At 68.1% G+C, this 106,637-nt stretch overlaps 1 protein-coding gene across 4 annotated transcripts; it reads right to left on the minus strand.

Annotated features, from left to right (window-relative positions):
* Positions 1-387: 387 nt before the first annotated feature.
* Positions 388-99,298, minus strand: UBR1 (ubiquitin protein ligase E3 component n-recognin 1). 4 transcript variants are annotated; one of them, XM_029077235.2, is made up of 47 exons: positions 99,183-99,298; positions 88,194-88,450; positions 84,908-84,986; positions 82,515-82,625; positions 79,048-79,178; positions 75,309-75,447; positions 74,218-74,280; positions 71,167-71,290; positions 69,942-70,049; positions 68,516-68,604; positions 65,435-65,533; positions 59,711-59,868; positions 57,183-57,282; positions 54,738-54,866; positions 52,774-52,954; positions 52,624-52,685; positions 51,716-51,826; positions 49,438-49,503; positions 49,184-49,285; positions 48,433-48,496; positions 46,276-46,400; positions 44,237-44,289; positions 40,643-40,745; positions 39,475-39,523; positions 38,459-38,613; positions 36,365-36,464; positions 35,303-35,412; positions 33,030-33,119; positions 31,989-32,173; positions 29,398-29,603; positions 26,437-26,527; positions 25,801-25,950; positions 25,560-25,657; positions 24,111-24,204; positions 21,706-21,854; positions 20,448-20,503; positions 19,814-19,910; positions 18,259-18,326; positions 16,895-17,045; positions 15,426-15,513; positions 14,932-15,065; positions 13,005-13,113; positions 11,706-11,765; positions 9,438-9,515; positions 8,160-8,330; positions 7,530-7,631; positions 388-2,670 (listed from the first exon to the last, which is right to left on the minus strand). In XM_029077235.2, the coding sequence occupies exons 1-47, from the start codon at positions 99,240-99,242 to the stop codon at positions 2,529-2,531; spliced, it is 5,247 nt and encodes a 1,748-aa protein (XP_028933068.1). In that variant the 5' UTR covers positions 99,243-99,298; the 3' UTR covers positions 388-2,528. The 4 variants fall into 4 exon arrangements, with proteins under 4 accessions (XP_028933068.1, XP_028933067.1, XP_028933069.1 ...); XM_029077234.2 differs by having other exon boundaries at positions 26,437-26,530; XM_029077236.2 differs by lacking the exon at positions 51,716-51,826 and having other exon boundaries at positions 26,437-26,530.
* Between the last annotated feature and the right edge of the window lie 7,339 nt (positions 99,299-106,637).

Below are 106,637 nucleotides of genomic sequence, written 5' to 3' on the forward strand. Positions count from 1 at the left end.
CGAGGCTACAGCCGTGCCACGAACCGAGCCCCAAGGAGTCTGAGAATGTGTTCTTCTAGCCATGGCATCCAAGTGATCTGGGTTTGATTTGGGGTTCTTAGGCTTGGGTTTTATCCTCTCTCCGTGTCGGTCTCCGGTCGCTTCTCCCGGCTTAGATTCCTCGATTCCGACCCCCCCCCCCGCCCCGGCCCGAGGGACCTGAGATTCTGATCCCCCCCCGCCCCGAGGCAGCTCGTGATTTTCTTTGCCGGATCTGGTGCCGCACCTTGCAAATACGAAGCAGTTCATAAACACCACTTCCGCCCCGGAGCCCCCGGGTTGGAAACGCTGTTGAAAAACCTCTTTCTCCCTGATGATTTTCACTCCCTCTCCCTCACCCCCCCCCCCCCCCACCGAGCTCTAGTGAAAATGGAAACGCCCGGGCTCCGCCCTGGGTGCGGGCTCACCTCGGTGGCCTGATCCGATGAGGCCCCCGTCCCTCCCGTTGGTCCGAGAGTCATTACGGGGAAGGTTTTTCCTTCTCGGCCCGGTGAAACCTCTCGGCGTTCTCGGGCTCGCCCGTGAAGAGGTCTCCCGGCTCGTCCCTTCGGGAGCACGCGCGGACCTCTGCCGGTGTCTCCGGCGGGCTCAATCCACGGTCTTCCGTGCCCAACGGGCTCGGTGGTAAATTCGGAGCCGCCCCCGCGGAGAACCCGCCTTTCCCTGGCAGCCGGGTGGACTCGGCCCCCGGGCGAAGGTTCACCGTCATCTCAGCCTTTTCTACCTCGACTTGCACCGTTCCCTCCTCTGACCGCACCCCGGGGACGCCTGAGAAATTGGGCCGTGGAATTGCGCGGGTAGGAAGAAACCCTTTGCGACTGAGAGCTTCCCACCCAGTGAGTCCATTTTCCTTCTCCTTGACTCAGGAAAAGCTCGGCGGCGAGGGAGATGAGACCGAGGCACGGCGAGCGGGGGGGGGGGGGGGGGGTATTAAAGCACGGGTCCCCCTCGGGCACATTCGCTCCATCCCTCCTCCCTCCGGCCCGCCATCTACGCCTACAAGATGGCGGCCCGGACGGCGTAGGACCACACCTAGGGTGGGCGGGGGAGGCCACTCCTCCTGCGTGCTCGCACCCAGAGCCAGGACCGAGCAAGAGCTGTGCTGCTGGGGGCCGCTGGGCGGGAAGCGTCACGGACCGGGAGGAAGGGGCGGGGAGAGGAGCGGGAGGACACCGACGCTCCTCCCTCTCAAATCCTCTTCAATTCCCCAAGGCGGCCGGGAGAAGGGCAGGGAGCTGCGGTTTAGCGAGCGGCCAGCCGGCGGGAACCCGGCTCGGCCCCGAGTCCGACGGATGACCTCATCCGGGTTCGGAAATTCCGTCGCCCTCGGTTCTCCCGCTTCGCTAACGAGAGCTCGGAACGACCTCCGCGGAAGGATCCGAGGGAAGGGCGCTAGGATCTCCCAACCGGGTGGCTCGGGGCCGGACGGCCCGGCGAGCGGCTCTCGTGGTAGCCGGGATCCGTGGTAGCCCCGGAGCCGGACGGGTCGGAGTCGGGGGATCCTGATCCTCACGGGCCGCTCTCGATTCACCGCGGGGTTTTCGTATCGGAGTCGCCCTGCTGCATCTCTCGGCGAGGCCGCCGCAGATCCCGAGCCACCGCAGCGGCACGCGGAGGCGGCGGCTGACGGGAGGCCCGGGCTGTTGACCCGGCCCCGGAGGATACGGGGGGGGGGGGGGGGCGATCTCAAGAGAAACAAGAGCAGCGCAAAGGAATTTCTGCCGGTCCAAATCTAACCGTGCTGAAGAGGAGGACCCAGGTTTCGAAAACCAAAAGCAAAGCCGAGAAGACCCCAGACAAGTGAAAGACGCGGTGCCTAAGGCCCGCTTTGGAAAGGCCAGTCCCACCCACGCCGGCAAGGGGCGGCGAGCGTCGACTGGGGTGAGCGGCAAGGCGGCAGAGTCTTCGAGATCCCCGGAGGGGAAGAGAGGCGGTGCCTCTGCTTCCTTCCGCCGGGCACGTTAAACGGAGCTTCCGCTCCGTCTCCTTCCCGGCCCGGTGCCAGGCTGCGGCCGGGGATCGCCGGAAGCGGGCTCGGATGGGGGGGAAAAGAAAAAAAAAAAAAAAAGGCGGCGAACTGAGCTGGCCGGAACGAGGAACCCAGCGAGGAACCGGCCTCGGCGCGTTCTCCGAGGAGGCCGTCCGTTTTAAGATGAGCCTCCTCGGGCCTTCCCCGGGGAACCCACGCCGCGATTCAGCCGGAAGTCTGGACGATCGCCGGGGGGGACGGCCGGGAGCGGGGAATCTACTCCCTTACCCACGAGCGGGGTCTCGGCCCCGGAGTCCGGGTTCCAGGCGAGGGGCCGCCGTCCCTCGGGGACGCGAGCTTCGCCGGGACGAGGCCCCGGGGGCGAGCGGGCGGCGTTCTCGGGGGACATCGGAAGCGGAGGTGGGAGAGGGCCCGTCGCGCCCTCACCCGGCCGGACGAAACGGGCCCGGAAATCCGCCCGGTCCCGGGCGCCGCGTCCGGCCTCGGAAGCCGCCGCCGTTCAGAGCAGCTGCCAGTTGAATCCAAACAAGATCTGATTGGTCTCCTGGCTCCTGGCGATCTCTTCGACGATGCAGTGCTGCTGCCAGAGCAGGTGTAGCTTCCGATACCGCTCCCGGGACAGATGCAGGGGATTGCCCCTCCTTCCCGGGAGAGAAAGGGCACGCGTCAGTCAGGTCCGACCTCGCCCGGGGCCTCCCCGGACGTCGCCGCTCGGTCGGAGCGGCTCCGGGCCCCGCGGTCGGAGAGTCGGCCCGTCCGCCTCCCGCCCCGGGGGACCGAGGGACCGTCGCCACCCAGCTCAGAGGGGCGGCTGGTGAACCCCGAGAACACCGCGGGTCCCCGTCGGCTCGGTGTCCCGACCGAACGCCTCCCCGCGGCCGCGACCCTCTCCCCGGGCGGGCGGGGCCCTCTTCATCGCCCGCTTCCCATTCGGGGGCCGTGAATCGAGCGAGGCGCCGCGGTAGGGAGGGAGACCCGGAGGCCGGCCGGAAACGGCAGGCGGGGGACCGGCTACGCGGCCCGGGCCGCCGGGGATTCTACGGCCGGGAGGCGAGAGACGGTCCCCGGGACGGAGGCGTGGACGACCCGGTCGCTGCCCGGCGAGGGAAGGGAACGTCCGTCTCCTGAGACCAGCTCGCGAGTCGGACTCCGCGGGCCACCCACCCGTTCCGTCGCCCCGCACGGAGGCAAACCGGCGCCCCGGCAGCGGAGACTCCCCGGAGACCGGACTGGCGACCGCGCCGGCTTCCCCACCACTTCTGCCCCACAGTACCAGACGCGCTCCGTGTGACGCCTATCCCACGTAGGGTACGGCGACGTCACGACGGCACCTGACCGCTCACTACGTGTCTCGCGCTGCTTTGAGCGCCGGGGTGGGTTCCGGATCATCAGGTTGGACCGAGTCCCCGTCCCGCCCAGGGCTCCCAGTCGAAGCGGGAGAGAGAACGGGTATTCCGTCTCCGTTTTACGGCGGAGGAACCCGAGGCGCAGAGAAGTTGAGCCACCCGGCCGAGGTCACCTAGCCGGCGTGTTTAGAACCCAGGTCCTCCGACTGCCGGGCCCACGTCCCTCCTTGCGGGTCACGCTGCTTCCGATCATATACCTCCCTTCTCCGTGTGGCCCACTTCCGGTCAGCCCTCGACCCCTTTCTCCTACCAACTTTTTTGACAGTGTGACTGTGGGCAAGTGGCTTCACTTCTCTGTGCCTCGGTTACCTCATCTGTAAAACGGGGATTAACCGTGAGCCTCACGTGGGACGACCCGGTGACCCCGTACCTACCCCAGCGCTCAGACCGGTGCTCGGCACGTAGTGAGCGCTTAACAGATACCAACATTATTATTATTTGACACTTTGCTTCTTCCCCTCCAGGACTTGGGGGCGGGGGGGGGGGGGGGCGGTTTCAGGCGAAAGGGACTATTAATACCAACAGTATTATTATTATTATTATTATTCTTATCACCTACTGCCGGTGCTTCTCTCAAGGCCCGTCGAGACGTCACCTAACCTAGGCTTCTCCGTGAAGTCTTCTCCTTCTCCGTGAAGACCGTGAGCCTCACGTGGGCCAATGTGACGCCCCCGTGTCTACCCCAGCGCTTAGAACGGCGCTCCGCGCATAGTAAGCGCTTAACGAATCCCAGCGTCATCGTTCTCCGACCCCGTCCCCTCCCGTTCTCCTCCTATCCCTCTGGGCGCTCGGTCTGTCTCTTTCACGGGCTCCGTCTCCCGCCCTCTAACTGTGGGATTTCCTCAAGGCTCAGCCCCGGGTTCCCTTCTACTTCCCATCTGCACCCCGCCCCCGTGAAGGAGTCGCTCACTCCCCCGGCTTCCGATACACCTCTGATGATTCCCAGATCCCCCTCTCCAACCCCAACCTCTCTAGGTCTCCGCGGTCTCCCGTTTCCTCCGGCCCCCAGGACGGGTCTAATTTGGATATCCTGCCAATACCCAAACGAAGGGAACTCCTCATCTTCCCACCCAGACCCTGCCCTCTTTCTTTCTCCCCATCACTGCCCTCCCCGGCTTAGAAGCCGACTCACTTCGGTCATCCGACCCACCTGTTCCACCTGTCGCTAGATCTCGGCAGTTCACAACATCCCCTCAACGCCCCCCTCCCCTGCCTCGGCCATCCGGATTGCCTACCAAACGGATCCGAGCACTTATTTCTTGCCTTGACTACTTAATCGGCCTCCTCGTCTCTCCCTTTCCCGATCTATGTTTCCCTCTGCCTCCCGGATCATTTTTTTCCTAAAAAGAAAATTCAGTTCACGTCTCCCCACTCCAAGAACCTCCGGTGATGGCCCATCCGCCTTTCCGTCGAACAGAAACGTCTCCCCGGCGGCCTTCGGGCAATCGGGAAGCCCCCTGCCCTCTCACCTTGGCTGATCATCTCCTACAACCCGGTCCACTCGCTTCGCTCCTCCGCCGCCGCCGTCACCGTCTCTCGATCTCGTCCATCTTGCCGCCGACCCGCTCCTTTCCCCGACTCGGAACTCCCTCCCCTTCACGCGCCAGAGACCGCTATTCTCCCCGCCTCCGGGAGACCCCACTCAAATCTCATATCCTCTAAGACGCCTTCCCTGGCTAATCCCTCATTTCCCCCACCCCCTCCGTGCGGCCTAGGGCCGGGGCACCGTCCCCTCTCGGCCCGTAGCCTCTTCCCGGCTTTCCCGCCACCGTCCTCGCCCAGCTTCAACCTCTTTTAAACGTCCGTCTCCCCCCTCCTGGGCTGCAAGCCCTCTGAGGGCAGGGACCGTGTTTACCAACTCCGTTGTACCGCACACCCAGCGTGGGGGCTTTGCAAAATCCATCAGCCCCCGGCGTTCAGGGTACGTCTCCCCGCTCCTCGGAAACCGGCCCGGGTCGCCCGTCCTTCCCCTCGGGGTTTAAGGCGCACCGTCGGCTCCTCCCCCCATCCCACCCACCCTCACGTTCCCCAGACTGCGTTCCGTCAACGCCGACCTACCGAAGCGCTCGGTACAGCGCTCTGCACGCGGTAGGCGCTCAGGGCCACCGACCGGCTCGCCGATTGTTTCTCGACGTTCCCTCGCTCCCATCCTCCTCGCGGCCCGGAACTCTCCTCCTTCACGCCCGAGAGACCGCCGCGTTCGGTCCATCACATTTACCGAGCGCTCGCGGCGTGCACCGAAGCGCACGGGGCGCTCGGGAGGGCACGGTACAACCGAGTTGGTAGCCGCGTTCCCCGCCCGCGAGGAGTTTACGGTCTGGAGGGGGAGGCGGACATCGACAGAAGCGACGGATAGACACGTAGGCGCCGAGGGAGGGGTGGATTAAAGGGAGCGAATCCGAGGATAAGGGCGAGGCAGAAGGGAGCGGGAGAAGAGGAGATGAGGGACGTTGGGGAAGGCCTCTTGGAGAAGCGTTTCTAACGAAATTTTAGAAGCTGGGGAGAGTGATCGTCGGTTGGATACGAAAAGGGAGGACATTCGTCCCGGGCCAGAGGCGGGAAGCGGGCGAGGTCGGAGGCGAGATGCACGGATTCTTCGTACGCGCGGGCGGCCCGGGTTTTAGTAGGAAATCCGAGCGGTGAGGCAAGTCGCGTGGCAGAGTGAAGAGGGCGCGGACCTCCGAGACCCGGGGTCTGATCCCAGCTCTGCTTGAGAAGCAGCGTGGCTCACTGGAAAGAGCACGGGCTTTGGAGTCAGAGGTCATGGGTTCAAACCCCGGCTCTGCCACTTGCCAGCTGTGTGGCTTTGGGCGAGTCACTTCACTTCTCGGTGCCTCAGTTCCCTCATCTGTAAAATGGGGATTAAGACGGTGAGCCCCACGTGGGACAACCCGGTTCCCCTGTGTCTACCCCAGCGCTTAGAACGGTGCTCGGCACATAGTGAGCGCTTAACAAATACCAACATTATAATTATTATTATTACTCGTCCGCCGGGGGGGGGGGGGGGGGGGGGGCAAACCTGGGCGAGACGCTTTACTCCTCTGGGCCTCAGTTGCAAAATGGCGACGAAGCCCGTGAGCGCCAGGTGGGAGAGAGACCGTGGCCGACCCGATTCACTCGACACGGGCCCGAGCGTCTGGAACAGCGCCGGGCACGGACACGGGGATTTAGCGATGGATTTAGCGACGGACCGGAGAGGCGCGCTCAACGAGAGGGGGGACTCGAGGATGGCGCCAAGGTTGCCGGCAGAGAGCGAGTGCTCAGTAAATACGACTGAGTGCGGCGTGTGGTGGGAGGGGGGAGTTCCAGGCCGGAAACGGGACGTGAGCAAGGGATCGCCGGCGGGAGAGAGGACGCCGAGGAACGAGCGGAGAGTCGGTCAACGGTGCCGAGCGCTCCGCGTGCGTGCCCGGCACCGTCCCGAACGCTTAAGTAGGACGGAGCTGAGGGAGCAGAGTGCGCCGTCCGGGAGACGGGGGGGGGGGGGGGGGGGGGGGGGGGTCAGATGGGACGGCGAGAGCGGATCGGGCGCCTTAAAGCGGAGGGCGAAGAGTTTGAGCCGCGGTGAGGGCGGCCAGATTTTGGCGATGCTGCGAAGGATGTGGTGAGAGACCGAACGTGAGGGTTGAACAACGGAGTCCCATCTCCTCCGAGAAGCCCGCCCTGCCTAACCTCTCCTTTGCCGATCCTACCTGCCCCACGTCCTCCGCCGGGGCACGCGCCCCTTGAGCGCTCTGATGCTCACCCCACCGCGCTCACGTTCACACCCCCGGGCCTCCGCCGCCTCCCCTCCGGAATTCGTTCTACTCCCAGCTGGACCGGGAAGTCCCGGAGGGCGGGGAACGTCGCTCCCCCGGGCGCTGTACCGATCCATCGCGTTTACTGCGGCCACGGGAGGGTGCGGACTCTACCGGACGCGTCCCCCGCCCGCTCCCGAGCGTTGGCCTCGCCGCTCCGCACCGAGGTAAGGACTCAGTGAATACCACTGACGGATCGTCCGGGGTGAGCCGGCGCCCCCCCCCCCCTTCCAACGGGGACCTGAAAGGACTCGGTGTCCCTCTCCCAAAGCTCCGCCCCACCAGGCGCGCCCTTACTTGAGGCCCGGGTCGGTTTCTCCGTATTCATCCAGGTAGGGGGCCGGGTACAAGCAGCCACGGGCTTTCCCTTCGATCAGGATCACTTTGCACTCTCTGATGCTGAGGGGAAGAGAAACGAGATCCATCAGCCCCACCCGCGGCCCGGCCGGCGCGCCCGTCCCCACGCCGGGAACCGTCCGAGGGAACCTCGGCCGGTCCGGGGCCGCGCTCCCGCCCACGGGGAGGAAAAGGCGCTCCCGGACGTTGCCGGGGCTCCTCTTCCGCAACCGGTGTCTCGCCGGGAACCGGGTCGGCAGCAGCGGGAGGGAAGAGGGGCAGGGAGCGCCAGTAAAAACGGAGGAGAGAGCTGCCGGGGGGAAGGGGAGTTGGATTCTAACGTGCCCGGGGTTGCCCGGATTCTGAACCCCGCGGCCCGTCGGCCTCCCCGACCATCGAGACGCTCCTGAGAAGACGTAGCCGGCGAAACGGGGCCCCGCCGAGCTCGCAGACGGGACGCGTCCCCCCCCCGGGGGACGGATCCCCAGCCGTTCCCACGCCCCTCCTCCGGCGGGGTCGGGGCCCTTGGGCGGGCGGAGGGGCTGGATTTCCCCGCGAGCTCGGTCGCCTCCGGAACGGCAAGTTACCTACTTGAGGAATACACCCACACCGGCTCCGCAGCGCGCCGCGTGGAAGACGCAGGCTCCGATCTCCTCCCCGTTCACCGTCTCCTGGCAGCAAGCGTTCTGAGAACACAGCATGGCTCCGCAGAACAAACACAGGACCGGGTGCTTCCGTTCGTCGTCGGACGACCGCGGGCACCTCGGAGGAGAGAGGGCGCAGTGGGAAACGGAGAGGTCGACGGGCCAGAGCTAACGGCGACGGACCCCCCCCCCCTCGCCCGTCGCCCCCATTTTTAGACGAGGAAGCTTTCCCAATTCGCCCGGTCCCTCGTCCGCTAGCACCTCTTGAGCGCTTACTACGCGCAGAGCGCTTGGGATCTACGATTCGGCAACGGAGAGAGACGATCCCTGCCCGTTGAGTTCTGAAGCTTCAAATCCCCAGCTACGATCTGCTCCTCCCCATATTTTCCAACTATTCCCACGGAAGAAAACCTCCCCCCTTCCGAGGTCCAGGGAGGCTTCTCCCCGGGCCGGGAGCAGAGGCGGACGCCGGCGCCCGGTGGGCCTCACTCCCCGTCCCGGTGTCTCTCTCTCTCTCTCTCTCTCCCGGGGCTCTGAAACAGCGACGACGACCGTCGCGCTCCGCGTTCACTGCGGGCCGCGCGTCGGGACGGAGACGGTCACGGTCCCGCACCGGGGGGGGGGAGGGGGGTCTCGGCGGAAGAGGGGAGGGGTTTTTAATTAACCCCCACTTCACAGGCGAGGGAACCGAAGCCCCGGGTCCACCCGGCAGGAGTCGGAATTAGGACTCGGGCCTGCTGATTCTCAGCTCCGCTGTCTTTTCGCCCTTTTTCCGCAATTTACGCCCCTGCGGCGGTTTCGTCTGAAGTGAAATCACGTACTCCGCCGATCCCCTCTCTCCCCGCTCCGAAGACGTTTTCCCGACGGCCGCCGAAGCAGCTGATTAAAGGAGATAAGCTCCCAAATGCCCCCGGAGACCCTTTCCTCTCCTCTCGCCGCTGTTCTTGCTTCGGGAGGGCTCCCGACATCTCTCCTGATTCTTGCCTACCACGGTCCTCCCCTCGACGACGTGCTCCCGGGCCTCCTACGACGGGCCGCTCCCGGCCGGCCCCGCTGCTCCGGGGGACGGGCAGCCGCTTCCCCCGCGGGGCGGGATTTACCGTCGCTCCCGACGGGCCCCGCTTCTCCGGGGACGGAGCGCCGACTCCCCGCGGGGTGGGATTCGCCGTCATTTCCGACCGTTCTCCTGGGCGGCTCGCCCGGGAGGAAGAAGCTGTCTCCTTACCTGAACTGAGAGGCCTGGTTCAGAAGGTGGCTATAGTCTTCCGGAAGATCCACCAGGGTATTTCTTTTCCGGGGATATCTAGGAACGATAATTAAAAACCATTTTTACAACCTAAAACCGACAAAAAAGAGAACGACACGATACCGTACGTACGATATACAAATATAAAACAGCATCTTATTAGCGAGAACCGTTCTGTTAACAAAAGCCGCGTTAAGTCTGAAAGTACACGCCGCCGGCAGGAGCCTAGGTTGAAAGAGGGAGACGGGAGGACCGTTCCCCGCACGTCCGCCAACAGCGCGAACCCAAGCGAGGAAGGAGGCCTCGTTAAAGGACCGCGAGACACACCGGGCTTTACTCGGCCGGTGGCTTTCCGGGTAGATCCGCAGAGGTGAAACGGCCACGCGACTGGAGGGCGGGGGTCGCGACCAAGGTGGAATAACTGAGGCCCGGAGAAGAAACGCGTCAACGGTAGCTCTCGGAGCACGCTCCAACGTACGGAAACGAATCCCGGGGGCGTGACTCCGGGAGCGGAACGGGCGATTTCTGTCTGGCCCGGGGGTTTTCGGACCGAAACGGACGACGGCGGAGACCCGGGCTCCGCGCCTCGCTGGCCTCGTCGCCCCTCCTCTACTTCTTTCCCGCCTTTCTCGGCGATCCTCTTCCCTCGGTCCCTTCCCTCCTCCTTAGGGGTGGCCTCGTTCTGTCTTCAGGGCGCTTCCTGAGAGCTCGCTTCGCGTCGGGCGTGACGCTAATTACACCGGGGCAGACACGAGGCAGGAAACGAGGACCCGGTCGCCCACGGGGCTCGCCGTCTTTAACGGGGAAGACCAATATTCCGGGAAGAGGAGACGGAAGAGGACACGGGGAGGGGGCCCCAACGAAGCCCGCTCGCCGGGCGACAGAGAAGCCACGGAGAAGCGGCGCGGCTCAGCGGCGAGAGCGCGGGCTTGGGAGGCAGAGGTCGCGGGTTCGCATCCCGGCGCCGGTCCGCCGCGCGACCTCGGGCACGCCGCCTCACTTCCCTGTGCCTCGGTCCCCCCATCTGTCAAACGGGGGTTAAAACCGTGAGCCCCCACGGGGGACAACCCGATCGTCTCGCATCCCCCGGCGCTTAGAGCGGTGCTCTGCACGGGGTGAGCGCTTAACGGATACGACGGTTGGTATCTACCCACGTCGCCCGCCTCGAGCGGCGGCGGACCCACGACGCTCTGCCGGGACGCCCCGTCCCGGTCCGGGAGGGGGTCCCCGGGGGCGGGCGGGCGGATAATAATAGCGCTCATCACGTGCCACGCGCCGTTCCGTCCCCATTCTGCAGCCGAGGTCACTGAGGCCCAGGGAGGCGGAGTGACCGGCCCGGGGGGTCACGGGGCGGGCGAGGGGCGGAGTCGGGACGGGGACCCCCGTCCCCTTTCGGGCCGCCTCTCTCCCCTAGCGCCGGCTTCGCGGGCCTCCGTCACCCCGCGGGCGGAAGCGCCCCCTTCGGACGTTTCGGACGCCGAGGCCGGGAGAGTTAGCGTCGCCTCGGCGGAGAGCCCCGCCGCACCCCGGGCTCGGGAGTCCGAGGTCACGGGTTCGAATCCCGGCGCCGCTTCGCTTCCCCGGGCCCCAGTTCCCTCATCTGTCAGATGGGGATTAAAACCGTGAGCCTCCCGTGGGGCGCCCCGATCGCCCTGCATCTCCCCCAGCGCTCGGGACGGTGCCCTGCACGTGGCGAGCGCTTAACCAACACCGACATCATCATCATCATCATCATCATCATCATCATCATCATCAGCCCGAGCGCTCCGTACGTTGCTCTGCACGTAGTACGCGCTCAATAAACGCTGCCGAACGAATGGCTCGATCAGTCCCGTTTCACTGAGCACCCGCTGCCCGCCCGGCACCGTGCCGAACGCGTTACACGGTAACGGCAGCCGGCAGCCGCGCTCCCATCGCGCCCCGGCGCGTGAACCGGCCCGGCTGCGCGGCCGGGGCCCGGGGGCCCGAGGCGGCGGGTTCCGATCCCGCCCCCGGGGCCGCTTCGCTTCCCCGGGCCTCGGTCACCTCATCCGGAAGACGGGGATCGGGACCGGGTAGCCCCACGGGGGACAACCGCGGGTCCGACATCGTCATCAGGAGGCGCCTAACCGACATCAGCGTCGGCGATACGATTCCGGAGCCTGGGGGGCCGGGGGGAGACGGACACGAAGGTGAAGAAAGAAAGGAATCGGGGATGCGCACGGGGCCGAGCGATCCCCGAGCGGACCCCCCCTCCCGAGAACCCACCTGACCGCCGGCGAGCCTTCCCCCTTCAGGACCGTCAGGACGGCCGGATCCGTGCACCACCTGAGGGGGAGGAGAAGGGGCATGGCGAGGGGGCCCACCCTCCGCTCCCCCACCCCTCCTTCCGTCTCTCCTCTTCCTTTTCTCTGCCCCCTTCCCCACCAGCTTCCGTCGCGTTAGCGTTCGCAAGGAAAAGAAGGCCGCCGCGTCTCCTGGCGCGCGACGCCGGGGCCGCACCCGACGCCGGGCGCAGGGGGACGCGCCACCGACTCGAGGCGCGCCCAGGGAGAGGGACGATCCCCCGGGAGCCCCACTCGGCAGCGGCGCCAGCGATCGGAGCGGGGCGGCCCGGGGGAACGGAAGCCACCGGAGGAATCTCCCCGTCCCGTCCCGTCCCCGCCCCCCGCCCGGGGTTTCGCTATCGCCCTTCGTCCCGGCCACGGAACCGGACCCGTCGCTTTACGGTGAAGCGGCGCGGCTCGGTGGAGGGAGCCCGGGCTTGGGAGTCCGAGGCCACGGGTTCGAATCCCGGGCTCGTCACTTCACTTCTCTGTGCCTCAGTGACCTCATCCGGAAAATGGGGATGAACCGCGCGCCTCCCGCGGGACGCCCCGAGGACCCCGTGCCTCCCCCGGCGCTCGGAACGGTGCCCTGCACGTAGGGGGCGCTTGACAAATACCAACGTTAGTATTAGTATTATTACAGAATCTCTTCTCGGGGGGACGGGGGGGGGGGGGACGGACGGACGGGCTAGCCTCCATTTCACTTCCTCGGCGGTACTGCTACCGACTGAGCCCGCGTAACGGGGATCGTCTTTTCATCTGGACGTTCCCCCCCCGCGTGACGAGAGAGGCACCGGGCTCCCGTTGCGCCGTTTCCTAGCTCCGGTCACGGACGCGTCTCTCCTCGGATCCCCGCGCCTGCGTCGCGGCGAGCCGGGGGACGGAGAGCGAGGACTCCAGAGTAACGGGCTTAAGCCCGTCCAGGGGGCGGGGACCGTCTCTATCTGTTACCCATCCGTACATTCCAAGCGCTTGGTACGGTGCTCTGCACGCCGTAAGCGCTCAACAGATACTACCGGACGAACCAACGAAAGGGAAGCGAGTAACGGCAGAGGCGACCGAACAGTCGATCTCCGCCAGTGAGACGCCTCCCGGCCGCCGCCGGCGAGTTGCCCCTTCGGCCCCGATCCTGTTCCTCGCTTCCCTCCTTCTCCCGCTCTTTCCCCTCCTCTCCCCGGGCCCCCCCCCCCCCCCCCGGCCTCCCGGGCCGGCCGCGGCGCCCCCTTCATCCCGCCGGTACCTGTGGAGCAGGGGCTCGACCGTCTCCCCGTATTCCTGGAAGAGCAGGAACAGATTGGTGGGTAGAGACAGATAGCGACAGAGCGCGCCGAATTCTTCGTCTTGGGAGACTGCGAGACAAGGAAAACGTTCGAAGGGCCTTTAATGAGGGCAACCGGGGTATCCGTCGGTCTTGACGACGACGACGGAGCCCGTTTGAGCGCCCGCCGCCCCGTGCCGAGCGCTATTCTAAGCGCTGGGGGAGGCGCCGGTCGAGGAGGTTGGACGCGGCCCCCCGGGGGGCTCGCCCTCTTAATCCCCGGTCTACGGACGAGGTGACCGGGGAAGTGCGGCGACTCGCTCCGACTCCCGGGCCCGCGCGCTCCATCCACCGCAGCGGGCCGCGCCGCGGAAGCGGCCGGGCGCCGGAACCGCGCGACCGGGCGGTGTACTTCCGGGGCAGGGGGATCCGGGGCTCGCCGGGTCCGGGCCATTTACCGGTGCCCGACCGCCCGTCCCTCGGGCGCTGGCTGCCGTGCCTCTCTCTCTCTCTCCCCCTCGGCCCGGCGCCGAGGGAGCCGAGTCGTCGGCTCGGTCCTCCCCGACGCCTTGGGCAGCCGGGTGGGCAGCCGGAGCCGGTCGTCCCCCCTCCCCGGAACCAGGAAGGGCCCCGAGGCGGAGCCAAGACGGGCAGCTTCCCTCCTGCCTGCCGACCCGTTCGCTCGACCTTATTTCCCGAGCGCCTGCCCTGCGCGGAGCCCTCCTCCCATCGTCAGCTTCCACTCGGTAACCGTGGCCCAGATGCTCCGGATACTTCTCGCCGCGGAGACGGGGACCCGCCGGTAGGACCCCGGAGCGCTCGGTCTGGCCGAGGTGAAGCGCCCGGGAGAGCCGGGAGACCCGTTCCCCGCCGGCGACGGCCGTATCTCTGAGCCCTCGGGCGGGGGACCGGGGAGGGTGCGAGCGCGGCTCCGTCCCGCGATTCCTCGGGGAGAAGTCACCCGCCGTGCCTCGCACGCGCCCCCCCCCCCCTTTCGGGGACGAGGAGGGGTGGGGCAGCCCCCGGGAGGCCCGCCGGCTCCCCCGCGTCCGGTGGGACCGCGCCGTGCCCCTCCTGGGCTGAATCCCCAAGTCGGGGTCCAGAGGGGAGGACGAGAGGAGCGGCGGTCGAGGTAACGCTCCCCCTCCCGTACGTTTTGCTATCCTTCCCCCCTCCCCTTCCGCGCCGCCCTCTTGCGTCCCGTCGGAGCCCTTCCTTCTCCGAGCGCGGAGAGGAGAGACGGCAGCCCTGCCCGGCTCCCCTAGAGGAGCCGCCTGAAGATGGGTCTCCTTCCCCTTTCTGGGCCCCTCTTGCCCAGGTCTCGCTTCCGGGCCGAACGGCGGCTCTCGGCGGTGGATTCGCCCGGGGCGAGGGCAGGCTGGCGGGGAGGTCGGGGACGGGGACCAGCTCCCACTCCTCTCCTCGCCCGCGGGAAGGGAAAGGAAGGGCCGCTCCGGGGCCGGAGGCCAGAGGGCGAGCCCGGTCAGTCCGCGAAAGGGAGCGGCGGGTTTCTCAGCCGCGGTGAATCCACCGGAATCCAGGAAGGCGCCGCGGCGCCTTGAGAAGGCGAGTCGTTCCCGAGTTCCAGGTAGTCCGGCGGAAGGTGCCGCTCCACTACGCGGGGAAATCCTCGAGGGGCAGGGGGTCGGGTCTGGCCAACGACTCAGACCGTGAGCCCCATACGGGGCGGGGACCGTGCCCGAGGCCCGTCGTCTGGTGTCTGGCACAGCTCTGGGCGCAAGGTGATCGCTCGAGTCCCGGAAAAAGGCGCCCGAGCGCTCAGTAGAGAGCTCTCGCCCGGAGGAGGCCCTCGACGGACAGCACCGAGCGACGGATCTCCCGGTCCCGATTCCAGAAACGTGATCGGTTCCGCCCCCCGCCCGGCCCCGGGCACGTTTCTCCGACTCACCCACGAGTAATTCTTCAGGAGGCGACACTCCCAGGAGGTAGTGGAAAAATAAAGCGGCCGAGCGCAGGAAGGGGGTGATGCCTCTCTTCAGACGGTCCCACAGCTGCCCCCCGGCGAGGTCCCCGCTGAAGCAGCTACAAAACCGAAAGGGCAGAATTCCAGCTCCGAGCCCCGATCACCCCTACGTCCTCGGCCCTCGCTTGGTTCCGGGAGCGTACGGGGACTGCGGCCGAGCCTTCCGGCGCCCGTCTCCCTTCCTGACCATCTCCGAACGGGGAAGCTCGGGGGGTGTCCGCCGGTTCCGCCGGCCGCGACGGGGACGGAAGGCGAAGCGACGGGGCCACCCCGGCCATTTCGGCCGGCGGAGGCCACGTCGTGCGCGGTCCGCAGCCGGGGGAGAGCGCGGCGGACCTTCCCGCCTGAGAGGCCGAAGGCCGAGACGGGGACGGACGGGGAAGATCTCCCCTTAGGCCACCAGCCCAGGAGCTCCTTACCCGTCGGTGCGCCGGGCGACTTCTCGACAGAAGGAGGATGCCGAGCGCGCCTCTTCGCCGTCGTCCGGCGTCTGAGCGGAGGAGCCATCTGGAAGCGCATTCACCCGAGAGACCGTCTCTCGCCGCGAGGACCGGCTCCCCCCGCACCCGCCACGACCCCCCGCTCCGCACGCGCGAGATCGCTCGGAGGGACCGGCGAGCGGAGATCTCGGCCAGCTCTCTCCTACGGGAGACGAGCCCCTCGGGGGGGACGAAGCACGGCTCCCACGTCCGTCCATCTGCACCCTCCCTGGCACTTAGCAGGGCGGGCGCCCTGTGTAAACGCCCCGGATCGATCTGCCTGGGAGCCGCGCCAACCAGCCTGGCTCTACGGGGGCGGTCGGCGGGGCCCGGCCGGTCGGGACCGACGCCGCCCCTCCTATTCCCGGGGACCCGTCTCCTCGGCCCGCTCGGAGACGGCCGGGGCCGTCACGGGCCGCGGGCGTCCTCAGCGGAGGGGTTCCGGACCCACCCTCTCTCCGACCCCTCGAGCTCGCCGTCCCCCTCTCCTTCTCCGGCCCGGCCCGCACGCTCCTCTGCCGCTCACCTCCTCGCTGGGCCTCCTGCTCGCCCTTCCCGCCCGCGACGCCCTCCCTCCTCACACCCTAGCTCTGGTCCCCCCTTCGGAGCCCTCCCGAGAGCCCCCCTCCCCCGGACCGAGCCCCCCTCTCCCTCCGCTCCCCCTCCCCGTCGCGCCGACTGCCTCCCTCCACCCCTCGCCCCGCGGCCTTCGTGTCCATATACGCGGTTACCGTTTCATTGTTCGATTTACCTTCCCGCTGTGCACGGGTCTACCGTTCTACTTATTCACGGGGATGCGACCGACGCCCGTCGGCCTGTTTCGCGGTCTGTCTCCCCCAACCCCCCCCCCCCCCCCCCCCTAGACTGAGAGCCCGTTCCGGGGCCAGACGCCACCTTCCAGGCCACGGCGCTCTGCACGCGGCGGGGGCTCAATAAATACGACCGGATGGACGCGTGACGGGGGTCGGCTGGGGCTACGCTGCCCCGACGGAGTCGTTTCTCGGCGAAAGGGCCGGCTCGTCACCCCTCGGCGTGCCCGAGGGACCAACTCCGCAGAGCGCGGCGGATAAGCCCGGTGCCGAAGGGGGTGGAGCGCGGCCCGGGAGTCGGAGGACCTGGATTCTAAGGCCGGCTCCGCCGCTTGCCGGCCGGGTGACCTCGGGCAAGTCACCTAACCTGTCACCTCGCCCGTCACCTGGGGAGCGCGGGCGGGAGGCCCACGCGGGACACGGACGGTGCCCGGTTCCACTACCTCGTACCTCTCCCGGCGCCCCGGCTCGGGGCCCGGCGGGCGCCCCGTCGACGCCCTAGGCCACAGAACGCAGGCGGAAGGCCCGCCCCTACGACTCTCCCTCCCGACGCTGGAAAGGGCGGGGGGCCGCTGTTGCGGGCGGCGGCCGAATCGGTACCTGTCTCGACGGTGAGAAGTATCTGGAGCACGTGGGCCATGGTCACCAAGTGGAAGAGGTAGAGGTGATTGTAAGAGGCGCTGATCGTCGACGGCTGCAGATCTACGGCGTCCTCCCGGTACAGAGACGGAAAAGCGGACACGGCCCCTACCTGCCCAAGAGAAACCGGAGCCGAGGCGGGTGACGCGGACGCCGGACGCGCCGGGGCCGGCGCCTCGATCCGACGCCGCGTCAGTCCGGTCGCTGACGGCCGAAGGCCCCGAGCGGATCCGGCTCCGTCCGGCGTTCCCGCTTGCCTGCCGCAGACCTCGGGCCCGCGACGCCCTCCCTGTTCTCGTATCTCCCCCGAGAGACGAGGGGCAACGCGGGCGACCCCGCGGGCGGGAGGCCCTCGGGGGAGCCACCGCCGAGCCCTCTGAATCCCGTGAGGGCTCTCTCGTCCCGCCGCCGGCCAACGGCGGCGGGTCCCGAGAAGGGGTGGGGGCCGCGGCCGCGCGCCACCGGCCTCCGCCGCCTCCGAGCGGCCGCCCCGCTCCCCGCCGCGAGGCCCTCTGGCTCAGGTTAATGGGCCCAGGGGCCCAGAGCCCCCCGTTGCAACGTTCCCCGACCTGGCGTGGGGCCCGAGGCGCGGGAATGCTTCTCCTAACTCCAGCTTCCTCCCCCCCCGGGGCTCAGGGGGTCCCTTTCCCTCGACGGCTTCGTCGCGGCCCGGGTCGGACCCCTTCCCCCCCTGTTGTTCCGCCCCACGGGACGCGCAGTTTGGCAACGCCCAAGTCGCTCGCGAGCTTGGGTAAAGAGCACGTGGGGTGTGTTTGCGTGGGGGGGAGTGGGTGGGTGCGGGAGAGAGATCATCGTGTTCCCCTTCGCTTTCTGTCTGCTATTTGCAGCCGTCGTCCATGAGCTCCCAAACTCACAAGAGGCACCGAGAGAGAGACGAAGACGAGGGGTATCTCTACGTTCCGAGCAGAACGGTATTTCTGCCTAACTGTATTTCTGTCTTAATTCTGTATATCGCAGGGAAGCAGCGTGGCTCACCGGCAAGAGCCCGGGCTTTGGAGTCAGGGGTCATGGGTTCGAACCCCGGCTCCGCCACCTGTCAGCCGTGTGACTTGGGCCGAGTCGCTTCACCTCTCGGTTCCCTCATCCGGAAAGTGGGGATTAAGACCGTGAGCCCCCCCGTGGGACGACCTGATTCCCCCGGCGTCTACCCCAGCGCTCAGAACGGTGCTCGGCACACAGTAAGCGCTTAACAGACACCAACGTCGTCATCATCACCTGTGCCGGTACCGGGCCGGAGACGCCAAACGGCATTCCTTCGGGGTGACGACGGGGGCCAACGGAAACTCCGGCGGTGGGCGACTTACCAGAACGTGAAACAGATCCACAGACAGAAGGGACGGGGTGTCGTCTGCCTCCAGGTTAGGAAGAAGCACTGTCGGGGACGGGGACGGCAAGAGGGTCTACGTCAGTAAATCGACCGGAGGTTTCCCCGCGACAGATACGGACACGTTGACCTGGCCCGTCCGAGGCGGCGCGGGTCATTTCCGTCTCGAACGCCGTCCGCGGGTCATCGCGCTAACAAGTTCGAGAGGACCCGCCTACGGCCCCCATTCAAACCTCCGCTTCTTCGTGGGGAGAAGGGCGAGATCTGGTCGGCAACGAAGCCACGGTGCAGAAAACGAAAGGGGGCCCGGCTTCAGAAGTCCAAGGAGACCGAGGGGACGGGAGAGCCGAGGGAGGAGTGACTACTAGAAACAGGCTCGGGTCACCGGCGGCCTTTCCAAAAGGGGAGGCTAACCCGCCCGCCGTTCTCCATCCCCAGTGAAAAGAGAGCCAGAGGATTTAGGCGGCACCGGGAGCCATCTCAGCACGTCGCCGGGAAGATTTTCCGACGAGGCCGGAAACCCCTTCTCTCAAATTTCTCTCTCTCCGCCCGCCTTGGGAGGGAGAGGCGGCTCAACGGGCTTCTCCGACTCCGTTCCGGCTCTGATCGGGCCACGGGTCCGATCTCCCCGGGTTCCGTTCTTATCGTCATTTCCGTCCCTACGACGATTCCAACGGGATCCGCCCAGGGCAAGGCGGCGCTGTCTATTCCGCCTCCTACGGCGGGGTACCCCCCCCGGGGTTTTTCGACCGCACGCGTACGCCCCGGGAACGAAGCGGACGGGCCTTCCGCCCTCGGTTCTCCCCGCTCCGGCCTTCCCGAGTTTGGCAAGCCGGGAGCCGTAGGAGGCGGGCGCAGCCCGAGGACGGCGAAACGAACGGGAAGGCGGGTTTCCGTGAGGGGGGGGGGGGGGGGGTTCTTCTCCGCCCTGCCAGTCGGAAGGCCGGAAGCGGGGAGGATATACCGCAAGCCAGAAGGGTCGGAGACACGCCGAGGCATCCTAGGCCCGGGCGCCCGCCCAGACGGGCCTACGGATGACCTGAGGGACCCTTCTCAACTGGCCGGTAGACCGGGAGACAGACCTCCGGAAAGAGCACAGGGCCGGGAGGCGGAGGACCGAATCCCGGCTCCGCCTCGTACCGGCCGCGTGACCTCGGGCGGGTCGCGCGACTGCTCTGCGCCCCAGTTCCCCCGGGTGCAGAACGGGGATTCGGTGACCGTTCCCCCTCCTACTGAGCCCGGGAACCCCGTGTGGGACCCGGATATCTCGTATCTGCCCCGGGCAAGCGCGGCTACTAAAATCGGCATTCTCTTCTCCACCCGACGTAGATTTCTGTATTTTACTTCTGCGGTACAGAGACGGAGTGCTCTAGGCGCCCCGGGGCCCGAAACGGTGCCCCCAACGCAGCGGACGCCGACGGTGATCGAATCCTACCGCTGACAGTGACGATCGAGGACGTTCTGGCCCCACGTCGGGCCGTCGGTAACGTCCGGAGAACGAGGGGAACCACAGCGCGGCCAAACGGGGCTATTACCTGAGAGAAGGCGGACCAGATGTTTCCGTATCAGGCCGGGCGGCGAGGTGATCCTCTGGGCCACGGTAAACTGCACCAAGGCTTTAAGACCGCTGTGCTGGATTATTGGAAGGAAGGAGGGGCGGGGGAAATACCGGAAAACGACAAGGGAAGCGAATCTGCTCAGATCGTTGCGGCCGAAGGACGCGGCAGCCGTAATAACGATCGTCAGGCGCTTACGGGGCGCCGGGGCCCGGGGTAGAAATCCCCGTGTTGCAGGAGAGGCGAGGGGGTCCGAAGGCCCAGGGAAAGCTCTCCAGTTCGGTGGGGTTCCGAGACCCGGCCCCCGCTGGAGGGGAAGAATGGGAACCTCCAGCCCGCTGGGAGCCCGTTCCCTTTCCCCTTGAAAGCGTGCGCTGGGGTGAAAGGGGAAACTGGGGACCCAGAGCCTTCTCCGCACGGCCTGAGCAGAAGAACGGGTCTCCCGGAGCCGACGCCTGACCGAGGAGGCCGAAGCGGGACAGCGGCTGTGGACGGCGTCACCCGTACAAGCCAGGAGGCGGCGGAACGTACGGCGTGAGGACGGCGGGTTCCCAAGGAGAGAAGGGGCCGCCCCGAGCCACGACCCCAGACTCGCTCTCCGCGTCATCCGTACCTGCCTGTTCTGGAGGGCTCCGAACAGAGGCTTCCCTTCGTCTCCCAGGAGGTTTTCTTAATGGGGGGGGGGGGGGGGGGGGGAGGAAAGAACGTCCATCGGCATCACGGAGAGTTGAGGGAGGGCCCTCCCGAAAGCGGTCGGCGCTGGGTTTCGGGGGATCCCACCCCGGGCGGGCTCTCGGCCCCAACTCCCCGATGCAGCTTCGGCGGGCCGGAGGCGCCGAGCTCCCCCCCGTCGCCCGGAGAATGAGGAGCAGGGCTCCCAGCTCCAGGGCGCGGAGCGAGCTCACGGTAGGAGGAGGAGGAGGAGGAGGAGGAGGAGGAGGAGGAGGAGGAGAGGGCTTCGGTCCGGGGTCCCCTCTGACCCGACGGAGTGACGGTTTGCGCGAGACGGTCCGAGAGGGAGCTCGGCGCTCACGTACCTCGCTCCTCCCCAACTCCCCCGACCTCCGCTTCCCGTCTCCTCCGTCGACCTCTCGCCCGAGGCCCGAAATTCTTCCCGAAAAGTCCCTCCCCCTCCGACCCCGTCCCACCTCGTCTTCCTCGCGGGCTCCGGGTTCCGTCCCCGCCGAGAGGCCGGCTCCGCCCGAACCCGCCCTCTCGCCAGGTCGCGTCCTCCCGACCGTCGCCTCTCGGGGCTTCCGTACCGACGCGCGCCCGTCTCGCGGGCCACGGCAGTCGGGCGCTAGCTCAGGTGTAAATCCCCCTTTCCCCCCACGCTCTGGAATTCTCATCTCGACAGCGTACAACCGGGGCCCGGCCCCTCAGCCCCCCGGCCTAGGCGGCCACCCAACCCCATCTGTAAATCCGCGTCCCGAAAGAGAGAACCGGAAGGTTCTGTCGCGACACCGTTCCAAGCGCCGGGGCGGGTCCGGGCCGAGCGGGGGGAGAGCCCCGCTTTACAGCCGAGGGGACGGACGGCTCCTCGAGGGGCGAAGCGAGACCCGGCCCGAGCGGCCGCGTCGGGACGGGAGCCCGGGCCGACGCCCCTTCCGCCCGGCCGCGCTTGCTCCCGGGGCCCGGCTAGCGGCTCCTGCCGCTCGCCCTCCCCCCCCCCCCCCCCCCCCGGCGGGTCCGGCCGGCCGCAGACGACCTCCGCCATCGGCCTCGCGCTCCCGACGCGCGTCCCGGCCGGCCCGCGTCCGGCCGGCGCCCACCCCGGACCCGCTCTTCGGCCCGGGCCGCCGGGGAGATCTCCGGCCGGGGGGGCGGGCGCTCTCCACCCCGGCCCGCCCCGGCCCCCTCCCGGGGCGTACCGAGGCACTGGACGGTGAAGGCGCAGCTGCTCCACACGATCCCCGGGATGCGGGGATCCGTCTCGCTGGGGGGCGCCTGCAGGCCGACCCTGTAGATCGTCGTGGCGAAGAGAACCAGCATCTCCCTGTTGCCGCTGGAGTACCTGGCTCTAGGAGGCAAGCCGGAGAGCCGTCAACGAGGACGGGGCAACGGCCGTTTCCCCTCTAGACTCGACGTCCCCGGCGGGCGGGGGGGGCGATCGACCGACCCTCACGCGGTCGAGTGGCTTTCCGGGGGCGGGGGGCCGTGCCGGGCGCTCGGCGGGTCCCAACCGGGCAGCGGACGGAGCCGATCCCCGCCGGACAGCGGGCTCACGGGCCCGCGGACAACAGAAGAGAGGCGTCGACACCACCGGAACCGAGAAAGCGAATCGCATCCCTGCTCGTTAGCGAAACGAAGGGAACGCTAAATACCTCAAGCTCTCAACTCGCCGCTCCGCACCGCGGTAAATCCTTCACGGATACCAGTAAGAGACGGGGGCGGAAATCACGCTCACCACCTCGATCGGGTCGTACTTGGCCCACGCCGTCAGTGCAGCGCTCTGCACGCAGTGAGCGCTCAGTGAACCCCCGAGTCCAATCTGTGACGGGGAATCTCATCTTCCGACGCTCGATCGGGACGGTACCCGTTCAGGGCTCACTAACGTGCCGAGGAGCCCGGTGCCGGGTAGGGACCGTCTCCGTCCGCGGCCCGGCCGTGCCTCCCGGGCACGCAGTAAGCGCTCCGTCGGGCCGGCCGGACGCCGGCCGAGAGACGAGACGGCCAGGTCAGGGGGTCTGAAGCCGGCATCCGCCGCTCATTTGCCGGACGAGGAAACCAACGCGGAGGAGGGGAGGTCGCGGCGGGCAAGCGACGGAGCCGGGATTAGAGGTCGGGTCCCCGGGGGCCTCCACTAGGCCCCGCCGCTTCCCGTCGGACCGGATGAGCTTGCGTCTGCCCCCGGGCTTAGAAAACTCTAGGCGCTCAGCAAATAACCACGAGCCAGAAAAGGCCGATCGCGCGCGACCTCGTTCCCCAAAAGAGGACTTGCGACCTCAGGCTGAGGGGGAAGGAGGGGAGTGGGGGGGGGGGATCCGCCGGGGATCTTCGGAGTAAATCAGCTGCAAACCGAACCCACGGACGGAAGGCTCGCGGAGCCCAGGGAAGGGACAAGGAGGCTTCCCCGGAGGGAGGCGAAATGTACGGGGAGCAATTCGGGATAGGGACGAAAAGGGACGGGAAGCGCGAAGCCGAGAAACGAACCCAAAGGGCTAAGGGACGACGGGAAGAGCCGCTTGCCGGCTGCGCGACTGCGGGCAAGTCACTTGGGGTCTCCGGGCCTCAGTTCCCTCATCCGTAAAATGGGGACTGACCGCGAGCCTCCCGTGGGACGACCCGATGACCCCGAATCTCCCCCGGCGCCTCCAACGGTGCTCGGCACCTGGCGAGCGCTTGACAAACACCAACGTCATCGTCGCTATCGTTATTCAAAAAAAAAAAAAACCCCGGCACCCGCGAGACGAACATCCGAAGCGGAGGAGCAAAGGGATGCGAGAGGAGATCCCAGAGGAATCCCACCCGGTCGGGACTCGGGAAGAGGGGGGAGCTCCGATCTCTGAGGGGGACGGGCCGGCAACGGATCTACCGCGGCCCGCCCGCCCCCGGGGACTCTCCGGGGGGGATCTCGGGGAGGGCGGGCCGGGGCCCGGGACGTCGCGCGAGAGGGGAGGGAGAGGACCGGAACGGCGGCTGGAGGACGGAGAAGCGAAGCGACTGGCCCACAGTCGCACAGCTGACAGGCGGCAGAGCCGGGAGTCGAACCCGTGACCCCTGACCCCGAAGGCCGGGCTCTTTCCGCTGAGCCGCGCTGCGTCTATCTAGTCCACCGCTCGGTACGGTGTCTGCCACATCGTAAGCGCTTAACGGAGGAAAAGAGAGGGAGCCGGGAAAAGGGAGAAGAGCGGCAGAGCCGGGGGAACGCGGTCGGGCTCGGAGTTCCGCTCCGTTTCCCCGCTCGATAGGTGAACGAGTCCCGCGGGCGGCCCCGATCCCCCGGGGCCCCGGCGCCCGCGTGGGTCGCCCGGGAGACGGCGAAGGCGTGGAGAGCGAGGGGAATCGCCTCCTCCCAAGCGGAGGCGCCGGGTCGTCGCCCGGCCGCCGAAATAAAGGCCGGGGGGAGGGACGACATCGCCAACGTGCCCGAGCCCCGCGGGAATCAGAAGCCGGCCCACCGAAGACCCTGCGGGTTTGTCGGAGCTCCGCCGCGGCTCTTGGAGATCCCGGGGGTTCGGAAGAGCCCCGAGGTCCCGACGGGCCTCACGGCGACGGCAAATGGGCTCGGCGTCCCCCCTCCTGACGGTCCCCGGGCTGAGATCCGCACACTTACGCAGGCTGGATCCCGAAGCTCAGGATAGAGTGGAATTCCGAAGTAGAATCGCTGGCTCCTTGCTGAGCCCCGGGCGGCGCTTCAGGTTGTTCTCCTTACAGATGGAAAGAGACGCGCGCGGACGGAATTACAAACGAATCCCGGCGCACCCTTTTCGTCGCCATTCCTCTCCCCTTCCCGGCCGGGAGGCGCCCGTAACTCCCCGTCCCGGAATGACCCAGGAATTCACGCCGTTTGGGGAAACGGGGTCCGGGAGGAACAGAAAGCCATTCCCGATCTCGACTGTATTCTCCCCCGACCGGACCGTCCAAGGGCAGGGACCGGTCTCCATCTGCTGCCGACCTGTTCGTTCCAAGTGCTCAGTACGGTGCCCTGCACATAGTAAGCGCTCAACAAACGCTACCGAACGAACGAGTGACCGTCCGAAAGGTTAGGCGCGAGCCGGAGGGGAGGGGGGCTCTGACGTTGGCAGGCCTGGGCCTTCCCATTTAACCTGTCCCGTAAACCTCCGCGAGGGCGGGGATGGGATTCCAACGCCGCGATCCCGACCCCCGCCGCTCGACCGCATTTATCGAGTGCCTCCTCGCACTGAACCCCCGGGGGACACGGTCCCCGCCCCCCGGGACCGCGCGGTCTCGCCGGGCAGGCGCCGGCGGGAGTCGGGCGGGGTCAGCTAGGGGCGGGAGAGCCGCCTCGAAGGCGGCGGTGAGGGGTCTCTTCTGCCGGAGACGGGGGCAGAGCGACTTTTCAGAAAATCATCGCGGCAGCCCAGCGAGGTACGGCCTGGAGTCGGGAGAGGCTCCAATTGGCCCGGGCCAGCGCTGGAGCGGTCGGGATGGAGCAGGGGGGGGCCTCCGGGACCCATCCGTGTCCGAACCGTCCACTCCACGCGCTCGGGGCAGTGCTCCGCACGCAGCGCGCGCGCGCGCTCAGGAAGTGCCGGCGAACGAGTCCGGCGACGGGGCCGACGAGAGAGACGGGCAGAGGAGGGGGGCGGCGGCGCCGACGGTGAGGGGAGATTCGGGGTTTCAGACGCGGGGTTCCGTTTCGGACACGGAGAGTCTGGGGTGCGGGCGAGTCGACCGAGTACAAGCGTCCTCGAGGCGGGGGGAGTCGCGGAAGGTCACGGGATTTAGAGAGCCCTTTACTACGTGCGGGGCGCCGCGCCGGCGGGAGAACCGAGAGCCTTTCACGTCCCTTCGGGGTCCCCGCCGCCTTTCTTTCCCACCCCTCCGCGTCCCGATCACACGTGCCCAGCCATCCCCCGGCTGCCCTCGTCCCCCCGCGCGCCCTCGGAGAGGCACGTGCCCCCAAGAGGCGCAAGCTCTATTAGACGAGGGTCTCTCGGGAACCCACCCAACGGCGCCGCCCGTCCCCCCGAGAAAACGCAGCGCGCGCGCGCGCGCGGCCGGCGGCGGGCCGGGGCCGGAGCCACGCGCGGGGGCCGACCTTCGGCGCTTTTCTCCTCGTAGCCCGCTATCCTGGCCGTGACGACGTCCAACCACCGCGCCGGGGTGAGAAGCCGAGAGACGGCCTCGGCGTCCTCGCTGAGAAGGGAAAACGCAGAGCCCGGTCGGCGCCGCCCCGGGGACCGGGACCGCCGAGCGGACGTCCCCGGAGCCCGCCGGCGTCGGCCGGCGCCGCGGGGCTACCGGTTTAAGGGGACCGGCCCGCCGCCCGCCGGACCTACCCGCTTATCCTCTGGGTCTGCAGCGGCAGGATGGGGATCACGGTGTTGCACAGCGATTTGCACAGGGGACAGAGGTATTCTCCGCTCTCCAGGTCGAAGAGCTCCACGTGAAGGCGCTGCCGAGAGTTCAGCTGCATGGCCTCGAAGTACCTGCGACGTCCCAGAGGACGGCCGTCAATCCCCGCCTCGGCTCCCTCTCCTCCGGGCGGCGGGGAGACGACGGCGGAGCTGCGGCGGACGAGCGTCCGGGGGCCCGGGAGGCAGACGGGGGGCCCGGGGTCGGTGGCTTCGCCCGTTCCCACTCCGCCTCCCGAGTGAAGCCCTGAGCCCAATTCGGGACCGACCCGGGAACGGGGCCAGCGGTCATCCCGGGGCCCGGCCTCCGCTTCAGGAGAGGGGGGACGGAGAAGGGCGGCGGCCAACGCCTCCGGGTCCGGGGCGGGAGGGCCCCGACGCGGCACCCGACGGCTACGGCGGGGGACCCCCGGTCCCCACGGCTTCGGCCGTGCGGCCTCGGGATACCCACGTTGGTATCCGGGAGCCGCTGACGACGTGCGGCGTCCCCGACGCGCCTTGGGATGGGGTTCCTCCCCCCCCCCCCCCCCGGCCCGCCGGGGCCGCGAGGGAACGACTCACTTCTGCCAGCAGGAAGCGTGCATCACGTGACCGCAACTTCCGACGTGGGCGCCGCAAGCCAGGTCCGGGGCCACGAACAGGGGATCCGGCACTTCTAGCACGAAAACAGACGCCGCGGGTGCGGAGGATGTAACGCGAGCCCGACGGAAGCACCGCTTCGCCGGGTTTCTCTTCCGGGGCGCGGATCGCTTCCTCAGCTCCTCGAGGGCGGGGAGCGGGGCTCTCCGGGGCCAAGCGCCCGGGACGGCGCTCCGCGCCCGCTGAACACCGCTGATCCTCCGATTTAAGGTCAGGGTCAGGGGAGCCCCCGCAGGGAACGACCCGAGGGTCCCGTCGCCGCGTCTCAGGGCCGGTCTGAAGACGGGATCTCCGGGGCCAGGAGGAGGAGGGTGGCTCCCGGAAGTCGGAGGACCCGGGTTCTAACCCCACCTCCGCCGCCTACTCGCTCCGTCACCTCGGGCAAGCCGCTGCTCTGGGGAGCTCGGCCTCCCGATGCGTAAAACGGGGATTAAAACCCGGCCCCCTCCTATCTGAGACCGCCGGCCCCACGGGGGCCGGCGACGGTGTCCGACCGGAAGCTCTCCTGGCGCTCAGGGCGGGGCCCGGCGCACGGGAAGCGCTCGACGAGCGCCACGGTCGTGTCTATCTGCTCTTCCTCTCGGGAGGCCGCTGGGACGCCGGCTTGGGAGGGTGATAACGGCCACGTCGGCATCTGCGAAGCGCTTACGACGTGCGGGGCGCCGTCCTAAGCGCTGGGGGAGAATCGAGGTGACCAGGTCGTCCCACGTGGGGCCCTCGGCCTTCACCCCCGCTCTCCAGACGGGGTCGCCGAGGCCCAGAGAAGCCAAGTGACCGGCCCAGCGGACGGGCGGCGGAGCCGGGATTCGAACCCACGACCTCCGACTCCCCCAGCCCGGGCTCTCGCCGCCGAGCCGCGCCGCCTCACGAGTGGACGTGACCCGTTTTCACACACATCCGCCTCTGCCTCTTCCAATCTGTAAATTATTTCCGGGCACTCCCCACCGGACTGTTCTCATCACAGTGACCGCCATCATGAAGAAGAAGAAGAAGACGAAGAAGAAGAAGAAGAAGACGGCTACTAACGAGGAGCGGCGGGGCTCAGCGGAGAGAGCCCGGGCTCGGGGGGGACGCGGGTTCTGATCCCGGGTCCGCCCCCGCCTGCCGTGCGACCTCGGGCAAGCCACTCGGCTTCTCCGCGCCCCGGTCACCCCCGTCGGCGATTCGTGGCAAGGGCCCGGGCTGGGGAGTCGGAGGTCGCGGGTTCCAACCCCGACTCCGCCGCCGGTCGGCCGCGCGACCGCGGGCGAGTCACTTCCCTTCTCCGCGCCTCGGTCCCCTCCTCCGTAAAATGGGGACGAGGACCGGCGGCCCCACGTGGGACGACCCGATCCCCTCCCATCTCCCCCGGCGCTCAGAACGGCGCTCTGCGCGCAGCAGGCGCTTAACAAATACCGACCCCATTTCTTATTAAGACCGGGACGACCCGACCGCCCCGCGTCTTCCCCAGCGCCCGCTGCCGCGTTTGGCACAGAGTGAGCGCTCCATAAACACCATCGCCATAACGACCGCTAAAAAGAAGAGGAGGAGGAAGGACGACGACGACGACGACAGCTGTGGCGTGTTTTTGTTTTTTCCCGAAGCGCCTACTCCGCGCCCCGCACCGTCCTACGCGCGAGGCGCCGGGGCGGGGCGGGGACCGTCCCGCCTGGTTTTAAGAAGGGATCCCCGTGGCACGGGCCGAGGCAACCGAGGCGCCGGGGCGGAACGGCTCGCCCGAGGCCGCCCGGCAGCCAAGCGGGAGGGCCGGGACGAGGCAGAGGCGAGGGGGAGGCGGGGAGGGAGGACAGGGGGGAGGGAAGAGGCCCGCCCTGGGCTCCGAGGCCGTCCATCCCCTCGCCCCCTCCTACCTCTCCTCCCTCCTCTCCTTCCGCCGTCCCGCCCGTCCCGCCGTCGACCCCCGGGCCGCGTCCTCCCGGGGTCCCGCAACGCCCTCCCGCCTCGCCTCCGCCAATCCGATTCTCCCTTCCCCTCTCCGAATCCCCACCTGCGGCCCGCCGCCTCCCAGAGGCCTCCCCACGCCGAGCTCCCCCCTTTCTCCCTCCGCTCCCTCTACCCTCCCCTTCGCCTCTCCGCGGCTAAACCCTCTCCTCCCCCGCCTCCCTCCGCTCCTCCCCCTCTCCCGTCCCGCCCCCTGGGCCCCGGGCCCGTCCGCTCGACCGTACGTATCTGCCCTCTTTACATTCTGTCCGACGCGACGTACGTCGCCCCGGCTCCGTCGAGTCGCCACTGTTTTCAGGAGACGTTCGTCCCCTCGACTCGATTTACTGCCACTGTTCTCGTCTGCCCGTCTCCCCCGATTAGGGCGGGAGCCCGTCAAGAGGGCGGGGGACCGTCCCTCTCTGTCGCCGACCTGTCCGATCCGAGCGCTCGGGACGCTGCCCCGCACACGGGAGGCGCTCGGTAGATACCACCGAACGGATGAACGAACGCTCTCCGACCGAGCCGGGGGCGGGGCTGAGGGTTTCGAGGGCGCCGGAGGCGGGGCGAACCCTCTCAGCGTCAAGGAGTGGGGGCTCATCCGAAAAGCGCCATCGAGACCGGCGCCGCCGGCTCCCTCCGGACCCCGAGTGAGAGGCGCTGGGGACGGACCGCGGGCGAGACGGAGAGGAGCCACGAAGCCCGGGTTCTCCTCCGCCCCCTCCTCCGCGTCGGCCCCTCGCCTGCCCCGCGGCGTCTCCCCATCGCCTTACGGAGCACTCTGCGGGCGCAGACCGGCGCGCGGCGCGCTCGGGAGGGTCCGGGGGGAGGAGACACGACCCCCGCCCCCGCCTCCCCGCGCGAAACGGTTCGGCCGCAGCGAGGTCGAGAGGCGGAGGAAGGGCGTCACGACGGTCGACCGCCGGGTCCGGCGGCAGACGGAGGGCGCGTCGGGGAGCCTACCTGCCGAGGGTCCCGGGGACCTCCCCCGGCGCTGAGCTAGGGCGGTGGATTTCTGGACGCAGGCCGACAGCACCATGGCGGCGTTCTCCAGTCTCACTTCCTGTTCCTCCTGACACAGGATACAGGTGAGCACCTCCTCTTCACCGAGGGAGGGACCCCGCTCAGGTCCCAGAGCGATCCTGGAGTCGGCGGCGACGGCGGATGCGCTGCCGGGGGGGGGGGGGGGGGGGAGAGAAGAGAACTCGGGACCGCCCTTCCCGACGGGGCGCGCCGAAGGAACGGGAGGACGGGGGGGGGGGGGGGGGGGGACGACGACTCCCTCCCTCCCTCCGCCGGCTCTCCCCTCCTTCCCCGCGGTCCGCTCCGGCCGCCGGAGCCGAAAGACGCGGTCCCCGCCCGCCGCGGCGAGCTCACCCGGGGGAGACGGACGCCGACGCGAACGAACGGTTTACGGAGACGTCCGGGACCCCGGTGGGGCCGAGGGCGGTGGGAACGCCACGTGCCCGAAGGGTCCGGGTGGCCCGGGAGGGAGGGGCAACCAGGGCGAAGGGGGCTCAGTCGGGACGGGCCTCCGGGAGGGGGGCGCGGCCTCGACGGCGGCTTCGAAGGCGGGGGGCGGAGGGGGTCCCGGGCCAGGAGGACGACGGAGGGGTCCGGCGCGAGTCCCCCCCGGCGGGGTTTTAAACCCTCCGGTGCCACGTCGAGATCCCGCGGGGCCCCTCCAGACCGCAAGCTCGGGGTGGGCGGGGAGCGGGCCCGCCAGCCGTCCGTCGTATTTATCGAGTGCCCTCTCCGCGCGGGGCGCCGGGCTAAGCACTCGGGAGGGGACGGCACGACACGTTCTCTACGACGAGCTCACGGCCCGGAGGGGGGGACGGACGTCGATCTAGACGACGGCGGTGACGGACGCGGGCGCCGGGGGGCTTCGGGGGGGGCGAATAAAGGGAGCGGGTCGGGCCGGCGCAGAAGGGAGGAGGAAGAGAGAGAACGAGGGCTCGGTCCGGGAAGGCCTCTCGGAGGAGACGTGTCCACGCCGAGGCTTCGGAGGTGGGGGGGAGTCACCGTCCGGCCGTTCCGGGGCGAGAGGCCGGCGGCGAGGCGGGGGAGACCGAGGGCCGGGGCGGAGGCGGGCACCGGAGGAGCCGGGTCCGCGGGCCGGGAGAGCAGAGGGGTGAGGCGGGAGGGGGCGAGGCGGCCGGGGGTCCCCGAGGAGGGGACGGCCCGCCCCCCCCCCCCCCGCGTCGCGGGAGAGAGACGACCCGGGCAGCGGAGCCAAGTGCCGACCGGAGCGGGGAGGTCAGCCGGGGCGGGGGGCGGGGGGGGTGGGGGGGGCCGATAAACTAATCGAGGCGGGGGAGGCCCCGAGCGAGGCGGCAGCCGCTCGGCCGGAGAGGAAAGGGCGGGTCTCGGCGGGACCGGGAAGGTCGAACCGACGGGACCCCTCGGTAGACCCGACGGGGGAGGAGGGGGTCGGCGCGCTCCCCCGAGCGACGGATACGGCGCCCGACGCCGGAATCGGCACCGCCGGGGTTCACGAATCAGTTCCCCGAGGCGCTCCAGATCAAACCGGAGCACACGATTCCATCCTCCGCCCCCCCACCCCGCCGCGCGGGCCCCCCGCGCGGTCCCCGTCATCTCCCCGTCGCTCCGGCGGCGGGGTTTACGGAGCGCTCTCCGGGGGCAGACGAGCGCTCAGGGGAGTCTGAGGGGAGAAGACCCGACCGCCCCCCCCCCCCCGCCCCCATCTCCGGCCCTGTCGTCCCACCCAAAGGTCCCCGACGTGGCCCAACGGGGGCGAAGAGCCCCGCTCTTTCCGACGGGGGGCCGGCTGAGTCGAGCGGCCCCGATCCCGCGGGTCGGGCGACCCCCGCTCCGCCCCTCGCCGGGGCCCGTCGCCCGCGTCCGCATCTCTCGTTTCCCCTACGTACCCCGACGCTCTTCTCCGTACCCCTGATGGGCAACCCTGCTCCGTCCGGTGTCCCTCCCCCCGCTTTCCTTTCAACCGACTCCTCTCCTTCGGACCCCCCTTCCCCCGACCGGGCCCGCCCGGCTCTCCCACCTCTCCACCCGCGCCCTAAAACCCATCTCCGGCTCCGTCCAGCAAGGGCCTCGGCCCGCCGGGGTCCAAGAGGACGGGGCCCGGGACCCGAACGGGGACCGCTCTCCGTCCGAGGGGTCGGACCGGACGTCCCCCCGACCGCCCCCCCCGCCGCCCCGGGGAGGGCGCCGGCTCCGGGAACGAATGAGCCGCCCGACCGGGCCCGGGACGGCGCAGCGCCCTTCGCGGGGACGTGATTCCCGCCCGGCTGGAGGACGGGCGACGACCGCCTCGAGGCCCCAGCTCGACTCTCCCTCCGGCCCGCCGCCCCCCCCGACCTCGGACGGCCGGGCGGGGGATCTCGGAGCGGCCGGGGGGCCCGCTGCCCGGAGCGCGGAATCGGGCGGCCGCGTTTTCGGCCCTCTCGCCCCCCGGGGGGGGGGGGGGGGGGGGGAAGCCCCGCCCTTTCCCGACGGGGGACGGCCGGGTCCAACGGCCCCGACGGCACGGACCGGGCGGCCCCGTCCCGCCTCTCGCCGCCTCTACCGCTCACCCCTCCGCCTCCATCGCGGACTCCTCGCGCCCCCGGTGGGTCTCCGCCGTGTTCTCGTACAGGAGCCTGTGAGTTTCGATGAAATTCTTCTGGAGGGCGGACATCTGGGCCATGATCTTCTGGCGGTGCAGCCGGGCGGCCTCCGCCTTCCTCTTCCGCTCCGCCTTCTCTCTGTCCTGAGTGGTCTGAGCGGGGGAGACACAACCGGACGCCGTCTCGGCGCCGCCCCTCCGGCTCTTCCGACCGCCCCGCCCCAAGCGACCGCCCGGGCCCGACCCCGGTCGGTGACCTCGAGGGGCCCCGGGGCTGGTCGACCTCGGGTCCTTTTAAAAAAAAAAAAAAAAGCCCAAAAAACCAGATCCAACGGGCCCGTCGGACCCGCGCCGGGTTGCGGAGATACGAGCTCTCCCGGGAAAGGGGCTCCCGGATGAGCAAGGAGCAACTCCTCGGGCTCCAGCCTCTCCTCTTCTCCTCCAACCAGAGCTCATCTCTCCCCCCCCCCGTCAAACCTCTCCCCGCGCTTCTCGCGAGAGTCACCTCGCGCGTCTACGCGTTCCCGATTTAATCGTCCACCCGGGCCCCTCTTCTCTCCTCTCCGTTTTCTCAACTTGGGCCGCATCCGCGGCGACCCCCGTCCGAGAGGAAGGAAGAGAAGGGGCGCCGATCCCTCCGTCCGCTCGCCGGGCCGGGGCTCCCCGAGAGAAGGCCCTCGGCCAGTCCCGGTCGCCCCGGTGCCCGAGACGACGCCGATTCCAGGGGACCGGCGGGGGGCTCCCTCAGATTACGAGGCTCTTCCCGAAGAGGAGCCAGCGGGGCCCAGCGGAAAAGAGCCGAGACGCGCGTTCCGACCCCGGCAGGGCCGCGCATCCACGAGCGAGCCGCCTAACCTCTCCGGGCCCCGGTCTCCTCATCGGGAAAGCGGGATGAGATCCCACCCGCCTCCTACCGAGGCCCGCGCAGGCGGAGCGTCGGTTCCGGCGCCGAGCGGGGCGCGGGGACCCCGGCGCGCCCGTGACGGACGCCGCGGTCATCGGCGCTCACCTCGGCGGCCCTGGCGGCGGCGGCTCCCGGCGAGACCGGCCCCGGAGTGGCGCCGGATTTCTCTCTCAGCTGCTTCACCGCGTCGAACATCTGCGAGGAGAGGGCGCGGTGTCCGGAAGGCACCGAGACAGAGGCCGGGGGACGGACCCGCGGGCGGCGGGTTACGGGATCCTTGGGAGCCACCCGATTCCACCCGCCGAGGCGACGCGGCCCATTCCGTGGCGCCGGCCCGGCAGAAGCCCTCTCCGTTTCCACCCCTCTAAGCGTCTGGCGGGCAGGGACCGCGCTGACCGGTTCCGTTGCCTCCCCCTCTCCCGAGCGTTCGGTACGGCGCCGATACCCGTTCCGCGCCGAGCGCCGGCCTAACTGCCGGGGGGGGGAGGGTGGGGGGGTGGAGTACGGTGCCCTGCGCGTAGCGAGCGCTCGACCAACGCTCTCGAATGAATGGCTGAGTGACGGCTCCCCCTCTTCACCCCCTTGTTCCGGACGAGGGAACGGAGGCCCAGAGAGGTGAAGGGACACACCCAAGGTCACGCAGCTGAGAAGCGGGAGCCGGGATCGGAACCCGCAGCCTCCGACCCCCGAGCCCGGGCTCCTTCCACCGAGCCCCGCCGCCTCGCTACGGTGCCCGGGACGCGGTGAGCGCTCGGTGAATCCCACCGACGCGGAGATTCCCCGGCACCGCGACGATCCCGCCCGGGCGCGGGCTTCCGTACGTTCGGTCCGAGGAGAACGGAACTTTCTTGGGCCCGGCGTACGCGCTGAAATCACGGGCACCCGATGACCCCTTCGGCCGTTCTCCCCGCCCCGTCCGACCGAGCCTCACGGAACGGTAGAGCTCGCCTCTGCGCGGAAACCAGGCGGTCCCGCCTAGCCGCTGACCCCCCGCCCCCCCCCCCTTCCCCGCCCCCTCCGTATAAAGAGAAAATAGACGTCGGTATCCGCCGGGCGCTCACCACGTGCCGAGCACCGTTCTAAGCGCCGGGGGAGAGACGGGGGCCTCGGGTGGGCCCACGGGAGGCTCCCAGTCCCAGCTGCCGGGCGGCGGGGCCGGGATTCGAACCCACGATCCCGGACTCTTGGCGCACTGAGCCGGGCCGCCGCCCTCCCGGCCGTTATTTAGGTCCCGGCTCCTCCGGGGCGCCGTCCCCGATCGGACCGCGAGCCCGTCGACGGGCGGGGACGGCGTCGGTCCGCTGCCGAACCGGCCGTCGCGAGCGCTCGGTAAATGCGACCGAACGGACGAACCGGGCCCCCTCGTCCCCCGGATCCGGGGCATCTGTCGCTCCCCCCGCCCGCGGCCCCACGGCACGTCTCTCTAGACGATGTACTGAAGATTTAGCCCCGTATATTGAACGTACACCGAACTCACGACGGGCAAGGTGTCCCGTACCCGGCGAACGCTCAACGGATACCCCCGACGGACCGTCCCCCGTGACGGCGGGATCACCGCTCGAGCCACGCCGGGCCGGACGGAGCGAGCCGAGGCGCGGCGGGGGGAGGGAACGGAAAGGACGGGGCAGCCGGTCACCGGGTCTCCTTCCCGGATCTCCTCCGGGAGAAGCCGCGCGGCTCGGGGCAGGGAGCCCGGGCCGGGGAGTCGGAGGGCGGGGGTTCGGATGGCGGCTCCGCCGGGCGAGGCGCGTCGCGTCTCTGTGCCTCGGTGCCCCCGTCCGTCAAACGGGGACGGAGGCCGTGAGCCCGGCGCCCCGTATCCACCCCGGCGCTCGGAACGGTGCCCGGCACACGGCAAACGCCTGACAGATGCCAACGTTGTCATCATCGTTGTATCCGACCGACGATCGCCCGCTCCCCCCGCCGGCCCCCCGTCGGAGCCTCGCCGGAGGCTAGGGGAGCTCCCCCTCCGAAGCCCCCGTTGCCTCTCTGTGTCGCTTTCGCGTTCGGATCTGCCCCGTCTGCTCACCCCGCCCGCCCCCCCCCCCCGGTCCCGCCCAGGTGATTTCACGGCGCGGCCCCCGTCGGTCCGCGGGGCGGGACCGCGTCCCCCGACCGGGCTCCGCGCGGCGGCGAGGCCCGGTGGACGGAGCGAGGGGGAGCCGGGGGACCGCGGGCGAGTCCCGACGTCCCCGGGCCCTCATCTCGGAAACGGGGAGAGAACGGCCGTTCCCTTACCGAGAGCCGGGGCCCCGGGCGGGGATCGGGTCCGACCGGATCACCTCTCGTCCGCCCCGAGGCCCGGTCCCGTCGTGGTCATCCTCCCTCCTAACAAAGGTACGTCTAAGAGCCCTTACGCCGGCGTCGTTCGTCCGCACCTGCAGTATCCAGGCGATCATGTCTTTCTGAGCCTCTAACTGGGGGATCCCTCTGAGTCGCTCCAGAAGCATCTGGATGTTGAGGGCGTTCTCGGCCGAACTGCCCATCCCTGTCGGAGAAAGCGAGGCGTCCCCACGTGCGCCGGCGCCGGCCCCCGGCCCGACAGAGAAGCGGCGGCAAGCGCGGAGTCCCGGATCCCGATCCCCTCGCGCGGCGGCCGGCCGACGTCCCCGTGCCTCAGTTCCCCCGTCCGGAAAACGAGTCCCGGCCGGCCAACCCGATCCTCTTCCTCCTCCCCCGGCGCTCGATACGTGCTCCACGCGCGCAGTGGGCGCTCGGCCGACGTGCTCGTCGTTCTCCTCCACCGGTGATCGCGAACATCCCCTCCTAGGCCGTCGGCCCGCGACCGCCCCCCCGCCCCCCCCCCCCCGGCCGTCGCCGAACCGCACTCCCCCAGCGCTCCGCGCGCGGCGGGCGCTCAGCAGACGCGACGGGAGGAGCCGGCGCGGCGAAGATCCCCGCGCGGCCAGTTACGTTTCGCTCGGAGCGGTCACCCTTTCCCCACCCGCCCGTCGCCGGCTAGGCGACCGGAATCGGCCGACTCGGGGAAGGCCCCCGCGTCCCCGGAGAGCACGACGAGCCCCGCCTTCGGGAAACCCTCCCAGGTGCCGGGCGCGCAGAGGCCGCAGCCCCGGGACGACCGGGGGATCGCCGCGGGGCGGGGAGGGGTCGTCGGAGGTCCCGGGACCGACCCCGAGCTCCACACGCCGGCCCGTCCGTAAATCGGGGCAGACGCTCGGCTCCCTCAGACCGGGAGACGGACCGGACTCCACCTGGGCGACCGCGGGCGGGTCGCGGGCCGGGGCCGGGCCTCCGGCGGGAGCTTTTAGGAACGGTGGTCTCGGCCTCGCCGTCTGGAACACGCGACTCCCGCCCGCCCGCGCCCGGGGTCCATCCGGTCCGGTTCGCGCGGTCGGCAGGACGGCAGGCGGCGGCGGCCCGGATTCGAAGCCGGTCCCGGCCAACGAGGGAGGGAGACGCGCGGATCCGACCGTACTAACTCGACGCCTTGAAATAGAAGTCAAATGTCACTTCGTCCTCCGGAGCCTTCTGGAGTTGGCTCTTCTCTTCTAGCAGACCCAGGGCGAGGAGGTGAAGCACCTGAGGGAGGAGGGAGAAGACGAGAGCCGCGAAACCTCCCTCGGAGACCGATCCGGGGGGGACGCCGTACGAGACGTCCCGGGCGCGCCGACCGCCGCTCGCTGAATCTTGACCCGACGGCAGAAATAACTGAGAGAAGGGGATCCCGCGGAACGGGGGCCCGGGGGCACCTGACGCAGGCGGCGAGGCCTAAAGAGTGACCGCTCATCCCGTGCGGCGAGATCTAGAGAATTAGCGCTCGTCTCCCTAATATCACACCCGGGCGGGGAGCAAAGTCCACGCCGCAGGTCGCTCAGGCGTGTTTGTCGGGTTCGCTCCTGGCAGGACAAAATTTTGCCGGGACGCGCTACCGGGGCGCACCCGCGAAACTGAAAAGGCCTTTCCAAGCGCGCTCACCGGAGGCCAGGCGTCACTGGGTCAGACCGACAATCCATCCAGACGCTCGCAAAGCCCACGGGTTCCCATCTGGACATCCGCCCCCTGCCTGGGTAGGGGTCTTGCACCTGGCGGCTCCCCACGGTCTCGCCCTCTCCAGATCGAGAGAGCGGCAGCCCGTGGCGGATTAGTCTACGCGAAATGAGAGCCGCCTAAAGCCGGTCTGCCGTTAGAGAAACGGCGGCCGGGTGCCGAGACGGACCGCGCTCGACACGAGCGCGCGCCCCGGCTTACCCCGAGGGGGGAAAAGCTCATCGCAGCGTGTCGTGATCCGCTCTCGACCCGAGGATCTTCAGCGAGCGACGTAACTGACGACGACGACGCTAACGGCGGCGGCTGTCGAGCGCTCACCGCGTGCCGAGCGCCGCGAGGCTCCCGGTTGAGCCCCATTTTACGGACCAGGCGACCGAGGCCCGGAGAAGTGAAGCGACTCGCCCACGGTCACACGGCCGGCCCGTGGCAGAGCCGGCATTCCAACCCGTGACCTCTGACTCCCAAGCCCGGGCTCTCGCGACCGAGCCCCGCCGCTCCTCCGTACACATCCATATTCATCCGCGTGTTCACGTGTATCTAGGCAGATCACGCTCTGCTCTCTGTGGGCCGGGAGAGGGTCCGGCGTATCCCCCCCCGCGTGCTCAGCACAGGGCCCCGCGCGCGGGCGGGAGCCCGGTCGACCTGCCCGGGAGGGGGTCGGGGGCGGGGGGGCGCTCCCGCCCTAACTCCGGGTAATTCCAGTACTCCGCCGATGACGCCGTGGGAGGAGTTGAGCACGGCGCTCCGCGGACGGCAGGCGCTCGATAAACACGATCGAATGACCCATTCGGGACAGGGACGGAGCCCGAGGACAAGGCGCCGAGGTCCAGGAGGCCCGGCCCGGAAGGTCCCCGGGAGAGCAGCGCCGGCCCGGCGCCAGAGGCCGTCCTCCGACGGGCCCGGCTATTTATTTCACTACCGCTACGAATTAAGAGGTCTCCGAGCCCGCCGCGGCCCGTCCGGGGATTCCGGGAGCGCCTCCGGTGACGCGACACGACCGTTTCGGATCGGCTCATCCCGGAGGGGCGTCTCCCCGCGCCCGGGCCGGGCCGGGCGGCACCGGGGACGAGCCCGATCCCCCCCGGCGGCGAGCGTCAGGTCGCGGGGAAGGAAGGAAGGAAGGAAGGAAGGAAGGAAGGAAGGAAGGAAGGAAGGAAGGAAGGAAGGAAGGAAGGAAGGGAAGGAAGGAAGGAAGGAAGGAAGGAAGGAAGGAAGGAAGGAAGGAAGGAAGGAAGGAAGGAAGGAAGGAAGGAAGGAAGGAAGGAAGGAAGGAAGGAAGGAAGGAAGGAAGGAAGGAAGGAAGGAAGGAAGGAAGGAAGGAAGGCGGCGCCGGCCGCGGCCCGGCCCGGGGCAGAGGGTCCGAGGTCCCGCGGGCTCCGGGCGCCAGAGGGGGGGCCGGAGCTCCGCTCCGGGACGGGGCCGAGGCGGGGGCCGGCCCCGGGACGGGCCCGCGGGGGGTCCCCTCGCCTCGGGATCCCTCCGCGCCCTGCATCTGGAGGGGTGAGGGGGGCGGACCCGAACCGTACCATCTGGATCATGGCCTCCGTCCACGAGCTGTCGTCCGGGTCCGCCGCCCGCTGTAAGACGGTCCTGAGGACGTGCATCAGCACGTCGCAGTGCAGGAGGTTAACCACGCCGGCAAAGGCGGGGCTGAACTCCGGAGGCGGGGGCGGGGGGAGAGCTGCGGGGAGATCCGGGAGAAGACAGGTGACCCCCTCCGACTCCCGCGGGGGAACCCACGGGGAAGGGGAGCCGCGCGCCGGCGGGCCCCGAGATCGCTCTCTCGGGGGCGAGCGCCCGCTTCCCCCGTCGGGCACCGCGGACGGGAAACCGATCCTCACCCCGGGCGACGATCGCGAAACTCCTCCCCGCTCCCGAGCCGCCGGCTCTTCCCGCCCCGCCCCCGCTCACGCTCTCCGCGTTTCCGAACGGAGCATCCCGTCGGTCCCTCCCGCCTCCGCCCGAGAGCCGCCGCCTGCGCGTGGCCCGCCGGGCCCGGCCCGGGATCGCCCTCCTTCCCTCCGCTCGCTGAACGCCGCCTCTCTCTCCCTCGGAGATGACTCTCAAAGACGAGGCCCTCTTCCGGGACCGCCGCCGCCCGACCCCCGAAACGTCCGCCTGCGTCCACCCGGGCCCCTCGCGGACACGGGCCGGGGATTTCCGCGCCCGCGCCCATCTAGCCGGGTGCCGACCGTGAGCCGCCTGAGCCGGACCCGCTCTTTTTTGTTCCGTAAGCTCCCCCAGGCGCCTCCGGTCAGAGCTTCGCGCGCGCGACGCGCTCCGTCGGCTCGACCCAGGAGGGGGACAGCGACGCCGCCGCGGCAGGGCGGCGACGGTGAACCTTCTACACGCAACGGAACCCCCTCGGCGCTCCAGAGAGACGCGGGTCCGGCCTCCAGCCCGACCCGACCCCGCGTCCGAGGCCGGGGACCGACGACCGAGGCCGGACCCCGGGGGGCCCGGGGGCGGGCGGGACGCTCCGACGCCCTCCTCGGACGCCCGAGACCCGCGACCCGCTCGGTTCGCCGGCCCTTCCCTTTACCTTCGTCTCTGTTTTCCTGTTTTCTCTTTTTCTTCTGCGTGTGTTCGGCCTGCAGGAAGAACGGTCCGACAAAACGCAGGATGAACGGGCCGGTACCGGCTCAGAGAGGGAGGGCGGCGGACGGTAAAGGCGGTGGGAAGAAAGCAAGGGAGCACCCGGGCCGCGTACGTCGGTGAAGAGCCGATTCGGAAACCCACACGTCGGCTCGAGAATACGGAAGATGGAAGCGGCGCGGCCTCGGGGACGGGGCACGGGTCGGGGACCCGAGAGACGGAGGGGGCCGAGCGGCGCGGGCCCGGGCTTGGGAGGCGGGGGCCGCGGGGTCCGATCCCGCCCGGGAGACCCCCGGGCGAGCCCCTTGGCTTCTCCGGGCCTCGGTCCCCGCCCCCGCCCCCCCCCCTCCCCGGGGATGAAGGCCGTGAGCCCCACGTGGGGCCACCCGATGGCCTCGCCTCCGCCCCGGGGCTCGGGTCGGTGCCTGGCACCCGGGCGAGCGCTTAACCGACACCGGCGGCGTCGGCGGCGTCGCTGGGGGGGGGGGGGGGGGCCGGGTCCTAACACCGGCTCCGCGGCCTGCCCGCGGCGCCTTGGGCGCCCCGGGTCCTTCCTCTCTAAAATCTGATCGAGGCCGGGCCCGCCCCCGCAGTGGGACGGGGACCGGGCCCGACCGGGACCCCTCCCGTCTACCCCGGCGCCGGGAACGACGGCCGTGAGGGAGCCGCTCCGTACGCGGGCCCGGCGCGGGTTCTCCTCGGCTGCCCCGAGCGCCCGCAGACACCACGCCGCACGGATCGGGCCGGAGCGACAGAGGTTAACGAGCACCGGGGCGGACGGAGGCACGGTCCCCGCCGCTCCGGGCGGACGTACGGCCTCCCGGCGTCCCTCGGCTGACTCGGTCGTCCGTCCCCCCCCCCCCACGGAGGCGAAGGCGGGCGACCCGCTCGCCCCGGGGCCGGGACCGCCGGTCTCGCTCATCCGGGGCCTCGGACGGGGCCCGAGGTTCCCCTTCGGGGTCGAGAAGACCCCCTTTCCCAGTCCCCGCGGCCCCCGGATCGGATCTCTGCCTCCGTCTCACGGAACGGGAGACGGACGGATCCTTCCACATGATGAAGGAGGAGAGGAGAAGCCCGGACGGGCGAGGAGAAGGCAAACGGTCCTGGGTCCCCACCTTGCTGTGCTGCGTTTTGGAATAGTGATAGAAGAACACGTTGAACTCCTTCGCGGCTTCGTCCCTCAGCTCGTAAACTCCGTGGCCCGACACCCCCGGTCGCCTAAACGGATGCGAAAGGAACAGAGATCGGTTCCCCGTCCTCGCGGTTCACCGGGTCGGACGACGAACCGGGCCGACGCTACCCGGCGGGGCCCCGGCGCGTCCGGCGGAGATCCGACCCTCCACGACCCATCTCCCCCTTTCCCCCCGACGCCGTGGGGACGTGCCGACGTTTTACCGGGTCGGGGGCTTTAGGGAAGGGGTGGGGGAGGACCGGGGGGCAGAGGAGACGCGACCCAGGGGAGGACACCCGCGGGGTAACGTGCCGCCGCCGTCTCGTAGACGACGAAGACGACGACGTGGGTATCCGTTGAGCGCCCGCCACGGGCGGGGCGCCGCGGGGGACGCGGGGTCGTCAGGCGGCCCCGCGGGAGGCTCCCGGGTTCCTCATCCCCATCTTCCAGATGAGGGAACCGAGGCCCGGAGAGGTGAAGCGACGCGCCCGCGGTCACGCGGCTCACCGGGGGGCCGAGCCGGGACGCGAACCCGCGCCCTCTGGCTCCCAAGCCGGGGCTCCCGCCGCTGAGCCGCGCCGGGCCCGAGCCCTCGACGTCGCCCGCCTCGGTCGCGGCCCGAGTCGGATCCGCAGCCGTCGAGCGGCCGGCGTTCCGCCCTCCCGCGGCCCCCCGGCGGACACCCGCCCATTCGATAGCGTCCGGGGGAGCGCTCACGACGGGCGGAGCGCCGCACCGAGCGCCCGGGGCGGACGGTCCGGCGCCGGGGAGACCCCGTCCGCGCCCGGCGCCGAGGGGACGGCCCGTCGTCACCGTCGGGGCGGAGGAGACATCCGCCCCGGGCCCGCCCCGCTCGACTCGCATCGGCCGCGGCGCTCGGGGCGGCGCCCGGCACGGACGTCCGCCGAAGAAGCCCGGCGGAGAGACCGCGGGCCCGGAGGCGGGGGGGGGGGGGGCCCGGGTCCTGAGGGCGGCCCGCGGCGGGCCCCGACTTCTCCGGGCCTCGGTTTCCTCGCCTGCAAAAGGGGGACGCCCGGCCTCCCTCCTATCTGGAACGCGGCCTCGGGCGAGAGGGGGACCGTGTGCGGCCCGATCAACGCGGACCCGGCCCCGGCGCCTGGAAGGGCGTCCGCCGCGGGGCGGGCGCCCGAAAGATACGCCCGGAGAAGAAACCCAATATCGCGATCGTCACACCCGCGATTTATCTCGACGTCCGTCCCCCGTCCTCTCCGAGGCGCTCCGGACGGCGCTCCGCACGTAATGGGCGCTCGAGTGACGGCCCCGCGGGCGTCTGGCCGTTCCCGCCGGAACGGTGACTCGAGATTTTGGCCGTTCGGCCCGGAAACTCGCCGCCCGAGACCGTGTCCGGCGAGCGCTTACTACGCGCCGGGCTCCGTGCCGAGCGGCGGGGTGGATACCGGCGGGTCCGGCCGGACCCGGTCCCGGTCCGACGGTCTCGATCCCCGTTTTCCAAGACGAGGCGACCGAGGCGCCGGGAAGCCGAGTGACCCGTCCGGGGTCACCGGGCGGGCAGGCGGCGGAGCCGGGATCAGAACCGGCGCTCTGTCCACCCGGCCTCCCAGGCCGCCGTTTCCTTTCAAGAGGAAGCCGCCGCGCGGCGCGGCGCAGAGAGCCCGGGCTCGGGAGTCGGCGGTCGTGGGTTCCGATCCCGGGCCAGTCGCCTGACTCCTCCGGGCCTCGGTGCCCTCATCTGGAAAAGGGGCATGGAGACCGCGAGCCCCACGTGGGGCCACCTGACTTACATCTCCCCCGGCGCCGAGAAGAGCGCTCGGCACGTGGCGAGCGCTTAAAAGACGCCGCCGTCGTCATCGTGGGTAGTACCGCCCGCGCTGCAGAGCGAAAGGCCTAGAGGAGGAGACGGGATCTGCACGGGAAGAAATCCACCGCTACGTCCGTAAGGGCTCCGGGGCGGCGGGGGCGAGGAGGTGAACGAGAGGGGTAGATGGAAGGGCAAACGGTGGGAGGAGAGGAGGCGAGGGCGCAGGTGGGGAAGGCCTCGCGGAGAAGGTGAGCTTCCCAAAGTGACGGTCGGACGGGAGGGGAGGGGGAGCGCCGGGTCAGTGGCAGGATGCGGGCGAGGGGCCGGGGCCGGGGTGGGGAAAAAAATCAAGGTACAGGGAGGAGGATGGCACCGGAGGAGCGAAACGACGGCCTCCGTCGAGCGCTTACTCCGTGCCGGGGCACCGTCCCGAAGCTCTCTCCCGCCTCGGCTTCCCCGCAGCCCGGCCTCGCTCCCACCCCACGCGGGGAGACGGGCCGGAGACCCTCCCGCCGAGTGCCGCGCGCCACTCCCCGAACGGACCCGGGCTACCGGCGGAGCGTGTCCGCGGCAGTCTCCCAGGAGTCCACCGTGCTCCGCACACGGTGAGCGCGCCACAGACGTGACCGACCGGACGGATGAGCGCGGGGGGGTGACGGCGAAGCGCGGGCGCGCCCGACGACGAGTCTCCCATTCAGCCGACGGAAGCGCCGGGGCCATCCGACGCTCTCGGACGGTAACCGTACCGCGTTGCTAGCGACGATAACCCTCGCCCGCGTCCCGCCTCTGGCCTCCTCAGACGCGACAGACGGCGACTCTCCCCCGCCCCGAAGCCTCGCCGGGGGCCCTCCCCCGACGAAGCCCCCCTTCTCCCACTCCCTCCTGCGTCGCCCCGGCCCGCTCCCTTCGTCCCCCGTCCCCCCCCGGCTCCCGGCCCCGCGGCGCAACCTCAGCGGCGGCGAGGGACCGGGCGGCCCCGGAACGGAGCCCGCTCACCGGGAGATCGCGAGAGGAGGCCGGGAAGCGGCAGAACACTCGAGGGCCACCGAGGGAACGGCCCCGTTCCGCCGGTTTCCGCCGGCCCCCCCCCCCCCGCCTCGCCGATCGTCCGCCACGGCCCGAACCGGACACTTCCCGCCTCGCGTGCCAACCCGCTCCCTGCGTTTCCGTTTCCTCCGTCCCAGCGCTAACCCCCGGCCCCGAGCCGCCTCCTCCTCCTCGTCCGACGGCCCACGGGGGAGCGCTCGCCGCGCGCGGAGGACGGGGCGTTTACGGTCCGCGGGGGAGCCGGTGAAACGGACGACGGAGGCGCCCGTGGGGCGGAGGGACGGCCGCCCGACGGCGGCTTAGAAGGCGCCGACCGGGGTGGCGGGGGAAAGGAGGGCGGAGAGGCCGCCCGGAAGGAAGGCGATCTCCCCGACACCGTTCCCGCTCCGAAAAGTCCCTCTCCCCGGTTCCAGAGCCGCGCGACGCAGCGAGGGGACGGTGCGCCCGAGACCCCGTTCCCTAAGAGGCGCCCTCCGTTTTTGAAATCGTACTCCGCAGAGAGAATTTCGACGGCAGAGGCCTACGGTCCGGCGCGACGGAGAGACGGCTCCCGCCGCCCGTCACTCGCCTCCGCGGATCCCTCCCGGTGACGTCCCATCCCGAGCGGTGGTGAATTTCCTTCTGAAGACCGACGGCGAAAGGATCTCACGCTCCGTCAACCCCATCGGGTGCGCCCCAGGGGAGCCGTGCGAAGCGGGGCCCGGCACTTACTTGAAGACGGCCACTCTGTCGATAACCCGATCCAAGCCGGTTTCGTTGTTCTCCTGTTGAGACGAAGAGCCGCCGTTGGAAAATCGTCCGGGCCTCCAAGAACGTCCCTCTCGGGGGGGGCGGTACGAGGAAACCCGGCGGAGCGGAAGTCTAAGAGCCCGGGCTTCAACTGGCCGGCGACGGGCCCCGGGCCGAGAACGTCACCGCCGTCGGATCTGGGTTCCGGTCACTCCTCTGCCCCTTCGCCCGCCGTGACCTTATCGGTCAACCCCGTCCACTGAGCGCGTACTGCGGGCGGAGCGCCGCGCGCAGCGTCCGGGAGAGCGGCGGGGGGGGGGGGGGGCGGGGCGGCCGACACGGCGGCGCGGCTCGGTGGCCGGAGCCCGGCCCCGGGAGTCGGAGGTCGTGGGTTCCAATCCCGGGCTCCGCCGCTAGCCGGCTGGGTGACTTTGGACGGGTCCCAGCCCCTCCCCGGGCCTCGGTTCCCTCATCTGGCCCCGGGTGGGACGGCCCCCGGGGCTCGGCACCCAGTAGGCGCTTCCCAAACGTCGTCATTATTATTAGCGTTACGCCGGCGGTGACTTCTCCGCGCCTCAGTTCTTCCATTTTTTAAAACGGGAAGCACCTCTTCTCGCCCTTTCGTAGGCAGCGAGACCCGGCCGGTACGGGGGGGGAGCGCGTCTCTGCCCTAATTCTCTCCCCTCCACCCCGCCGCTCGGTCCTGCGCCCGGCAGATAACGAGCCCGCAACAACCATCACGATTCTTATCGTCCCCTCTCTGGCCCGGTGGAGAGAGCTCGGGCCCGGGGGGAGGAGTCTCCGCCGGACGCGGAGGGGGACGGCGAACCCCCGGAGGCTGCCGAGGAGCGGGGGGACACGGACCGAACCGACCCGTGGAGAAGCCACCCGGGCGGTAGAACGAGGCAGAGACCGGACCGGGGAGGGACGGGAGGCGGACGCGAGCGAGCCCGGGCCGGGCAAGCGCTCGGATGGAGGGCATCAGCCACCCGGGCGGCGTGGAAGGGGCGGGTTCGGGAGATGCCGGAAGAGGCAAAACCGACCGGGTCCGGCGGCGGATCCCAACGCCCGGGTTGACCGGGGGGGGGCGACGGACAACGCCGGGGCCCCGGGCTCGGCGGAGCGGGAGGCCGGCGGTGCCGCCTGCAGCGACCGGGTGGGAGGACGAGTTCCACTCCGGTCGTCTTGAGCCGAAGGGGCCGGCGGGCCACCCGAGGCACGGCGGGGCGGGAGGGTAGATTCGGTAATCGCCCCGCGGCAGGCCACGGGTCGAGGTCGCCGGGGCGGACGGGTCCCCCGAGAGGGCGGGTGCCGGCGGGGAACGGGAGGGGGCCCAGGCCCGAGCCCCCGGGGGAGGCTCGGCCGGAGGGCGGGAGGCGGAGGGGGAGCCGGCGGCGGGAGAGGGCGGGGAGGGAGGGACGGCCGGAGAGGAGAGGACGGCGCCGGCGAGGCCGGAGTCGGACGGTGCTCCCGCGAGGGAGCGGCCCGCGGGGCCGCCGGGCAGGAGCGGGGTGGCCGGCGAGGATGAAGCCGAGGTCGCGGGATCCGGCGAGAGGGTCGCCGCTGACCCCGGAGGGGGCCGTCCCCACCGAAGGGAAGGGGCGGGGGTCGAGGAGGGGAAGCGGCGGGAGCCGGGACAACTCGCTCGAGGGACCGGGAGGGGGACGGTAGGAGGGCGACGCCCGCGGGGGGGGGGCTCCGGGGCAAGGGGGGCACCCGCGCGTTCCCGAGTCGGGCGGGGAGGGGCCCCCGGGACGGGAGCGGTCGGAGCGGGCGCCGGGTCCAGCGGAACGGGAGGGAAACTCCCCGCACCCGCCGAGGCCGCGCGCCGGCTCGGCGCAGACCTCCGTCGTGACCGTCCGGCCGCGCCACCGGTAGACGAGAGAAGGCTGACCGGAGGGGCGGGGGTGCCGCCTCCGCCCCGGCGACCCGCGCGCCCTCTCCTCCGAGACCCCCTCCGTCCGCCGGGGAAACGGCCCGCGGTACCCCCCGACGGCCGACGACGGGGGAGACGTACTCACGTTCTCGGGCAGGGACTTGGCGATGGCACTGTGAGCCATGGGCTCGATGCAGAGCAGGTGGATGATTTCTCGCATGACCACCTCTTCCTCGGTCACGTTGCCCACTCCGGGCACGTAGCGCTCCCCTGACGGCAACAACGAGAGACGGAGGCGGCACTCGCACAAACGGACGCGGGGAGGGGGACGAGACGCACCGACACCTCCGCCTCCCTGGGGGGGGGGGGGGGGGAGCAGGGAGATTAACCGGAGCCGGTCCCCATCTTCGGAAGGCCGGCCGAAACGACCCCGGGGAATCGAGCTCCGCACCACCCCGGCAGACGGGGAGAACGAGCTGGACGAATACGCCCGAACCGACGGACTGCGGTGCGATCAGCCGACCGGCCCTTCAGCCGTCGGGAGCCCCGAGGTACTTCGGACCCGGGCGACCCGCAGGGGCCGGCGGGCGGAAGCCGTGGAGACGCGCGGAGGGCATTCCTGCCCCCGGGGCAGAAGGAGCGATGAGACGGTGACCGGTTTATCCACTTTTTGGGCTTTTTAAACGGCATTTAGGGGCTTACCTTAGCGGAACGCGACACGATCGTCGCGTCGGACGGAGTTTCAACCCCCCAGATTTAAGAACACCGAGGCAAAACGGAAGGGAAGCGAAACGGCCGCCCAAGGCGCCGCGGAGCTAACACGCCCGGGGCCCCCGACTGCCGGGCCGGGGCTCCCCCGACCCGACGCGGTGCTACCGTACCGTCTCGGGGGACGGCACCTGAGCCCACGCTGCTTCCCGTCGGGGGTTCGGCGCGGCCCCCGGCGACCCGGCGTCCCCGCGCCCGACCGGGCCATGCCGATCTCGGCCGTACCGTTGAACGAGAACGGTCGGGGCCGCCTCGACGAACGTCGACACGGTCGCCCCCCCCCCGTGTCGGAAGGCGCCGAGGACGGCGAGGTTCACCTACGGGCGTCCCTCTGGCTGAACAGGGAGACGGAGGCCCCGCTTTCTATCGCGCGTACGAGCCCGTCCGCCGCCGGGCCGCCGGGCTTAACACCCGCGGCGCCCGGCCACGTTCTCTGCCTTCACCTCCCTCTCGTTCCTCGGGAAGCCTCCGCTCGGGTCCCACGCGACGCCGGGCGAGGCGATGTCTTAATCGCGGCCTCAGGACGGCTCCTCTGCGCGCCCCCCCCCCCCCCCGCCCTTCCCTTTCCCGGATCGCGCCCTCCGTGCAGTCGGGCGTTGGGCTTCCCCGCCATCATTCCTTCTCCCCACGCGACGGTCCGCGGTGACCGCCGCCTCGGAGCCGGCCGACCGCCTCGGAGCCGTCTCCGCTCGGCCGTCCTCCCGTCGCCTCGGGCTTAGCCTGGCTGACGTCCCCACCCTCCCCCCGGCCTCCCCGGCGCCGCCGTCCCTCCCGCCTCGCGGGCCCGCGACCTCGGCGTCCTCGCCGTCGTCCGGCCCGCGCGGTCGATCCGTCGCTCGGTCCCGTGGGTCCCACCTTCCCGACCTCGCTACCGTCCGCTCTCTCCTCTCCCCCCCGAGCCGTTTCCACGTTGAGGCGATCCCCCGTCCTATCCCGGCCGGCCGACCGCGTCGGCCTCCTGCCTCTCCCCGCTCCGGTCGATACCTCGCCCTGCTGCCGCCGGATCCTTCTTCCGCAGAAACCCTCCGGACGCGTCACCCCCCCCGGCCCCGGCTCCTCCAAACACTCCAGCGGTGGCCCGTCCACCTCTGCATCGAACAGAACCTCGCTCCGCCAGCCTAACGCCCCCACGTCGACCTCGAAGGCCTTTCTGCGGGTGCATCTCCTCCTTCCCCGACTTGGCTCCCCTCCTCTCCTCTCCTCCCGCTCCCTTCCGCGTCGCCCTCCGTCCTTCGCCCGCCCCGGCCCCGCCGCACCTCCGTCCGCGTCCGTTAATCTCTCCGTACCGACGCCCGCCTCCCGTCCCCCGGACCGCAAGCTCGCCGCGGGCGGGGACGGGCTGCTTCTCTTAGAAGCTCGGAGCGATCGCGTAAAAAAGCCATCGGAATGACTTGGGGGCGGCTGGGATCACTCTGACCTCAAGCTACGAGCCTGCGTTTTCGAGAGCAGGCCCGGCTGACCGTTTTCCTCCCCCGCAGCCCGGCAGAAGGCTCCACTTCCTCAGAGACCGTCATTTCGCCGCGGAGGTTCTTACCCACGACGTAGATGAGCACCTGCAGCATCTCTTCTATCAACGTTTTATACCGCTTCTTCTGATCCTGGAGAGGCGGAGGAAGGGGAGATCAGGCGAGGCCTTCAACGGGGGCACTTAGGGCGAAATCTTCACGACAGCGCGCGACGGGGGGACGGGGCTCGCCGGGCTCCTCCTGCCCGGCCTCGCCGCGGAGGCCGCGACCCCGGGGCGCGGCGAGGAGGGAGGCGGCAGCTCCCGGCTCCCCCGAGAGGAGCCGACGCTGGAGAGCGAGGCCTCGGCTCGGAGGGGAGCAGGCGCAGTCCGGCGGGGGGGGGGGCCGCGGGACCGGGCAGGTCGGAGGACCCGGCTTCGGATCCCGGCTCCGCCTCCCGTCCGCCGCGTGACCCCCGGGCGGGTCGCGACTTCTCCGGGCCTCGGTCCCCTCCCCCGGAAGACGGGGCTTCGACGCCTCCCACGGGAGGCCGTCGGCCCCACGTGGGGCAGGGGGCCGGGTCTTCCGAGATACGATCTTCGAGGGGAAGGAGAAAAGGACGACCGCCCCCCCCGCCCCGCCCACGACTCGGGGGACGCGCGCCCATCGGTCACTCGGCGTAACGTCCCGTCGCGGCGCGTGAATGAGCTCCGAGGTTTTCGCCCCGCGTTCCGATGGCCGGCGAAACCCCCGACGGGGCGGCGGAGGAGTGACGCGCCGCAGACCCGTACCGAGGAGCCTCGGGGCCGTTCCTCCGCGGGCGCTCGCCCCGTTATCTACCTGGTCTCTGGTGGGCACCGCCTTCTGGAAGACATCGACGAGCTCGTATCGCTGGAGCACCAGCAGGAGGAAACGGTCCGGATCCATCATCGAGGCGCCAATCTGCCGGGCGACCCGAGAGCGTCACCCGGCGCCGCGTTTCCCCTCCCCCCGGATCCGCGATCGGCAGGCGGGTCCGGGAGTGACTCCGACGGACGCGCGGCTCGGCGGAGTCGCGAGGCCCCGCGGCGACGGCGACCGCGGGGCGATTCTACCTGAAGCATGATGATGTCTTTATCGTACATCTCCTCTCTGCATTTGACATCTTGGTAATAGAACACCTGGAAGGGAAACCCCGGAGAGGTCACCCGGTTTGCCCGCGACCCGATCGACGGCCGCGGTTATCAGAAAGCCGCCCGTCGGCCGACGGGGGCCCCGACCGGTTGGGAGGGAGATCGTCTCACCCGCGTCCGAAACGTGACGGACGGGGAACGGCCCCCCCCGCCCCACTGGACCGTGAGCTCCTCGCGGGTCGGGGAACCCGTCCGACCGCGTTATTCGTTCGCGCCCCCGGCCGCCCGGTACCCGGGACGCGCCCGGTCGACGCCGCCGGCCGACCCCCGCGACGTCGACTCCGTCTCCAAAGGCTAGGGAGTGGCAACCGCCGTTCGATCCAGAGGCCCGAGGGGCCGGGGCGACCCGGCAGGCGAGGCGACACCCCGGGCTGGGTCGCGGGAGGAGGTGGGGGAGGCGGGGGGTGGACGCTTGCAACCGCTCGCGGGTCGACCCGCGCGCCTGTCCCAGCCCGGTCCCAGCCGTCTTAATCCCCATTTCACGGGGGGGGGGGGGGGACGGCGGCGTGGCTCAACGGCTCCGGAGTCGGAGGTCACGGGCTCGAATCCCGGCCCCGCCGCTCGGCGGCTGGGTGACCCTGGGCGAGTCGCTTCACTTCTCGGTGCCTCGGTTCCCTCCTCTGTAAAACGGGGATCGACCGGGAGCCTCGCGCGGGACGGCCCGACGAGCCCGTACCCGCCCCGGCGCTTACAACGGCGCACACGGTGGGCGCTTAACGGGAACGCCGACGTCATTTCTGTCGGGCCACCCGGCTTCGTTCCGTACTGCCCCCGGACCCGGAGTTTCCGCCCTGTCTTCGCCCCACCCTCGGCCCCACGGCCCCGCGAGCCCGTCCGCGGTCTGTTCCTCCCCGCCCGTCTCCCCCCCCGTCACCCCCGCGTAGGCGGGGAGCGCGCCGACCGACTCGGTCCCATCACGCCCTCCCCCAGGGGCCGAGGGAACGACGGCGCTACCGACGGCGGCGGCGGTTAAGCGCTTACCCCAGGTCAGGGACCGCCCCGAGCACTGGGCCCCGAGCTCCCCGGGCCGGCCCCGGTCCCCGTCCCGCACGCGGCTCCCGGCCCCAATCCCCGTTCCACGGACGCGGGAAGGGTGGCCCGGACCAGCGGGGCGGCTTGCCCGACGTCCCCCCGGCAGACGAGCGGCGGGGCGGGGATGGGGACCCGGGTCCCGCCGACGCCCGGGCCCTTTCCACCGGGCCCCGGGCGCCCCGTACGCGGTGGGCGCGCGACAGGCGGCGGCGGCCGGCGGCCGCCCGCTCCGTGAAGACCGGCTCGGCTAACCGGCGGTGGTCCCCGAACGCTTCCCGCGCGGGAGACCGAGGAGCGGTCCTTGCCGTACGGAAGCGCTTCGACGCCGTGGTCATCGTTATCACTACAGCGCTCGGGGGGAGAGCGTGAGGCGACCAGAGTCGGCGGGCGCGTTCCCCGGACACCCGCGCGGCCGCTGTTCGGAGAGCGCCGGCGGCCAGACGGAAAACGGGGGCAGAGGCAGCGTTTTAGGGCGAAGGCCGCCGCGCGGGGGCCGGCCGAGGAGAGACCCGCGCGGCCCGGGGCCCTCGCGAAGGGAGAGACTCCCTCGGCGCAAACCTGCCCGGGGAAAGCGAGGCGAGGGGGCCGAGGAGGAAGAAGGCGCCGGAAGACGGGCGGGCCGCGGCCGGCGGGTCCGCCGGGGCGGAGGCCGCGGATCCCGCCGCGTCCTCTCCGGGCGCGCGGGCCCGCGGTCCCTCTTTCGAATCTGAAGAGCGGCTCCGTCCGCGGGTCCGCGGGCGGATCTACGTGCGGACGCGGGTGCGGACGCGTCTCCCGGGTCGCATTCCGCGGCGGCGGCCTCACGTCGGCCCGTTGCACCCCCGCCGCGCCCCCCCGGCCGCCGACCGCAAATCCTCTACGCCTGCCCGCGTTCCCCCCCTCACGTCCTCTCTGCCGAGGGCCGCGGGAAGCCCCGGGTTCGGATCGCACCTCTGCCGCGGGACCCGGGGCGGGTCGCCCAAGCTCCCCGCGCCTCGGTCTCCTCGCGGGCGGAACGGGGATCGGGCGACCTCTCCTCCCTCCCGCGGGGAGCCCCGCCCGCAGCGCGCCGGCCCCGGCGTCCACCTCCGGGGCGGCCGTTACCCTCTCCTCCCCGGCCCCTCCCGCGCCCCGGGTCGGCGGGATCGGGGGGGTCCGCGGACCGACGCGGGGGCCGCCCTTCGGTTACCTGGCTGATCAGAGAGAGCCCGTTCCGCCGCCACATCTCGGCCCCGACCTGGGCCACCAGCACCAGGCAGCGCAGCGGATGTTCGACCAGCAGCTCCACCCGGAGATCCTCCTTCGACGGGGCGGAGAGACGGGTCAGAGCCACCGCCCCGCGCGGGGGCCCCGGTTCCGGGAAGGGGAGGAGAGGGTCCGGGGCGAGAAACGCCGATCCCCAGAGACGGCCCTCGGCCGCTCGGCCGATTCGGGGGTCAACGCGGGGGAAGCCCGGCCCCGAGGGGGCCGGAACGGCGCGTGCCTCAAACGGATCGAGAAGACGGGGCTCGGGGAGACAGAGTCCTAGGACCTAGGAAGTCCCGAGTATCGTTCGGCCATCGCGTTCCGCGAGCGAGATTAGAAGACGATAACGGTGCTGACGACGCCGGCGTCCGTTAAGCGCTTACTACGCGTAGAGCACCGTTCCGGGCGCCGGGGGGGATACGGGGTCGTCGGGCCGTGACCCACGTGGGGCTCGGGGTTGATCCCCGTTCTGCGGACGGGGCCACCGAGGCACAGAGAAGCGGAGCGACTCGCCCACGGTCGCGCAGCTGACGGGCGGCAGGGCCGGGAGCCGGACCCACGACCTCCGGCTCAGGAGCCCGGGCTCCTTCCACTGAGGCGGGCCGCTTCTCCGCTCTCCTACGCCGCCGCGACTCGGAGCGGCCTCGGTTCCCGCGACCCCCCCCCCCCCCCCCCCCCATTCTGCGGTGAGCGGGACCCGGGTCCCGGCGCCGACCGCCGGCGCCTCCCTTCCGAGCCAGGCGGGCCCGGATTCCCTGACGGGTCCCACCCCGATCACGGGGCGGAAACGTCGGCCCCGGAGCCGTCGGCCCCCGAGACCGGGGGAGAGCAACGTTCCGAGCGGACGCTCACCGAAGGCACGGATTCCCGCAGTCTGGAAACAGCTCCCCTCCTGCTTAAGCGCACGTGAAGACCTGGTCCGAGGGAGGGAGGGAGGGTGAGATCACGCCCACGAACCACACCGCTCCCGCCCTCGACGGGTAACCGAAGAGAGACGCTTACCGGCCAGCGTCCTGGAGAGGGGCAGGTGAATGCTGACGGGGTCGGTCGACACCCTGAACGGCTTATTTTCCAGAGTGTGGCCGCACAGGTGGACGACCGCCCCGTCTCCCGAAAAGCTGACGGGGTTACATTTCGTGACGGCCTCGTGGCACGCCCCGTAGGCCTCCAACAGGACCCGCTCCTACGAGAGAAGAGACGCGCGGGGTGGACCGGGAAGAGGGCGGCCGGCGGCGTTCATCGGGCGCCCGCCGTGAGCGCGAGGGGACAACGCGACGGGGGTCGGCGCGGAGGCGCGGCGGGGCCGGGGCGGATCCGGGCGCGCAGGCGACCCGGCGGGGAGGGAGAAGAGGGCTCGGTCGGGAGACGAGACTCGCCGCGGGGCTCCGACGGGGGAGGGGGACGGCAGTCTAGCGGGCAGGGCCGGGGAGGAAATCCCGAGCCGCGGGGAGGAGCCGGGGGCGAGGGGGACCAGATCGGGGCGCGGCGAGCCGGCCGGCGCCGGACGAGCGGAGGACGGAGGAGGGGATCGGCCGGGCCGAGCGGGACGGGGCAACGCGACGGGGCTCTGGAGCCGCCGGTCGGGGGTTTCCGTTGGACGCCGAGGTGGACGGGCGGCCGCCGGGGGTTCCGGAGGGGTGGCGGGAAACCGTGGCGGGAACTGGTCCGGTTGTGATCGTTCCGCGCTTACAAGAGGGGAATTAATAACGACGACGGTATTCGTGAAGCGCCTGCTACGTGCGGAGCACCGCCGGGGGAGACACGGGGTCACCGGGGCGTCCCACGTGAGGCTCGCGGTTAATCCCCGTTCTACAGACGAGAGGACCGCGGCCCAGAGAAGCCAAGCGACCCGCCCGCAGTCACCCAGCTGCCGGGTGGCGGAGCCGGACCCGTGACCTCCGACTCCGAGGCCCCGGCTCTTTCCGCTGAGCCGCGCTGCTTCCCGTTCCCCTTCCGGACGGTCCAAACTACCGGTCCGGGGAACGGCCCGAAGGCAGAGCGCCAGCCAAGAGAACGCCCGCACCGCGCGCTCTCCCGTGCGCTCAGCACAGTGCCCTGCCCGCACCGAGCGCTCGACGGAGACCGAGGACGACGGTGTCGGTTAGGCGCCTACTACGGGCCAGGCACCAAGCGCCGGGGGAGACGCAAGGTCACCGGGATGTCCCCCGGGGGACATCCCGGTCTCCGTCCCCGTCTTCCGGATGAGGGGACTGAGGCCCAGCGAAGCCAGGTGACTTGCCCAAGGTCACCCGGCCGACAAGGGGCGGAGCCGGGAACAGGACCCCCCCCCCGCCCCGACCCCGGGCTCGTTCCACCGGCGGCGTCCGTTCAGCGCTTACTACGGGCCGGGCACCGTTCTCAGCGCCGGGGTGGAGACGGGGGAATCGGGTCGTCCCGCGTGGGGCTCGGGCTCTTCATCCCCCGTCTTCCCAGAGGAGGCAACTGGGGCTCACCCCAGGTCGCAAGGGAGACGAGCGGCAGAGCCGGGATCAGAACCCGCCCCCTCTGCCTCCCGAGGCCGGGCTCTTGCCACCGAGGCAGGCCGCGTCTCCGGCGTAAATACGACCGACCGATTCTGAACTGGAGGGTCGTCGTCCCCCCCCCCCCCCATTTTAAGAGAGTGTCCCCCCCCCGGAGAATCCCGACCCTCCACGCCGCGCTTTCGGGGGGGGCCCTCGGTTCTGGGCCGCCATCTTGCGCCCGGACGTGGCCGCCTCCGCCCGACGGGCCGCATTTCAGACGCTTCCAGCCCCCGGCTTTCCCCGCCGCCCGAGCCGCTGCTCCGTCAGGCCGGCGGGCGGCGGCGGGAGGAAGGGAGAGCTGCCCCGCGCCACGGCCCCTCGGAGGGATCCGTGTCTCCCTAGGCGGGACCGCTCGCCTCATAAAACACGCTCGACCCCCGGCCCGCGGGCCTTCGGATCGACCCTTTCCGGCCCCGCTCCGCACCGCCGGCAACGTTCACTCACGTCACAGGCGCACCACTCCTGGAACATGAGGAGGATGTTCTTCAGCTGCATCTGGATGGCGATGGCGGCCTCCCAGTCCGGATCCACTTCGATGTGCTGTCCGACCTGCCTTCTGATCTCTTCCATCCCCTAGGAGGGAAGAGGGCGGACCGGGCCGCCGCGCGGCTCACCCGCAGGGCGGACCGAGCTCCCGCTCCCGCCGGGCTGAGCCGCCAAGGAGGGGGAGAGGATGCTCTCCTTTCCACCTCCGCGCCGGGGCTCGGGGACGCGGTCTGCCTTCTAACCGCGGCAGGGGAAACCTCCGCCCTCCTTGCTGGTCCCACGGGAGGGGAGGCCTACTCCGGGAGGAGCCGGAAGGCCGTACCACGGGACGCCGGGGCCTCACGACGGCTCCCGGCGACGCGGGAGCCCCGCCCCCCCCCGCCCCCCCCCCCCCAGCGAGAAGGGTGGAGCAGCCGCCGGCCGCACCAGGGACGGCCCTGCCCGGCGCGTCGAGGACCTCTTTACGCGCGGACTCTCGGACGGTTCGATTCAGCCGGCTAACGTGCCGTTAGTCCTTGCCTCTCCCCCTCCGCGTCCGCCCCTCCCCCGGCGAGTCCGCTGGGGCCGGGGGACGCGCCTCGACTCCCCCGCGCTTACCGAAGAGCCTCGCGGCTCCCCACGCGCCAACCGGTTGCCCCTCGAGGGGGTCCCATCTAGGCCGAGCGCGTCGGCGGGCCGCGAGGCTCCGCGATTCGCCTCGGTCCGTTTCCGAGACGCTAACCGCGGGAGGACGGAACTCGGTCCGGAAGGAAGGATTAGGCCGGGAGGGGAGAGAGGCGATGAGCGATTAGGGGCCGTTCGGAGGGTGCTCCGCCTGGCGCCATTCACGTCACCTTCCCCAGAGGTGGTCCCTGCCTGCCGGGGGTAGCCGGCCCCGAGAAAGAGATCAACGCGGATATAAGAACGGCCCCCGACCACAGACCGACGCAACAGAAACGTAAAGCCGCGCGTCAGAGGTGGCGTCCGCCCCTCCTATCCGAACGTGAGCGGGCGGCGACGGAATCTCCTCTGAAGCACCTGCACCTGCCACCTGTTTCTCAAGGCACGGAGTTTCCCCTATCTTCTCTAGGGAGAGGCTGAAACGAGCGTCCGAGGCAGTGACTAGAAAGGGCACGGCTTGAGAGCCAACCGCCTCCGGGGACCTCCTCGATCCTCCCGCGCCAAGCAGAGGGTATCCGGCCGTTCCCCCGTCCCGGCTTTCACTTCCCGGGACCACGCGTCCTCCCCTCCTGAGGAAGGCGGACCCCGGGCACTGGGAGAGGTGGGATGCCGAGCTCCGACGGTTCTTATCGGTCCCAAGGCATCCTCCTAAGCCCTGGGGGGGTAGGTACCAGTTAAGCAGACGCGGCGTCTGCCCCACGGGGGGGGCTCGGCCTAAGGAGGCAGAGGAGGGAGCGGATCCCCAGTTTGCGGATGAGGAAACCGGGGCGCGGAGAAGCTAGATCCCTCGCCCGAGACGGCAGAGCCGTCCCCGATCGTGCACCTTCCACTGGGTACTCTTGGAGAGCAAGGCTGGAAAACGGCGGTGCCCGGGAGGCCGGGTGCGCGCCCCGTGAAGTCTGTGCTCTCCGATCCGCCGTCCCCCGCTCCTTCCTCTAGACCACCTCTGGGAGCTAAGGCGGCCAGCGACCGCCCCGGCAACCCGATCGACGGCCCGTCGGCAAGCGACCCCCCCCCCCCCGTTGCGTGGAGAGGGGGCTGCCGGCGGACGGCGGGACCCGGGGGACGGGGCAGGAGGACCCGAGCGGGGAGAGTCCGGGGTGGGGCAGAAAGCCAGAGAGCCCCCGTCCCGCCGTCGGGGCTCCCGTTTCATCTCCCGAGGTTCGGCGGGTGTCGCTTCCGGGGGTGAGGCCGTGGTCGCCTATTCCCCGGTCCACCCGCACCACCTCAGGCGCCGCGGCGGCGCCCGCGACCGCCCCGGCCGACCCGGCCGTTTTCTCACTACTCGGCGGCACTCTCCAGGTCTCGTCGCCACGGCTAGGGAGAGGTCAGCCGACGGGCGGACGGCTCCTCCGCTCTGGCGGCCAGGCTTCCGGTCGGTGCCCCGCCGCCGCCGCCAAGTCCGCCGCCCCGGTTCCCCTCGCCCCACAGTCCTACTGCCGTCCCGGGGAGCGGCAGCCACTCGAAACCCCCCGCCCCGGCCTCCGTCGGGGGCTTCTCGACGTTATCCCGCCCCTTCCTCGACGGAGATGGCGAAGGCGGCGTCGGGACCCGGAAATCCACCTTCCGGTTTTCCGACCCATCTCTCCCCACTTAAAAACCGCCCGTAAAACACCCAGCCGTAGAGAAGACCGGTCACGGCGGGCTGCCGGTGGAAAAAAAAAAAAAAAAAAAAATCGGGGGACGACGACGGTAAAACGCAGCCGGGATCCTCACCGAAAGCGACCCGAGGGGAAGACGTACCTGCATGCACGTGAGAATCTTCAGGAAAGAGCGAAAGCCTTGTAGAAACTGAATCCTCAATCGGTCGGTCCATTCTGCGGGTCTGCTGATCAGTATGTACCTGTTCAGAAGAGAGGCGGGTAGCTCGGAGACGCACCCAGGGGAACGACAACCGGAGAAGTGCGGAGCTGATCTTCAAGTAATCATCATGTCGGTATTCGTTGGGCGCCTACGAGGCGCACAGCACCGTTCTAAGCGCCGGGGGGGATACGGGGCCATCGGGTGGTCCCACGCGAGGCTCACGGTCAATCGCCGTTTTCCAGATGGGGTCACTGGGGCCCAGAGAAGTGAGGCGACTCGCCCGCACTCTCACAGCTGACGAGTGGCGGAGCCGGGAGTCCAACCCGTGACCTCTGACTCCCGAGCCCGGGCTCCTTCCGCCGAGCCGCGGCCGCTTCCCCTAGACCGCCACCCGCCGGCGGACTTCCCGAAACCAGTCGACGCGCCCTTTAACGAGCGGAAGCTCCGGATGCGGTGATCGTACGTCATCGACGCGCGAGATGACAGAGCTGCCGGGCGCGGACGCCCTTTGAAATCTGGAACCGTCGAGCAGGTCAGAGACAGCGGGGTGAAAAGGAGAGTGGGGGGACGACGGGCCGGGAAGGAACCCGACCCAAAAGGCTCGGGGACCGACTCGAAGAACGGGCTAACGGACCGAAGCCCGACGGTTTTCTAGGAAGGCTCTGTGAAAGACACGTATTTAGAGAGCTTTAAAGAACACCCGCGTTTACGAAACTAAGAGGATCCTCACGAATACCGAGGGGAGACGACGCGCCGTCCCCTCGGGCGCGCAACGCCCGACGACAGAGAGGACCAAGCCACGGCCGACTCCGTTACCGGTCCGAACGAGGACCGTCCGGCCCGCGACTGGGTCCCCGAGAGCGACGCCCGGATGTTTACAGCAACGGGGCAACGGGGTCGGGGACGAACCGGAGCGGGGACGTACTAAGCCGCACCCCGATCACCCAGGGCCCCGGCGCTTATCCCTCGACGGTGTTTATCGCTTGCTTTCTGCGGGCACGGAAGAGCGTACTCGGTGCCCGAGAGGGTATCGTACGACAGAGTCGGCAGGCGCCCTCCCCGCCCGCAGAGATCTCGGGGTCTAAAGGGGGGGACGTTAAAAAAAAAAATCGCGGTTATACCCCTACGTGCTGCGGGGCTGAGGGTGACTATCCGACGCTTCCGGGACCCCAGCTCGTACACGACGCAGAAGGGAAACGGAGGAGGAGAAGAGACGGTTCGGTTGCGGGAGGGTTTCCGAGGGCAGTGGGCTTTTCGGGAAGGCTCTGACGGCGGGCTGGCGTAGACGGAGGGGGCGGGAGGTCCAGGCCGGAGGAAGGACACGGGCGAGGGGTCGGCATCAGAACGGTACCGAGGTGTGGCGAGCGGGATGGTCTGAGAAGAGCGGGGTGCGTGCGGGGGAACGGGAAATCGGCGAGCTAAGGGAGGAGGGGGAGAAACGACCGGGGGCCCGATTCCATTTATCGTGATTACGGTGTCTTGTTTCTGTCCGTCTCCCCCGATGAGACCGGGAGCCCGTCACTGGGCAGGGATGGTCTCGATCGGTTGCCCAACTGTCCATTCCAAGCGCTTGGTACAGCGCTCCGCACGGAGCGAGCGCTCAAGGACCACGACTGAAAGGATGACTTTGAAGCCAACGATAAGGAGCTGCTGGTCGACGGGGAAGTGTTAAAATCGGCTCCGCGTCCGACCCGTTATAGTCCCTTCTGGTGCGTATCTGAGATCCCCGCCTCTTTGCCGAACAGACACATACGCTGGAGGGTCTTGAGGAGCGGGGCGAGGGGGACCGACCTGTTTTTTTTTTTTTTTTTTTGAGAAAAACGGTCCGGGCAGCGGAGCGGAGCCGGACCGGGGCAGGGAGATCGGCAAGGGGACCGACGCGGACGTCAGGGCGGGATCACGACGAGCGTCCCCGCATCCGTATCGCGGCAGTTCGGAGGGAGGGGCAGGGGCGGGTTCCGGATACTTCTGAAGGTAGGGCTGACCGGATCCGGCGACGGGCGATGCGGGTTGAATGAGAGGAATGAGCCGAGGGTCACGCCAAGGTGGCGAGACAGGAAGGAGAGTGGCTTTGTCTACGGCGATGAGCGAGACGGGTCTCTGGAGGGGCCGATGGCCCCCGCCGCCCCGGAGTTTAGAGACCCCGTGGGTCTACGCCGCCCCCGAGAGCACGCAGACTTGGTGATCACCGTCTTGCGTCTCTTCCCCTCGCTGCATGGGGGATCCCCGACGTGAAGAGCCTCTCACTAAGAGCGGGAAGGGAAGGATGCGCGCGGCTCGTCACGCGAAGAGGCGCTCACTAAGGGCGGGAAGGTGAAGGGTGCGCGCGGCTCCGTGACGCGAAGAGGCTCTCCCTAAGAGTGGGAAGGGAAGGGCGCGCGCGGCTCCGTGACGTGAAGAGGCTCTCACCAAGAGTGGGAAGTGGAGGGGTAGCGTGCGGCTCGCTTCCCTCCCCGCGGCCAACTTACTTGAGGTCGCAGATAATCGCGTACACTCTTCCCAGCTTGTCTTGGCTGTATCCCTGGAAGTTGAATTTGCCATTCTTGTCCAAATACTCGGGTAGAACCTCCAGGAGGGTCTCGGCGATGACGGAGATGACGTTTTGCTCCTCGATGAGCTGCCGGGCCTGCGCGAGAGCGCGGTTTCACTTAGCGTTTCCGACGGCCTCGACCGACGGGAGAGCACGATGCGGAGTCGGGAGACACGTTCCCCGCCCGGAGGGGCTTACGGTCTAGAGACTGTCCTGCTGAACCAAGGGGCGGGGGAGGCGCGCGGTCCCCGCTCTTCACGCAATTAGTCGACGCGGATTATCCAGACCACCTGAGAACGCAGATCCAGCGCTCAAAAGCGGGGGTATGACCGGGCGATGCCAGTCTTTCGCTGACCTCTCGGGGTCTCGCTCAGGGAGGCGGACAGACAGGCATCGAGTCCAGCTGGTTCGGGTGTATTATTTAATCCTAGCCTAGTTCAGATCACACGTCCGTCGGATTCGCTTCTTATTTCCGCATTAAACCGCCGCCCGCATTCTCCGCGGCTCCCCCGGGAACACCCCGAGCTAAAACCCGAAACGCCCGAAGCCGTTCCGGAGATTCTGGCCTGTCTCGAGACAAACTACTCCTCGGACATCTCTCCGTCCTCCTGCTTCTTTTCATCCCATCCCATCCCATTCGCTCCGTCGCCCGCATTTCCTGAGCGCTCCCTACTCCCTCGCCTTACGAAAGCAGCGAGTGGAATCTCACGCACGAGGAGGATCACGGAGAGTCAGCCAGCAGACGCGTCAACAACTAAATGGGACTGCAAGGAGGAGGAAGGGCCCTCTCAGTACACAGACCGGGGGGGGGGGGGGGGGGGGAGGAGTGGGAAAAAAACAGGCCCGGGAGGTGGAGGATCTGGGTTCTAATCCCGAGTCTGCCACATCCTCACGACGTCAGCCGGGGGAAGCTCCCTGGCTTCGAGCGGAAAGTGGGGGCCCGCTACCCGTTCTCCGTCTCGGACTGTGAGCCCCACGTGGGACAGGGACTTGTGTCCAACCTGATTCACGTATATCCGCCCCAGCCATTAGGACAGTGCTTTGACGCACGGGACGCACTTCAACACCCTAATCACCACCCTCTCCGATCCTGGCTGACACCACCCCCGACCCCCGCCCACTTCCCTTCCCCTTGATCTCTCAGGCCGTCCGAACGACGACCGTCCCCCGAGAAAGGAAACTCTCTAAAGACCACGGACACGATATCACGAATCCGGGTTTTGGTACTTGAGATCACCCGGCCGAGTCCGTCCGGTCGCGTTTACCGACTTGCGGGGACTCGACCTTTTCTGAGCAAGGGCTGGGTCTCGCACGTTTCGTACTAGACCCAGAGGAGTCCCCCCACCGCCCTCATTTGCTCATTAACTACGATTCGGAGACGGCGATCCCAACACCCTCGACCTCTGGGGAGTCGTGACTTTCAGTTCGACTACGGGACACAGCGTGAGCCGGTCGAAACACGCCGGGATCCGCCGAAAAGATCCTCGACGGAGACGCAGAGGTGGAGATACGAGAACGCAGGCCGGCACGCAATTAATCCATCCATCCGCCGACGGCATTTTCCTAACGTCCGCCGAGTGCCGGGGACCGTACTAAGCATCTGGGAGAAACGAAAATTCACGTTCCCCGCCCAAAGGGAGACGCGTCCTAACGAGGGACGCATTTGGAGGGCGAAGCGGGAGGAAAAACGAGGCAGCGGAATGAATTAGCGGGGGAAGAAAGAGTTCTGACTATACAGGCGCACGTGAAGACCGAAGGGTTACTTCCAGGTCGACGGGAGGCGGGGTCTTGGGGATTCCAAGGCGGGAAGATTGCTGGATCTGGGGAAGATTAAGAAGACGAGGAGAGGAGCTGTCACCTGGCAGCCTGGATGGGGAGGGGGTCCCCGGTCAGAAGACCAGCACGAGGAAGGGGCGTGAGACGGGAAGGCGGAGAGGGAGAAGAGGGTGGGCGGGTGAGTCCCTGCGACGGCAGGGGTCGGAGAAGTCCAAACTAAGGAAACGCCTGCCGGGGTCTATGCCTTCGAGAGGGAGGGTTCCTGGGTCCCCGTCTCAGGGCCTTCGCGACTGGACCGAGGCCCATCGGTCGCGAAGGGGAGCCGACGTCATCAGCGGTGGGTGACGGGGACCGCCGCCTGAGACGGGGAGAGCCAGGCCCCGGGCAGAGAGGCTCCGGCTCACGTGGGGGGAAACGGGTCGCCACCGGAGCCCCGGAATGCTTTACGATGACAATCCGGAGACGGGGATGAGGCCGGAGGTGGGGAGACCGCCGAGGAGGCTGAATCCATCAACTCGGCAAGAAACGACGGGAGCCCGGACGACGGCGGAAGACTGAGGGCGAGAGCTGAAAGCGGGGGAGGAGTCGGAGACGACCTCGAGGACGTGAGCTCCGGGGACGGGGTCGGCGGTGCGGACAGAGGTGGGCGAGTTAGGGAAGAGGAGCGCATTTAACGAGCTCCCCCGGGGCAGGGCACGGGTGGCTTCTTGGCCTGGCACTTTCCGAACACCGGCTTTCCAAACCTCGCGCGCGGCTCGGCGGACGGAGCCCCGGCTTGGGAGTCGGAGGACGCGGGGTCTAATCCCGGCTCCGCCACCGGTCCGCCGGGTGACCCTGGCCGAGCCACTTGGACTCCTCTTTGCCTCGGTTACCTCATCTGTAAAATGAGGATTAAGACCGTGGGACAGCCTGATTACCCTGTATCTACCCCGGTGCTCGGAACGGTGCTTTGCACACAGCAGGCGCTCGCCAAATATCGCTCCAGTTATAATTACCGGTCCCGGTATTAAACTCGCCTCTCCCAGCCACGGCAGCTACAGTCTCTTATTTCGTTTTGAATCCGTCCTCGCTCTCCTCCTTTTAAGTCTGAATTTGTGTTTTTATTCTCCAATCTCTTCCTCGCATCTCTGTCACTAGTCTCCTTTCCTACTTTATCCTCTTAAGGGTCAGGGACCCTGTTTAATTCTCACCCGTGTCATTCTTTCCCGGCGTCTGACACGGTGCTTCGCACGCGGTACGTCTCGAATCCAATTATTACTTAGTAAAGCGTAGCGCACCCCATCCGATCACTGCTAATATTATTAGGGGGAGACGTACGATCGGACGCAGTCCCCCGTCCTCCTGGCCCTTCATAATCTAAACGGTAGGGAGGGTGGGAATCTTATCCGCATTTTACGGATGAGGGGACCGAGGCGCGGACAGGTTAAGTGACTCGGCCCAAGTCACGCAAAACCCGGCGCCGGAACCGAGGTCTCTCGATCCCCAGCCCCCTACGTGTAACGTCTAGAGAGTTTTAAGCACAGTGAACGCGAGGCGTCGGTAGGCTACCCGAGAGGGGACACGCTGGAAGCGGGAGCAACTGCGAGGTCGAAGAGCGGGAAGGGAGTCGGTGAGCGGGATAGATTTAGGAGCCACTCGCCCGGAGGTGGGAGTCGAAGCCAGGCGAGCAGGCGTGAAGCGACTGAGCGGGAAGCGAGGAGAGCGGGCGATCCCTCTGCGCCGTAAGCGCGTCACGGGCAGGGAACGAAACCACCAATTCTGCGTACTCAACTCTTCCGAGGGCTCAGGGGGAGCTCGACAGATGCCACCCGGCCACCCGATCCCAAACGGAGCCTCGGGGGACACCCACGGTTGAGGGATGAGAGGTGGACGAGGACCCGGCAGATGAAACCCAAGAGAAGTCAGAGAGGAGACGGAACCGGTGGCGAACCCAAGGCCCGGTCGTCGGGCTCGGAGGCAGTCCGGAGATTCAGGAGGACGACGACGGAGGAGACCCGGCTACGACAAGGTCGGCGGCGTCCTCGGGGAGTGAGGGCTCGGTGGTGGGAACGCGTTACGCCCCCCCCCCCCCCCCCCCCCCCCCACCGTCGTGGGGGCGAGAAGATAACCGGCGGAGGGGAAGCGAAGGCAGAGGGTCTCTTCGACCCATTCGGGGAGTGGGGACCGAAAGGGAGACGGAGACGGGGCGAAAGCCGGAGGGATCCGACAGGCATTTTCATCACCGGAGATCTGAGCGCGTTTCAAAGCTGAGGTGACGAGGGTCATCCAAGGGTGCGGAGTTGAGGACGGGCAGGGAAGGAGAGCGGGCGCGACGGCCCGTGGGCGATGACAAGGGTCGGGAAGAGGCGGGAGCCCTCTAAAGACCAGATCGCGAAAGAGCTGGGGAGAGGAGACGGAAGAAGAGGAGATCTCGGAGCGGGGAGGAGGCGACGGAAGGACTTCGGGGAGTTCGGGCCCGATGGTTTCGATTTTACCGACAGGTTTAGACTGAGAACCCGTTACTGGGCTGTTGCCCAACTGTACATCCCGAGCGCTTGGTACAGTGCACGTAGTAAGCGCTCAATCACTACTATTAAATGAACAAGTAGTTGGTGAGGTCCTCAGGGGTCAGGGAGGGAGGCGGGCCGGGGGGTGGGGGGGGGGGTCAGCTAGGGATGTGAGCACGGGGAAAGGGAGGGATAAAGATGACGATAATGACCGTGGCATCTGTTAAGCGCTTACTACGTGCCAGGCCCCGTACGAAGCGCCGGGCTGGAGACAGGCAAAGCGGGTTGGACGCCGCCCCTGTCCCACGTGGGGCTCGCGGGCTCGATCCCCATTTTACGGATGAGGCAAGGGAGGCACCGAAGCGAAGCGACTCCCCCGAGGTCACACGGCGCCAAGTGGCAAAGCCGGGATCAGAACCCACGACCTTCTGCCTTCCGCGCTCGCGCCCTAACCGCCTCGCGCCGCTGCCTCCCAATCGGGGCACTCGTTGAACGTCCGCGGTGGTGCCGGGCGCCGTACCGAGTGAGCACGGGGGCGGGTCACCAAGTAAGCGACTCGTGTCGGAGGCGGTCCCTCTTCCGCGTGGGGCTCGCGGTCTCGATCTCCACTTTACCGACGAGGGAAACTGAGGCCCAGGGAAGCCCGGGTCACCCGGCAGGCAGCAGATTCGAACCCATGACCCCCTGCCTCTCGGGGACTCTCAGAACTCGCCCGAAACTCCCTGAGCGCGGAGTCCCGGCCTGGATCACCCCGCGGGGGCGGGAGGCGGAGCTTCCCGGGGTTTTCCCAGGGAAGAGGGGGTGCCCGGAAGGCCGCTGACCTAGGGAGGGGAGGGGCGGGCTCGCCCTCGGAGCCGGGTTCCGATCCAGGCCGGGGAAGGCGAGCGAGGAGAGCCGGGCGGGAAGGGGTGAAAGTCTCCCGCTAAGAAAGGGGGACGGGGTCGGGGAGTTTCCCTTTCGGAAGGGGCGGTGCCCTCGGAGAGAGAAGTCTTCCAGGGGGACGGGTGTGACAGATGACCCGACGGCCGGGGGCCGGAGGCGGCGAGTGCTGAATTCTACGACTTTTCGTGTCCCAAGAAAGCAGCGGGTCACGGAAGTGCGCTCAGAGCGTGTCCGAGAAGAGCCCGTCTCCTTCCCTCCCAATTCCTCTCTTCCCGCCCATTCCAACCTCACCCAGGCTTCTCCTCGAGTCATTCTCCCGCCCCCCCCGCCGGGGAAGGCGACCGCGTCTCCGGGAGGCTGAGCGACTCGCCGCGATTCACGGGCAGGGCGACGGGGCAAGCCCCAGGTTTCCCCGTCTCCCGAGCCCCGCGGTCTTTCCGCGTACGCTCGGGACCCGGGAAGCCCCCGAGGGCGAGAAAACGAAATCCGAGACGGAAGAACGAGTGCCACGTACTCACCAGGGTAGGGACGGTAAATATCTGAACGGACAGGGCCGTCACGGAGATGCTTCTGTCGTGGTCGTCGCTGACGTACTCTTTCTGCAGTTGCTTATAGTGCTGTGAGAGCGGCGGATGGAAATTCGTGAGAACGGACTGAGGCTTCAACCCCGGGCCCCGGCAGAAACGCCCAAATCGTCGCCGCGGCGCCGTTCCGAGACGGGGCACCCCCCCCCCCCCGGCTCCGCGGGGCCCGGGAGCTCCGGCCGGGCCTATCGGCTCGGCTCTCGCTCCCCGGTCCGCCCGGCCCCGTCTCCGCCCTCTCTCCCCCGCCTCTTCTCCCTCCCGCTCGGCTCTCGCGCCCGCCTCCCTCCGGGCGTTCGGCTTTCCGGCCTCTCCCCTCCGCGGACAGCTCTCTCGCTCCCAAAAGGCAGGAAGCCCGACGGCCGAGGCCTCCTCGACCAGTGCGGGTCCACCGCTTTCTCCTCCGCCGCCGGCTCGGGAACGACCACACGTCCCGTCGCTCTCGCCCGGAAATGATCCCGCCGAGCCACGGCCCCCGAAGCCAGCTCACTCGGACCCCGGCTCGGGCTCGGATCGGTGAACTCTCGCAACCTCCCAACGCGGGAAGCCGGGGCCCGTCGAAACGAGGGGCCGGACACGCCTCCCTCACCTCCTCCGCCCCACTTTCCCATCGCCGCGTCCCCGTGCTCCTCTCCCGCCACTATCTCAGATCGCCCCTCTCGGCCCGGTACCCGCCCTCTCCCGCGGAACGCCGGCTCGGCTGGCAGCGCTCTCCGTCAGCCGGTCGCCGCACCGCCTCACCGCCGGCGAGCTCCGCGTCTCCCCTCCTACCGGCCTCCGTTCTCGCATCCTCCCGGCCCCCCGCGCGCACCCCCTTTCCCAGCGCGGCCGTGGGTGGAATTTACTGCACGTTCCCTCGGTGCCGGGCGCTACGCTAAGTGCCCGGGGGAGTCCAGCGGAATAAGGAGACGCGGTCTCTGCCCCCTAGGTGCCCACAGCCCGGCGGAGGGAGACTCGCGGGTAGAAATTACAAATACCGTAATGATTAGAGCCAAGCGACCGGGTTTAAGGCCGGGCTCATCAATACCGGGGGGAGGGGGGAGGTACCTAAGCGCCGAGCGGGCGCGACTGACTGCTCAGGTGAGGCAGCAGCGAGGGAGAGTAGGACGGGGGAACGAGAGCTTAGAGAAGGCCGAGGCCAATCTGTCATTCATCTCGGTGCCCGTCTCCACCGCTCGAGACCGTCCGCTCTTCGACGCCCGGGATCACGTCTATCCGGTGCGTCGTTTCTCTCCGGCAGTGTTCCGCACGGGGCGGGCGCTCGGGAAAGACTACAGACCGACCGACCGGGTACCGTCCCGTCCCCCCGGGGCGTCTGCCGAAGGCTTTAAAGCGCCTTAAGGGGACGCGGCGCCCGCCTCTTCGGTGCGGACTCGACCGCCGGATCGGTGCGATCGTCCAGCGGTTCCCGAGCGACGTTGAGGGAAGGGCGCCGCACCGGGGGATGGGGGGGGGGGCTCCCGAGGGTGAGAGGGGACGGCACGGCGACGCCGCTCAGCCCCAGGGGAGAAGTCCCACCGGTGGGGGGGGGGGGGGGTGTCCCCCCGAAAGGTTTGGCAGGCGCACCGGAGAAGCCCGGTTTTAGGGAGGCTTTCCGCCGAGCCGGCTCGGAGTTCCTCTCTGCTTCCGGGAGCTGCCCCACTGCATACGCTACGCGCACGTAGGACTCTCTTGGAACACGGGGGTCGCATGGGCATCATCCTTTCTCTCCCCCCCCGGACCGCTCGGAGGACTCGCAGCCTCGGCCCCCCAATCTGCTCCCCGGCTCGGGCGTCGTTCCCCGATCCGTTCCCGGCTATCCTGGGGCGGGGATGGGGACGGATGCCCCTCCGCTCAGCTCCTTCCCTTCTTTCACTCCCCCATCCCTCTCCCCTCCAACGCCGACCTCCGCCCGACTCCGACCTCTCCCCGTCTCCACCTGGATCCGCCCCCGCGCTTCGCGTCACGCCAGACCACCTGCGAAATGGAGTGGCCGGGTCCGGCGGACGATACGAACCAGAACGTCTGATCCGTGACCGCGGGCCCGACCTGGCACCCGACCGTTTCTACGGTTCCGGATGCCGGCGTGTTGGAAGACTATTCCGCTCTTCTCCTAAGGCTCCCAGCGTCTCGCTACCTACAGCCTTTATTCAAGGGAGCGGGAGACGCCATCGACCGATCCCACCGCACGACCCCGTCGAAACGCCATCTCCCCGTCTCCCCTCCGAGGCTCAACTCCTCGCCCCGGGCCCGCCGCTCGGGCACCCGAACCGAGGCCCGGCGTCGCCCTCCCCGTTCCCTGCTCGGGCCGCCGGGACCCGCTCTCGGGCCGAAGCTCCCCTGAGTCTCCGAAGCCCCGGCGCCGTCGGGGTGCGGGGTCGGCTGACACGGCGGCCCCCACTCCGCGTCCTGAGGTCCACGGGCAAGTGGGAGGTGGGAAGGGGGCTCGGGGGCGTGAAAGAAAGCCCCCCCTCCCCCCCCCCCCCGCCAGCGCCCTGAGCCCGCTGCGGGTCCCGGGGTGGAGGGTGAAGAATCACAGGGCCCGGACTGACAGCTCCGGCTCCGATACCGTTCCCATCCCATCCTCGCCCGAACCCAACGGTCAGTCCGCTTCCCTTCCTTTTCCCGCGAAGGTCCCCGGCCCGAACCTCCCCGACCTCCCAAGTAACCAGGCCTCGCTGCTAGGGCTTCCGAGTGCAGCCGTTTAACCTCCCGGTCTCCGGAGGACTGGGGGAGAGGGGAAACAGGGAGGGGAGCAACCCCGCGGATGCCTTCCCCCTCTCGCTCCCTCTCACACGTGCGCGCGCAAGGAACGGGGGAGGAAAGCCAGCCGGGCGAGTGAAAACCAGGCAAGGATAAAGCGGAGGGGCAACCTGGAACAGGGAAGGAAGGGTTCAGAGGAGTGAAAGTGAGACCCGGAAGAGGAGGAGACGGAACGCGGAGTTTCTGAGGGGAAGGGCGGGAGAGAATGGGCGCCGAGACCGGGTGGGCGCGCGCCGTCAGCGAGGGGCGACGGGACGCCGTCAGCGGGATGATTACCTTCACGAATTCCATCGCAAAAATTTTTTTGTACTCCATTTCCATGAAGAAACTGCCGAAGATCAGCTCATGAAGGATCTTGCGTGCACCTGCGCGGAGTGACGTCGCGTCGGGGGGAGGCGGGAGGACCCGCCGACACTCAGGAGGGCCCCGAGAGGGGCGGAAGGCGCCGTCCGGCCCCGCCGCCCGCCGAACGCGTCCCCGCTCCCGGCGGAGCCCCGGCTGGCGGCCGAAGACCCTCGCGGCGACCAGCCCGTCGGCCCCACCTCCCCCTCCTCGCGCCGCTACGACCGCCAACCCCCGACGGAGCCGCCGCGGGGGAGAAGGCAGTGCCGGCCGCGTTACGGGCGCGGGGCGGGGAAGCTGCGGGAGGACGAGGGAAATCTAGGGGGGACCGGACCGAGCGAACCTCGGCCCGGGCGGAGGTTTCATCGGGCAGCGGCCGTTCCGTGGGTGGAGCGGAAGTAAGCCGGCCTTCCTCCCTGCCCAGACCCCCACCCCCAGCTCCTAGATCCCTCCCTGACGGGTCCTCGGTCTACGTGCAGAGAAGCAGCGTGGCTCAGTGGAAAGAGCCCGGGCTTGGGAGTCGGGGGTCACGGGTTCGGGTCCCGGCCCTGCCCCTCCTCAGCGGGGCGACGGTGGGCGAGGCGCGTCGCTCCTCTGGGCCCCGGCGACCTCATCTGGAAAACGGGGACTGCCTCACGTGGGCCAACCCGACGACCCCGTATCTCCCCCAGCGCTCAGGACAGTGCTCCGCACACAGTAAGCGCTTAACAAGTACCAACATTATGAGAAGCAGCGTGGCTCAGTGGAAAGAGCCCGGGCCGGGGAGTCGGAGGCCATGGGTTCGGATCCCGGCTCTGCCGCTCGTCAGCTGGGTGACGGTGGGCGAGTCTCTGGGCCTCCGTTCCCTCATCTGGAAAACGGCGAGGAAGACCGTGAGACTCGCGTGGGACAACCGGCTGACCCCCGTATCTCCCCCGGCGCTTAGAACAGTGCTCTGCACATAGTAAGCGCTTCACAGATTCTGTTAATGAGCTGTGCATCGCCTTGATTCTATTTACTTGCGATTGTTTTAATGAGATGCTCTTCCCCTCGATTCTACTTATCGCCACTGCTGGCGCCTGCCCGTCTCCCCCCGATTAGACCGGAAGCCCGTCAAAGGGCAGGGACCGCCTCTAGCTGTTACCGATCTGTCCGTTCCAAGCGCTCGGTACAGTGCTCTGCACGTGGCAGGCGCTCACTGAATACTACTGAATGAATAAATGAACAAATACCACAATCATCATCATTATTTTAGAGTCGGAGGGACGCTGAGGGCAGCCGACGATCGGCTGAAGGCCGGGGGGGCGGGGGGGGGGGGCGCGGTCCTCCCCGAACCGGATGCGGCGTGAATTCGAAAGGATCGAGGAGAGACCCAACCAACCTTTATAGAGCTTGGCGTCCCAGAGCATGAGCTTGCTTATGGGGCAAGGGCCCTCCGAACCGACATCCTCCCTGAGGCAGGCCTGACAGAACATCTGTCGGAAGTCACCTAGGAGAAACGAGAGCGGGCGAATCGGGCCGGTCTGTTTCGACGGCCGGCCGAGGAAAATCCGCGCCCCCCCCCCCCCCCCCGGCTCCGCCCCGCCCTCGCCGACCGGAAGGCCGTCGCGGCGGCAGATCCCCGCCACGCCGGACCCCGCTCGTGCAACCCCCCGAGGGCCCCGGGTCCGGGGAAGCGGCCGCGGCTTCCCGGGGGGTGAGAGGAGCCCCCTCGGACCCCTCGGGGATCGGTCCGTCGAGGGCGACGGCTGCCCGGCAGTCAACAACCCGCCCCTCGATGGCCCGGCTGCCGTCCCAGGGCAGTTTCGGGGGGTGCGACCGGGGGGGGGGGGGGGTGCGGGGAAGGGCAAAGGGACGAGACCCCTCCGGAGGAAGACGAGGGACAGGCGGGGGGGGGGGGGGGGTCCGTTCGCCACCCCGGGGGGCCGGCCCGGCCCGGTTCACGCCTTCGGCCCGGAGGAGGGGGAGCCGGATCTCCAGCGATCTCCGGATTTCCGGGACGGAAACGGGTTCCCGCGAGCCGCCTGGAGCGGACGGGAACGGCGGCGAGCGGGCCCGGGATCCTCCCGGTCCACCGGGTGGCTTCCGAGTCTTTCCGGTCCTTCTTATTAAGTATCACCCTTCCCCGTCGCTGCCGTCCGGGGTAAAGGCGGCACGCTAACCCCTACGGCCTGGACTCCGGGGCGCGGGGCGGGAGGCGGGGGGACCTCCCGGCGAGACGGGACCGTCGGGAGGGGCGGCGACCGGCTAACCGACCCCTCCGCGATGCAGAGAAACAGCGGGAGGCGGGCCGGCGGCCCACGGGATCTACGGGGCGGTCGGGGCCGGGTCGGCGAGACCTCCTCCCGCCTGGTCCGCCGACGGGCGGCCGGTGACCCGGCGCGAGGAAGGGGACGGCCACGTGGGGGTGTCGGAACGAGGAGGCCCATCGGACCACCGGGGCCCCCGGGCCACGCGTGCAGAGGGGACCCGGGCAACCCCCGGAGCTGCCAGGAGCGAGGCCGTGGGTGTAACTCCGGGGAGGGGGCCCGTTCGAGCCCAACGGGCGACTCCGCCGGCCAGAAGGGTTGGAGGCCGGCGAGGGGAAACAGAGAACGTCCGCTTACTTGAATAACTCATGAGCCCGTTCAACCAGGAGCCGAGACGCAGAGCGAACCTCTGGTGGGCCATGACGTCGGCATGCAGGACCTCCACGTGGAGGGGATGCTGGGAGACGTTCTCCGAATGCCTCTAGAAACAGATCGCGACGCGTGGACGAGAGGAAGCCCGGAACGCCAATTAGCCCCGCTCCGGGTAGTTAACGGTTCCCTGAAAGCGCCCACCGCGTGCCAAGCGCCGGGGTGGATGCAGATATGACACGTCAGATCCAGGTCACGTCCCACAGTCGGGTGACGATGCTAACGCCGCCATCCGTCGGGCGCTTACTACGTTCTAAGCGCCGGGGTGGACACGGGGTCGTCGGGTCGCCCCGCGGGAGGCTCACGGTTAATCCCCGTTTTCCAGACGAGGTCACCGAGGCCCGGAGGAGCGAAGTGACTTGCCCAGGGTCACAGGGCTGACGAGGGGCGGAGCCGGCATTCGAACCCCCGACCGCAAAAGGGTGACAGTGGATCGCACGTGGAAATCCGCGACAGAGTCGCGGTATTCTTAAGACGGGGGGGGGGGACGGACGCTTCTTGAAGAGAGAGGACCCGGGTCCTGACTCGCAAGCCCTCGCGCGCGTGGAATACTTTCAAAAATAGGCCGCGACTGAGTAAACGGCGTCTCCTAAATACATATCTTCTAGCTAAATTCCCCTCTACACTCAGCGCGGGCAGAGAATCTGCTTCGGCGTTATACCGGGCGCTCTCCGACGCTCAGCAGAGTGATCCGCGCGCAGTGAGCGCTCAGTGAACACGACCGATATCCGAAACACGGGCCCCCAAACCGGCCCTGAATTCCCTTAGGCTCCTGAGCCTCCGTCTCCTCGTCTCCCGCTTCCACGCCCCCGTTGCTGGATCCGCGTCCTTTATTCAGCCCCTCCCTCGGCTCTCACGCTGGGAGAAGCGGCGCGGCTCGCCGGAAGGAGCCCGGGCTTTGGGGTCAGAGGTCACGGGGTCGAATCCCGGCTCTGCCACTCGGCAGCTGTGTGACTGTGGGCGAGTTCACTTCGCTTCTCTGGGCCTCAGTGACCTCGTCTGTAAAACGGGGATTAAGGCGGTGAGCCCCACGTGGGATTCCCCCGTGTCCACCCCAGCGCTTAGAACAGTGCTCTGCACGTAGTAAGCGCTTAACAAACACCAACATTCTTCTTCTTCTTCTTCTTCTTCTTCTTCTTCTTAAGTACATCTCTGTAATTTATCTCGCGTCCGCGTCGCCCTCGGGACCGTAAGCTCGTCCCGGGCAGGGAACGTACGCCGTACCCCCCCCCCCCCCCCCCAAACGCTTAACGCGGCGCCCTCCACGCGGTCGGCCCTCGCCGGACGATCGATCCGCCGGATGGCCGTCGCCCCCTCGGCTCTTAGGCACGTGTCTCCCTTTGTCTGCGATCGCTCCGAGTGGCATCTCTCCCATCAGACCGCAAGCCCCGATGACTGAGGCGTCGGCGACGGCGTTAATTGGGTTTTTATTACGTGCAGACTTGGGAGAGTCAGCAGACACGTTCCCTGCCCGTACTGGATTCTCCCAAGCGCTTAGTACTGGCCTCCGCGCGGTGACAGAGCTCAGTAAATACTACAGATCGATCCCAAGTGAGCAGACGGCACGGACAGAGGGATCGGGGGGAAGAGACGAAAGCAAGATACCTTCAGGTGGTCGGTCTGGGAAGGGCAAAGACGGAGGTAAGAGGAAACGACGGAGAGCCCGGACAGTGGAGAGGCCCGGAACCGAACGGGAGGAGTAGCTATCTGATACCGGGGTACCTAGAAAGCCAGCGGGAGGTTCTGAGGAGAGACGCCGGACGGGCGACGCCCGTCGGGGCAGCGCGCGGACCTTAGGTCGGAGCGGGGAGGGGCTGGAGGGAGGGAGGACCGGCGGAGCCGCCGGCGCGGTAGTCCCGACGTAGCCAAATCCGAATCCGTTCCCCGGCGACGGCAAAGGCGGAGGGGAGAGGGCAGACCCGGGAGCCGGGGCGGAGGGCGAAACCGGCGGAATCGAGGAGTCGACCGAGCGGGAGAGCCGACCCGCGGCCGGAAACCGAAGACGAAACCCGGGGCCGCGGGCTTTTGGGGCGGAGTGGATGACTGAGAGGGGGACGCCAGGGAAAGGCGGGGATTTAGGGGGGAAAGATTTCAGACGCGCTGAACTGAGAGATGCCGGGCAGGAGGTCGGAAGAGGGAACCAGAGGGAAATCTGGGAGGGGCGCTGGATAAAAAAACGAAGTAAGCGGCCCGCGGATTCCGGCCGAGCGGCTTCACGTAAGGCGGTTCCCTAAATCAGAGGTCAGCGAATGCTCTTCTCTAACTCTCCCCATCTTAAACCGGCATTTTACGTATTTATTTATGCATTTGATGCCCGTCTCCCCCTCTAGATTGCCAGCCCACTGCGGGCAGGGAACGCGTCTGCTTACGGTTTCACTCGCTCGACAGCATCCGCTGAACGCCTGCTACGTGCAGAGCGCCGCACTGCAGAGAAGCAGCGTGGCTCGGTGGAAAGGGCACGGGCTCTGGAGCCGGAGATCATGGGTTCGAATCCCAGATCTGCCGCTTGTCAGCTGTGTGACTTTGGGCAGGTCACCTCACTTCTCTGGGCCTCAGTCACCTCATCTGTCAAATGGGGCTCAAGACCGTGAGCCCCACGCGGGACAACCTGCTTCCCTTGCGTCCACCCCAGCGCTTAGGACGGTGCTCCGCACGTAGTAAGCGCCCAACAGACAGCGACACTATTACTGTGCTTTCCCAGAGGCTTAGAACGGTGCTTCGCACGCAGCGAGTGCTCAGTAGACGCGATCGAACGAATGACCTTACGCACCTCCTCCCATCTCTCGCCCATCCACCTTGGCCTCCGAACGTAAATCTCCCCTACAATCTCCGTTCCACGTGAGCTCCTGGATTCTCTATCACCGGTCGCTACCCCTTCTTTATTCAATAGATAAAACCTCTGATTTAGACCCCCTCTAACGGCTCTCCCCTAGCCTATCGTCTCTTCCTCGGAAGAAATACGTTTTCATAACTTTATACCTTTATATCTTCCCTCGCTTCTTGACACGGAGCGTAAGGACCCACCTTGACAGCCCGGCGACCCTGAATAAAAAGAAGACGAGCAGTTCACGTCCCAGAGGGGTGAACGGTTACGAAGCGCCGTCCGACGGGACGAACCCGGGCGGCTCCTCGCCAGTGCCCACGCGCCCGGGGGGAGACTACCGGGAATGAGGCAGATGCCCTCTGACCCTGGGAGTTACGGTCGATCGGGCCAGAATTCCGTCTTGCCGCTAATCCTTAATTCGCCCCAGTTACGCGTTCAGGTCCGTCTGCCCCGTCACAGTGAAAACTCCTTCGCGCCGCTTGCTTCGACTGCACTCTCCCGAGCACCTAGGCCAGACTATCGCAACGGGTGGGCATCCGATCGACATTACCACAAATAAATAAAAGCCAGGACCCAGGCAGGCCGCTGACCGGACGGGTACGCGACATGCCCCTCGCTACCCCGAGGGTCAGGCTGTGGGTTATTCGGGCCCCTCGTTTCTCTCGCTCCTCCTCCACCGGCCACCTCCGGGTCAATTCTGTTTGTCACCGTCTCTGTCGCCTGGCGCGGCTCAGGCGAGATGAATTTTCACCTCTCTCTGGGGGACAGAGGATACACGGATCTCCCAGACGGCGCTGTCTGGTTTCGGTTCGTAGATTTAAAGCATCCTCGCCGTCACGTCGGCACGGGGTGATGCGGTACGGGCTACGATTCCTTTGGAAGGTAGGAGAGGGAGAGTCCCCTTCCCGCCGCGCCCCCCCCCCCCCCGGCTCCCGGAGCAGACGCAAGCCGGTCACGAGAGCCGCGGTTGTTAAATCCCACTTTGCAGCTGAGGACGAGAGGAGAAGGCGGCAGACTCGGGGCTGCCGGCCAAGTGTTCGGAACCGGGCGTGGGCCCGGAGGGAGAGAGCCGTACCCGCTCCCCTCTGGAGCGGCAGATTTCAGCATGAGCTCCGGAGTGCGGAGGGATTCCGTGGGAAAGGATCGAGATTCGGCTTCCCACGCAGAGAGGGCAGCTGCATTCTCCACCGGGCCGACGCTCTGGGGCATTTGAATCGCCAGGGGTTAAAGGGCAGCGTCCACCTACCTCCTTATCAATGGCCGCCGTGTGTAACTGGGCCTCCGAACGGTCACAGCCGAGGGCTCGCTGTAAACTGTAGATGACGTGGTCGTAGGAATGGTGTTCGTCATTGAAGAGGACGCAGTAATACCTCGACGTTCTTTCCCTAGAAAACGAGAGGCTACCTGTATTCACCGAGTCGGGCCTACCGAGCGCCCACCGCGTGCACGGCACCGCGCTGAGCGTTCGGAAGGTCCGATCCGGCGACAGAGACGATCCCTACCCGACAACGGGCTCACGGTCTGGGAGGGGACGGAGAGAGAGACAACCAAACAAGCGGATGGGCATCGACGGCATCGAAGCAAATCTGATTACAGACGGAGGCACGTCGGTGATAACGCAAATATGTCCACATACGCACAAGCGCTGGGGGGGGAGGGGGGGAGGAGCGGGGGGGGGGGGTCGGTCTGGGAAGGCCTCCTGGAGGAGGTGAGCCCTCAGCGGGGGGGAGTGAGCCAGTGTGGCGGACGGGAACGTACATATGCCTATTATTACACACACACACACACACACACACGTATGTTATTATTTACGTACTTTACGTACACGTACATTAACGTCGTCTTTGTCCCTAACCGTGGAAGAGGGCCTGACCCACAAGTAAAGGGGTGGCGCGGGTGACCGCCGAATCTAACGGGTCCCAGTATTTTGAACGAATGAATAACAATAACGATGATAATGCGCCTGCTATACGCCGAGCACTGTTCCCGCCTACGCTCTCCCGTAGCGCGCCGGGCTGGAACGGATACGAGGTAAGCGGGTAGGACACAACGCCCGACCCGGCGTGGTGCCCGGAGTCTAAGGGAGAGGGGGGACGGGGATTCGCTCCCACTCTTCGGCCGAGGAGACGGAGGCACGGAGACATCGGGTGACTCGCCCGAGGTCACAGAGCGGGGCAGGCGGCGGGGCCGGGCCCAGAAGCCGGGTCCCCCGACGCCCGGGCCCGTGCCCTTTCCCCGAGACCAAGGTGCCGCTGCCGTCGGCTGGTCTTCGAAGTGATCCATCGCCACATCTCGGACGGCTTGGGAAAACGGGAAGCCTACCCTCTCCTTTCGGCATGAGGCCCCTGAAGATCAGCAGTCACGGTGACAGGGGCCATTCCTGAAATCCTAGCGCTCCCCGCCGGGCCTGAGACCGATCGCGCTCCCCGCGTCCACCGGTCTTCATTCGGGGTGCCTCCCGCCCCGCTGCCCACGAGAATAATCCGCAGGGAGGGAGGGCGGCCTCATAACCTGTGGTTCGCCCCATCACCTCGCATTCCGAGACGACGACGTAAAGAGGCGCCGCCGAGAGAACGCGGCCGGCGGGCGAGGAGAGGGGGCCGGTTCTCCGGGGAGGTCGTCTTCCTCTGGGCGCTCTCTGCCGCCTCACGCTTTCCACGGCAATCTCCCGGACGTCCCCCCATCGTCATCAGAGGCGGCAGAAGTCAGCGGGCTCCCAGCTGGGGAGTCTTCAAGGGCCCCAGAGGGTTCGGAGAGGCCCGCGAGGCGCCCGCTGCCCTTCGAGGGCCAGAGATCCCACGCGGAGGACGGAGGTCCAGCGGGAGCTAAAGGGGCGACGGGGCTGCTTCCCAGAAGGAGCCCTCGGGCTTACGGAACCGCCGGTCCGTCGAGATCCAAAGCAGCCTCCTCCCTACGGCGTTCCCGGGACCGCCTCGGAAGGCCTCCCGGGGCCTCGGGAGCGATCGTGCCCCACCCACGTCTGATCGAACTCCTCTTCTCCCGGACGTTTCAGAGGGTGCCGACGAAAACCGGGGCGGGGTCCGCGAGTACGGCCAGGAGAGATCCGCGCTTGTAATCCACCAGGTGAATGACGGGGGGGGGGGGGGTGTCCGCAATGAACGGAGAAGGGGGGGCAACCCCGGCCGGCCGCCCCGGAGACGCGCTTTCGGACGAGCCCGGCCGCAGGCCGGAGCGAGAAGGGGGGCGGTTTGAGAGCCGCCCCCGGCCGACCGGGGCCGGAAGAAAGCGAGGAATAGCCGCGCGGGCCAACGCAGAGGCGCAGGCGAAGATCGACTCCAACGGGGGGCACGTGATCCCTGCCAAAACGGGGATCTGATTTTCCAGAGGACGATCCCGTCACCGACAGCGCCCGGGAGGGAAGGGCAAGCCGGAAGACACGACAGCTGAGGTCGCGCGCTTGTCTTACCCTCGTTTAAACCCACCTGAGAGGATCCGCTCTCTCCACCTCCCGAAACCCTACCGCCGGGCACAGCTCCCGACTATTTAACCGTACTCCGAGGACCCATTAGGGGCCTCCCTCTCCACGGGTTCCTCCATCCCCAACCAACCGGCCAGCAGGGGAGAAGAATCATTAGAGGGGTGTTTACTGAGCGCTTCCCGGGGGCCAGGCGCTGGACCGAGCAACGGGGTGGACACCGGCTCGCGCTCCTGATCCCCTTTCGACAGAGGCGGCGCCCGAGGCCCCGCGAAGCGACTTGCCCGAGGTCACCCGGCGGAGAAGGGACAGAGCTGGGATTGGAACCCGGGTCCTCTGACCCCCCAGGCCCGTGCTCTCCCACCGGGCCACGCTGCTTAACGCCCTCGACCGACCGCCGATGGAGCGTTTGCCGTGCGCGGGACACCGTACTAAAGGCTGGCGGGAGTTCGACAGAATCGGGGCGGGCGCGATCCCTGCCGACAACGAGCCCGCAGCCGGGGGCGGACGTCGGAGGAAATCCCGACCCGATCTCCCTGACCCTTGGCCGCAGAGTTGGAGGCAGCCTGAGGCTCGAGAACGTCTTCTCACGCAGAGTTTGGGGGCCGGTCCCCCGAGCGAGAGGACTGAAGCTGGAGTCAACCGAGGTCCGGGCCCCCGGGGCACCCGAGGATCGCGCCCTTCCGAGGAAGGAACGGTCCCGGGCCAGGTGACGCGCGGTGGGCCGAGTGGTTGGAGAGACGACCGGGAGCGGAGGGAGACCGGGGCTTGTAGCCGCGATCTCGCGGCGGGCGGATTTAAATCACGGAGGGCGGCTGGAGGGACTGGGGTCCCGGAGAAGGGAGGAGGCCCTGCTCCGGCCCGGGCTGCTCTAATTACGAGGCTCGAGCGGACGGGACCCGTAGCATCTCGGCATTCGGCCAGCGGCCAACCATTCATTCATTCAGTGGTACTTATCGAGCGCTTACTAGGCGCAGGGCACTGTACCGAGCGCTCGGAATGTAGCGGCCGGCGACACTGAAATGTGCCGCCCCCTTCTACTCCACACAGGTAGGCCCTTCTCAGGTTGTTTTCACATCCCGGCGTGTTTATCTCCGCGAGCCTTCCCAACGGCAACGTTTCCACACCTCCCGTTCCCTCCTCTCCTCCCCGAGCCCCCCCAGCTCCCATCTTCCCTCCACCGCTCCCCGGAGCGGCCCGACTTCCGGCCCCGAGTCGGTGCGCCGCCTCGATCTCTAAGGGGGATTCCTCCCACACAGACGGTCTCTTCTCCGACCCCCCAGGTCCCTCTCGGAGGACGACGGCAGGCCTGGGAGTCAGAGACGCGGAGGAAACTGCGAATCCCCGCCCCGTGAAGTGGAAAAAAAACTCAGCCACCTGTCAGAGACTCACCGCAACGGATTTTTAAGGACGCCACGCGACGTCCCCGTGAGGGAGTGCGATTCTAACTAGAATTAGCCCCCGATCCTTTTTTAAGAACGCCACGCGACGTCCCCGGGAGGGAGTGCCATTAGAACCGGAATCAGCCCCCGCGGGGACCCTTCCCCACCTGGTCCGGAGAAGAGGCGACAGCTCCTGTTGTTCATTCCAGATAGTCATTTCCACAATGTACTTCACTACGGAAGAGAAGATCTTCCTGGCCTGGGCGAGGACATCCTCGTTCAGCTGGCAGCGCGGGGTCTGAAAAAGAGCGGCGTGAGACGTCAGACCGGCGTCGGACACGGGCCAACGGGACGGAGATCCTTTCGACGGTTCATCCGGGATCCTAGCGCCGGCGGATCCCTTCCCCCCTTCGCCTCCAGAAACCCGAAATCAGCCGTCGTAGGAACTTTCTCGCTTCTCCCGGAGGGCGCCGTCGGCAACGCGGACATTTCCTTGAGGGGAAAGCTGGCCCGCGGCACCGGGCCCTTCGGATTTCGGCAGGTGCAGGAGACTGCAGAGCCTAAACCGTCCGAGCCTGTAACTCGGGAACCCTATTCGATGAACCGTCGTTCTCCGTCACCGCGTCTGCGGTCAATCTGTCGAATCGGGCCGAGGTATCTCCTCTTCGTCCCGTCGGTCAGAACCCTCATTCGTTCGGCTGCATCTACTGAGCACTTACTAGAGAACCGTATTAAGCGCCGGGGAGAGCACAGTACGGCAACGAATAGTCCCATTCCCTATCCGCAGTGAGTTTACGGTCCAGAGGCGGGAGGCGGACATCACCCCAAATCGACAGGATCCGGGATCCGGACCTCCGTGCTGCGGGTCCGGGATAAGGGGAAGAGCGAAGGGAGCAAGTCGAAGCGAGGCGGGAGGGAGTGGGAGACGGGGGAAGGCGGGGCTCAGCCGGGGAAGGCCCCGTGGAGGAGACGGGCCTCCGCTAGGGCTTCGGGGGGGGGGGGCGGGCGGGGAGTCACCGTCGGATCTGAGGGGCGAGGGCGTTGCAAGACGGAAGCGGGATGCGGGCCACGGGTCGGCGGGGAGACGGGCGAGATCGCGGCACGGGGGGAGGGTTGGCGGCGGAGGAGTCGAGCGCGCGGGCTGGGTCGTAGGAGGAGAGGAGCGAGGTGAGGCGGGAGGGAGCGGGGCGGGAGGGTGCTTTAAAGCCGGAGGTGAGGTTCCGTTGGACGCGGGGGTGAACGGGCCGGAGCTTTCCTGCCCCGAACGCTCCCGTAGGAGAACGCCCCGGGCAGCGGAGTGAAGTACGGACCGGGGCGGGGAGAGACGGGAGGCGGGTGCGGTAATCCGGACGGGGCACGACGGGTTCGGCGGGAGAGGAAAGGGGGGATCCCGGCGACGCCGTGAAGGCGGGACCGACGGGATTCGGCGAACGCGGGGGTCGGACGACCGGGGGGGGGGGGGGGTCGAGGACGACGCCGAGGCCGTGGGCTCGTGAGACGGGAAGGACGGCGGGGCCGTCTACGGCGGCGGGAACGTCGGGGGGGGGGGGGGAGGGCGGGGTCCGGTCGGGAAGGTAAGCCGGCCCGTTTTAGACACCTTACGTTTGAGGTGACGGGAGGACAGCCGAGACGAGATGTCTCGAAGGCAGGGGGAGACGCGAGGCGGGAGAGGTCGGGGCCGGGGCCGGAGAGCGGGGAACCGTCCGCCGAGAGGCGGCAGGTGAAGCCGCGGGAGCCGACGGGTCCCCCGAGGGAGCGGGTGGGGACGGAGAACTGAAGGGGACCCGGGAGGGGACCCGGAGGGACCCCCACGGTCGGGGGGGGCGGGAGGCGGAGGAGGAGCCCGCGCAGGAGACGGAGAACCGACGGCCGGAGAGGTAAGAGGAGAACCGAGAGAGGGCAGGGTCGGGGAAGCCAAGGTTCCCCGGAGGAGGGAGCGGTCGACAGCGTCCAAGGCGGCCGAGAGGTCGAGGGGGATCGGGATGGGGTAGGAGCCGCCGGGTCTGGCAAGGAGGAGATCCCCGCTGACTCTGGAGAGGGCGGTTTCCGTGGAGCGACGGGGACGGGGGCCAGGTCGGACGGGGTCAAGGCGAGAACCGGAGGAGGGGAACCCGAGGCGGTGGGCGTAGACGGCTCGCCCTAGGAGTTCGGAGAGGAGAGGCGGGCCGATAACTGGAGGGAGCCTCGGGGTGAAGGGGGGGGGTTTTTTTTTTTAGGATGGGGAGACACGGGCTTGTTTGAAGACACTGGGGGAAAAGGGCTATCGGAGAGCGATCGCTGAAGACTCGCTCCCTCGGAGAACTCAGTCGCTCCCACGGCGTCAGCTCTCACCTCTGTGAGGATGAGGCCCAAATCTAATACCTCCTCCCCCGTTGCCTCGCTCCCTCCCCCCAGGCTCCCTTCTCCTCCTGCCTTCGGGACATCTCTGCTGGGACGTCCTCCCGCCACCTAAAACTCCACAGATCCAACACAGGGCTCCTCGCCTGCCCCCCCGCAGACCCCGCCCTCTCCCGGACGTCCCCGTCCCCGTGGACGGCGCGACCGTCCTTCCCACGTCCCACGGGCCCGCCAACCTCGGCGTCGTCCTCGACGCCGCTCCCTCATTCGCCCCACACATCCAGTCCGTCGCCAAAACCCGCCGGTCTCGCCTTCGCCACGTCGCCGAGATCCGCCCTCTCCCCTCCGGCCAGACCGCGTCGGTGCGATCGTCCCGTCCCAGCTGGACTGCTGCATCGGCCCCCCCCCCCCCCGCCCTCCCGACCGCCCGCCTCTCCCCACTTCGGTCCACCCTTCGCTCCGCTGCCCGGACTGCCCGTCCCCGGAAGCGTTCGGGGCGTCGCCCACCTCCTCAAAAATCCCCGGCGGTTGCCTATCAGCCTCCGAATCAAACAGAGGCTCCTCACTGTTGGCCCCGAGGCCGTCCGTCGCCTCACCTCCCTCCTCTCCTTCTCCAGCCCGGCCCGCCCGCTCCGCCCCTCCGGCGCGGACCCTCTCACCGTGTCTCCGTCTCGCCGACGGCCCGGAACGCCCTCCCTTCTCAAATCCGCCCAAAGGATCACTCTTCCCCCCCCTCAGAGCCCTAATGAAGTCACACCTCCTCCGAGAGGCCTTCCCAAATTGAGCCCCCTTGTCCTCAGCTCTCCCTCCCTTCGGCATCAGATCTCGCCTAGCTCCCTCCGCTCTTCCCCCGCCCTCCCCGCAGCACTCACGTATACATAGCCACGATTCCACTGATATTGACGCCCGTTCACTTGTCTTGACGTTTATCCCCGCCCGGCCCGGAAAAGCCTGTCGCGGGCAGCGACCGTCTCTCCTTACCGCTGTATTCCGCTCCCCGTGCGGCGCTCTGCACGCGGTACGCGCTCAGTTAATACGAACGGACCAACTAACGAAGCAGAAAACAACATACCCATCGAGAAAAGCCTTCCGCTCGACACGAGTATCCGTCGATCCAGACGAAATGACCGTGCGGTTTTTTTTTTTTGTTTTTTTTTTAACGCAACCGGTTTCCTCAGAACCGGATGGGGTAACCGGTTATTTCCACCACCGGTTCAACGGAACGCCGAACCGGCGTCTCATTCCGCCGCCCGCCGAGCCTGAGATTCGGACAACTTTCGGGAGGGGAGACTCTCACCTCTTTGGCGGTGCCGGATGCCCCGGGCTCGTGGCTCGCACAGAAGGGACCGGTCTTCCAGGCTTCCGTGTCCCCGCAGTCGCAGAACCCTCCTCCTGTGGAAGTGTGCATCTGAAAAGTTACAAGACACATCTCCTCATCTCGAGTGCACCGGGACGCACGGCGGACTGCTGGCTCCGCAGGTGCAGGTCAATCGATACGCGCGTTGAGCGTCTACTGAACTGTCCTCGGCACTCGGGAGGACTCCAGAAAAGCAAGAGTCACGGGGGGAAAACGGTGGCCTCTTCCCCGACGGGCCACGTTTCCGCAGCTGCTCGCCTCCCACCCACCGAAACACAGGTTCCGCTAATCTGCCCGGACAAGGAGCGAGGCTCCCCGGTCTCCGACTCCCAGGATCGCTTCGTAAATCCTCCTCGGAGCCGGGCGACACCGGCAGCCCTCCGACAGGGGAGCCCCACGTAACGCGAGCTTCCGCCCGACGTCCGGGTCGCCGTCGCGCCCCGTGGTGGGCTTACGGTCTCCTTAGCATTTAATCAGGTGGCGGAGTTAGGCGATCTGATTTTCAACCTCCTGGATTCGCCTACCATTTCATCCGGTTCCTTGAACCTGGATGTCACCGGAAAAAAATAAATAATCCACCTCTCCTCGCCCCCCCCGCCCCCCCTTACGCCTCAGGCGCCGCCGTGACCTCGAAATCGTCCCCGGGATCGATTCGCCCCGGGATTTAGGAAGGAACCGTTCCACTGCGGCCGTTCCCAACGCTCACCCCCGAACGGACGTCCCCTCGCCGTCAGATCTGGTCGACGGCGATTCCGTTTACAGACGATCCGCCCCATCCGTGACTCTCTCCCCTCTCCGGCTTCGCTGTCCAGACTGAAGCCCTGACTTTTTTTGTTTCTCAGAGTCTCCCTTCAGAGAGAAGGCGCTCCCCGTTCCCCCTCGGCGCCTCCAACGGCCTTTTACGTACGATGCCCCTGCCCTTCCCGAAAACGCGGCCGTCGCGACCGCGCGCCGCGTTCCGGGGGCCGGCGACCCCCTCATTCCCTTTTATTTTGAGGGGGGCCCAGGGAGAAGAGCGCAGACTCATTTGCCGTCCCCCTCCGTCAGAGCCCTACTGAGGGCTCACCACCTCCAGGAGGCCTTCCCGGACTAAGCCCCCCTTTTGCTCCGCTCCCCGTCCCCCCCCCCCCCCCCGCCGCGGCGCTTGCGTACACAGGTACGTATTCACGGTTCTATTTCTTTTTTATTAACGGTGTGAGAAGCGGCGTGGCTCAGGGGAAGAGAGCCCGGGCTTGGGAGTCACAAGTCATAGGTTCGAATCCCGGCTCCGCCGCTCGTCAGCTGTGTGACCCTGGGCGGGTCACTTCACTGCTCTGGGCCTCAGTTACCTCGTCTGAAAAATGGGGATTAACCGTGAGCCTCACGTGGGACGACCCGATCACCCCGTATCTCCCCCAGCGCTCGGAACAGTGCGCCGCGCACGGTGAGCACTTAACAAATCCCGACGTTATTACCATCCACGATTCTGTTCATCTATCTTGAGGCCGCTGATGCCCGCGTACTTGTTTTGATGCCCGTCTCCCCCCTTTCACACCGTGGGTCCGCTGGGGGCGGGGATCGTCTCTATCTGTTGCCGAACTGTACTTTCCAAGCGCTTGGCACAGTGCTCCGCACACAGCGAGCACTCGATAAATGACTAAATGAACGAATCTGCCCGCCGGGTGATCCCACGCAAGTCAGTCACCTTGCCCGGGCCTCCATCTCCTCATCTGTTAAAACGGCGATTCGATATCCGTTCTCCCCCCGCCCCCGGCTCGGGCCGCGAGCCCCACGGGGAAGGGGGTCCGGGCCCGGGATACTGCACCCGGCCCGACGCTCGGAACGGTGCTTGGCACCAGAGTAACTACTCAGAGACGCAAATGTCATCATCGGTGATGGTAACGGCACGGAAGCGCCCACCCTGTGCCGAGCCCCGGGGGAGACACGAGGCGATCGGGTCGTCCCACGGGGGTCTCCCGGTCTTCATCCCCATCTGACAGATAACCGAGGCACAGGGAAGTGGGGCGACTCGCCCACGGTCACACAGATGAGAATCCGCGACCTCTGACTCCCCAGCCTGGCCTCTTCCCCCTGAGCTCCGCTGCTTCTCTCACTCTACCCGCAGATCTCTTACGTCCACCCCAGTTATTATTCTACCCAGTGATAACCATTTCTATCCCCTCCCCGCCGAAATCCAGCATTCGGCGGGTCCTCCGGCCTTCCCCCGCGCTCTGAACCGCAAACCGAAAAGGGCCCACCCGCGACGACAGACCGCCTCCCCGAGTCACGACGGGCCCCGGGTCCGATTCACAGACGTGACAGATTCCGTCGCTTCACGGGCGGCTTTCTCCTACCTTGTAATGGTGGTTTCTGTGAACGCTGTTCTGGAAGCAATCCATGCAGAGGACACACGTTAGATCAATCGCACAGTCCCTGAAAGATTAAAAAAAAGGAGATATTTTAGCCTCCTAGGACCCCGTACCACGGCCGGCCCGGGCGGACCCTCTCCGCCTCAACCCCGACCGAAGCCTCCGGTCGGGACGGTCGAACGCGCGGTCTCGAGGGGGACGCCGGGCCGGATTCTTTTCAATCGCTCCCTCGCTAAGCCCATCTGAGGACAGGGGTGGCTTCCGGCAATCGTCGAGGAAGACCGACCCCCTCCGAAACGCCCGAACGGGAGGAGTCGGGCAGATCCGCCACGGTTCATCCCCCGCGGTCCCAGTGTGGGCTCGCGGATGAAGGAAAAGCTCGTCGCGGGCCGGGAACGTGTCCGTCGCGCGGTCCTCTCCCGAGAGGGCGACGCCCTGCACAGGCTGAACGCGCGCTGGGTTCGTTCGATTGACCTGGGTCCTAACCCCAGGCATTCTGCCGCGGGGCCTTGGGCAGGTCGCGGCTTCTCCGCGCCTCGGCCGGAAAACGGGGACGAAGACTGTGAGCCCCGGGCGAGGTGCGGATCGTGACCGAGCCGATCAACCTGTATCCACCCCAGCGCTTCCTAAAATGCCTGGCTCGGGATAACGGCTTAACAGATACCGGGCGCTTAGCGCAGTGCTCTGCACAGAGTACGCGCTCAGTAAATATTATTGAACGAATACCATTTAAAAAAAAAAAAAAAAAAAAGACTTGGAGGAGGAAACCCTACCCCTACTAGCCATTACCAGTCGAGAACATCTGGGGCAAGAGGATGAATAAACGGAAGGCTCCCGGCCTCTACGCATCCAGGAAGACGCCCGTTCCTCCACACTAACGGGAAAATAGCCCCGAACGGATGAGCCGGTGGTATTTATCGAGCGATTACCGTGCGGGGCCCACTGTGCCCAACGCCTCGGAGGGTGGACCGCGAGAGAGGCGGCGGACAGTCCCCGCCCGCGAGGAGCTCACGGCCTCCAGGAGAGGAGTAAAATAACTCTCAGCCACCTCCGATTCTGGGGAGGGTGACGTCGAACTGGCATTCAAATCAACGAGCAGCTCTCTTCCAGAACGGGGAATTCGAGAACGGGGCAGGGAGTCGAAAAGGCGACGCCTCACCGCCGGGAAACAGACCGCGCTTGGCATTTTACGCGGCACCGTTCCCCGGTAGGACCCTTTGCTCCCGAGTTACATTTCTGTCTTCCAAGTGCTCGAGCGAAGATTAACGAGTAAACTCTGCCAGGGGGCAGTTACTAGATGCAAAGCTAGGCTTCCTTTCGGGGGGAGGGCTTCGCTGAGTCTCTAGTTCCCCGGAGCCCTCCTCCCCATCTCCCCATCCTTTCGGCAGCGACCGTTAGCCAGCGCGGCTCTGCTCCTCCGGCAGTAACGGCCGAGCCCCCTCCGCCAAGTGGGGATTGAGGCCGCGAGCCCTCCGTGGGACGAACCCCAGCTCGATAAACACCACGGAATGAGTACCGGACACCTCCATTCGGGCTTCTGACACCAACCCGCTCGCTCGATCTTGTCCATCCCGCCGCCGGCCCCTCGCCCGCGGCGCGCCTCCGGTCTGGAAGTCCTCCCCTTCGGATCTGACAGGCCGTCAGCCGCCCCTCCCCTTATCACGGAGCGCACCCCCTCCGAGAGGCCCTACCTGTGTCCTCGTTTTTCCGGCTCCCCTCTGAATTACCCCGAACCTGGACCCGTAGCCTTTAAGCGCTGGATATTCGCTCCGCCCTCCGCCCCGGAGCACGTACGCACGTAGCCGCAATTTCTTTGAAGTCCCGTCTCCCCCGTACGGCCCCTGCGGACCCGACCGTCCTCGACTCGTCTCTCCCATTCAACCCGCACGTTCGGCGTTCCCGTCGGTCCCGCCTCCGTGACGTCACTAGACCCCCCCCCCCCCCCCTCCGCTCCGTCCATTCGAACTTGGGCCGCGTTCATCCGATCCTATCCCGCCTCGGTAACTGCAGCCGCCTTCTTGCTGACCTCCCCGGCCCTCGTCTCGCCCCGCTCCCGTCCACACCGGACCGCCGTCCGGATCGCCCTTCTCCTTAAAGAGTTCAGTCCGTCCGTCCGGGTCTCCCCACCCCGCGAGGATCTCCCCCGGTGGCCCGTCCGCCTCCACGCCTTAAACTCGGCTCCAGAGCACTCCGTGACGCTGTCCCCCATCTCCCACCTCGACCCGGTCCGCGGATTTCGGCTCTCTGATGCCAACCCACTCACCGAACCGCGATCTCGTCTCTCTCGCCCCCGGCCCATCCGACAGATAATCCCCCTCCCCAACTGCAGAGAGGCGCGAGAAGCGGGGCGGCTTGGCGGATGGAGCCCGGGCACACGTCCCCCGTGCGGCCTCGGGCAGACGGCTTCAATTCTCCGTGCCTCGGTCACCTCGTACGCGGAAGGGGGATTAAGCGTGGAAGCCCCGCGGAGGGCGGGGACGGTGTCCCACCCGACTAACTTCTATGCATCCCCAGCGCGCAGAACAGTGCTCGGCACACAGTGAGGTACTTAAGTACCGTAACTATTCTTCTTCTTCCCCAGGCCTCGTCTCCCGACTCCTCTCATACTCTACCCTCCCAAGAGCTCAGGGGAGTTCTCTGCGCGTAGTAGCTACTCGATAAATACGGGCGGTGGTTGGAACGTGTCCACCGACCGGCACGCCGTCCTCCCCCGAGAGCTCAGTCCGGCGCCCTGCACGCGGTAAGTGCTCAATAAATACCACCGACGGGACGATTACAGGCGGAAGTGCCCGAGTGAAGCAGAAGGGAGACCGGACGGAGGAAACGAGGGCTTAGTCAGAGGTCTCTTGGAGGAGACGCGATTCTAGGATGGCCCTGGAGGTGGGGAGAGGGGCGAGGGGGGACGAGAAGCGGGTCACCGAGGAGCCATCGACGCCGTTCTTTGCACTCCCGCGGACGGCTCCCGGTCGTGCGACGGGCGATTCCGGAAAGGGGCCAAACCGACCCGACGCACCCGTACGTCGGGGGACAAACGCACCCGCGGCAAACCCGCGCTTCCGAGGGCCGTATTACGGGCAAAGGCCGAGGCACCCCTGAACCGAGAGAAAAGTCCCACGGGTGAGATATTCAAACGCTTTACGAAGCGCCCCCGAGACCGCTGACGTTCAGAGCGCGGGCTCCGGTTTGACGACGACAGACCCCCGGGGAGGCAGGCCCCCGGGTACCGGGCCAAGGGCGTTTTTCAATCCCGGACACACCCGCCCGGCCTTACCTGCAGGAGTAAGTCGTCTCACCCGCTTTGAAAACCTTTCCGCACAGCTGAAACGCTCCGTTCTGCTTCAGTCTCTCCAGGCAAGCGGCTGGATCGTCTCCAAACAGAGACCACTCCAGTGGAGTCAGCAGAAACTTCTGGGCAAGCTCCTCCTGCTTCTCCGGCAGCGGGTCCATTTCGGCAAAATAAATGTCCGGCACGAACTTGGCCAAGTGCTCCAGGAAGGCGGTGTGAAAGTCATCTTGCTGATCCCACCACTGCAGGAAAACGCCAACGACACAAAACCATCAATCCCCCGTACGTGGCTCCTCTCAGAGGCCCAGGGTCCGAACCCGATCGAACAAAACCCACAGTCTCACGTTTACGGGGGTGACGGGCTGACCCGCCTCCACCCTGGACAACCGCGGGGAAGGGAGGTGCGGCGAGATCCGAGAATTCGGGCTCGGAAGAGGAGGAGCCGGCCGTGGCTTAGCGGGAAGGGCGCCGGCCTGGAGGTTGGAGGACCCGGGTCCTAATCCCGGGCTCGGCCGGCTGCCCGCCGGGCGACCTCGGGCAAGAAAGGCACTCCCCTCCACCGGGCTGGTCGCGTCCTTTGTCGCATCGGGGTTCGAATCCTCGTTCCCGCTCCCCCTTCGACTCTAAGGGTCACGTGGGACGGGGGCCCCGTCTGTCTATTCCAGCTCTCCGTACGGCGCCCGGGAGACGGGAAGGCCTTAACAAGTGCCACATCTACTACGTCACCGATCCTTGGCCGGCAAAATCGAGGACCCTGGAGAACGGCGGGCCGGGTCCGCCGCTCCCGAGCTGGGAGGCCCCACCTACTAAGGCACGAGGCGGCGCAGAGCCGCTGGATGCCCCGTGACCCGAGGCGGACGCGTCCGGAAGCCTTCGGTTGATAACGACAACGGGACCGACGACGTCGGGGAGACCTGGCTGCTCCGTGCCGGGGCCCCGCCGGCCGTCCCCCCGACTTGAACGCCGTGCTTTCGGGGATTCTTCTCTCCGCCACCCTCCCCCGGTTTGGACCGCGACCCCTCCGCGGGCCCCGGCGATCGGATCGGTCACCGACCGCCACGACGGAAACGGGAAACGCCAAGAACGGTCGCGGGTCGGCGCGAATCCTCTTCCGACTACCTTCTCCTTTCACAGAGTTCCCCCGTTCCCTTCCCGCCAGACTCGGCCAACTCGGGGGGGGGGATCAGCACCCAGGAACGGTACTTCCCGAGCACTCAAGCGCAGGACGCCGTACCGAGCGCTTCGGAGGGGGCAGACCTGACCTCTGCCCGGAAGAAGCTTACAATCAAGCGGGGGGACGGAAACTCGCGAAGAAATCACCGACAGGGGGACCAAGGAGAAGCGGAGAGGTCCGCGAGGTCGACCTTAAGCAACGGGGTCGGCGGGACGGGTCCAAAGTACGCCAGGTAACCGTCAGCGGAGACGTGGGCGGTCGGGGCCGAAGAGCTGAGCGGGTCGTTGGGGAGAGCGCGACGCGGGGCCTGGGGGACGTCTGCTCTCGAAAGGACTCTCAGAGAAGGAAGAGCTGCGGCCCGGCAGACGTAAGAGCGAAGGGAGTTCCAGACGCGGAGGGGAATGAGCTCCAGGTGGGAGGCAGAAGAGGATGAGAAAGGCCGGGGGGGACGACGGGGGCTAGGCGGGAGGGAGAGAGTCGACCGAATGCCTTTACCGGCCGGGAGCCCGGACCCGACGCGCAGCGGAAGGGAAAGCCAGGAAGATCTCTCGGGCCGGGAGCCCCGCGCGCGCGAGACGGGGACCGGGTCCGATCTGCTCATCGGCTCTCGACCCCACCGCCCGCTGGAGGGTCCGCGCAGGGGAACGACTTCGACATTCCACAGTCGGTAGTAGCGTGACGATCCGCGAGGCGCTCTGCGGGCAAGATTCGCGGAGGACGGCTCTTCGGGGAGACGATCCGGGCGGAGCGGCGCCGCGCCAAGGGGGAGGCCGGAGGCGGGGAGGTCGGCAGGGAGGCCGGCGAGGCCCAGCTCCTCCAAGAGGCCCTCCCAGACTAAGCCCCACTTCTCCTCACCTCCCACTCCCTTCTGCGCCGCACCGCCTCGCTCCCTTCGCTCGTCCCCGCCCCCACGCCGCTCACGTACGTATCTGTCGTGATTTTTATTTACACCGCTTATCGAATCCTCCCCTCTAGACCGCGAGCTCGTCGCGGGCAGGGACGGCCGCTCTCTATTGCCGCAGTGTACTTTCCCAAGGGCTCAGCGCGCTGCCCCGCACGCAACCGGCGCTTGACAAATACGACAGCGAGTCAGTGACGGGGTGGCCGAGTCGGGTCGGACCAGCGGGACGGCGGTTCGGCTGTAGAGGAAGGGCGGATTAAGAAAACGCTGTGCGGGAAGCCGCGACGGCAGCCGGTGACAGAGAGGAAGACGTGGGGGCCGCCGCCGAGGTTACAGCTTTCGGGAGCGGGTATCCTCAACCATCTCCACTCCCCCTCCCTCGGGGCCTGCCGCTTTCCACCCTCTCGTTCAGCTTTCCCCTTCCTCGCGATCGCCCCGTTCTGGTTCTGGCTCATCCCCTACTCAGGACCGGGGCAAGTTCCCTCCTGCCCACGGAGTGACTCTTGAAATCTTTGCGCCCGGCCGGCAGTAAGGCGTGCCGACCTTCCTAGCCGAGCCGCGCTAAACCCTCAGACCGCGGATATCTGGGTGGTCCCAACCCTCGACCTGTCGCCATCTTTAGCCCCGAGCCATCTGGGCCGTTTAGGCTCCCCCCGCCAGCTCCAACGCCGGGCCCTAGGGCGGAGAGGCAAACCCGCTCTCCAGGGACACCCGGGCTCCTCTAGCGATATCGCTCGGAGCAAATACCGCGTGCACAAAGGACACGGATCCAAGGGTGAGGCAGAAAGGAGGGAGGGTGGGGGGAACGGGGGTTTAGCCAAGGCGAGGCCTCTTGGAGATCGGATTTCAGTACGACTACGAAAGCGGGGAGAGCGGTGGCCCGTCGTCCCTCGTGAAGGGGGAGTCCCGGGTCAGAGGCGGGTCGGCGGCGGGGGCGGGGGGAGAAAGACGGGGTCGAGGTACCGGTGAGTAGGTCGGCGTTAAACGGGACAGAGCGAGCGGCGTGCGGCCCGGGGAGCTTCAAAGGGTTCGTCTGCCGCGGAGGCGGCCGGGCAACCCCCGGAGGTTTTCGAAGACGGGGCTAACGCGGACCGAGAAGATCTGGAGAAAAACGATCCGAGCGGCGGGGTCGAGCCCGGAGAGGAGGCGGGCGGAGAGCAGAGATGTGAGAGAGGGCGCAGACGCGGCAGTCGAGAGGGGATACCCGAGCTCGGATCCGCGTGGGGGCGATCTGGACGGAGCGGAAAGGGCGGCGTTTAGTGACGTCGCGAAGGCGGAGGCCACGGGTTTCGGCGACAGGCCCGACGGCGGCTGAACGGGAGAGACGGGCGGAAGACGCCGCCGGAGGTCCGACCCGAGAGACGGGGAGGGCGGCGGCGCGGCCTACGGGGAGGGGAAGGTCAAGGGGAGGTCGGGGTTCGGGCGGGAGGACGAGGGGTCCTATTTCGGACGGGCTACCCGGGGCCCGGCGCGTTCTCATCCGTCTCCGCGGGCCGCAGGGCCAGGCCCCGTAGAGGACGCGGGCACCCGGGTCAGGCGCGAGGCCCGAGTCGGACAGACTACGTCCAGTGCACCGGAGGGGAGGGAGGAACCAGCCCCTCGTCGGCCCGGAACGGAGAGGCGGAGGATGAGCGAGGAAGGTCTCGGCCCCGTAAGACCAGTGACCCACCTCAGGCCGGTCCGTCTGGCCCGGGGGCACCTTCGGGTGCCTGACTCGGGACCCAACGCAAACAGCCCCTCTTCCCTTTAAACCGGAGTCAGAAATCCGGAGGGGTCCCCGAGACCACGGGGACCCGGCCGCGACGGAGAGAAGAGGCGACGCTTCGCAGCGGGGAGACCCGGGCCGGGTGCAGCCCGCCCAGCGGCATCGCCGGACCCCCTTTCTCGCCTCCCCCACGGCCCGACTCCGGCCGCCCCGCCTGCCCGTCGCATTCCCCATCGCGGCCGGCCAGGGGCCGGCGCTGTGGCGAGGGGAGCGACCGGGACCGCCCGAGAGCGTCTCCGTCGCCTCGCTACTCTCCTCCCAGCCCACACCCCTCGCTGCTTGAACGCTGACCTTCTCGCCGACCCTCGATCTCGTCTACCTCACCGCCGACCCCTCTCCCGCGTCCTCCCTGCGGCCCCCGCCCCGCCCCGCCTCCGACGACGACTCTCCCCGCCTTCACCGCCTTACTGAAGGCCCCCCCCCGTCGGTCCGGGGCCCCTGGGCTTCGGTAACCGACCCACGGTACGTCGGGCGATTTACGTCCGCTTCTCTCCCCCGTTCGATCGGAGACGTCTCTCGGGGGCCGCCCGTACGTCTCCACGGATTCTGAGACGAGGAAGCCGAATTTTAATTTCACGGAAGGGTGGAAGGAGTCGACCCTCCCTTGCAAGTCCACCCGCTCGCCAGGGAGTCCCACCCCCTCGCCCCCCCCCGGTCCTCTCCCGCTCCGTGCCCCCATCTCCCACCCCCTCGCCCCCATCGCCGCTTCTCAAAACCGTTTCCATTCTCCCCAGCTCCCCAGCCCCGGCAAACCCAAATCCGACGCTCGTCCCCAGAGCCCCCCGCCTAGCTAGGAGTTTCGAACGTTTCTTTCCGGCTGGGCCGGCCCCTCCCGCGGCGACCGGTCCCAGTCGGCCGCCGCCGTCCTCCCCTCGGTCCGGCCAACCTCGGTCCCTGAGACTGACGGGCCCAGGGGCGGCGGCCAGGAACGGGGCCGGCCCCAACACCGAGCAGGCAAAAAGGACCCCCCCCCCCCCCGCCGTTCAGAGGCAGCTCCGGGCGACGGCGCCTCAGACCGGATACATTTTTCACCGAAATTTAAAATCCTTTACCGGCAAAATTAGACTCCCCCCTCGCAGCTTCCTCCGGAAACTCTTCACCGCACGCCAGCTCCGCCTTTGACGGTGAGATGCTCGGCTCCGAACTGCTTTAGCAAAAATTCGACAGCCTTTGAGAAGGGGCACGGCCCGGCGGAGAGAGCCCGGGGAACGGGGCGACTCCCGATCCCGGCGCTGCCGCCCGGTTTGGCTTTCGGCGGGTCGCCTCGTTTCTCGCTGCCCCGGTTTCCTCACCTCTAAAAGACCTGTGTCCCTTGCCCCTTAGACTGAGACGCCCACAGAGAACGGGGACCGCGTCCCAACCTGATTATCTGGTATTCACCCCAGCGCGTACTCAAACGTCTCGGCACGTAGTAAGCGCTTAGGAAACACCGCAGTCGCTAGTAGAGCCGCTCGGTAACGTCTACAACCGCACGATATAGAGGAGGTGGGGGAATTTCGTATTTTTCCAGAGGTTCCGGAAGGAGCCCCGATCGACCATATATAGATCCGTAGGGAAACAGTCCCCGCGATAAAGTCGTTCGCCAAACCACCCCGTTTTCAATCAGCACAACCCCACTGGAGTGACCCGCGTCTTATCCGTTTTAAGACAGAGTGACAAAGTACTCCTGGGGTCCCCGGGATTAAGCAATGTTTTTCTCCCCCCCCCCCCCCCCCCCCCGTAAAAAGGCTCTCATAAAGTAAAGCTCCTAAAATGGGCGTCTTCGGAGCTACGACGAAAAGGTCAATGTTTGGATGTGGGGGGGGCCACGCTTCTGGGTTCTAAACTGGGGCTGGAGAAAAAAAGGACACAAGCGGCGTGTTTAACTTCCGTTCTCGGGAGGCTCTCGTCGGCACCTGAGGGAAGGCAGAGAGGCCGCGATTTCCTAAGAGGCAGCCAGCTCGCGGCGGAAGTTCTCACAGCATAGAGATTCCCAAACACTGGAAGAATTTTCCACATTCCCAGAGGGACCAAAAGAAATGCGCCCTAACTGCGATGGAGGAGCTATTCCGGGTACACCAGTCCGACGGGAACGTCCCGAGTCACAAGTCTCATCTTTCTCGATCGCAAATCAACGCGGGCCAAAAAATCAGACCCCGGAGGGTCCTCTGAGGGCCCTGGGAACGTCCCCCAAGTATAGGGTTTGAAAGGCAGCGGGCTGGAGTTTTCCGGAGAGCTCCCCCCTAGACCGCAAATTCACCGTGGGCAGGAACCGCGTCTGCAAACTCTGTTGTACCGTACTCTCCCAAACACCCAGCAGGGCTCTCGGTACACGGCGAGCGCTCAATAAATACGCCCGATTACCGAACGTTGAAATCGAAACCGTCCGAGAAGGCCCGCCCTCCGCATCTTTGACCGCTCTTCTCCGAAAACATCAAGAGCAGCTTAGTCTGAAGACCAGGACCGACGCTAAGGAGGGAGAGGGCGAGAGAAAAGGGCCACGTGACGAGAGAATTCCCTATCCCCTCCCGTAACGACCGTCGGGTTCGTTACGCACTCGCTGCGAGGATAACAACGTTGGCATTCGTTAAAGCGCTCACTGTGCGCAGAGCACCGTTCTAAGCGCTGGGGGAGACACGGGGTCATCGGGTCGTCCCACGCGGGGCTCGCCGCCTTCGTCCCCATTTTGCAGACGAGGTCCCTGAGGCACAGAGAGGCGAAGTGACTCGCCCACAGTCACACAGCCGACAAGTGGCGGAGCCGGGATCCCAACCCCTGACCTCTGACTCCCGGGCCCGGGCTCTTTCCACCGAGCCACGCTGCTCCCGGGGCGCAAGCCCAGGGAGTCTACAGAAGAGGCGACTGCCGTCAAACGCCGCAGGCGGACCATCTGGTGAATTAACGAAGCGACGACATCCGTTCCTCTGCCCGGCAGCCCAGCGCCGCCGTGACCCTTGAGAGTCGCAAGGGCCGGCTCCCGTCCGCCGAGGGGATCGACGGCGACTCGGTAGCTTTGCAGGCAGAACCTCCTGGGCGCTAATGGACTCGGATCACCTCTCCCCTCCTCCCCAATCCCGTCCCGCTCCCCTGGCACCCCACCCTTCCTCGCACACCCCGCTCCCTTCGCCCCATCGGGCCTCGGCCTCCCCGGCGCCGTCGTCCACTCGCCCCCGCCCTCCCTTCCCCTTCCCCCTTCGTCTCCGCCAGGCCGCCGCCCTCCCCGTCTTCAACGTCCCACTGAAATCATTTCTCCTCCCGGAAGCCTCCCCCGACCAGTCTGTCATCTGCCCACCCTACCCTCCCCCCCTCCGGGGGACCCGTCTACCGACTGTCTCATCGGTCAAGCGCTCTACTCTACCGAGGACCCGGTAAGCGCCCCGCAGACATCACCGACCGATTCCAAGAGGGGAGTGTTCTTTCCAAAGACATCTGCATCGAGCCTGACGTGTCCGAGACCCAACCCCTCATCCTCCCTCCCAAACCCTCTTCCCAACCCGGTCGCCTTCCCGGACGTCACCACCAACGGCCCCACGTCTGCGGCCGCAACCTCGACCCGGGCTCCTCCCGCGCTCACCACTCCAGTATTCAACCCGTCGCCCGTCCCTGCGGCGACGTCCGTCTCCCGAGACCGCGAGCCCGTCGTGGGCAGGGATTTCCTTATCTCTTTATCGCTGCACCTCCCAAGCGCGTCGTCCAGGGTTCCGCACCCGGTGAGTCAACGAAGGCGACCGAACGGAAGGAGAACTCGGGTCCTTCTGACTCCCGGGCTCGTGTCCGATCCGGGAAGCCACGCTGACGGAGGGGCGAGGTTGGAGGGGGGCGAGAGGAGAAGCAGCGTGGCCCGGCGGAAAGAGCACGGGCCTCGGTTTCCTCGGCCGTAAAACGGGAATCGAGACCGGGAGACCTATGGGGGACAGGGGCCGGGTCCGACCCAATTATCTCGTGCGCCCAATACGGTGCCGGGAAGGGAGCGAGCCCTCGACAAACAGCACAAGAAAGGGGAGAGGGCGCTTTAAAGCCCAAAATAAGGAGTCCCGATCCGATCCCAAGACGGACCGGGGACCGTTCCCTCCCAAACACTCAGTACGGTGCCCTGAAGGGATAGGTGCTCGATATCGCTGACCGACTGGAGTCGAACCAGTAGCCGGTACCGCCGTGGATTCCGACCGTTCACTTTTTAGCCCCTCTCGACACCGTTCCGCTCCCCCGTCCCCGAGGCAGGCGACGGCGACTCGGTCTCCACGTGGCCTCCCCTAGGTCTGAACCATCCTCTCGCGCGCCCGCAGACGTTTTACCCAACGGTACTTCCGAACATCTGGCGCCGCCCTTCGATCTCAACGGGAGACTTGGCTTCCGACCGGCACGCCCCGGCGTCGTGAATCAAAACGTTGCCTCGGGCTCCCCTCTGACAGAGGAGAACGACTTTCGGTGCGCCCGAGCCCGAACCGAGGGCAGCCGCGGGAAGACGCGGGGGGGATCCCTACCCGCCCTAAAGAGTTCACAATCCGACGGTGAGCGGAGTCGACGTACGCCGACGGAGGCAGATCGGCGCAGGATGACGGGGGGGGGGGCGCGACCAAGAGACCCGGGGACGGATGAAAGCGGAAACAGATAGACCGTCGCGCGCCGAAACGGCAGAGCTTCTCCTCCTCTTCTCGATACTTCAAGCGAAAAGTCCAATATCACGAAGAATACCCACCGTCCACGGGCCCCGAAGGCAGGAGCGCTTCAGCACTTTCGCTGCTTTGTCTCTTTTCCTCTTTACGGTCCCAACCACGGGGGAGGATCGTCTAAGGGACGATCCTCCAAGCACTCCGGGGAATCCGAAAGCCAGGGCCCGAACGGTCGGTCGATTGACGGCGTCTCCCGAGGGGACGCCGTCGGGAAGACGGTACGACGGAGCCGGCGGATGGGATCCCCGTCCGGGAGGATGGCCCGTGCGGCCTCCTCTGAGGTAGACCGACCTCTCCGGGCCACCCGCCCCTCTCCGCTCACCTCGGCGGCACCCCGCGATCGGGCTCCCGCTAGAATCTCCGCACCCCTCTGGCGTCGTCTCCGACGGAAGGAAGGAAGAGGCTGCAGAGGGCCCAGGACGAACCAACGCCGAGCCACCCCATCTGACCCCCGCGGGCCGGAGCCGAGGCGGGAGCGGGGGGGGGGGGACCCGGATCCCCCCCCCCCCCCCAGACGGAATCCCGGAGAGATCTCGGAAGGGGAGTCCGGATCTCCGACCCGGGGGAGGAGGGAACGCCGAAGCTCCGCCGCTCGCCTGCCGCGCGACCCCGGGCAAGCCGCCCCCCGTCGGGAAAACGGGGACGAAGACCGCGAGCGGCAACCGGGTCACCCGGGATCCACCCCGGCGCGCAGCGCGTAGTTAAGCGCTCAACGGACACCATCGGTATCGCCGGGTCCTCCCGCCGCCCCCCGAAATGACGGTCGGAAGCCGGTGCCTGGAGATCCGCCCCGCCGTTTTGGGGCGGGGGGGGGTGGGGGGACGTGGCTCGGCGGAAAGAGCCCGGGCTCGGGAGTCAGAGATCGTGGGTTCGAATCCCGCCTGGCAGCCGGGTGCGACTTTGGGCAAGTCACCTCCCCGGGCCTCGGCGACCTCATCCGTAAAACGGGGACTAAAACCGCGAGCCCCACGCGGGACGACCCGATGACCCCGCGTCCCCCCGCAGCGCTTGGGACAGCGCTTCTGCCCACAGCGAGCGCTTAACAAACACGCTCAACGCTCAAACCGCCAAGCCGTTCCCAGGTCCCCGGCCTCTCCTCCGCCCGCTTCCGACCACCGGCTTGCGGCGCCAGCAAGGCCGGGGCGACGGGCCCGGGACCGACGCGGGGTCGTCCCCCCACGGGGCTCGCGGTCTTCATCCCCTTAGGACGGGGGGACCGAGGCCCGGACGACGACGGCGCCCACCGCACGCCGAGCGCTCTCCCAACCGGGCCGTCCCACGCGGGGCTCACGCTTCCACGCCCCGTTTTCCAGACGAGGGGACCGAGGCCCAGGGCGGCACGGCAGACGGGCGCGAGCGGCGGGATCGGAAGCCGGGGCTTCCGGCTCCCGGGTCGCCCCTCTGCGGCCGCGGGGCCGACGGGAGAGGTGGAGGGAGGGGGGTCTCCCCGGACCGCGGGCCGGCGCGTCCGTCCGTCGGCCCGTCCGCCCGCCGTTCGTCCGTTCACCGGGCGCCGGGCAGGTCCGATCCGGCAACAGAGGGGGGCGACCCCCACCCGACGACGGGCCCGTCGTCTAGAAGGGGGGACGGCCGACCGAGCCGGCGGGAGCGGCATCGGGAGAGGCAAAACCAGGGACGCGTCGTTAACGGGACGGGAACGGACGACAGATAACAGAGACGGACGGGGGCCGGGGGGGGACGACGAGAGGCCGGGAGTCGGCCGCCGATAACGACGACGGGGTCGGTGTCCGTTCCACGCTCCCTACGTGCCGCGGCGGAGCCGGGGGGATCGGGCGGTCCCGCGTGGGGCTCACGGTCTCCGTCCCCGTTTTCCGGACGAGGTCGCCGAGGCTCGGAGAAGCGAAAAGAGCGCGGGCTTCGGAATCGGGGGTCGCGGGTTCGACTCCCGGCCCCGCCCCTCGCCGGCCGTGTGACCGCGGGCGAGTCGCTTCGCTTCGCTTCTCCGCGCCTCAGTCTCCTCGTCCGGAGAACGGGGACTATCCGCGAGCCTCGCGCGGGACGACCGACGACCCCGCATCTCCCCCGGCGCTTAGAACGGCGCCCCGCCCGCGGTCCCCCGGCCGACGAGTGGCGGAGGCGGGATTCGAACTCGCGACCCCCGACTCCGAAGGCCGGGCTCCCGCCGCCGCGCCGCGCCGCGCCGCCGGGGAACGAGCCCGAGGTCGCGGGTTCGGATCCCGGGCCCCGCCAGCCTCGCCGCTCCGGGCCTCGGCGACCTCGTCTGGAAGACGGGGACGCACCGGGAGCCTCGCGCGGGCCGCCCCGATGGCCCGGGGCGGACGGATGCCCAGGTCGGGACGAGGGCCCTCGGATCCCTCTCCCGCCGCCCCCCCCGCCCCCCCCGGCCCTCAGAGGAGCGGTCGGCCCGGCCCGGCCCGGCGCGGCGGGGGGGGGAGGGAGGGAGGGAGGGCGTCCCGGAGGAGGCGAGGCCTCCGGGGCGGGGGGAGGGGGCGGCGCTCACCGGCGAGGAGCCCAGCGGCCGCGGCCCCAGCCGGAAGCTCGGGAAGCCTTCGCCGGCCATGGCGGAGGGCGGAGGGCGGAGGACCGGACGGACGGCGACGGGGGAAGCCGACGGCGGGCGAGGAGGGCGAGGAGGAGGAGGAGGAGGAGGAGGCGGGCGGCGCGCCGGGAGCCGCACCGGCCGTTGGCCCGCGGCAGTGACGTCACGTCCGGGGGCGGGACCCCTTCCGGCCCCGCCCCGGGGGCAGAGCCCACCCATCGGCCCACGCCCCGACCCCCCCTCGCCAGGCGCCCGCCGCCCGCCCGCCCCGCCTCACCTCCCGCCCCTCGGCTTCTGCCCCCCAGCTCCTCTCCCCCACAGCTCCTGTCCCCCTCAGCTTCTGCCCCCCAGCTTCTGCCCCCTCAGCTTCTGCCCCTCAGCTCCTGTCCCCCTCAGCTTCTGCCCCCTCAGCTCCTGTCCCCCTCAGCTTCTGCCCCCCCATCTTCTCTGCCCCCCATCTTCTGCCCCCTCAGCTTCTGCCCCCCCATCTTCTGTCCCCTACAGCTTCTGCCCCCTGCAGCTTCTGCCCCCTCAGCTCCTGTCCCCCTCAGCTTCTGCCCCCCATCTTCTGCCCCTCAGCTTCTGCCCCCTCAGCTTCTGCCCCTCAGCTCCTGTCCCCCTCAGCTTCTGCCCCCCATCTTCTGTCCCCTACAGCTTCTGCCCCTGCAGCTTCTGCCCCCTCAGCTCCTGTCCCCCTCAGCTTCTGCCCCCCATCTTCTGCCCCTCAGCTTCTGCCCCCTCAGCTTCTGCCCCTCAGCTCCTGTCCCCCTCAGCTTCTGCCCCCCATCTTCTGCCCCTCAGCTTCTGCCCCCTCAGCTTCTGCCCCTCAGCTCCTGTCCCCCTCAGCTTCTGCCCCCCATCTTCTGCCCCTCAGCTTCTGCCCCCTCAGCTTCTGCCCCTCAGCTCATGTCCCCCTCAGCTTCTGCCCCCCATCTTCTGCCCCCTCAGCTCCTGTCCCCCTCAGCTTCTGCCCCCCATCTTCTGTCCCCTACAGCTTCTGCCCCCACAGCTCCTGTCCCCCTCAGCTTCTGCCCCTCAGCTCCTGTCCCCCTCAGCTCCTGTCCCCCTCAGCTTCTGCCCCCTCAGCTTCTGCCCCTCAGCTCCTGTCCCCCTCAGCTTCTGCCCCCTCAGCTTCTGCCCCCCATCTTCTGCCCCCTCAGCTTCTGCCCCCTCAGCTCCTGTCCCCCACAGCTCCTGCCCCCCCCAGCTTCTGCCCCCTCAGCTTCTGCCCCCCCATCTTCTGCCCCCCATCTTCTGCCCCCTCAGCTTCTGCTCCTCAGCTTCTGCCCCTCAGCTTCTGCCCCCTCAGCTCCTCTCCCCCACAGCTTCTGCCCCCTCAGCTCCTCTCCCCCACAGCTCCTGCCCCCCCAGCTTCTGCCCCCTCAGCTTCTGCCCCTCAGCTCCTGTCCCCCTCAGCTTCTGCCCCTCAGCTTCTGCCCCTCAGCTCCTGTCCCCCTCAGCTTCTGCCCCCTCAGCTTCTGCCCCTCAGCTCCTGTCCCCCTCAGCTTCTGCCCCCTCAGCTTCTGCCCCTCAGCTCCTGTCCCCCTCAGCTTCTGCCCCCCATCTTCTGCCCCCTCAGCTTCTGCCCCCTCAGCTCCTGTCCCCCACAGCTTCTGCCCCCGCAGCTTCTGCCCCCTCAGCTCCTGTCCCCCTCAGCTTCTGCCCCCTCAGCTTCTGCCCCCCCAGCTCCTGTCCCCCTCAGCTTCTGCCCCCCATCTTCTGCCCCTCAGCTTCTGCCCCCCCAGCTTCTGCCCCCTCAGCTCCTGTCCCCCTCAGCTTCTGCCCCCTCAGCTTCTGCCCCTCAGCTCCTGTCCCCCTCAGCTTCTGCCCCCCCATCTTCTGCCCCCTCAGCTTCTGCCCCCTCAGCTTCTGCCCCTCAGCTTCTGCCCCCCCCAGCTTCTGCCCCCTCAGCTTCTGCCCCTCAGCTCCTGTCCCCCTCATCTTCTGCCCCCCATCTTCTGCCCCCTCAGCTTCTGCCCCTCAGCTCCTGTCCCCCTCAGCTTCTGCCCCCTCAGCTTCTGCCCCTCAGCTTCTGCCCCCTCAGCTCCTGTCCCCTACAGCTTCTGCCCCTGCAGCTTCTGCCCCCTCAGCTCCTCTCCCCCACAGCTCCTGCCCCCCCCCAGCTTCTGCCCCCTCAGCTTCTGCCCCCTCAGCTCCTGTCCCCCTCAGCTTCTGCCCCCCCAGCTTCTCCCCCTCAGCTTCTGCCCCCTCAGCTCCTGTCCCCCACAGCTTCTGCCCCCTCAGCTCCTCTCCCCCACAGCTTCTGCCCCCTCAGCTCCTGTCGCCCTCAGCTTCTGCCCCCCCAGCTTCTGCCCCCCTCAGCTCCTGTCCCCCTCAGCTCCTGTCCCCCTCAGCTCCTGCCCCCCCAGCTTCTGCCCCCTCAGCTTCTGCCCCTCAGCTCCCGTCCCCCCCGGCTTCCGTCCCCCTCGGCTTCCGATGGTGATGACGATGGTATCTGTTAAGCGCTCATCATGTGTCCCAAGCGCTTATTACGTGCCCTAATCGCGGGGGTAGAGTAGAAACAAGGTCATCCGGTTGTCCCAGGTGGGGCTCGCCGTCTCAATCCCCATTTTCCAGACGAGGACGCCGAGGCCCAGAGGAGCGGAGCGAGGGGCCCAAGGTCACACGGCGGACAAGGGCGTACACAGGCGGACCTGTGCCTGTTTGCGCGTACTCTATTCATTTTATTAACGAGGCGTGTATAATCTGTAATTCTAGACCGTGAACCTCACGTGGGACGACCCGAGTACCCCGTCTCTCCCCCAGCGCTTACAACAGGAAGCAGCGTGGCTCACTGGAAAGAGCACGGGCTCTGGAGTCAGAGGTCATGGGTCCGAAGCCCGGCTCTGCCACCTGTCAGCTGTGTGACTTTGGGCGAGTCACTTCACTTCTCGGTGCCTCAGTTCCCTCATCGGTCAAATGGGGATTGAGACTGTGAGCCCCACGTGGGACAACCCGATTCCCCTGTGTCTACCCCAGCGCTGAGAACGGTGCTCGGCACATAGTAGGCGCTTAACAAATACCAACATTATTATTATTAACGGTGCTCCGCACACCGTAATATCGTTATTATTATTATTATCGACTTTGATGGTACCGATGCCTGTCTAGTCGTTTCGTTGTCCGACTCCCCCCATCCAGCCTGTGAGCCCGTCGCTGGGCGGGGATGGTCTCCGGCCGGTGCCGAGGTGTGCTTTCTAAGCGGCGCCTAGTCCAGTGCTCTGCACACGGTAAGCGCTCACTAAAGGCGACCGAACGAACGAAGGACGTACGAAGGTACGAGTGAACGGGGGCCCTGGGGGTGGGGAGGGGAAGGGGCCGGAGGGGGCGGGGCCTGGGCGAGAGGAGGCGGGGCTTCCGCGGGAGGGGCGGGGCCAGGTTGGTAGGGGGAGGGGCTCCGGCGGGAAAGGGACGCCTCGGAGGGAGGGGGCGGAGCCTGGGGGAGAGGGGGCGGGGTCTGGGGTAGAGGGCGGGGCCTCCGGGGAGGGGGCGGGGCCTCGGAGGGAAGTGCGGGCCCGGGCGGAAGGGGCGGGGCCTCGGCGGGAGAGGGCGGGGCTTCCGCGGGAGGGGCGGGGCCAGGGAGGTAGGGGGAGGAGCTCCGGCGGGAAAGGGACGCCTCGGGGGGAGGGGGCGGAGCCTGGGGGAGAGGGGGCGGGGTCTGGGGGTAGAGGGCGGGGCCTCCGGGGAGGGGGCGGGGCCTCGGAGGGAAGTGCGGGCCCGGGCGGAAGGGGAGGGGCCTCGGCGGGAGGGGCGGGGCTTCCGTGGGAGGGGCGGGGCCAGGGAGGTAGGGGGAGGGGCTCCGGCGGGAAAGGGACGCCTCGGAGGGAGGGGGCGGAGCCTGGGGGAGAGGGGGCGGGGCCTCCGGGGAGGGGGCGGGGCCTCGGAGGGAAGTGCGGGCCCGGGGCGGAAGGGGCGGGGCCTCGGCGGGAGGGGCGGAGTCCCCGGGAGGGAGGGCGAGCGAGCGAGCGAGGGAGGGATGTCGTGCCGGTTGGCGCTGAAGGTGCTGCTGGGGCTGGCGGCGGCGGCGGCGGCGGCGGCGGGGCTGAGCGCCCTGCTCCTCGGCGACTACGGCCGGGCCGGGCCCCCCCCGCCGCCGCCCCCGCCCCGGGCCCCGCGGCCCGCGCCCGGAGGAGAAGCCACCAACCTCTTCTGGGGGCTGCAGGTGAGCCCCGCCCCGCCCCGCCCCGTCCCTCGGTAATGCCGGGATCCGTTAAGCGCTTACTGGGTGCGGAGCGCCGTTCTGAGCGCTGGGGGAGAGACGAGGTCATCGGGTGGGGCTCGCGGTCTTCACCCCCGTCTTGCGGACGAGGGAACCGAGGCCCGGAGGAGCGAACTGACTCGCCGAAGGTCACCCGGCTGACGAGCGGCGGGGTCGGGATTCGAACCCGTCACCTCGGACCCCCCCCCGCCCCCCAGCCCGGGCTCTCGCCGCCGCTGCCGCCGAAGTGACGCGCCCGAGGTCACGGGGCTGCCGAGCGGCGCAGCCGGGGTTCGAAAGTATTACCCGGTCAGGCGGTATATCTATATTTTTTTATCATCCTGTTGATCTTGTATCTGATAAGCCGAACGTCCCCTCGCCCCTATTTATCGCCGTCGTTTCGGTCGGTCCGTCCGTCTCCCCCGATTAGACCGTGAGCCCGCCGACGGGCGGGGACCGTCTCTATCCGTTACCGGGTCGCCCGTTCCGAGCGCTCGGTACAGCGCTCTGCGCGTAGCAAGCGCCCGGTAGATGCCGCCGGACGGACGAACGGGTCCCCGGGTGGGAATTCCACCCGGTCCCCGTTCCCGGGAGGTCAGCGAGCTCTGTGGCTTAAGACGAGCCCGGGCCTGGGAGTCGGGGGTCGCGGGTTCGAGTCCCCGCTCTGCCGCCCGGCGGCTGGGGGGGGCCGTGGGCGGGTCGCCTCCCCTCCCCGGGCCCCGGCGACCTCGTCTGGGAGACGGGGATGAAGACCGCGAGCCCCACGCGGGACGACCCGATGGGCCCGTATCTCCCCCGGCGCCCGGAACGGCGCCGCGCACGTGGCGGGCGCTTAACGGACACCGACGTCGTCGTCGTCGTCTGGCCTCCCGGAGGCGTGCGGCGCGCGCCTCGAACGTCCGAGGGCGCTCGCGTCGATCGTCTTTACCTTGGTCGGATGAGGAAACTGAGGCCCGGGGGCGGGCGGGCGTTAGATGACGGTTTTTCCCCCGCCCCGGGCCCGCCGGCCCTCCCCCCCGTCAGCGCCCCTTCCCCTCCGCCGTCTTCCCGCAGGTGTCCGACCTCCACGTCAGCAGGTTTCTGGATCGCCGGCGGGTCTCCGACTTCGAACGGTTCTGCTCCGAGACGATCGACGCCGTCCGGCCCGAGTTGGTGCTGGTGACGGGTAACCGCCGCCCTGCCCCCGTCGGGTCCCCCGGCCCTCTGTCCGGATCTTTCCGTGAAGGCGGGAGGCGGGGCGGGCGGCGGAACCCGGGGCCCTGGATTTCCCTCTTCAGTCACGTCCCCGAAAGGGAAGACGGAGAAGGGTGTTTATTGAGCGTGGCTCGGCGGCAAGAGCCCGGGCTTCGGAGTCGGGGGGGGGGGGGGGGCGGCGCGGGTTCGACTCCCGCCCGGCAGCCGTGTGTCCGTGGGCGAGTCGCTTCGCTTCCCTGGGCCTCGGTGACCTCGTCTGGAAAACGGGGATTGACCGTGAGCCTCCCGCGGGACGACCCGCTGACCCCGTATCTCCCCCGGCGCTTAGGACGGGGCTCCGCGCCTAGCGGGCGCTTAACCAATACCGACGATATCGATATTGCTACGGGTCGCGCACCGTTTTCCGAGCTCTGCCGTGGATGGCAGCTCGTCTGGACGCGTTCCCTCTCCCGCCGTGGGGCTCACGGTCTTCATCCCCGTGTTACGGGTGAGGTGCCCGAGGCCCAGAAAGGCAAAGTGACCGTTCTGCTCTGTGATCTTGGGGGGGAGGGGGTCACCTTTTATTTTATTTTATTTTTTTACAACCCCCCCCCCCCCCCCCACGGGAAAAGGCGACGTTCCGCCGCGTTAATCCGTCGTATCCCGTTTAGGGGGAAAGGGGACGTTTCGCTCGCTGCTGTGCTGCGGGCCCGGATCCAATTCCGAGTTAGCGGCGGGGGGGATGTGGTCCGAAAGGTCGGTGGCCTGTTTCTCCCCCCGAACCCTCCCGACCCCCGCGCTCTTAGATGCGTTTTACGGATGAGGAGGTCGAGGCTCCGGAGGGGTCGAGCGACCCTCCCCCCCGCGAGGCCCGGCGGGTCCGGAGTACTGGCTTCCGACCCGGGGGCCTCCTCGGACTATCCGCGTCTCCGTCGCTTGGGAGGAGAAACGGGTGGCTCGGTCGCTCGACTGCCGCGTGACCCCGGGTGGGTCGCCCTCCTTCCCCGGGCCTCCGGCACCTCGTCTGGAAAACGGGGACCGGAGAAGCGGCGCGGCTCGGTGGGAGGGGCCCGGGGGTCCGCCCGCCCGGCCGGCGGGGGTCGCTTCCCTTCCCTGGGCCTCGGTTCCCTCGTCTGGAAGGCGGGGATCAAGACCGCGAGCCTGATGACCTCGTCCCTACCCCAGCGCCTAGCACGGTGCCCCGCACAGAGTCAGCACTCAACCGATACCGTGATCGGTACGATTAGTGTCGTTATCGGTGGTTGCTTAGCAACCGCCCCCCCCCCCCCCCCGCCCGTTCAACCTGGCAAGGCCCGGAAGGTCCCCGCGTCCGGCAGTCCGCCTCTGGAGCTCCGTCTGGTCGCGGGATCGCGGTCCTGAGGACACCGGATGGCAGGCCGGGTGTCTTAACCGCTCTCTGGATGGACCGGAGTAGATAGAAAGAGATTCCCTTAGACCCGGGCCCGGAGAGCATTGTTTCGGAGGGAAACCGGGGGCGGGGAGGAGGAAGGTTCAAAGTCGAACGCAACGGAACCCGGTGAAATTTACGCCGGGCGAAATTCCACAAGGTGGAAGGTGAAGAAACCGCGCCGAGCTTGGTTCTGATACTGTTTCGCTATCGTTCGAGCCGGCTTCTCCCTGACCCTTGACACGAGCTCTGTGAGGCTGAAATTTGAAATGAACCTCTGCCTGTCGGTTTTTTTGGCACTCCCCAGCGCTCATCCCTACTCACGGGGAAACTGCCTGACGGCGGTTTCTAGGAGATAGCGAAATTTAAATACCCGAGTTAGTTCCTTCCGCCTCGCCAATGACGAGCCGATAGAATTTCCTCACGATCCTGGCGATTCCTGGCAACTAGGTTCCGGTAACAGCGTTTTCACCGCGCTCCATCCAAGCTGTGTGACGCGAGCGCGCGTCCTCTCAGAGACGATCGCGTATTTTTCTCTGCCTGTGTTCTTTCGGGTTCAGAGGGGCCGTTTCTGCACAGCTGCCGTGTATTTGGCGCGCCGGAGAAGCAGCCTCGGAGGCGGAGGAAATCCGTTTTT

This window comes from Ornithorhynchus anatinus, chromosome 13 (assembly GCF_004115215.2).
Source record: "Ornithorhynchus anatinus isolate Pmale09 chromosome 13, mOrnAna1.pri.v4, whole genome shotgun sequence".
Taxonomy (NCBI): Eukaryota; Metazoa; Chordata; class Mammalia; order Monotremata; family Ornithorhynchidae; genus Ornithorhynchus; species Ornithorhynchus anatinus.

Coding starts and splice junctions, on each gene's coding strand:
- UBR1 (XM_029077234.2), bottom strand. CDS start 99,242: ATGGCCGGCGAAGGCTTCCCGAGCTTCCGGCTGGGGCCGCGGCCGCTG. Junction 88,451..99,182: donor GGCCGCTGGGCTCCTCGCCG/GTGAGCGCCGCC, acceptor GTTTTCCTGCAG/TGGTGGGATCAGCAAGATGA. Junction 33,120..35,302: donor TGATCGCCTGGATACTGCAG/GTGCGGACGAAC, acceptor CTCTCCTCGCAG/ATGTTCGACGCGGTGAAGCA.